Raw genomic sequence first — 135027 nt, 5'->3', positions numbered from 1 at the left:
AGAATGGACCGGTTGAACAGTCAGTCAACTAGTAAGACCAACACGCGCACACATATGCACGCACACACACACAGGCACGCACACACACACACACACACACACACACACACACACACACACACACACATAGCCAGCAGTAATAAATGTGATGTCACTGACCAAAGGATATCAAGGCTGATACACACACACACACACACACACACACACACACACACACAGGTCTTCCATAGTAATATAAAATATTTTGTTTTTGCCATCAAAGACACAGTAGGCTAAGTTACAATTTTAGTTTCTGCCAGTCTCAATGTTGTGAATCAATGTGTTACACATTGCCTCGTCTTCCGTGGACCATGATACCTTGTCTATCAAACACAGCAGGTCTCAAACAATACAACCGTTTCCCCATTTCCATCACTGCCCTCCATTCAATCTACACTGTGTGTGTGTGTGTGTGTGTGTGTGTGTGTGTGTGTGTGTGTGTGTGTGTGTGTGTGTGTGTGTGTGTGTGTGTGTGTGTGATTTGTATGGCCACAGCACACTCTGTCCTTTTGTTTCACCTAAAAGAAAAAAAAATGTCTCTCTGTCGGAGAAGGGATGCTGGTGTGAGTGCAATTTCTGATCCACATTGGAAGTGGCAGGTGAATTTCGCCCAGCTGCTCCCCTTCTCTGTTCCACTTAGCGCCGACGCTCCTGCTCCGAGTCGCTCGGCCGCTGCGTGGTTATAGTAAATGAATGAACATGCTCGGAGCAAAAAGCCCAGTGCATCTACTTTCACAAGCATCATCTTTACTTCGTTATTCCTCTTTTTCCTCTCCAAATGTCTGGAGAAAGTTTTGGCGTCTCCATAACTGCACAGTTACAAATGCTGTCCTTGTTTGTCATCTTCGTGTTTGCAAACAAATTAGAAGTAGTAAGTATCATTAAGGACAATGCATTACTGTCACAAGTAAGTGCGTTTGATAGTATGCACATATTTAACCATGTTCTTAAGCCTTAAAGCCTTTTCAACATCAATGCCTTCTGATGGATTAAGGGAAAAGCATGCGTAGGTGTAGGCGGAGGTGGCAAAGACGGATAAGTGAGGAGGACAACAATGTGAGCGTGATGAAAGAGGAAACAGCAGAACTAGCAAACGAGGAAAAGTAGAAACCTGATTGGCCGGACGGACGGACAGTGGAAAAGAAGTTGGTAAAGTCGAAACGACAAGGAAGAGAAGCAGGGGAGTTCGGAAGAGGAACTTGTCCTGGGTAAGGAAAGTAAAGCTGTAGATACTGTATCTAAAACCAACGCCTTGATTTATAACTCAGCGCCATATTCAACAAAGTATCATTGCAGCACTTCATTTCGAGAGTCCTGTATCTGGATATAATCCAGATGCTCTTTAAATACACTTTCGCTTACAAATCAAAGTCTGCCACATACTCCGGCCAGAGAGGTAATGTAGGTAATACTCCTGAAATACTTTTTTAGTGGCAGTCAAAATTGAAAGAAGAATAAAAACACTTACTTACATTGATGGTAACAACAAATGACAGTTCAGCTAGCTAGCTAATAGCTAAATATATATTCAATAAACATAGTTGTGTCGTCTGCAAACGGGCTCACTCACACTGTTCCCAAATCAATGCACATCAATGACCCTGAGTGATTGCACTGATCAAACAAATGCATTAACTTTCTGTATGATTGTATGTGCAGATTTTTCCTGTTGATGCAAAGGGCTAATATCAGTTAAATTTTTTTCTCTTTTTGAGTGACAACAAGTCACCTCAACAGGTGTGAAAGTCCCCTTAAATATAGTGGAACAGTAGGAGGAAGTGGAGGAGTGAAAGAGGAAGGGACAGGAAAAAGTAGTAAATAAATGTGAGGAGGGGTGGAGGAACAGAAGGCAGAAAAGGAAGAATATGACACAAAATCACACTGACAAGGTCGACCTGAAACACTGCTTATTAGAGTACATCAACCGAATGTTCTCGCCCACTAATATATGCACACACATGCCAAAAGACATGAGGAAAGTACGTACTCGTTAATATGTAAATGCACACACAAACACACACTCAGGAAGCAGATACACTGCGATAATTAAGCAAAATTAGATGCAATTACAGAGCTGGAAAACTCTCAAATTCACCATCCTGAATCAACAGTATAAAGTCCCCTAATCCGCACACTAAGGTAAAACAAATATTGTAGTGAGCAACTGCATGCATGCCTTTATCGACAAACGTAAAATATAATTATCGATATCCTTGATAGGTATTTTTAATGCTAAAAAGAGAAGGCTGTGCAGTCATTGCAAACATTACTGTGGACAGAGTGTGAGAGAGAAAAAACTGTCAGTATGAATGACAGATTCATACCATTTCATGAGGATCTCCGTCACATACACAACTGCATCCCTCCGTCGCACACACGCACACACACACACACACACACACACACACACACACACACACACACACGCACACGCACACACACACGCACACACACTCACACACACATACACACTTACAAACACACAAGCCCACACCTGCTAACACATACATCGAAGCGCCCGATCCCGGGGTATCTAACTCGGAGGTTAAAGAACACAATGACAAGAGGTCACCTGGCAGTAATGGAGCCTTTTGTGTGTGGAAATAGTCATTTCCCTGTGTAGTCTCGGGCTATCACAGCAGTGATATGAAACCCTGTCATTCTGTTTTCCTTTCTATCGATTTGAGAAAGCGAGAAGGAGAGAGGGTGAGAGAGGCACAGGAGGAACGTGCTGTTGCCTATTGCGAGTGTTAGGACTCTGCTGCCATTGTCATTCAAATGTTTTGTTGCAGGAAGGGAATGTGAGAGGAGAATGGGAGATGAGCGCTAATGGGGAGCAAAGGGAGAAGTGGTATAATTGGATTTGATTACGTCTGTCTGTCAGAACAGTACAGGACATAATATGCTGCTGGAATTATTTTGACAGTGTCACAGTGTGGTTGACTCTGTGTGAAGTTTATATGACGTGAAGTAGAATTGTCTCTAGTGAGATTAGTCTCACTAGCAGTGTGGCTGGCAATGTCTGTGTGATTGTCAATCAGAGTAAGCTTAAGAAAAAAAACAGTTTGTTGGATTGCCATGCAAATGTGTAGAGAGATTTAATGGTGATGTTGCTTATGATCCACCGATTTCCACTAGTGCCACCATTAAAGGGAAAATTCGCCGATTTTCAACCTTAACTCATCTACCATAATATCCTTTGGGTTGCATTATATCCCCGTGTATTTTTTCAACATCGTCCGTTTCGCGGGGGCCGAGCTTCAAAAATCCATTCACCGGTGACGTTTCTGTGACGTTTCCGTGTCAAGGAAGAGCTCGTGCAGACTACAGACTCTTGGAGCCGAGCTCACCAACCCCCCTCTCTGTGAATCCAGGGGGCGGGCTCTAAAAGCACGTGCGAACCAAAACAAACCGTCTGTCCATGCCCATGGTCCGTGACAGTTTACTTGTATCATTTCCTGCATTGAAAATTGCATCTTTTCACACGGGCACAGACGATATGGATGAGGATACTTTAAAAAGTGTGTTGGCTGACTGGAATGAACCAGCAGGGTATTTAGTTGGGCCAGAGAAGCCTACACTGCTGAAGAAATTCAGCGAGGAAATACAGTATGCAGAGAGGCCGAGGCTGCAGCTGTTTCAGCCTTGGTTAGGGTTAGCCTTGTAAGACAATACAACTGGACCACCATTAGAAACCGAGAGACATTTTCAATATCCCAAAAATAATTTGGAAAAGACAACAAATACCAGCAAGACCGGGAGGGCAGATGATCATTGAGTGAGTAACATTATTTTTTTCTAGCATGTTGTAACGTTATCTTTGTCACATTGTGTTGTCTGAGCCATTGCACTGATGTTGCACTTAGCATGTCTATAGCACTTTTCAGAAGAACCCTTTACAACAGGTCAAATAAAATGACCAGTCTTTTGTTCTTACATTGGCTGCTATTGTTACATTATAGCTTTGTGGAGAGTAACCACTTGTTTTGTGTTTTAATTTCTTTAGACATAATCGACTTGTCACACGTCGGTTCTTGATTGAGTGGGTGCTCCAAAGGGGAGATACTTGGCAAGGGGACCGCATCGTCTTACCTGATTGTGTCATACAGCGCATCAGAGCCAAATATCCATCTCCAAATGGTCACTACAGGCGACAGGCTGAAGAAGACGCTACGTAGAAGCTACGGATGAGCTATGATCAAATATTTTGACCTGTAAATACTGCTGCTAACTATGGACACTGATTGAGATTTAATCATGTGAAAATGTGTCAATTCTCCTTGACTGTATTTACAAATAAAAATAATTTTGTATAAACATGATTGTTTTTTGTCATTGCATAGGTAACCATTTTAATACATAGGTTTGACTTATCAACTAAAAGTGAAATAGTTTCAGAGAATCAAACACTTTATAAGGCATAGATAGAGTTTAATATAACAAGCAAGTAAAACGATGTGCATTATTCTACACACAACTGTAAAGTATGTACATATACAAATGTAAAAAAGAAAAATAACATTTTCAAAAGCTTTGAGTTTCCAGTGTGTTGGGAAAAACAATTGTAGCATAATGCTTCCTTCGTCAAGTTACTGTTGAAATATTGAGTGATGTTTAGCAGCAGCTTCTTCTGTAGTTGGTTTTGGACATGTTGTGAGGGAGGGCAGGCTGAGGGAGCTGTAGTGATGATGTCAGCACTTTGCAGGCAGCAGTCCCTTCTTCATGTGATGACGAGTTCTACGAGGGATGCTCTGAAGTGGTGCGTGTGTGCGGGATGTAAACAGTCTTCACAACAGAGTGCGTGGTCCTCGGACAATACACCATCTTCCTTTGGACCTCACCTGAAATGACAAATTATGATTGTATCACAAGGCCAGCACTGAAGAGATGACAAAAGAAAAATCAATGTGTTATACTGTAAAGATAATGTTGCTGTTGCAATAAATATATAAAACAGACAAACCACTATGTAACCATAGATAGGTCAGTCAGTTAGTGCACTAACACAATAGTAGTCTTTTGTCTAAGAAGACATCATGTTTATATTAGCAGCCAAGCATACTGTATGCCAGGGTGTGGCTATGCATTTGCATTAGGAAGAGCCAAGACGACACAAGACTAGGGACATCAGTGCTAATCACCCAGCCATCACCATCAGCATAGCAATTGTTTATGGTTTTGGAAAGCTGATCATTTTAACGACATCGCTAATAACCATGCACATGGAAAACAAACACACAGTCACACACAAACAGTCTTGCAAATGCAACTAAATCTTCCTCAAGGATACACAGAGGGGCCTACTGCCCCCCTCACGAGTTCACTTCTAACTTTAGCTTAGCGGCTAAGGTAACTTGGCTACAGCTACAACCGGTAGACTAATTCCTCCTTGCCCCATCTATCAGCCTTACACCGGGACACAATATTCAACAGCGGTGTGGGCAGCACAGTTATTAATGTAGGGGAAACACTGATACTAACTACAGTAGGCTACTATGCAATTTAGCTCACGTTAGCTTACCTTTATTCGGATTCTTTTTCCCGGGGCTGGGGCTATGCATCACGCCGGTGAATAGGCAACAGGTAGGGCCTAGTATCTTCAGCTTACGCTTACTCCTGCTTCTTTTCTGTTTCCTAAAGTTGGCGCATCTAGGCACATTATAGGACGGCATGTTTTCTTTGTGGTAGTAGTCCAACAGTGAAATAATACGAAGCGCGCTATTACTGTACTGCTTACACGGGTCAGGTCCGTGCTGTGTTTATGTCACCATGGTAACGCGAGCAGCTCGGAATCTGGGCAGGCTGCAGAGCGTACCCCCCCCGCGCAATGCATCCTGGGGCCTGTAGGAACTGTAAAAACGGCTACGTCAGCCCCGCGTCATCAGTTTAAATCCGAAATCATTGTGCTCTCTGCCAATTCGGATCAATTTTTGGGGGGCTTTTTTCAATAGACTACTAATATACTCGGCCCTGATATACCATTCACATGAAAATGGGCGAATTTTCCCTTTAAGCTAGAAGCCCCTATGGGCCTAAAGTATGTAGCCTACACAAGAACTGGTCGATTCAAACCTGGAGGCATGGTTAACGTTGAAAGACCCTTAACACTGTGTGACCTCAGGTTACATCACTGATGTGCTCAGCTGCACCAGATGATGTACAACAGACAACGTGCACTTTATCCATCCAGTCACATCCAGGTTGTAGACAAAACATCTGAAATAAATACATCTAAAAATCACCTTGATCAAACATAATCAGATTCCACTGTCTGACTCTGCCATGCACTCCAGATTCTACAGAGCCTGTATCTGATCCGAAGTGTTTTAGGTGCACGCTGTAATTTTGCCAAATATAAAGAGTTGACACAGTAACTGTCTGGTGCTCAAGGACCCTTATAGTGGAATCTATTTTTATTCCTACGCACTTCTGCAATTCTGGCACAAACCTCTCACGTGGGCGGGTTTTTTTTTCTCCAGGAACCCGTCCCCATTGGCTTATGAGATTTAGAGTGACAGCTCATGCAATCAGAAGAATAAAAGGGGAAAAGTAGCAAGTTATAATAGCCACACATGTACATGAATATGAATGTATGACTGTAAATGTGACATGAATGGTCAAATAGCCAAGCTAACCTATTGATTGGGACTCATGAATCAAGCCAAACAAGGGCGAGTTCAGTTCTCTGCCCGAAATAACAGTATGCTCCATACAATAAATAAACATGATCACAAACAAACGTGTTAAATTGTTCTTTGCTGTCTACGTTCTTTGTTCACATACAGTGTTGTACATTCTCAGTTAGTTGCTTGTTTATTGGCGCACCTTCTCACAAAGACTAATATCTATGTGTGAGAGCACCTCAACCCCCAGCGCTTTACCACATACAAATACAATCCCACGACTGCAACAATTCACCAAACCCAGAAAGCATAAACACACAAATAACTGGAGACGGAGTATACTGGAGCTGGTTGTATTGCTGTTGCTGGAGTAGAGTTATATCAGTAACCGGTGAAGATAAAAGCCCTTTTAAGCAACAATGGTTATAAATTACCAAAAATAATGTGGCAGCCAGGAAGCATACAGGGCCTGTCAGCACTCCGCAACTCCCCATCTGTCACACACACACACACACACACACACACACACAGCACACGCACAGCACACTCACAAAGGCACACATACTGTAACAGCAGCATGCATCTGCTCCCACATCCTCTAGTCCCCCTTTATCCTCACCTTATTAAGATTCATATCCCAGAAAGGTGACTTCTTAGTCGGGCACAGTGACAAACCCCCCACCCCTCACCACCCTGCTCCACAAGCTGCCTGGAGGTGTAGGCGCAGTGACAGGTTGCACTTCACTCCCCTGGGCCCTGGGCAGGAGTAGAGGAGGTGTGTGGTGTGTGGTGTGTGTGTGTGTGTGTGTGTGTGTGTGTGTGTGTGTGTGTGTGTGTGTGTGTGTGTGTGTGTGTGTGTGTGTGTGTTTGGTTGAGGGGGGGGAAGGTTGGGGTTCAGGGTGGTAAAGTGATGAGGAGGAGCAGGATTATCAAGTCGAAGATGCCCCCTGTAGATAAGAAGTCTCTTATAGGGAAAAGTACCTGTTTGGAAGCGCCGGGAAACGTAGCATCTCTTTCTCTTCGTCTTACTACCAATGTTGTGCTGCCTTTCTTTCTTTCTTTCTCTCTCTCTCTCCTCTCTCTACAGGCTTATCCACCACTCAACTCCTAAGGCTTGCCATTCTCTTTATCCTCCGACACTCATCCCCCACCTCCACCTCCTCTCTGTGTGGCACTCCCTAACTCTGAGCAATCCCTCTGCAGTCCAAAAAATTACTCTAGCCACTTGACTCCTGATCCGCCATGCTGTTAAAGCAAATACTCAGCTCCCCACAGCCATATGAGGGGGGGGCAAAGATTGCACTTCTTCCACTTAGATTGTATCATTTTGTAAGGGGTTTAAATATCTCTCTTTGTTCGTCTTCAACAGGAACTTGGCTGCCATTTTGTTTACTCTATTCTATCCCAGGATATTCACTGCTTGAAGCTTTTCATCATACAGAGTTAAACTTGTTGATGTGCCCACCTGTGCAGCTGTCCAGACCTGCCACAGAAGAGGCAGTGAAGGGAAAATACTAATACTAAGGCATGGACTTTGCATGCAGTGTGGCCGTGTGTCCTCAGCCTGCTAACAGCAACAACACACAGGGAGTATAAGGATAGGGTTGTCTGTCTGTAGCCCACCAAAGTTGTAATATTATTGACATTAATTTCTATTGTTAATGATAACTTTGTACTTTGATAGGGTTAGGGTTAGGATCAGACAACTTGTAGACAAACCAAAAGTTTAGATCTAAGCCAACAGTTTAGAACTAAAACCCTTTATTTGAATTATCCAAATCTCAAAAGTGAGCACAGTGTAGCAAAATATACATTCCATAAAAAAAGTGAACAAACAAAAAAGTCAAACTAACGGGTCATCTGTTTGAACTAATTCATCCACTACCCATATTAATCCATGGGCTAAGTCCCAAAATGTCACTTATCTGTACTATCTAAGATATTGCCAAATTTGAATATACATTCAAACATTTCTGAAAAAATTGTTATGTAAAACCTCTTCCGGGGATGTATAGGATATACAAAATCACAACTAGAATGTATCCATCCACATGGTACCGATATCTGATCTGGCCCATGGAATATATAGTGTAGTGAAACTAATTCAAACATGAACACAAGTGACAGAAGCACCTCTGCCATCAAAGAAGTAGGGGTGGGAAAAATAATCGATTTTCCGATTAATCGCGATTCTCTCTCGAACGATTCCGAATCGATTCATAAAAGTTAATAATCGATTTATAAAAAAAAATTAAAAAAAATGTTTACTAGTATTTAATATCAGTATTTCCTGCGCCACTGCGCATGCACGCCACACAAGTGCGAGTTGTTAAAAGTGGCATACTTTTTGCACAATGTGTTGAAATTACATAGAAAATAATAGAATAGAAATCCTATAGAAACATGATTCACAAGAGAAGAAAGAAAATTAAACTGGATCGGTTTAGTTTTTACACACTTCCATATTGTGTTAAAAGCTGCATTGATTATTGCACTGGTCATAGAAAGTCATATTTGTGACAAGAAAACCTTTTTCTCTAATACAATATTAGAGAAGGCAATTCATCTGTTGATTGTATTTAATGATCATCACAAAAGTAGGAAGTGATTAGCAAACTCTGAGTAGCAAACTCAGATGTGTATATAAATATTTTTGGAAATCACACATAGGTATGTACGTAAAAAAAAATTGCATCAATCGATTTTGAATCGAATCGTAGACCTCTGAATGGAATCGTGAGGTGCCAAGAGATTCCCACCCCTACAAAGAAGCATGGTTCATCTAATCTCTAGTTGTACATATTTGCTAAGCACTATGAACGACAAAAACCCATTATACTTCAGTGATGCATAATTGTAAACTTTCATTAAGTAGCTTGCATTCAAACCGGACACCTTTCCATTTACAAAAGACAGTGAAAAAGTGAGCTCTACAGGACTGTAGACTAATGGCACTTTGGACGAATGTATCTGTCCATTGTAGCCACCGATTCCCTGGGACTAGAGAGCTTGTGAATGGTGCCCAGGGATCCGATGTCATGGACATTCAGAGGGACAGAAGGCCAAGCTCAGGGACTTAAACTAAGGTGCTGGTTGGTGGCACCCATCATGTAAGGTGTTTAATGAGGCAGTCCAACCAGCCAGGCAGGGCTAATACCTTTACACCAGGCTGATTAGTGTGAACCTCCCCAAGGCTGCCAGCCAGAGGCAGGCCAAGGTGCCAACCGGGCTCTCATTATTACCAAGCCCCAACCTCAGCGATTTTTACCAGCATCCAATAAGGAAGTGACACACATTGTAGTACTTTCCGGTGGCCACTGTGGGTGGTACTAAGACAGCAATTTTTCTTTGACTCACTTGTTAAACAGGCCGTTTTCACAGTCTTATTAACACAGCCTGGTCCAAAAAAACATTCTAGTCTGTATATTTAGGTCATATCTCCATGACAACACTGAGGGGTGGTGAATTTTTTCTAGCAGGCTAGTGTGGTAAGAAAAGTCAAGCAAACGGTGATATAGTGTATAGCATCAGGTTTATTTTCAATCAAGAATAGCAAGAATTCTCCGCGGAGAGGTCACTAGTTCCAACACATGTAACGTGCAGCAAAGAGTGACAAAGTTCACTCAAAATCATGGACTATTTAAGGACAGGTAATCGAGAGACAGACAGGTAGGCTGGGTGAGGGGAAGGAGGGGAAGACAGGTTGGGAGACAGACAGGGCTTGAGATATACATTCATATTATAATCGTGGGTGGGGCAGGCTGCCCCAGAACAGCAGGAGGCTGTCTGCAGGATCATTGTCACCTTTCAAATGTATAGTCAGGCTGGCTCCACTCGGGAGATTGAGGGGGATGGTTGAAACTACATTTCAGTTAGTCAGTTTACACTAAAACACAGTCAATGTATGTTTTATACAGGCCTGTAGCAAATGTTTCCTATTTCATTAATAAGCATTCTAACATTTGAGTCCAGACATACATCATATGCAAAATCCGCCACCACACTAGTTTCTATTCTTTTTGGAGGTTAAAATGTATTGGCGCGATCTCTTGAGTGACAGCTCACCGCCCGTTGTCCCTCACTTTGCCTCGGAGGTATACGTCAGCTCGATAGGCGTATCTCCCTCCCCCCGACGTGAAGTCGATTCCCTTTTTCGTCAAGAGGAGTGAGGCGGAGTAAAAATCTCGCAAGATGGCGACGCGCATAAGCCAGGATTATTGGATGCCGTGTGAATAACTGAGGTCAGCCCGGATGCTACATCCATTTTAATATACTATCTATGATTATTACTTCAAGCAGGGCGGGGAGAGAATGTATTTTTTTTTTACCTTTCTTTCCACCATAGACCAAATGTATTTATTCACTGCTGGGCTTGGTTGTTTTAGTGTATTTTGTTGGGGTGGAACATTTGCAAACACAATTTCTGATGTTTCTCTACTGCAACTTCTTCCTACTGATCAGGTGACATACAGTATACAACATCAGTGAAACTGTATATCTGTATTAAACAGATATCAGCCTATATATCTGCCAAATGATCCGTCCAGCTCTACTGTAAGCTAACTTTATTTTTTTGATTTCTCAATTTCCCCCCCAAAATTTATATTTTTCTAATTTTTCTGTGGCATTTTTGGTTTATTTAAAAAAAACAAAAAAACAATGCCTTTACAAATGTCTTTGTAGGGTTAGAAATTCTGTCTTTGAAGTCATTATACTTGTTTTGCACCAAAGGTTTATCAAGACGTCTTAAGAGCTCACATTCCCTGAAGTTCTGAGCATGCAAGCAACAAAAGAGTAATCTTTTAGTTTTGTTTTACTTTCACACATAGGAAAGTCAAATTATAATGCTCTAATTTAAGCTATAGCCCATGCATACAAATAAAGGCTATGAGTTCATTTAATTTATAATTACAAGACAAAAGAAATGTGAAACCGACTAAAGTTAAGAGTTCAAGTAACACTAGTTGGCCACACCATCTTCTTGCAGCGCTAATCAACAGGTTCAGAACAGCAGCTTTGACCTCCGCATTAAGCTCGCTGGCTGACTTTGCCACGTGATAGCAACTTGTATTTAAAGGGCCCTTGGCTGCCTGATACATGATGGTTGAAGGGGAATAAACACTCACTGCACATTAACAACAGAAAATGCAGCTAACGATTGTTCATGTTTTTCTCTCCACACAATTGAAAACTTTGAGCCCTTAACATAACATGGCGACAAGCAATTAAATGTGTTTGCAAGCCACTTGTGGAGGGAAGCCTATGACTGGAAATATATTGTTTTATACTATGACAAACAGAGAGAGCAAAGGGAGAAGAAAAGGAAACAAAACTAAGTGAAGAAATAAGAAAAAAAAATACAATACAATCTTATTTTTATTTCTCTTCAGAAGCTGTTGGTCTCTAGACAATTCAGAATCCATACAGTAACCAGCAGAACGTCACATTGCCATCAACTTGACATGAAATAAAATGTCAGAGCGTTTGATGCTGAGAACCAACAGCACAGCCTTTCCAGAGCATGTACACAGTTCATTAGCATGCATAGTCCAAAGTGGGGATACAATGCTTCAGGTGCTGTCCCTCATTTTGAGTTGTGGATGGGAGAAGGGTCGGGCAGGAGATATGGCAGGTGAGCGGAGATGGACAGTGGCTCCTAATGAGCTCCTTGGTGCCTTTACCATCAGCACAGGGCTGGGTTCTCTTCTGCACGGCATCCTGGGAGCTTGTTAAGAGGCATTCCCTTTAAAACAATCATCTGCCAGCAATCATGCCTTCCCTGTTTCTGTATACAGTATATATGTTCCCAAAGTTATTATATGTCATGCCTGCCCCAGCCTTACTGGTTTCTTTCACTTGAGCCACTTTCCTCCACTCCTCTGGCGATCTCCACCCTACATCCATATCACCTGTTATCCAGCCATTTTGCTCAGTATTCAGATAGGTAACACTGGCTTCCCTGGGGAGCAGAGCCACAGTCTGACATGGATAAGAGGGATCAGAGTGACTGGGAGTGGAAGAGAGAGGGCAGGCGCGAATGCAGTACAAAGGTATACACACATACAGTATGAAAAATATACAGCTGCTAGGAGGTGGTAAGGGGTGGTGTGAATGTACTGTAATGTGTTTGCACATAAGACTACAGCAGATAATTAGGGAAAGGAAGGTCTTTATCCAGAAACCTTATCGCCCAAAAAATATTAAAATAACATTAATATAACACCATTGTGCAATACAGGAGCAAACGTCTGTGTAAATGTGTGATTCTTTTATTTTATGAGAGGGTACCAACAGTAATGGACAGCCGTATAAGAAAGTGTGCTCATCATTACTGGTCTGGGTTGACATCCTGTCCAGTTTACAGAATTGCATTACTGAGTAACTGTGGAATAGTGTTATAATTGTCATTGGAAAAAATTGAAATCCATTGAAAATAGAGTTCTGTGCATTTTAATATACACCTGTTGCCTCTGGGTTGAATTGAATTTGAGTTGTTGGTAGGCAACTGCTGATAAAACAGTAATGCAACAAGCTATAGATCAAGGTTGATTCTTTGGGAAGCAAAACTGTGGTGGTTTGAAAAGTGAGTACTCTGCTTCTTTCTTATTAGCCACAAAAATAAGTGTCTTTTCTCCGCAGAAACAGGTGTTAGGATGAAAGGTTTTAATGGAGCCCGGCTTTTCAGTTTGACATCGAAGGGCATCAAACACCATTAATGTGAAACTTTAGAGACTAAACCACATCTTCATAAAAGTGTCTGACTGTGAAATATGTTATCTGCAGCGTGGTCACACACAGTTATAACATCCTACAGTGCAACCGTGCAGCAAAGGCAACTCCAGAAACCACTCATTCCAGATACAAAATCTAAACTTCTCTTTTTTTTCAAAACAGTCCCATGTCTCCAACTTTGATCTTGCTGTTAACATTTGTGTAACATGTGTTCAGTGAAACGCATCATATCAACTGATGGTAAAGGGACACCTTCTGTTCTTAATGTGTCCACAGTTTAGAGATTTGTATTCAAGTATTGAAGAAGATACAAAGATTAGGTGTAAACACAAGCATAAGAAAATAGATCAGATAACCAACAGTGATTAAATAAGATACATTCAGACCAGTGAGGCACCTTAAACAAGCCATATGGACACAAACGTAACACGGTTATCTGTAATTTTGTCCTTTAAAATGTATTGATTCGCTTAAATGTCACATGGAATCTGAATTTATCATTAAGGCCTTTTTGGACACATATTTTATTGGATTTTCCACATAATATAATAATAATCGATTCACGATAATCCATTTTGAATTATAAATTCCTTGTGTGTTGAATATCCTCTTACTGTTTAAAATAAACACCCACAGCTTCTACTGCACTCCCACTCATCGGAGGAAAGGGGATTTCTTTTTGCCTTACCAATGATTTGTGATATTGGCCATAGAAATGAACATCATCGTGTTTAACCACCAAGCCATTTGGAAGCACTGCACTTCTGAGCATTGTTTAATGTTTTATTCAATTGAGAGTTTCTCACTTACAGTCGGCTACAAGAAACATGGAGATTTTTAGAGCTTTGTTTAGTTTTAACTTGTGTGTACAGTAACATGTGGCAACAAACACTTAATTAAATAAAAGGCTATTTTACTATTTAGCAGACATTTTTGTTTTTCATATTTGGTTGAATATTCCTTAGATAAAATAAGGATTGGGTCGATTGATGCAGACTTTGGTTGCGTTCCGAATCGCATACTCTTTCTTTTTTCTATTCTACATACTACATCCGACAATAAGAAGAATCTAGTTAGGATGCAGTAGGCATACTATTGGGACATACTTTTACTCTTTTATTTCATCATAACATTGCGCTTTGATCTTGCCTCTTGCTTTTATATCCGTCGCATCCCTGTTTGTTTTCATATGGAGGCTTCGTCGATGTGACGTCACTTCACGTGCGCAATGGATTATGGGTCAGAATCGCCCAAATAGGATGCTGTTTTCAACACTAACAATCTTGGCCGGAGGAAGTAGGACATCCGGGTACTTCTAACCATCCTAAATCTGGCCACAAGAATCGGGACAGCCTAAATCTTTTTTCGACATACTATATAGTAGAAAGTATGCGATTCGGAACGCAAACTATATCTCTATTCGTGGAAGAGAGGAAGGGAGTGAGTCTGAAAAGAAATGAGAGAGAAAGAAATGTGACAACAGTGGGGGCAAAGGGGTCTCCTCCATGCACAGAGCTGATCAGTGTGTATACATTGTGACATTTCCAAGTGGTCTCTGATGTAGGGACGGCACACCTGTTTAATGAGCCATTAATGGTGGCACTAATTGAGGTGGGCTAATTTCATGTCATCATGAACTCGTCATATCCAGCACCGAAAGGAATTGGATCCATGGCAAGGGAAATATTCTGTCATAGCTGCCGGCTAAATCCGTGGCCAGCCTGATCACCTATCGCCTCCCTTTGTGACAGACGCCTTTTGGAGCCCTTGGATTTAAAAATGCAGAGTCATTTCGATTACCATCAAATCATGTTAATTTATATTCGACATGAGAAGACACTGCTTGAGACGATCACAGCAATACTCAACTGAGCAGCCACTGACAGATGTAATCAATGGGCTTTTTATTATCTTTTTTTATATATATTTTTCAGCAACAGAGCTGTAAAGAGAGGCGTTTCAAAGCTAGGCTGAAGGTTTCAGTGAACTGATGGATTGTAAGGCAGCGGACAGTGGAGAGTTGTAGCTAGGGACAAGACACAATCCTCTCATCCCCCAGGGCTTTTCCATTATCCTACTCTTTCTGGATCATATAACACAGGGCAGTGTGTGTGTGTGTGTGTGTGTGTGTGTGTGTGTGTGTGTGTGTGTGTGTGTATGTGTAGTCAACTTGTGTTTGGCTGTAATTGCGTGCACATGTGCACTGTATATGGATGTGCGCACATTCACATTAATTCCCCATGTTTTTTTTCTTCTCTTCCCTCCTCTTTTCTCTTGTCCTGCTCTGTTATAAAGTTTTCTTTTTACTACCGTTATTATGTTGTTTGTTCTACCAACTGGAGTCAGTGACAGCCATGTGGTGTGTGATATTTTATCAGACTCTGTTGTAGGAGAGAAGAGGAGAACATTGTCACACCACGGTCGGGATAGGTCGATAAAGGGAAGAAGACTGTCCGCAAAAATAATGAAAGCATCAGTAAAAATGGCATGCGCTTGGGTTAATGGGAAATAGCCCTTTGGGGGTTTAAGAAGTTATGACTTGTCCATCAGGAGCAAAGGAGTATATAGTGGTTCATTATTATACAGCGACACATTTCATGGGGGGGACGAGGTCAAGATTGATGGGAGATTCAACAAAACAGGAGACTGAGGGTCCTTTCAACTTTGTAATTTTTTTTTAAAGTTGTAATTTTACCCCAAACAATGATCTTGACAAGAACCTACTCAAGGTGTTGTTGTTCTCTTCACAGTGGCTCAGATTTTAATTTCATTTGGAAGACTCATGTTGTCTTCTAAAATGACTGAATGCGTCACTGCCCATTCATCTGAACAGGTAGTGTTCACATTTTACAGACAGTGAATCATGAGGAGAAATTCACTGATTTTGAGACAGATTGATTTTGACAAGAAGCTTTCTCCAGAATCACTGACTCCATCTTTTACCGTAGAAAAATGTGAACCTATCCTTTAATGTTTTCTCCTAATATTATTAAGAAAAAGATCTGCATTTCCTTTCACCAATGCCGCACCCCCACGACGTGACATCATTTACACATCGCGCAACATGCATGGACACCAACAGGGCCCTGAACAGTTGGCTGACTGTCTGTGACACCACTCTACTCTACACTCTCTGAACCTCCCTCAGTGTGGTCAAACCCTGTGTGCTCTACCTGTGTGTTGATAGACACTCCATGTCAGAGCCTGTGCCCTGGGTCAGCGTACGCCTTCCCTCTCTTACCCACCGTACAGCCGCGCCACTGTCTGCAGCCTCACAAAGCAATGGAGTAATGAGTCCCATGACAGTCCAGTGAAATAAGCTCTGAATAGGTAATGATGGAGTCCGAAGGTGTTGGAAACAGCGGCTGTGTCTGATCGGGGTTATAATGTAGTCTTGGAGCATTCTTCCCTCCGCTTGTCAGGGAGAGTTGTGCCAGCACAATACCTGCTATCTAAAATTTATTGTATAGCGCTGCATGCCTGTGTTGGAATCGTGTTCCCAATGCACAGGCCCATCCAATCATATTCTATTCCCTGTCCCTGATTAATGGTCTATACGTACAGCCCTCCCCCCTATATGTATGCTATGCATGCTGCTGGGTTCATAATAGGGACTTGTACAGCAAGACAGACAGTCACTGCGATGCTTTATATTCAGAGGAGTTGGCGCCCAGACAACAACCAACTGACATGCTGGACTGAGGAACCAGGGACCTCCGCTTACAGTCCCTGTGTTACATTCAAATGTCTTGTGTTAATGTGCTTTTCTTTGCAGCTCCAGCGATGCATCTTTTTGTGTTTATGTGCACGTTTGTGGCACATGACTTTGTGTGCCTTGCTGTCCACCTGCATGTATGTTTTCCTGTCCACACTCACGTATTCATGCTTGGGAATAAAGCTACCTCGCTTGCAATGCCCGAGGCATAATTAAAGCCCGGGAGTGGAAGCAGAGGAAAAGTTCTGGGAGGTGAATCAGAAAGAGCAGCGCCTGGCACACACTGATAGGAGAACGATCATTGTTATAATCATTGTTGCTGTTGTCGTTTTGCCATTCAGTCTCCTGTTGTTTGTTTGCTATCGATGTAAACACTGTACATAGTTCTCTATGTGTGCTGGCTGCTTTTCTGTTTTTCTCTGAGTGTATCTGCATTGATGGAGTTGAATGTCATGTTTTGACTTCTGAGTTAGTAACACTGTTAAAAACTCTCAAAGCCTTGGCAATATTGTCGTCTTTTAACAGTCGTGCCAATAAAGCTGAGTTGAATTGACAGGAGTGGACAGTCATCTCTGTACGTTCCAGCTTGAGGGGTGGCGAGGGCATGGCTAGACCCATAATGCTCTATTCCCCCATCTAATCTGTGACACTAGACAGAAAGATAGTGCTCACATTCCAGTTTATGGCTTATCTCATCATCATCATTCCTCTGTCTCGTTTTACTGCCCTTGAGATTTCACCCCCTGTCATCCAACTAGTAATCAGAGTTTGGAGAGTTACATTTAATACAGTCACAATCACATGTCTGTGATTAGCTGCTATACTGTAGGTGTAATCGTCGTGAACTCCTGGCTTGTTCCTTCTCTCGCTCTTAAGCTTTGATTATTTTGCCTTCAACATCTACGAGCAATTTCCCGCCCCTATCGATTATGTGAAAGTAACAACGCACTTCATTATTACATGACATCCTAGACAAAATGTCAGCTGGGTGAGACATTCCGAGAGGCAGACTGACTGGAAATATGATTTGATACGCAATTGTGCTCAACTCATTAAAATCTCACTGTCAACATGCACTTTCTTTCTGAATCGATGCTACACTCCAGAAAAAACACAGTTTTAACACAGTCTTGCCGGATGATGTTGCAAAATATAGCACATTTTTAAAGCACACCAGCAAAAACGGCTGTTAAGCTATGAATTATCTGACATTTATGTATCTTTGTATTATGTATAGAATCGTAGCTACAGGCTTTCTTTTATATTATTATTGAATCGTTTACAGTAATGCTCTTACCTGTAAAGCTCATCAAGCATATGAACACTTGCCTGCAGCAGAGGTGCTGTGCAGATTAATACAACGGTTGTTCGTCATCAGCAAATATTTCCAAACCCATTCCTCCTTCTTAAAACCACTGCATCTCATTTTTATTTCCTCAAGTATTGAATACATTATTAAAACATTTCCCACATCGCACCTTGCCTCCTTCCTACATTTCTATCTGAGGATGCATGGTCACGAGTTTCTCACGAGTGGATTTTTAATCAGGACACCGACACGGACCAGCGTGAAACCTGAGCACAACAATGAGGTTTTTCAGCTCATGTCAGCATGATCAACAAAAAGGTATGGCGGGTGAAGGAAGGCAGAAGGGAAGAAAGATCGCGAAGGAATGCATAAAAAAAAACTATTTATAGCCTTTCGACTATCAATCTTATGACTCCTTACCAAACCAGGTGGTTACAGGGGGGGCTTTGCTCTGTCCTCCCCATCTGTTAGAAGCCTGTCTGTCTGGTAAGGTGGTGGGATAGGTGTGGTTTGTGGCCATGTGGCGCTGTTGGAGCATGAATGTGCGGTTGCAAGTCAATACACACACGCATGAGAAGTGTTTCTATCCATCTTAGACGGGGTGGCGAGGGCCAGCTGGTACGGGGCTGAAGATTGGCCCCCAAACACAGTGTGCAGGGACCAATCCAGTCACCTTGTGCTATTGATCAAGGATAACAGGGGCAGGGAGCTCAGCAACTGGACAAATTCACTGTGTAAGCAGCAGTACACAGTTACACTTGCTTATAGGCAAACGCATTCACTTTAATGCTCTTCATCCCTTTCCGTATAATCTCTCTCTAACTGTTGGCAGCTCTCTCTTTCTCATACATATACACATAAACACACACACACACACACACACTTTCACGCTCAGTCCCTTAGTCTGAGCTTGAGAATACGGACATTTTTCACTGTCAAGAACCTGCTTGAGGAAAAACACCAGCGGTAGGGTCTGCTGATTTCAGCAGGATAGAGATTTAAACATCATACCTGCATTGCATTGTTACCATGCGAGCATCATCTTTACTCTGCTCGATAAAGTCATCCATAAAAATGCAATTATTCTTTTTCAGGGGTTGTGGCAGCTGATGTAAGGCTCCAGTGGTGAAGACATGAGAGGGGCAGTGGAGCCCAAATCCCCACAGTGCCTTAACAGACTGGGGATAAAACACGTTAACCCTGTTACACTCCAAGGTAAGACTTAAGGGTCAAGTACAGGGAGCAATTCACCACGGCTGAATAGAGAAGTCAATTTGAACATGCTTTACCTATTCTGTAGGCACTTATTACCAGCTAAGAAAAACAAACAAACAGTTTTTAAAAGGTAAACCCTTGTAGGAAAGTTGCTTCACTGTTTCATTCAGCCCAGTCTTCTAAATCAATTAACAAAAAAATTAATTAAAAACCAAGTACGTTTTTAAATTTTTGGTAAGATAGTCGACTTGTTTTTTATAATAATGATAAACAAATTGCATTCAACATCAGTTCATTTGTTTACGTTAGATTTTTTTACGTGCATTTGCCGTGATATCGGAAACATGTGCACGTGAATAAGAATATAACAGACCTAATAATTAGACCTAAAAATTATATTAACACAATGCCTTGTGAAGTGTTCTTCTCAACAAACAAAAGTTAGGTTTATGTTCAGCATTTTCTCACCGAGTGTATTGTTAAAGTCTCACAATCGCTATTTGATCTGATCCCAAACTAGCAGTGACGTTACAAAGTCCTAGCCAAGCATCAATATCCAGTAGCATTTTAGAAGCAAACTCAATGACTTATTACTTTGCCATTCGCTTCACCTCCTCTGCTCCCTCAGCGATCACTCAACACAACTCTTGTTAGTTGAACCTATGTGCATGAGTGCTGACCTTCCTATGAAGGAAAAAGAATGGCCAGAGAAACGACCCAAGTGTCTCCTCTGGACTCTCACTGTTGCATTGTTTCTTAATCAACCCATGTACCTCAAGGTAGAAGTACTCGAGTGAGTTAAGCTTTCCTGGAAAAGTTTGAATACTTAATTTTAACCTCTTCTTTCTGTAGAAAAAAAAGACAATCTTGCACAATTACTTACATGTGCCCTTAGCTGGGCCCAGTGTCTGTTCCTTAACCTTTTTCCAGTGATGTACGAGCAGAGAGGAGTGGCTGCAGGCCTGTTCATCCATAATGTCAGTGCATGGTCCAGTATGGCACAGGGGGAGTGAAGAAGCCATAAACAGGACTGTTATCTTTGTAATTGGCTTTAAATAATTAAAAACGTGCGAAAATGTGCAGTGTCGCACTCACTCTAACTTGGATTTCAGGCGGTTGGTTGTACAAAATGTTACCTTGCATGAGTCCCATTGTATCCCATCCCATATATATGTCATCAAAATGTTCTGATTTTTTATAGGCTGACGTTGTCAACCGAAAATAAAGTATTGATTAAAAGATAACGAACATAAATGTTAGCTGCACTTCTTCAAAAAAACTAAAAAAAAATTAGTACATGTCTCTTTCTCATACTCAAATCTGCAAGTTACCAACCTTGGGATGAAGCACGATTATCCTTGAATATTTATCTATGCTGAATACACACTATTTATAATTGGCCAGTTTATTAGGTAGGCGTAGATACACTATAACTAATGCAATTTCCTGCAATAAATGCTCCATTCATGAAGATTTAAATGTTCAGGTTTTGTTCATCATTTGTAAGGCTTCACTTTGTCGTGCTGCTGAATTGTTTAGTGTTTTAGCAAAAACACATTCCAATCGTCATGAAAGTAGGATGTATTGCAATGTTTTGTATTAAACTGCATTCGTTTTAGCTGGATGTAGTTTTCATGGTATGGATGAAGCACACTCTTATTTTTATCCTCATACATTACAAGTCCTTCGGCAATAAGATACCAAGTACAGTTCTCACACTAACTAAATGATGTCTGTATTTACCCTATTTTTAGACTTGCAAGGCTTCTGTTTTTATCTTATCTTTTTTTGTCATAATCATAAAGATGCATGCCCGGATACTATCTCCAAAATTTGTGGGGCCTTTTTTTTCTTCTTCTTTTTTTTCTCCTGATATGTACCACCACTACTCACCTAACAGGCAAGTACACAGCCACGGCTATAATAGAGGCTTATCATTTGGAGGCAATTTCACACCATTCCGCCCCTAATTGAACAGTCTGTTTGTTACACTTCCATTTTCCCCTCTCCGCCCTGTCGGCGAGCCTGTGGGACAGGCCTGAGAAATGACACTCTCTGCGTCTCATTGAGCATCCTCAAGCTCAAACAAAGCTCACACAGCCGCACACACGGGCAACGCATGGCTGACTTGACTCATTGCTTCTACTTTGTCTGCCTGTGAAGGAACGGGGCAGACAAAAGGCAGGGTTTGGCTCAGGAGAATCTTTTTTACATTTGTTGTCAAGGCCGTTTTGTTACATGTACTTTTGTTCAAATGTGGAGATACATTTTTCCTTTCTTTTGACTAATGACTAAATTATTCCAACCAAAGGTCAATTTATCCAAAATGTTACTAAATGTACAAATGCAAAGAGTGAGTGTGATGATGAGTGTGCGGCGGGGGACCCCTTGTTGGTTAATCCTAATTAAAAATCGCTCTAATTGGGACATGACTGAATCAACTGAATCAATTTGAGCAGAGAGAGAGTCAGGAAGTCACACAAATACTTCATTGGGCTACTGATTGGACGGTGCTAATTGAAGGAGAACGCGGAGAGAGCGAGCGAAGGAGTGGGAAAAGAGCAGAGAGTCTCCCTGCTTGTTAATTACTGGTGGAAGTGAACATACTGCTTCAATAAAAGTGTTTGCTATTTTCTTTATGAATATATATATATATATATATATAGCAAATGTACTGGGGATATGGTTTTGGTGGCTGCGGAAAGGTGAAGAAGGGTGATAAAAATGTACATATGTTTGTTAAAACATTTCTTAGGTTCCAGTGCGAAACAGCCTAGCATGTAATTATATTCAAACACAGCTGGACATAAAACACTGCAACTAAATCAATGAAATGTATTTAAGTTTCATATTGTGAACAAGAATCAGTTTGCAATCGCAGACAACAAATTGACCACAAGATTTTATGCAACAGGCAAAGTTCACGTCCATGTCCACGTGATGTTCACCCGACAACTTAAGCAGCGAGACAAGTTGTCAACACAACATTGACATGATATCAACCGTTACATTTGGGGGTCAGAAAACAATGAGCTGAGAGTTACAATGCCTTAAAATAATGCTTCTCCAGCTTGTTGATTTGTTTCTCTTTTTTTACAGGACGGTGACACTTCTTAAAGGTTAAACGTTTATATTAGATCCCGTTTAACCTGCACAACGTTATGCATTCAATGCTCTGTCCGACGTGAATATGATGAATACAGTTGGTGCAAATGACCAGTGAAGCTCCTAGAAAGAAAAAACGATACAGCCATGGGTCTATTTTTAAACCTGTTAGGAGTACATCATCATTAGTCTTTACCACCATTGTTTGACAGTGCAAAGTGTACCAATTATAAAAGAGTCACAATGGCTTATCTCACCATAAGCTGATGATGTTAAAACTTATAGGCTTTAAGATTCTACTATTTATTAAAAAAAAACACAGGATGGAAGCATACTTAAGCATTGGTACTTGTGTCGGCTTTATCCCTACCACTTGTTTTTAATGATATTGCCTTTTTCCCTTCAATGTGTATATATATGGTCACTGTTCTGGGGGAAACAATGTGCTCACTGCTTGAATGGCCCTTTTCCAACTGCTCTGGATCTCTTGTGAAAAGCTTATCTTCAATCCCATGACGGCTAAACAGGACCTTTCCAGCAACCTACCATTTCTTGTAATAATCCTGTCAACCTCTTTACCCCCCTCTCTGTCCCGTTCCTCCCCTGTTACTTCAACCAACCCACACACATCTTGACCCCACCCCCTTATGGTTTCCCTCCAACTCTTAAGTCTCTCCATTTCCCTTCAACACCTCCCTCTCTCTCTCCACTTATTTCCTCTCAATCCTTCGCCTTCCCCCCGTTTGTTCCAGAGGCTGTCTGGTGTATGATTAAGTGCACATATTGAGAGACTCTGGTTCCCATCTTCACTTCCCTTTATCTCCCCCGTTTGGAGTGTCAGTGTTATTAATGCAGGCCCGGGGTCCACAAAAGGGAGAGAGACACACACAGACAGCGAGAGAGACAGAGAGTCGGTACATGGACTTCCAGCAGCAGTAAATAAGTAAGAGTAAGATAGAAGGAAGGGGTGTGTCACCGTGTGATTTATTACACGGGTTTCATTAGGCAGCAAACAAAAGGTCAAGGAACCCTGAGGTGGGCTTTGGCGAAATGATGGAAAATGCAAACAGTCGTAAGTATTCTTAGATGCAATTAACCTTTTTTTTCCTCTTCTCGGTGCTCCTCTCTCCCTCTCTCTCACTCTGCAGCTCTGGCTGATGCAGGTTTCACAGACTGGGGCCGACAGCAGCTGCCATTCCCTGACACTTATTAAGCTATAATCTTACACTTTTTCGCAGCCTCTCTCTCCCTCTTTTACGTCCCTTCCATCCTATCTCTTTCAACGACAGATCTTGGCACTGTGAAAATGGCCTGTGCTGTCATGGATTTTTTTATTTTTTGTTAATGCTAATTTTCAGACAAATCAGAGGCTGTCCAGTCGTTCAACACAACAAGACCAATTAGGGAACTCCTGTAATGTCTCTTGTGAAGTGTAACATGTAAATCTTCACCACTTTCGAACGGGTTCCATTTTGTAAAATGCTCCGATTGGTTTTTAAAAATGTGGTAAATGCAGCCCAGTTGCATTCTACCGGGCTTTTTGTTATTTGGTAACTAAACATGACAGCACTCTTCGGAAAACAATGGGAAACAATTATAAAGCATGACCCTCCTTTACAGTTAAAAGTCAAAAACCTCGCCAACACTAAATTATCGGTGAGTCATTAAAACGAAAAAAGAAATCCAGGAATTAGTCATGATTATACAATCTAAAAAAGTCAGTGGAACTTTGGTACAGGTACATGCACTTTTTATGAGACCCTCCTCTCTTGGGAATTCATTTGATTGTTTATGACTGAGGTCTGTACTCGAAAAGTGTAAAAGCCCACTGAGAGCGAATTATTGTTTAACTTCCAAAGTATTCTATCCGAGTGCCCGGGCAATCTACCAAGACCTTGAAGTTTGGAACGTAAGATGGAGTCTTCCTCGGTATCCCATTCTCCCCAGAGGCCGCAGCTAACAAGTTAGAGGCCTCATAATATATCAACCGGAGAAGTCACATGCCTGCACAAACAGTTTCAAGATGGAAAACCCACAGGGCGGTAAACAGGCTGGGGGTCAGGTTCTGCTGCTATTCAGAGCTAATAATTCAGCAAATCCTAACCTTTTTATATGAAATTCCTGGTGTTAAATACATGGTACTTTATTAAAGGAAACCAAGTGTTTATGATGTACACGGAGGGCAAACAGTCACGATGTTAAGGTTATCACAATTAACTTCAGGATGGTTTAGTGCACTTGCCGTTTTATACACACAACACAGTTGGTGAGGACATGGTTTTTATGGAGGGTTATGATGGAGAGATAAACAGTTGAGTGGTATTGGCAAAGCAGTGGAAGTGGCTGTGAAGGCACTAGTTCATCCAACAGGCAGGAGAGGGAATTTAAAATTGGCCAAATGTTGGATTTAATATTTAAAATCATAAATGACTGGGACTGTTTGAGAGATGCTATTGTCATTCCCCTGGATGAGGATGGATGGATCCTATGAACAGCTAAAAAGCAGATACATGTCACTTTGCCCTACATACATGTCTGTCACATTTAATAAGCAATCACAACATTGAAATTCTCATTATTCATTAAGATATTACTGATAATGTACTGGTTTCTCATCTTATAGGACCAACTACTACTAAAATTCCATCTGCTGGAGTCCATACTGCAGAAAGCCTGCGGGTTCACTGGGTTGTTGATGGTCTTAAATGTCCTGCTGAGAGGCTCTTCTCTGGAAGCAGCTGGTGTGGTAACCACTAACTGGCCGCTTAGATGAACATTTGTGCTAGGCAGCCTCTAAAGCACTGCACTGATATCATAACACCACCTGTTCTCTCTTGATCCCGAAGAAGCAAAGTGACTCTGCCTAACCCTCTCTCCCCTCTCACACTCACTCACACTCCTTCACAACTCTTTCTCCAACCTTTGCGAACCCCTCCTTCTCAACTTTCTTCTCTGTACTATATAGTTATAATATGTATTTGTGGTAAGAAAAGTCAAGCAAACGGTGATATTGTGTATAGCATCAGGTTTATTTTCAATCAAGATAGCAAGAATTCTCCGCGGAGAGGCCACTGGTTCAAACACACGTGAGGTGTAACAAGAAGTGGCAACATGTCCTTCAAGTCATGAACTATTTAAGGACATGTAATTGGGAGACAGACAGGTAGGGCTGGGTGGGGGGAAGGAGGGGAAGACAGGTTGGGAGACAGACAGGTCTTGAGATATACATTCATATTATAATCGTGGGTGGGGCAGGCTGCCCCAGAACAGCAGGAGGCTGTCTGCAGGAACAATGTCTTCTTTCAAATGTATAGTCAGGTTGGCTCCACACGGGAGATTGAGGGGGGGATGGTTGAACCTACATTTCAGTTAATCAGTTTACACTAAAACACAGTCAATGTATGCCTATACAGGCCTGTAGCAAATGTTTCCTATTTCATTAATAAGCATTCTAACATTTGAGTCCAGACATACATCATATGCAAAATCCGCCACCACATATTATTCAATGTCTCTGTCTTCATTTGTATGACACTCTTTTACACCAAACTTAGCAACAAGCATTATGTTGTTGCTAAGTTTGTGGAATCAAAAGTCTCTCCACTGAAATGTTGTCTACGGTGGGTAACTGATAGATCGATGGCAGCCTCTTCCATCACACTCAGAAAATGCGGAAAGAGGGAGGACAGCATCCTGATTTCAAAATCTTTTTTACACTTATCATGCATCTTTGGCAAAAATGATACATACAGTTTAAAAAGCTAAGCATAAATGCATCCAAGAAGACTTTGAGACGGATTGAAATCCAATTGAGAGTGAGAGTTTGCCAAGAAAAAACAATGTCTCGCACATACAGGATATTTTCATGTGTTGTAAGCATATTTTCATGATTTTGGGGTGATTTTGTGAATTGCAATCAATATTTTCATATGGTCCCATCCAGGCCTATTTGTGATCTCACTAATGGAGAACACATATGTGGCTAAGAGTGAGTGTAGGTGTATTTCATTGTATCTGGATACAAGACACTTGAAATGAAAAGTGTTAACGGAGACATACTGAGTGGCATTTTGCAGCTGCTAGTCGAGAATGGATACAGCGTACATTACACGCTTACAGACACAGTTAAAAAGGACCAACAAAAGCTAGCCCTTGTAAAATTGCACATATGGTCACAACACCTAGGCTTTTACAAATATGCCCATAATGTAACAGGAACAAACTGTTTCATTTATACCTCTTGGAATATACTCTCAGACTTCAAAGCCTAGAACTTTGTGACTGGTGTGGGACCGTGGGTCAGCATATTATAGGTAAGTGTGTTTACCGTTAACATCTGCTTGAATTTGCTGTGATATTGAAGTGTTAATCATCAACAACAAAAAATTGGCCATGAGTTGCACAATCCACAAAGTTACTGCAGAAGTGGTGCTGAAGTTATACGTTGTTGTAGCCATTCCAGTCAGGAATGAGCACATACATTTTGTATTGGAGGTGGCCACAAATCAAAGGTTTTAAGATATCACATTCCTAAACACTCAAACAGTTATAATGCTACCTTGTGACGTTGTTTTATTTTCTTCTTTTCTTGCTGGCCAGCTCTGTCACTATCATGTACAAAATAAAATAGGACAGTTGTCTGGTTCAAATTATTTGTTAGTACTTAAGTATACTGTATATATACAGTATATTATAATGTATATATATATTGAGCTTTTTTTTAATGTAATGCTTAAGCGCAGTGTAGCTTTTAGCTAGCTTTTTTACAAGCCTATGTATTTGCCTGAGTTTCATTGATTGAGAAAGTGTTAACTTGGAATGAGGATGCGGTAAACTTCATTTAGAATATTACTGTAGCTTAGCTTCTCTGGGGAACCTTTATTTAATGTAGTAACTTGCATCTTAGCTTACAGCACTTTCCAAGTATCTTGCCCAACAATGCAAATAACGTAGCTCATAAAATAGTGGTATTATAGGTGTAGAGGCCAAGCCCAAGCTTTAGGCCCCGAGCTGCTTTGCCGCGGATATACAGTATTTCTTGACACACCTTTGTCCTTGTTGATGAATGAAAGTCCGAGTCTTTCTTGCAGTTTAAACATTTGTTTCGTTTATTTTCACTTTATTTAGCTACAAACTCTAAAACCAACATAGACCCTGACGTAACGTGGCTTGTGTGTGGTCAAAAACTGTTTCTATGTCCGGGTAGCAACTGTGGAACCAGAGATTTGTTCCTATTTTATACAAGAGTGCTGATTGGCTCTAACAATAGGAAAGTACAAGGTATTACATGCAGGTAAACTATATGTGGACACAACAGATCTAGAGAAAGAGTGGTCCCATGGGACACAAAATATCAAATATAATTTTTTTTTAAGTGACTGGCAGAACATTATCTCCCTCTCACACATACAGTCGTTGTATACATATCTGTGCTTATTTCAGTCTGTGTGGCAGCTGGGGTGACATGTCGGTGATAGGGCGACAGATGGGAGTGTGTCTATTGGGCGTCTTTTTGTAAATGCACAAATGGAGTGTGTGTGTATTTTTTTGTTTGAAGCAGTGCAGTGAAGTGCTAGGTGACCTTTTAGGTGGTGTGGAGGTGACATCCCTGTGACAGTGTGACAGAGCGGGCCTCAGCCTTCCTGTAATGGATGAGCACTCTCAAGGTGAACAGCTCTCTTCCTCTCTTTTCTCTTCCCCTTCATCCCACGTGTCCTCTTTTCCCGCTGAGACTTGCCGTGTGTGTCCCATCTACTTGGGTTGCTTTTGACCCAGTGTGTTTGGGTGAGCGATGATTTTCTGTTTCTTTCTTGCTCTTTTGTTTTTATAATTTTACACTGTTTTTGTGGGGCTGCTGGGTGCACCATAAAGAAACAAGAGCAGGTCATATTCCACAAATATATAACAATATTATCAGGTAACTTTTAAATTGAAGGGATGAATTCATTAGATATTGGAAAAAAAGAAAACTCAATCTTAAACCTATCATGTGATTGCTTCATTATCAGCTACACTAAACTAATATGTATCCTGTTATATCCCATAGAGATTATCCTGTCAATTGAATTTCTGTAGTGCTCCAACAGTGTAGCTGACACTGCCCTTTCAAACAGGGGATATATGATAATGATGTTGAAAAGGCACAGACTAATCCCTCAGAGAGCGTAGGTGGGGATGGTGGTGTGAGGGGGTGTACAATCTGTTCCTGTTATTGATCTAAGCTGTGGGGACACGCATGACGGGTCACAGAAACATACTTGCATGATATTGATGTGCAAGCGAGCAAGCAGCCGGCCACCTACATCTCTGAGAAATTGACCCCGCTATGTTCGTCCTTTAAACCAAGCGGAATGTGATAGACTGGATTCTTCCAGCAGACAGGCAGTGGCCCATTTCGATAATGTTTTTTCTCTTGATGCACCTTAGACACATCATCAGTGATGTGACTTGGGGTCATTGGGTGTTTTCAGATCTTTCAACATCAGACACCCTCTCCAAGGCGACCCAGCCCGACTTGGTTCTACGTGGCTTGTTTAGACCAGGGATCACCTCGCTTGATCCACAGCCACCCTGATGCCTTCTCTGCTGTGTCAGTGATGTTCCTGATGGCTCTCCTGTTGTGCAGTCCCTTCACTCCGAGCATCTTTAGGGCCCTGAAGAGGGACATGGCCTGCAAAGCTTCTACACAAGATCTTGATAGGATTGCATCAGGTACTCGATCCCCTTCTGCGGTATTCTCCTACAAGCTCATCAAACTTGGCCCTCTTCCTCTCAAAAGCATCCTCAATTCTGTCTTCCCAGAGAACAGTAACTCCAGCAAGACCACTTGCCTTGTTGTTTTCGCCCCTCTGAATCCCTCCTGCCCTGCTAAGGCATCTCCCCAGCCTTGACAAAGTCGATGGAAGGCCTTGCTGGTTGTTGTTGCCTACTGCAGGAGATACCTCTGCTGATCGAGTATTTCTTTCCCCTGGACCTTGTTGTAGTAAGGTCTCGTGTAGACGCCTTGCCCATCCTGACGCCACTGCTCCCTTCAGCAAGTTATGCCGAGGCCGCCCGTAAGCCTGTATGACTGCCTCATGAGCACTACACTTCCTGCCAGTCCTTACTTCTATGCCAGCCGAGGAGCCTTGGGTGTCAGTGGAGTCTCTGTACAGCAGCACCTCTCTTGCCCTGGTAACCATTAACTCCTCGGTCAGACTGCTGAAGGGGAGCTTGTTCTTCATCCCTTACAAGGAGATTTCACTGAGGCTCAGTGGTAGGCCCAACCACCTGCACAGGAAGTGGCTAGCAGTAGCCAAAGGAGTCGTGGCAAGATGCCATGTTGGTTGATCCAGGCTTTGAACTTGCCTTGTAGCCCTGATTTGTCTGAAATTGCCCCTTGGAATTTTAATTGACAGGGCCAATAGATTATTATTTTGGGGGGAACCAAAAAACCACTCCTGCCCTTTGCTCCTACGCATGCCAACTTAATTGTCAGAGAGGCAGCTAATCGGCCATGGATCTACCTCTGCTGACTTCACCAGAGTGTTCATGGCCAAAGCAAACAACATCACAGCGATAGTGCCTCCTGTGATGATGCCCTTCTCCTGCCGATGAAAGGTGTGATGACCAAAGGTATTCCTTCACGTCACCTTACATATTGAAAATATTGCTGAGGTGAGGTAAAAATAATATAATAATCATTTATTTTCTATTTTTGTTTCCACTCAGCCATCAAGGGATTTCTGACTGAACTGCCCTGGTTACTGACTAAGCACAGTGAGCATACTCAGCAGAGCCGCGTGTTTCAGCACAAAATCACCATCATATAAGCTTAATGCCACTTCAGCTCCAGGGCAACAACACATCACTCAAAAGTAATTGAATGTGCCGTGACTTTGCCTTAATTGTCCAATATGTTACTGTAAACAAATCTAACGAGATTAACATTTATTTACACACGCTGATATGAGAAATTTGTTATACATATGTGCTCCGTAGTCATTGAGTTAATTGTCAGATCATTAAACGTTAATGACATGATTAGGGCAACACTCCGGCTGGTTCAGCACGGCAAACAAAGCCTCGCCCTGAACTGGGAAACAGCAGAGCGATTCAAAGAAGATTGCATTTGTGACAAACACCATTCTCAACTCATCCATCATGCTTGCCAAACTTAGACATTCATTACAAAGTTTGCCGATGGATGCAGCCTGATCTGCTCGGCCATTCATTTTTTAGAACCCCCTCTCTCTCTCTCTTGCTATTTCTCTCTTTTCATCCCCTCTTTCCGGCTCCATCTTTTTATCTCTCTCTCCATTTTGCGTTCTCTCTGTGTGTGTACAACATGGCGTGAATGGGTTTCTTCTTGTTCCTTCTCACCTACTGTGGACTGAAAGATGCTGAGCAGCAGTGTAACAAAGGAGGCAGTGCATTAATTAAATACAGCAATTTGCTTTCCTCTCCTTTTTGTTGTGGGAACAGCGTCGCTAAGATTGATGAGGCACTGTCTGATACACAAGAAGCCCACTACATCTATATCTGAGGCTGATTGTGATGGAACACCCATTGAATGGCCAGCAAGTATTAAGATGTCAACTTTTATATTATAAACTGTGTCGGTCTGTTTATTCATATTTAATTTAATTTATGATTCTTTTTTTCGCTTGCATGTAAGCATATTTGTTGCCAACTCATGCTTGAAGTTGTTATTGCAAACAGGGCATGGGCACAAATGTTTCTCTACAAAGTTAAAAAAAGGGAGGAGGTCAAAGAAGAGAGGGACTGTCCATCTTCAAAATCTAAACTTTCTCTTCTGTCTGTCGACTTTGTTCCTGAACCTTGTGGTACGGTGTAAATGGGACACTGCTGCCCCGTACAAACAGTGCATTGGCAAAACCTTTGATGTCAATGCATCTTTGCAAACTCACAAAATGATGAAATATAATATTAATCCATTCAGAGGACTTAAAGGCCTACTTCACCGGTTTGAATATGAAGGTGTATTGAATTCTGAGATCCTATGTAGTATAAATGTGCAAAAAAAATTAAAATCGGTTTATCCTAGCCTGAGAAAAGGCAGAAAGAGTGTTTTTTTTAACCCTATATTTCTCTTTCTTGTGACATCACAGAAAGAGAAATATAGGGTTAAAAAAAACTTACTTTGTAAATATTACTGTGATGTCACAGTAAAAGACATCACAGTAATATTTACAAAGTAAGTTTTTTTTTTTAACCCTATATTTCTCTTATAATATAGGGTTAAAAAAAACACTCTTTCTGCTTTTTCTCAGGCTAGGATGAACCGATTTCTATTTTTTTCGCACATTTATACTACATAGGATCTCAGAATTCAATACACCTTCATATTCAAACCGGTGAAGTAGGCCTTTAAGGACTGTAAAAGGAGGGGAACCAATGTTCAAGTGCTAGATACTGTCATGGGCGGGCAAAAGACACCTTGAAAGTCTTCTCATTATCATACAGCCCTGTATGGATTTCACATTGCAGGGCCGTAATGACCATTTAATGAAGGTTTCATCAGCCAAATTCACATCAATTACAGCATATTATCTAAAGTTTCTGGTTTGGTTTATGAATCCTAAAGGGTTTTGTCTAAAGTCGCAGAGGCAATGTTAAGGAGGTCCACTTTGGTGTACATCATAAGCCCATTTAAACTATGTTATCATCTTAGAGTTTCACCGAACACCCACCTCTCTTTCTCAGCAGTTGCCCACTCCTTTCTGTGTTGTATTTCACTTCTGTCTCTCCTCTTACCTCTCGCCCTCCCCTTGGTGCTGAACCCTCTTGCCTCTTCACTCTAATTGATAGGAGCAGACTTAGTTAAGATGTCACCTGAACACATCCACAACCCACCGACATGGCGACAGCCCACCATCGACAGTCAAGCCCTGTGCCACACATGGACAAACCGGCACTTAAATTGGTGGTGTAGGAGGGTCAGGAGTGCCTGCAGCCCTCAGGGAACATTTGACCCTTCTTGTCACACACTCGCACTTGCAAAGCCCAAGCCCCACAATCAATCTACTTCCACAGCAGCTCAATTAGAACATACAACCAGTAATGCAGGTATAGGATTTCAAGTATGCACATAATTACACACATGCACATGACTCCCATAGCAGAATGTATTGTGATTGGTAATTGCTTCCCCAGTTCTGAACGAGCTGTCATGATCAATGGGCGTGACCAAGTGATTAGACAAGACAAGCACCAAAAGCCATTGATTAGACACATCCATTCCATAGGATATAGATTTATGAGCCTCTCCACTGCACAATGAGTCAACCCGATGGGATTTCTTGTGTAAAGGTTATAAAAGGGTAGAGAATCGTCTCCTAAAGGATTTTCATTTGGAACTGGATGGGAGTGACCTTTTCATGAAACTTTGTCTGAATAGTGAGGGATGCTGTAATTGCAGAGCATGCATCTTTAAAATTCAGAGTATGGACTCCATTGTTTTGGCCGAAGGGTTAGGGGGTCAATTTAGACATACACCCAACAAAAATATAAACGCAACACTTTTGTTTTTGCTCCCATTTTTCATGAGATGGACTTAAAGATCTAAAATTCATTCCAGATACACAATATTACCATTTCTCTAAAACATTGTTCACAAATCTGTCTAAATGTGTGATAGTGAGCACTTCTGCTTTGCTGAGATAATCCATCCCACCTCACAGGTGTGCCACATCAAGATGCTGATCTGACATCATGATTAGTGCACAGGTGTGCCTTAGACTGTCCACAATAAAAGGACACCCTGAAATGTGCAGTTTTGTCTCACAGCAAAATGCCACAGATGCCACAAGCATTGAGGGAGCGTGCAATTGGCATGCTGACAGCAGGAATGTCAACCAGATCTGTTGCTCGTGCATTGAATGTTAATTTCTTCACCATAAGCCGTCTCCAAAGGCGTTTCAGAGAATATGGCAGTACATCCAACCGGCCTCACAACCGCAGACCATGTGTAACCAGTCCACACCAGCCCAGGACCTCCACATCCAGCAGGTTCACCTCCAAGATCGTCTGAGACCAGCCACTGAGACAGCTGCTGAAACAATTGGTTTGCATAACCAAACAATTTCTGCACAAACTGTCAGAAACCGTCTCAGGGAAGCTCAACTGCATGCTCGTCGTCCTCATCGGGGTCTTGACCTGACTCCAGCTCGTCGCCGTAACAGACTTGAGTGGGCAAATGCTCACATTCGATGGCGTCTGGCACGTTGGAGAGGTGTTCTCTTCACGGATGAATCTCGGTTTACATTGTTCAGGGCAGATGGCAGACAGCGTGTGTGGCGTCATGTGGGTGAGCGCTTTGCTGATGTCAATGTTGTGGATCGAGTGGCCCATGGTGGTGGTGAGGTTATGGTATGGGCAGGCATCTGTTATGGACGAAGAACACAGGTGCATTTTATTGATGGCATTTTGAATGCACAGAGATACCGTGATGAGATCCTGAGGCCCATCGTTGTGCCATACATCCATGAACATCACCTCACGTTTCAGCAAGATAATGCACGGCCCCATGTTGCAAGGATCTGTACACAATTCTTGGAAGCTGAAAATGTCCCAGTTCTTGCATGGCCAGCATACTCACCGGACATGTCACCCATTGAGCATGTTTGGGATGTGCTTGACCGGCGTATACGACAGTGTGCACAACTTCCCACTAATATCCAGCAACTTCGCACAGCCATTGAAGAGGAGTGTACCAACATTCCACAGGCCACAATTGACAATCTGATAAACTCTATGCGAAGAAGATGTGTTGCACTGCATGAGGCAAATGGTGGTCACACCAGATACTGACTGGTTCTGAGTCCCCAGACCCCCAATAAAGCAAAGAAATGCACATTTCAGAGTGGCCTTTTATTGTGGACAGTCTAAGGCACACCTGTGCACTAATCATGATGTCAGATCAGCATCTTGATGTGGCACACCTGCGAGGTGGGATGGATTATCTCAGCAAAGCAGAAGTGCTCACTATCACACATTTAGACAGATTTGTGAACAATGTTTTAGAGAAATGGTAATATTGTGTATCTGGAATGAATTTTAGATCTTTAAGTCCATCTCATGAAAAATGGGAGCAAAAACAAAAGTGTTGCGTTTACATTTTTGTTGAGTGTACATACAAACAAAAAAATAATGGTCTTAATTTTAATTGTAGAGGTCCCTTTACAGTTTATCAACATTATTCAGAGAAACAAATTAGAACTCACTGTTCTGAAAAATAATCCAACTACTGTGTCAATGTCCATGTTTTAAACATGAGGAGAGTAGAGCAATAACAAATTTAAAACATTATTCCTAGAGTTGAAAGTCATTGTAAGATTATAAAAAAAACTGTTACTCTGTCAATGCTATTCGGAAAATATACGTTTTAGGTATTTCGATGTAATGTATAGCTGAATTATCTAGGATCAATACTAAGATGCCATATGCTGCATAGAGCAAATCAATGGAGTGTAATGTAATGGTTTTTGTTGTGTTTTTAGAGGACATTTTAGCTGGAGAAGTGTGAGTGTGTGTCTGTGTGTGCACACAGTATGTACGGTAGGTGGAACCGGCTCAATAGGACCGAACAAATGCAATCTCTCAATTTGCTTTGCAATAGCCAGAGGACAAATTCATAAAAAATAATTGCAAGGTGGTGTTTTTTTTATTAAAGAAAACCCCATAGCTGCCAATTTGATGATATTCAGAAATTATTTAAAATATAAAACACGCAAGTATACTTATACAACCCTTATTTCAGTATTTGACTCAATATAGTATGTTACATTATTCACATAAACATTGTGCAAGGATTTCAGCTCCATCATAGTTTGACTATAAGATACATATTGAATGTTTCTTAACAATAAAGCCTATAAGCTGATACAGTATTTCAGTTTCATTCACTGCTTAATATTCTCCCTGAGTTAAAGGTAAGCCGAACACCTTTAATTTGCACCTTGTTTCACTTGTGCAACCCCCGGAGGATCTCACTTAGATGGGACAAGGATCATTAACCTTAGGATAGGAAAAAAATTTGGAAAATGGAGAGCAAAATTAAAAGATATTATAATCCATTTTATAGTTCTGGGGAAAGGGGAGGATGGGGTCTAATTTATCTTAACGGATGATACATATTCAAATAATATTTCTAAACTGGCCACGAGCCTGGTCTGTTGTAGCCAGTGTAAACGAGAATAAAAAAAATAAGTCTCAGCATCCTCCCCCCTGCTGTTCACATAGTGATCAGCAAAAGTGTATCTCTGGAAACTTGCTGTCAGGCAGAATGGATTGTGGTTAATTTCCAATAAGGTGCTTAAGAGCGATCCCTAATCATGCCTTTAATTAGAATCCCTTGGTCATTAAGGGGAGATAATTCAGTGAAAAATAACTCTGCTCTCTGTGGGAGCAGCAAGGCGGCAGACGGACGAACGGTCTGCTCTGTACACAGGCCAATTCCTCTCCTCGGAGCAGAAAATGTCACAGTAAAAGTGAACAACTACACAGGTTAAAAATCCTGTTTTAGTGCCTTTTGCAAGAGATTTGGAAGAATAGAATTCCATTGTCCGGAATTATTTTTGAGCAAGGAGGCTCTTACCGAGTTTACCTGACCTTTCTCCTTTTTTTTTTTTTTTAAGATATTTTTTTGGCATTTTTATGCTTTTTATTGATAGTGTAGAGACAGAGTTGAAATGGGGCAGAGAGGGGATTGACATGCAGAGAACGACCGCGGGCTGGAATCGAACCCGGGTCCGCTGCTGGCCGAGGCCCATGGGGGGGACGCCCTACCAACTGAGCTAAGGGCGCCCCCCACCTTTCTCCTATTTTAGTAGCCAGCAAAGACTGTAAACGCCTCACCCAACGAGAAAAAAAAACATGATAAACATATGCCGTGACCCTGTGTAGAAGGAGAGGTTTTAAGGCACGTTTAAAGGCCCCACTACCTTATTTTCTCAATCAGGTTCTCCAATTGAGCAATCAAATCTTATACTAACATACATTTACCTAAGTTGGAAGAGTTGGGGTTAATTCATATAAAAGATTTCTGTATTGTTTTGTTAGTTATCTTTGCACTGATGTAGTGAGCAGCATTCAGTATGAAACATTATGATTACAAGTATTGATGTGCACTAGGTAGTACAACACCCATATATTCCTAATGAAACAGATAAGCGGGGGTTGTGACTATTAAACTTGTATAGGCTGTTTTCTTACTTTAATCGTCTATTTGGTCATGAATATTTAATGTTATAGAGAAGTACTTAGAAAGATTTGAAACCAAGTTATCAGGGGCTTTAGAGAGCGTTTTGCTGACCAACAGTCGGTTAACGTCTCCTCTTGTGATGTACAGTTTATCCCAGGATATCATTGTTGTGTTTGATGCTTTGTGTGGTCAGAGGTGCAACACTTTGAACCGGTTAGTGCGGTCACACAATGGTTTTCGGCTTGGTATTTAAATTAAGCTTTATTTTAGAAAATGACCCAGTAAGTGAAATTATCTAAACATTTATTTGTGGAAAGACTGGTCCAGAATATGCTTGTTATAACAAATACTTCTTAACTTGCTATTTGGGAGTTGTTTGGTTCACTTTGTCTTTAAAAAAAAAGTGTCTATACCAAATGTATTTCTTCTGTCCAAACGCGGTGGACAGGTTTACTTCGTTTTCAGGTCCACACTAACCCAATTACAGTGCATGCTGTGTAAACCATGACTTGGGAACATAAGTCACATGAACCCTACAACACTTAATTGACTGATTTACGACAAACAAGTCCCAACTGCAGTAGAAAGGTGTGTAGATTTGCGGAACTTTAAACTTTTTCCTACATGCTATAAAAAAATATTTCTTAGCTTACTGCATGTATTACTTCCAGTCTATGGCCCTGGGAGAATATTTGTAACACCAGTATGCACTCAATTTAAAGCACAATTTTTATGTCATCTATTTACTCAATCACTTGTAGGCCTACATCTATTTTTTGCTCTATTACACTGTACATGTTTTTCTTGTTTGTATTTCTCTGAGATTCAATCTGTGTGTGTGTGTGTGTGTGTGTGTGTGTCTTGCTGATATATAGCGGCTTTTGATTAATTAACTCCTTTCATTACAGTAATCAGGTTCGGGATCGGCAACGGTGGCAGGATGACTTAGAAGTTGTGGTCTCGCCCCATTAACTCTCTGTGACCAGCGAGCGACACCCTCGCGACAAATTGGAATTGCTTTTAGCGCCCAGACTTAGACTCTTCAGGTTCTTCTGTGGTGAGTCCAGTGAACGTAAAGATTGCCTCCCTTTCTGCTCTAATCTTCTGTCTCACCATCATACCTGGGATCTTGTCCCATCAATAACCTGGCACCTGACTCCTATTGTTTTTATAGGCATCAAAAATATCCCGGGACAGGTAAATACAGTATGGTGATTGGTGGTCCTTTTTCTATTTCCATATCTTATAGTAATAAGTACGTGTTTGGTAGCATTGTGAACTGACCTGGTTTCTTTCATCACTTATCCTGTTCCACACTGTTAAAACAAAGAATCAATGTTTCACTATTGTTTTCAATTAATCTTTTCTTATGTTTGGTTCTAAATATATCCTTCTATTATCTGTGAATGGTGTCCTTCCTCGGCCTCCAATGACCCAGTGACAGAAAGTCAGAAAAGATGAAAACTTTCAATCAAAAACATCCCTGGTATTTATACTGTGCATCCCCAGAGAGGGTTTAAAACACTTTGGAAATCCTGCAGAGTGCTTTTTAAAGGCTCATTAGGCATCAATATACTTGTACATTTTAAATAAGACACTTTTATGAAGTTTGCTGCAAATTCAAAGAGCTGTGGAAGGGAAAGATGTAGTGATGAGTCAATGTTAACATATCTTCGTTTTCCTGTGTATGAACTATTTGTGGGCATGTGCTATACTGCACTGAAAAAAAGGAACATAGCAGGTCTTTCAATTTACAAAAATGAAGCACGTAAATGCAACATGATAAATTCATATTCTTCTTATGGACATGCTTTAATCATGTTAACTTTGAGTGTTTTTGGAGAATGTTGAATGTACTAATATCTCTCACATTGATTCAACTTGATTTAATTAAAACACTCATCTTGATGTAATCGAGTTTGGTGACTTTCTGGCGCCAAAACATAATTTGCATTGCGAGCAGAAGGTGGCAGTAGTGCGCCCATAGGTAGGATTCAAATTGCGCTGAAGAAAAAGGAAGAAGAAGAACTGCCTTTGACCGCGAAGCTTCTGGAAGCAGCAGTTACATTTCCCCCGGCCCCTTCAGCTTTAGTCACAACGGACGGACGGACGGACACCAGCTCAACTACTGATAAAGTAAGTTTGTCAAGTTGGAAATATTTGAACTAGACTGCTGTGGTTCACTCTGTAACTATTAAAATAGTTAGCCCATTCGTTTGTGTGTGTGTGTAGGCTATGTATTGGCTATATTTTGTTTCTAGCTTGCTAACTAGCCTGTGTCTGCATTGTGAGAGCCTTACGGCTAACGCTAGTAACTCAGGCTATATATGTTGGAGTTTGTGCATTTATAAACATACGTGTGTGCACGAAATGTGACCGTGTCGGACTCGGGAGGGCCGTTACTTGCGGGGAATGGGTTGCTTATGCATTCACACGTGGATGTGTTTGAGCAATCAAGCCTGCCGTGTGTATGTCATAATGGTGGCACTTGTGTACATTATAGGCCCCGACCATATCATCCACTCTCCTCAAATTTAAATAAGGAAAAAAAAAGTATTCACATGAATGAAGCAGCGAGGTCAAGCTAAACCTCTTATGATAGGTCCATGGGCTAAACTTGATTTAAAATGATTTGCCGTTGTTGGCATTTTTTTCTCACTGGCTGTTATTGCCAGTCATGACCTGTCATGCAAAGTATGGTCCATTGTACTGCGTTGTATCTTGCCTGTTATGTCTTTATATAAACATTGAAAAAACAATTATAATACATCAGTAGCATATTTTTTTGCTTTTGGTCTTTTAATCAATTGATATGATTGACTGAGTTCATGTCCCTAATTTTAAATATTTTCTTTTAAAAGGTCTATCATCATATTTGCCAAACATACACAAAGGCTTGATACTGGTAAGTGCTGTCATATTTAATCTAAAAGTAAAATTCACTCCACAGGGGTCACTAGTGATTTAACATTTCGACTTTTGCCCTCAGAACACAAGGTTGTCCATGTGGCATGGTGGAGGAATTCATGGCAAGGTGGCCTGCTTTATTCGCTGTCAATGAGGTAAGGCTTCTCTCCATGTTTGGATATTCATCTTGTATTGGTTGTTGTTCTAAGGAAAGTTATGGTACCCTGGCAAACTGCTGATCAACCTAATCGTTTATTCTTGCTTCATGCTTCATCTCTCCTAGAATGTCCTGGTCTGCTGTATGTGCTATGTACATTTTCTTTGATAATAAGTTTGAAACCTGAATCCTTTGTGCTTTTTTTTGTGTTTACTACTATTTAGATCAACGCTGAGTTCAAGAGAATCACCACCATCCCACTTCAATCCAGGTTCCTGTCTCAGCTGGACGTTCACTCTGATAACCTGACAAAGCTGTTCCAAAAGAGAGGAGGACGCCTAGGGCAAAGGCTCAAAACAACCATTGCACAAATGGCAGATGTAAGTTTTACAGGAGTCAAACTTTCATAGAAAAATAATAGACAATGTTATGCAACACTATAGAATGTGTTAGTTGCCATAATTGATTGGCAAGGAGGGTAGATTAATTTTACACGATGCCAGGGAGACAATAAGTGCATTTATTTTTCATCTCCTCCTTCCAATTTTTGTACATCCTTTTTGTCTCACAACATGGCTCTTAATCATATAAGAGGCCAGGTTCTATATATTCTTACATTTTTACATTATCTCATTCTTATTTCAAAAGACAGTCTACACGGTGATATAATTGCAACGTATTTCTTAATTGCATTGTCCTGCACTTAGGCCTCATTGTCATATTAAAATAATTTATTAACAATATAAATATTAATTAATTAAATGGAGGAAATCATGCCGTCTAGTGACTTTTTTGTAACTCTTCACTGGCTTTCTTTGGAAAGTCACTGCCATTTACACCGGTAGTTGACTTTACTTAAGCAAACAGGCTGAATTCTGACACTAATACAGAATCTCCTTTCAGTGTGATGATGTCGATGTTGGACGAAACCTCATATCAAGGGAGTCTGCATCAAATGGGTGAAAATCCAGAAAACTTTGTGCACGAATACGGTATGTACATTGATCAGGGCTTAGTTTCTAGTTCTGTTACATATATTTTAAAACCATTATGTTTCTGAGTTGCTGGTTAACTAAATGTAACACATTTTCTTTTTCATCTTAAAACTATTTCATTCTAGTGAATACTTGTATCATACTTCTTGTCCACACTTACTATTTTTATACTATAGGACTTTGCAACAGTGTCTTCATGTCTTAGATTATCTTGTGTATTCTTAATACTTACAGTTTGTGTTGCTCAAGGAAGCCAGAGATTTTAAAATTGTATTGCCAACTGCTACTTCTGTATTTGCTGACAAATTTGAGGTCTTATTTACCAACCTCTGTATGTTTTGTACAGGGCATGGATGGAGACGCCTTCAATGCTGCTATTGGAAAAAATACTGGATTTATTTTCTAGAAGAGCATGAGGCAAGCGAAGAATCTGAGGACATTGGAGTTGTCCTCGAAGGTATCAGGGTGTTAAGAGATTTAGACAATATAGCATTAGCTGTTGCTATGCTTTTTGGACTGATGTATGCACTGAACATCAGCTATCCCCCTGACCTCCGGTACACAGTTGAGGTGGTACAGAAGATAATAATGGACATGGATGTCGGTAAACTTTCAAACAAGAACAATACTCACGCTGAAAAACCTTCTCTTTGAATGAACGGGTCAAACAATGCGCTGCCTCTCAGATGACCACTAGCTTTAGTGTTATTCATGTATGTGCCTTATTTGGTGTATAAACAGGTGTTGCTCGAGGTTTCTATTGATACAGTGATAAAAGTGTATTTTGTGTTTGTGTGTCCAGCAACTGCTGTTGATAGTTATCCAGTGTAGTGAAAGAGGCAATGAACTTGTTAGTATGTATGTGTAGTATGTGAATTTATCTGCACTCGCCATATGTTGTACAGAAGCAAGTGTAAGTTTGTGCATTACCATCATTTATAATGTACAGTTGGACAAGACAAAAAACTCTAGCATTGATTTGTATTTATCTATTTATTTATTTTCTTAAGGGGCACCAGCTTTCCTTTTCCTTTTTTACTACTATGCATTGTTTGGATTACTTCAGTTTACTTTTTAGTTTTTACACTTTTGTCTGTATAAAGTTATACTCCGAAAGATTTTTTATCTAGTTAAATGTCGGATAAGTTCCTATCTATCAAATAGTGAGTTGAAACTATTTTGATTGAGCATATGACCCACTTATGAAAGTGACAGTGCCTGTATTTGCTACTTTACCCAGTAATACAATCTGAAGCTGTCATGTCTGAAGTTGCCAATTTTTCCACATGCAATCAAACGCATCATTTAAGAGTTGTAAAGAGTTTACAATAATAATTTGAGCATTTGAATGCTACTGTGAGTTTGCAAACTTGACTGTTCTAGACAAGTACATTTTTATATTGATTACAGTGCAAACAGTAAATGTGGTATTTGACAGTGCTGTTGATGCAGGTATCAAGTTTGTATTTTGAATGTAACATGTTACAACTGCATGGATTTGTCTGTTTTGAAGCTCAATACAGAACATCTGAGTATAGTTGACTGACTGCCATTTTTTTCCTGTATTTTGTATTTTGCACACTCAATCATGGAACTGATCTGTACAATACATTTGGATAGTTTATTTGAACAAATCAAGTTAGATTTATATACCTTACATGGATTCCAGAGACATAATCAAATTGCCTTAAAAAGTCACATAAATATTGGATAATATAAACATGAAGAAATCAAGTTGGATTTATACTTGAAAATCAGGTACCCCTGATGTGATAAAATCATGTTAGCATTACACAATATTTTAGTGTTAAGGTTACTTAAACATAATGTGTCCAATCAACATGATTTTTTCAAACAGTTTTAAGTGAAAACAACATGTTGGATTAACAAGCAATATCACATTGGTTGGCTACAATCTGATCACGTGGGACCGATGTCTGTAATAAAATCAAGTAAATCCAATGAATTTTTTTTTTCAGTGTGTGTATTAATTATGTTTGTATGTTGCATTGCATGTTAGTGACCATGTGGTCTTACATTCACACATGATTTAACACTGGCCCATAGTAAAGTCTTTGTCCTCTGGATACTCCTCTAAACCAGCTTACTGCATGAAGGTATTCATTAATTAGCTGGCCACCATTGTTATTATAAAGAACATTTAAAAACATCCCTTCCAAACTGTGTTCACACTAGAATGTTCATTTTATGTTGCTCTGGTGAAACTTAGTTTATTTCAATGAATGTTCATATTGTAGGAGGGGAAAATTACATATATGTAGTTCACTCAGTGGCATGTGTGATGAGAACAAAGAAAAGAGAGCCGGATGTCATGTAAACTGGCCTCTGGAGCTGTCAATGCCACAATAGCAATTGACTGCGAGACAGAAAGAAAGATTTAAATTTCATAGTCAAGTCATTAAAAGCTTCATTCCTGGAAGCACCCAGTGTTGAAAAAGCAGGGGGCCTCTTTACCAAGACAGTTCAATGTGAAGATCCCTGCTCTGCGTCCCTGTGCTGGAGCTAAATGACCCCCATATTTCCCTGTGTGGCTGACACTAATGGGAACCACGCTGTGTCGCACAACTCACCGCCCCGCCTGTGTGCACTCAGCAAGGCTCAACCTACTGATTGGGTTGGTGAGTGAGGTCATCTTTCTCTGCGCTGACCACAAGTTGTGAAGCAAAAACTTCAATAACCCGCTGGGCTAATGCAATTAGTGGCCAACAACCATATAACTTACTCAAGCAATGAGCGCTGCCCAGAAGGGATGAATGCTGTCTGGGTCCGCTCGTGATAAACAATGAGATCTTTGCTAAAAGGGAATAAGGGAAGGAGGAGGAAGGGGGGCGGGGGGGGGAGTAATGTTATGATGCAGCCTCTGTGTTATCAAGTCATCCGAGTGAGGTAAGGGTGAGAGAGAAAAAGAGAGATGAACAGTGTGCTATCAACGCAGGATAGGATGATATTTCACAGGAATTTCGTCAGTTTTGCCGCCTTACTATCTCCGCTCTACTGTATATCTGATGAACACTCCACAGTTATGATGTGTTCACATTGCCAGAGATAGGGCACCAGTAAAAGTGTATTTCTCTGCCACGCAAGCATAACAGGTAGATAAAGAGCCTATAGAATTCATACAATGTTACTTTTTCCAACAAGAAGAATTATGTCGATTATGTTGTTGCATATATCATTTATACATTTTTTTTCATATTTAAGGCAATAATTGGTGAAAATGGGGTTTTAACTAGGAAGTATTTTCCTAATACCTTTTTAGTATAAGAGAAAAAGGTAATATTACTATAATAAACCAAAAAGCTTTCGGTACAATTTGAATAAAACAATGTAATCCAAATAGTTATACAAGCTGGGAAAGTTTACTTTGTTGCCTTTTTGTATTAGGACAACTAAATGTAATTGCTCACTTCAAGCCATGGAAGGAAAAGGCCATTATATAAATCCACACGTACCTTCATTATCAGATCAGAAGTTAAACCCTTCTGAACAAAAACAAATCCCAACTGCAGTCTTTTAGCGAAGAATTTTGGACTTATTCATGCACCTATAGTGCTGTAATAATGCAACAGATATTTTACATTTCACATGATAACCATGGAAGTTTTAAAAAAAACTAGAAGTTAGGTAATTTTTGCTACAATGGGTAATACTGTCTATGTTATTGAAAAACCTTTGCTTCCATTGGCTGATACATGAATCAATCAATCAAAATCAAAGTGAAAGGAGGAGTTTGAGAGATAAAGAAAGTGACCATGAAGACAAACACAGGTAGTAAAAAGACAGAAGGAAACAGAGAGCGAGAGCGAGAGAGAGAAAGAGAGAGATCGAGGTGAGGTAGTGACGGCTTGCAGCCTAGGAAGGTGACCCTGGGATACAGGCAGGTCTGTTCATTTAGGCAGGCAGGGAGCAGAGCAGTGACAGCCTGAACCAGACTAGTGGTGGACCCCTGGAGAGAGCCACTGTAGCAGATGGAATCAGAGAATTTAGATTAAACAATCCCACACTGCACAATGTCACCATGTCGAAGCTGTTCTCTTGTTAGAGGTGATATTGGACCCTAGTACCTGAAAGAGTTGGAATGAAAGAATTCAATTCCTTTGACAAAAGGCCATTGTAAAATAATGTTTAATTTAACTGTGAGGTTGGGTATGCAACTAAAGTGTTTCAATTATTGTTAATCTCTATCGTATGTTATTGATTCATAGAATCGTTATTTGATAATCTTTTTTTTTTATATGTATATAACCTTTTGCTGTGCATTCTATTTAAGACCTTCCTAACATTCCTGTGGTTATAGGACACACGTATCCATCCACCAATGGGAAGTACACAATGAGCAGCTAAAATGTCAAAAAAGTAACAGAAGAATTGCATAGTGTTGAAGGAATTAAGTAAATTGCATACCATTTGCCCACCCTCCACAAAATGCTGGTAATAAATAGTATGGAAACTGTAATTCTGGGGCCGTATTCACAAAACATTTTATCTTAGCCCTAAGAGTACTCCTAAGGAGCACTAAAAGTTCTTAGTAAGGAGTAATTTCTTAAAACCTATTCACAAAGCTGATAAGACCAACTTTTACTAAGGAATGGGAGGGACTCATAAGCTAAGACTAGAGGGCGGTGTTGACCCTGTTGCTATGGATGATGTCATGTTCATACCTTCTATGCCCACAGTGATTGGCTGAGAGGGAATGAGAGCTAAGAGTGAATTTATGATAGAAACACTGTGGGAGATATCCATATTGTGTCGCTGTATTAAAGTAAATAGTTTTTATATACAATTAATGACAAGTGACACTGATTTAACATGAAACCCAGATACTGCAGGGTTTCCCACACATACATTCACTATTAACCTACAAAAGCGCCACATAGGTCTATTCATTTTAAATTTTACAATGATTTGTATCGGAAAAAAATATCCTCATTGAACAGCTGCACGCCACGCACTCTCACTGTATTTCTCTCAACGGCGTACTATGCAGCAATAGTCAGACAAACCAGGAAATTCACAATTTAGAAACAACAGCCGGCGAAATCGTAAAGTGCATGCGGAAGGAAAAAGGCGAGACGCACAACTATACAGTAGCAGACCTGTGGAACGGAGGAGATGCTGCATGCGCCACATGCCTCTACGTAGTAGGAAATTAAACCCAAACGTGACACCAACAGTAACTTTAAGTGCATCGTAAGCCCAAAGCAACTGCAGGAAAAGGAACTTAATAAATATTTTTTTATATTAATATAATAAATATAAATGTGTCTATACTTTCTAAATTTAACTTTACTAAGATCATTAAACCCTCACGGTTATTAAAGGTACCTTTTGTAAAGCTCACTAGCATTAAATCTCTCCAAAATGCCATCAAATGGTTGTCTGTGAATTACTCTTAGTGACTTAGGAGTCCTCTCGAGGACTCCTAGCTTTTCATAGATTTAGGAGCTAGTTTTAGCGCTAAAATGCTTTGTGAATTAAACTTATCTTGTAAAGTTAGGAGTCCTAAAATTAGGAGTGAAACGCCCCTTATTTTTGAGAGTTACTCCTAAATCGGCACGTTAGGACCTACTCTTAGCCTTAAAATGTTTTGTGAATACGGCCCCTGATATGATATAAACATTAAGCATTGTTACCTTCAGGTTCAATATGCATATTAACTATGTCAGATACTTTACTGAGAATAAAAAATGACCCCATGTCAAATCCAATCTGACTATTTAGAAGAAGTTGATCAAATTCATCACTATTGGCTTATGGGTACTGGGGCCGTATTCACAAAACATTTTAAGGCTAAGAGTAGGTCCTAACGTGCTGATTTAGGAGTAACTCTCAAAAATAAGGGGCGTTTCACTCCTAATTTTAGGACTCCTAACTTTTTAAGATAAGTGTAATTCACAAAGCATTTTAGCGCTAAAACTAGCTCCTAAATCTATGAAAAGCTAGGAGTCCTCGAGAGGACTCCTAAGTCACTAAGAGTAAATCACAGACAACCATTTGATGGTGTTTTGGAGAGATTTAATGCTAGTGAGCTTTATAAAAGGTACCTTTAATAGCTGTAAGGGTTTAATGATCTTAGTAAAGCTATATTTAGAAAGTATAGACACATTTATATTTATTATATTGTTATAAAAAATATTTATTAAGTTAATTTTCCTCCAGTTGCTTTGGGTTTATGATGCACTGAAAGTTACTGTTGGTGTCACGTTTGGGTTTAATTTCCTACTAGAGTAGGCCTATATGTGGCGCTTCGCAGCATCTCCTCCGTTCCACAGATCCGCTACTGTATAGTTGCGCGTCTCGCCTTTTTCCTTCCGCATGTTCTGTACGATTTCGCCGGCTGTTGTTTCTAAATTGTGAATTTCCTGGTTTGTTGCTGTCTGACTATTGCTGCATAGTCCGCCATTGAGAGAAATACAGTGAGAGTGCATGGCGTGCAGCTGTTCAATGAGGATATTTTTCCGATTCAAATCATTGTAAAATTTAAAATGAATAGACCTATGTGGCGCTATTGTAGGTTAATTGTGAACAAATGTGTGGGAAACCCTGCAGTATCTTGGTTTCATGTTAAATCAGTGTCACTTGTCATTAATTGTATATAAAAACTCTTTACTTTAATACAGCGACACGATATGGATATCTCCCACAGTGTTTCCATCATAAATTCACTCTTAGCTCTCATTCCCTCTCAGCCAATCACTGTGGGCATAGAAGGTATGAACATGACATCATCCATAGCAACAGGGTCAACACCGCCCTCTAGTCTTAGCTAAGGAGTCCCTCCCATTCCTTAGTAAAAGTTGGTCTTATCAGCTTTGTGAATAGGTTTTAAGAAATTACTCCTTACTAAGAACTTTTAGTGCTCCTTAGGAGTACTCTTAGCGCTAAGATAAAATGTTTTGTGAATACGGCCCCTGGACTTCTACTGTCTCATTTTGCTATTTCTAAGGACACGTTGTCTGTGGAGAGTGCGATTGCACTGTGTGGCTGTACCAGTGATGCTCCAGCCAGCTGCCTGATGTATTATATGGTCTGATTACCACCCACCACACACACTGATAAGATCCCAGCTGGAACAGGGCCGGGGCCACCGTGCCAACACTCTGCCTGTATGTGTGTGTTTTGTGAGCCAGTATGAGCTTGCCTGTGCGTATGAGGATGTGTGTCTGGCTACTCACACCATCAGTACACCTGACGTCAGCAGCACTTCACATTTGGAAGAGAAAAAATGTGTTGACAAAAGAAAATTGGAAATACAAAGACACTATAAAATACACTGCTTTTAACGCTCCTTGTTGACACTGTCAGGCTAATGGTATTGAGCTTGACCAATTAACAACATTACAGAAATACAAAACTAGATCAACTACCGTCATGTAAAAACAATGTGAGAGCAGGTTGATTTATCGTCGAGCAATAATTTATATAATTGTGGTCGTGCAAAACGCTTAGAAGGGAAGAAGGTTCGACTCAAATTGCTTTATCTAAATTAATTTGTTGTTTGGAGTCAGTGTGCTTTTTTTTTGTAGTAGCTTACACTTCACTAAATAAATGACGAAAATGTGGTGTGTAAGTGCATTTAACTTTTAGATATAAATAATTTAAAACATGTTGTCTCAAATATATCTGCCTAGTGTCACTGTTTTACAGGATGCCCCTTTTAATGTTTTAATTTGATAACATAATAAAAAAATATATATATTGCCGCAAGCAGGGAATTGTGGATTAAAGTCTTGCAATTAGTTTGGAGATATACGTTAAACTGCAAGAGTAACCCCGGAATTCCACTGGGTGCGCGTGCGTTGTCCAACGGTTTTGCTCCGTGCGCCCACGTCCATCAACACCCACCGGTGTTGATGGACGTGGGCTTCCCGCGGTAATAAAAGTGACGGGCGATTGCTCTTGATAATATGATTCTCCTATAGGCCTATGGTATTTACACAACAACGAACGAACGGAAGGTTATTGTTCCCATCAAGCCCCAACCTCAGCGATTTTTACCAGCATCCAATAAGGAAGTGACCACAACTGTAGTAACCAGGAAGTGCCACTGGGGGCTGGGAGCAGAACAGTGTTAATTTCGTAGACTAAGACTACGACGAAAAATATTCGTCTACGAACCTTTTTCACGGACGTAAACTAAATAAAAACTAAATAAAAAGGCAGATGTGATGACGAAGACTGAGACTAATTTAACTGACACTATAGTCTACGAATAGGATCTAGACGAAACTGTTAGGGCGGGACGAATGGAGAAGAGATCCAATCAGAACTACTCTTTTTGTGGGACAAGTTGGGAAGAAATCCAATCAGTGCAAAGCAGCGAATGCAACCCTCCCTGTGTCGGTGAAAATCGACGGGAGACCGCGCAGGTGTGAGCGGGTGGAGTGAGCCGCTGTGCAGAAAAACTCTGCGGTTTGATGGACAAAATGATAGTCAGGGATATCCTGCCCGTTAACGATGTCTAGGGGAACGGCTAAGTTCCGCGATCTGTTTGTAGTAGGCTCTGTCTCGAGTTTGAATACACAGAGCCATGTGAAACTGCCGCCTCCGTCCGTTAGTTTCTGTTTTTAAGTTACAATCAACTCCGACGCATGGACAGCGTTCAAATAAAACCTCTAATTGTATTATCTAAAAGGCTTTGATGCAAAAGAAGTCCGAAAACACACAGCGGCAGCAGTGTTGCTTAAAGGAAGGCGCAGTTGCTCAAATGTATCAGCACCTCAACTGCGTTCTGCTGCTGCTGCCCAGGGGCGGCCTTAACGATCTCGGGGCCCGTTTCAAGACCTAGTGTGGGGCCCCCCACTTTTTTAAAATGTTTTCTTTATTTTATTTATTTTTATAAATAATGCTTGTGCATGCTCCCCGCAAAAAGGAAAAAGATTGTGGAATCCAGTTGGTTCATAGACAGATCATGAGATAATGGACCCCTGGGCACAGGCTCTTAAAGCCCCCCCTCCCCCCTATCCAGTGAGGTACACTGATTTTATGTGAGATTATTACTAATGAAATAGAATACATGTTTTGTATTACAACCATTAAATCTGTGTCTGTATTGCATATTCAAACCTTAATACCATTCAATGAAGAAAAACACTTAGTCGACGAAGTCCGCTGTAGATTTAGTCAAACTAAAATCTGCTTATATTTAGTAGACTAGACTAGACTAAGACTAAACTATTTTAGATGACTAGAATAGGACTAAGACTAAATGGTGTGATATTCAAAAGACTAAGACTAAGACTAAATCAGAATTTGCTGCCAAAATTAACACTGGAGCAGAAGACAGCCATCTCTCATTGACTCCAATGTTAAACATGCCGTTTTCACAGCATTATTAAACCTATTTACAGCCTGGGCCACGAAACCATTTTAGTCTGTATGTTTAGGTCATATCTCCATGACAACACTGCGGGGGTGAATTTTTTTGGCCCACGCTAGTTTTTATTCTTTTGGAGGTTAAAATATATTGCCGCAATCTCTTGAGTGACAGCTCTCCGCCCGTTGTCCCTCACTTTGCCTCGGAGGTATAAATCAGCTATCTCCCTCCCCCTCACAAAATGGCGATGCGCACAAACCAGGATTATTGGATGCCGTGTGAATAACTGAGGTCAGCCCGGATGCTACATCCATAATATTTACTATCTATGGTTCCCATCCGAACGAGTAAAAGAACAGTGGACATGCTTGTATGTGTCTCTGTTTTGAGAATGTCACCTGCAGTGAACACCGAGTGTCTTATTTTGAAAATTAACCGGAGGTTTTATTGTTTTGTCGGCGCCTGTGTTCCTGTCTATCTCGATGTGTTCTGTGCTAAATTGATGCGGTGAGCTCCGGCATGGGAGGGAGCGGAGAAGGACCGGAGAGGCAGCCGGTGGAATTCGGCCTTAAATTTGGTCAGTTTGAAGTCACGTAATCCAGCACAAAGTGGGTGCAGAGGCTTTTGTTTGTATGACAACTTTCTCAGCATCATTTGAACAGTGACATATAACATGTTCTACAGTCTCCCCTTGGTCACTATACTGACATCTTCCTCCATTAGTGATATTTGACATCATTATATGATTTTTTTAAATGTTGGAACAGTGAAATTTAGATTTTTTTTTATTATAAACCACAAGGCAATATCAAATTTGAGGAGATTATTTAAGACTGCCCCAAGATCGACCACATCAAATTTCGTGTAAATCCATGGTGCAGTTTACGAGATACACTTCTCTCATTTGGGGCGCCTCCTACAGGTCCTATTCCTAAACACATCCTGAAGATATAGAGCACAAATAAATGTAACCCCTTCCTGGCGCTGGAAGTGTAATACGATTAAATAAGGTTACTATATAAATGTTTTAATCAACAGGATCCTGAGTGCTTAGCAGCTGAATGGTGAATTGGCTAAATCTCCCGTTACCAGTAGACGATATTATTCACAGGCGTATGTAACTAATGTATGTAAATGAATGATTTAGAAATAATAGCGTAGTGCCTCCACTGTGGAATTACTTAACTCACACTAAGTTATAATGGTATGACAAATCGTAATTTATTTACTAATGCCGTTTTCTTTTTCTTTGTTATGTTCAAATATTTCCTCTAATTAGTTATTTTTTCAATATTCACAATTTATAATTCTCACACACACACACACACACACACACACACACATTAAAGATCTCCTATTATACTACTTTTCTGGTCTTAATTTCTCATTAATGACTCTTATAGAGCAACCGACACGAATCACAGCACAAAAAACCATGTAGATTTTCGGAAAGCTCTTCCTCTCATCTGGGTGCATTCAGCATTCCCTGTCAACAATAGGCTTCGTCTTTCTCCGCCCCCTCCTGCAAACCCCACTCCGTTGTGAGCGTAGTTACCTTCCTTCCAGAACACTTCCAGCGGCGCACGGGCAGATTTGAGCAGGCAGGTGGGGGCATAGCCGGAGCGTGTCTGAGCACGTTGCAGCATTACCATACATGGAAAAATCCGGATTCTCTACGTAAAGAATCCCGGAAATGTGAACAAGTGAATCGCGACCGGCTGCCGTAGTGTTTAGTGCTCTGCACAGCCACCCCAGACGGTCAGCAGGGAATACGTCTAAATGCATGTAAGTCATTACTTGACACTTTAGTATGGTTAAACATGACTATAAATCATTATAACAACGTTTGTAGGTCATAAAAGTTGAAAAAGCATAATAGGTCCTCTTTAACTGTTCGTTCAGTCTCAAAAAAACTCAATTAGCACCAATGTACTAATAATCTCACAGGAAAAATACCAGGGTTAACAATACTTCAGTTATTTTAGCTAAACCAATGTTATTTTACAGGTCACCCTTAACACATTAAATATATTTTAACACACTTGAATTCAAACACACTTCACGGTCAAATAAATGAAATGTTGTGGTTAACCAGTTCAACCTTTTTAAATGTTTTCTAAGTATACCAAGCGCTTGGGTTTCTAATAGTTGGGGCCCATAAGTTGGTGCACACTGCACATATGATGAATAACGCCTTTATTTTGTGGCGACACTCTCTGTTTCGGAAAGCAAACACTTTACTCACGTATCCACCAGCTCGTCCGAAATCAACAAGCTGGGATGACGTCGAAACAATGGCGGTCAAGATGAAAAGCTGGCAGCGTCAGCGCCGCTCCGGCGGTTAAACGATGGCAGGCGAGTTGAAACAGAAAATCCCTCTCGGCAACTGGTCCGGCAGTGAAACGATGGCAGGCAAGATGAAAAAGCTCAGCTCACGGTGAAAGGATAGCAGGCAAAGTGAACACGGATAGTCCTCCGGTGGGCAATGCAGGTCCGACTCCGGCGGTGGAATTCCTCCTCACGAGGCGGCAAACAGCGTCCATCCAACACGGCACTAAAGTGATGTCTTTATCTCCAGGTGGAGCACTTTACTTTTAAAAGTCAACGCTACACATATACACAAAGTTTATCCGCTAATAATTAGGGATGGGGCCGATCCGATCCAGTATCGGTATCGGTTCCGATATGGCCGAAATCTGCGTATTGGATATCGGACTGACAGCTCCGATATATAATTTTTTATTTATTTTATTTTTTTACTATGAAAGAGCGAACGAGCCCTGCGAGCATGCGCCGACGTTCAGTGGAGGGAGAGAGGACACCACTTTCTAATTTGACATACAGTACATCAGTGTGTTACCCAGTGAGCTAACCAAAGCTAATCCAAGTCAAGGAAGTGGAGAGGCTTCTGCACTGTGACAAATTATACTATGTAAAATACAGCCAGAGAGAGGAAGACTGTTCAGACAAACAGACCACCATATATTCTAGTGGGGCAGAAGTGATCATTGAGAAGGATTTTTTTTGTATGACTCTATAATTCTGCCTTTAAGATAAACCTATATGCATTTGTGTATATTTCTTTCTCTTTTAAAGTAGAATTGCTTAAGCCTCCTAGCCTTATACAACATCACCACCACCATTTTCTTTATAATAATTATGATATCTAATCGGACAGTATCGGTATCGGCCGATATCCAAAACCCAGATATCGTATCGGAACTAAAAATAGTGGATCGGTGCATACCTACTAATAATATTCGTGCCCAATACTTAGTATTGCATCTACAAATAAACAGTCTCCTCAGTTAACTTAGTTTTTCTCCTGCTCCGTCCACTTGCTGAAAGTCTCTCTTCCGAATGTGCACGTTACCGTTCTCACTTCCTCATTAAACTTGTAATCCCTAATAAGATGAGCTGTGATTCGCTAAGAGTTTTTCATACATGAATCTTATTGGCTTATGGGTACTCAGCTTAAAACACATTGAAAATAATTTACAAGTTACCAAAAAACAAAGGATTATGGAAAATGCAGTTTCCATTCAGTTTACCCACAAAAAAAACACATTATTTATTAAGCGGTATTTACCCACATATGAAATAAATCACCTTGCATTTATTTAACTGTATTTTAGTAGGTCCCTACATAAATAATCTAAACTCTATATCACCTGGGTTGCGAAAGTTTGTCTTAATATTTTTCTTGTCTCAAGTTTCAATAAACAGCAACATGGTAAAAACATTAACGTACTAATAGCCTATACACAAAGGGAAGACAGAGGCAGATTCAGTAGCGAGTAAGCCGTACATTCTGGTCTCATTGTATCCACACTGTTTGCTGTTGTGGCGTCTGTTGTTGCGAACTAGCCGGGCTGCTGAGATCATTTTGCTTTATTATCGCCATCGTTGTGCCTTCTCTTCATGACAGAGCCATTTCTCACCAGGACACTCTCTTCTGACTAATTCATTTTCCCCAAGCAGAATTTATCTCCCGTTACCACGCACATACAGAAATGCAATTATATATTTTTCTTCAACGACAAAAAAAAGGAAGAAAGGGAATTTTGTTGCCAGAGAAAGTTACATCATTTTACCCAACCGACTGTATGTTAAATGTCTGAATGTATAATGTGGCACTGAAAGATGCATTAATATTCTTGGCCACTTGTCTGATTCAATGTTATGTGTTTATATGAGAGAGCTGCTATAATCTCCTCAATAGTGTAACAAAACTACTCTGAGAAAACAATTACTGTCCGAAATTCACCTCTGAAAAAGTCAAGTGTTGTTCATATAGTAGATGTTTATCATTCTCTACAGTTTGAAGTTGATATGACACGTGTGTCACTGCGTTTTTTTCCCAAGGGAACATTTGTGTGTAATAGCTGCTCTGCCACTGATGATGCACACAAATCTTCCTGGAAGAGTAGGAACGTACACACACACACACACACACACACACACACACACACACACACAAACACAATGCCATGCAGGTGTAGATGGAATTTCTCTTTTTCCAACATCAACAGCCTGTCGCCATTCTTTCCCCATCTTTCCCCTCCTCTCACTCCATCTTTTCCTCGTTCTTCTTTCTGTCTTTTCCCCACATCTCCTGATCTCCAGAGGGTTCCTCATGATACATTATTTCCTGTCAACGTGTGTCTCCTGAGGCCTTACCATGCACCAGAGCTCCTTCTCTAAACTTCACTTGAGCTGTTAAATGGGTAAAAAAATCCTGTCTTCTAAAAGGCTGAACCCCGTGTTTTCATAGTTTGTATTAAACAATGTGGGATGGTTTGTGCTTTTAAATCAAGCTTATGATGAAGTGGTACATTAACACTTAAGGTGCACTGACGACAATATCATTACCTAGAACTTTGCCTTCATTTTAGGAGCCATAGCCACGCCATTCAAACTGGAATAAATAATCAATTACCTGAGGCCTGTTGCATAAAACTAAGATAAGGGATTAACCTAGGATATTTCGGTTATCCTGGCTTGCGTTAGCCATTATCCGGTTGCATAAAAGCGTAGGGACATTAGTTACCATGGAGATTTATCCTTTACGTTTAGCCCAGGCTAAACGTAAAGGATAAACTTATTCTGTTGCCTGATTGGCTCAGTCAGCTGTCACTCCGGTCTGATATCAAGGTGTTTAACAGTTATTCCATGATCTTCTGTGTACTGCTTTATTTTCATTAACCTGTTTTAAATTACCACATAAAAGACTGCATTATTATTTAGTTGAATAGTTCTTCTTTTTTATTTATTTAACCTGAACCATTTAAAATTAATTTAGGTCTAATTATAATTAGATTAAGATGAAATAATATAAATTATAATAATTTATGTGATAGTCTGTTCATATTGCAGGCTATATTTATACAATTGATTATCGATGGCAGATGACATTGCAAATGTGGGACAAATAAATTCACTTTGTACCTATAACCATAACACAAGTGCATCTTAAACAAAATTGAATATCAATGAAAAGTAAATTTTTTCTGTAATTTAATTCAAAGGGTGAAATTTAAATGTATTCTACATTCTTTACACATGAAGGGAAATTAATCTAGAATAAACATACTTTTCAGAACGCCGACATTTCTGTATTATAAATCCTTTTTTTGTTGGTTTTATGTAATATTCTAATATTTTGAGATACTGGATTTTTTATTCCATGATCAATCAATCATCCAAAAAAAGGCCTTATCTCACTTTGTGTATTGAATATGGGAAAGTTTCACTTTTTGAATTTACTTTCCATGATATTCTTTTTATAGATGCACCTGTAGACTGCTCACTGTCAACTATTTTATCATTAATCAATACAGGGGTATCAAGAGTGTTTGGCAGAGAATACAGGTGTTTTATGAAATGAACAGCCCCCTCACTTACGATTTAAACTAGCAAGGCATTGTGGAAAAATGGGCTGTCTTTTCCATTTTTACATCAGTAAATCTGTGTTCGATCTCTGGGTCTACTTCTGAAAGTTGTGGGCTGGCACTTAACAGAATTACTTACACCTGGCTTGACAAAGCAGCCCCTTTTCATCCTGGATTGGCGTTAATGCAACTGACTAATTAAAATTGCCCAGGCTAGACTTTGTCAAGGCTGGCTTTATCAATCATCCTGGATATCTGAATTACACTTTCATGCAACAGGCCCCTGACCTTTTAGCCTACCTGATAAAATGTGACACATATTTTGCCCTTCTGAAAGCCCTCATAACAGCAGCTACTTGGAAGTATATTAACCTTCAGTGCATCCTTAAAAAAAATCACACTCTGCCTCCTTCGGCGCTTAAGATGTCACTTTGGATTGATATGTAAATAAAAATAACATGAATGTATTTTTCCACCAATTTTTTTTTATAACTTTCTTTTTCAACTCGAGTCCTCACCATACAAACCATATTCATCTTTATTTTAAGGATTTTAACCCTTTAAATTCCAGTTGTTTTAGAAAAAGTCACTAGTTTTTTTTAATGGAAAAACACAAAATATCAATTAAAAGCTAAATAATTAGTCTGAATTGGATTTTTTTGAGGGGGATTATAAGAGTGTGATAGATGTAAAAAATGTGCAATGAAATTGATTTGAATGCATTTTTATATTTTTTTATATCTAAGATTTAAAAAAAGACTCACACTCAGCCTCCTTCGGCGCTTAAGATGTCACTTTGGATTGATATGTAGATAAAAATAACATGAATGTATTTTTCCACCAATTTTTTTTTATAACTTTCTTTTTCAACTCGAGTCCTCACCATACAAACCATATTCATCTTTATTTTAAGGATTTTAACCCTTTAAATTCCAGTTGTTTTAGAAAAAGTCACTTGTTTTTTTTAATGGAAAAACACAAAATATCAATTAAAAGCTAAATAATTAGTCTGAATTGGATTTTTTTGAGGGGGATTATAAGAGTGTGATAGATGTAAAAAATGTGCAATGAAATTGATTTGAATGCATTTTTATATTTTTTTATATCTAAGATTTAAAAAAAGACTCACACTCAGCCTCCTTCGGCGCTTAAGATGTCACTTTGGATTGATATGTAGATAAAAATAACATGAATGTATTTTTCCACCAATTTTTTTTTATAACTTTCTTTTTCAACTCGAGACCTCACCATACAAACCATATTCATCTTTATTTTAAGGATTTTAACCCTTTAAATTCCAGTTGTTTTAGAAAAAGTCACTCGTTTTTTTTAATGGAAAAACACAAAATATCAATAAAAAGCTAAATAATTAGTCTGAATTGGATTTTTTTGAGTGGGATTAGAAGAGTGTGATAGATGTCAAGAATTAACAATAATATTGAATTGAATGCATTTCTATTCTTTTTGCTATTTAAGATTTAAAATGTGCCCTCCATTAAGGGCCATTGTACGGCACACAGAATTCTATTAAAACCACACTTTTTGACCCTGCTGCCAAAAGATGAGAGAAACTGATTTTTTTATAATTCTTTTGGTTCCTTGTACTAATGTCTTGACATTTTCCATTCTTTGTGTTTTTTACTAGTTGTTGCTAATTTCACACATATGCCAGTGTTTCAACTACAGGCTAAAATGTAAATTTGCACTCCCTTGCTACTTAGGCCACTGCAGGCCACATGAATACATTATTTGAGATAACATGCCCTGTCTGGGTTCTTCATAATAGCATAGAGTAGTGTATATGTGTATTTCAACAAATATGTATTTGTGAATATGTGTGCCTGTGTGTGTATCAAATAACAGATAGAAATACAGCTCAATGTAAATCCATGAAAACAGCATGTTTCGATCCCATGGTTAATTGAGGATAAGTTTGTGAATATGGTAATATTACACATTCATCCTGCTCTTATAACTTGAAATTTTATATTTTTATGATTTTTTCAGATGTTTTATGAATTAAGTCCTGCCTATAGCCTTTACAACTGATAACAATACAAAATGAATCACAGTTCCCTCGTTTCCACTAGGGGTATCTTTGCTCTTCAGGCCTATAAGGATGAAATTCACGCATCAGCTGTAAAATAGTAAAAATGTAAAATTTCAAGGTATAAGAACAGGATGAATGTCTAATATTACCAAATTCATGTATTTAACCTCAATTGACCATGGGATCAACACATGCAGTTTTTATGGATTTACACTGAACTGTTTTTCTCTATGTGAATTTGAGTATCCGTGTTTGGATACACACACAGACACGCACACACACTTATTTGTCGAAAAACACATCTATACTATACTATGCCATCACTAAGAATACAGAGAGAGCATTTTAGCTGAAACAATTTATTAATGTGGCCTGCAGTGGCTAGTAGCAGAGGAGAGCAATATTAAATCTCAGCCTGTAATTAAAACCAATGGTATATGAGAGAAAACCGATGCAATTTAAAAAAAAACACAAAAAATTTAAATTTTCAAGACATTAGTGCAAGGAAATAAAACAAAACAAAAAAAATCTGGTTTCTATCAGCTATTGGCAGAAGGGTCAAAAAATGTCGTTTGAATGGGAGTCAATGAGGCGCTTATTTGGCCAAGGAGGCTGAGTGTGAGGAAAATTAATATACAGTGCATTATAGTGTTAATTAATGAATTGAGGATAAAATTCATAAATTGGTCAGAAAACATTAGCCTTGACCAAATATGAAGCCATTTGCATGAACACAGCCTCAGCAGTTGTGAAATGAAAAACCAAAATGTACCAAAAAGGGCCTAAGATGCACTGAAGGTTAAACCGGGGTGCTGTTTAAATGGTGGCTTGTGGAATGACACACAAAAACACACACATATACCAGAACAAATGCCTTACACTGCATATTGTTTTTGCCCCTCTTGCCAACAGGTTCCATTGATTGTGTTCATTGCGTATGTTCCTTTTTGTTGGTATTTGGGGACGTGAGGTAAAGAGAGGGAGAACAGATCAAATGTGATTTATCGGGTGTTTGGACAGCCAGCCAGTAACGATACATACTAAAGAGGATCAGGAGGTCATGGTCATGAGGGGAAGGTTACAACTGTATAAATACTGATGTGATAGTCCTACACATGATTGATTTGTGAAGACGGATGAGATGTGGCTGTGAGTGTGAAAGATGGTACTAATTGATTTTTTTAAAAACGTGTTAAAAGCTGACTATTACTCACCTCCTTTGTCGGCTTTTAATATATACAATATATACAGTACATTCCCATACCTCTCCATTTTCCTATTTTAAGAATGCAAACTACTGGTAATCTGAGGGAACATCATATGATGATCAAGGGGGCTTTCTATATCTTGTCACAGATGTTTTTAATGTGGTTTATGTGAGTTATGGACAGTTGCAAAGCAATCTGGAACCAGGTTGTTGGGGTCAGAGACCTCATTGGTCCGACCCGAGACCTTGAACTGTCATGATGGCCATGGGAGAAAAAATCTGTAGCAGTGCCAGTATGAACTAGCCAGTGCAGTTTGACAGGTCATCATCACAGTATGCAACACAGACATATACGGTATGGTATGCGTTTTGGAAGTAATACGGTGCGATGACAGCATAGAGGATTAATGCATTTATTTTGGATGTGACATTCCTGAAATATAATTATACGTGTCATGATATTATCAGATTTAATCTGAGGGTATTCATGATTCATTTATTGAATAAATCCATGTTCATTATATGGAACAAATATGATATTTTTTCTCAGGGTTAACTGAAATGCAAAAAAGCGGTTATTAAACGGTTATTATTTTACTTACATTTAACATCAGCGTCAAATATACTGTGTTGGTCGGGACCTAGTGTTTTTTATCTGTCTGGCCCCTGGTAGAGGTGGATAGGGATTAGGATGTGCCGATTGTTAATTTGCTCAGCCCATCCATTCACTACCTTGTAAGAGATTTATTACACTCATGCATCAGCACCGACAAGTACTCGCAGTCGGCATGCAGTTCCGCATGTGCCTGCAGTTCTTCTGAGTTCTTGCCCCAAAGGCAGACCAATCGGTCAGGGTCATATGTGGGGAGAGGCAGGCCGACCATTACATCCACATCACTGCTATAGGACACAGTGGGAGGCAGAGAGGGAGGAAAGGGGGAGAGAATTAGTTGTAGTTGCCTGACAATGGAACAACCAATCACAGCAGCTTTTAGAACATCCCCCCCCCCCACCTGATCCAATCAAGAAACAAACTTTTGAAATTACTTGGGTTCTTCCCAATACAAAACATTAGTGTCGTCAAATCACAAACAAAAAGTGTTGTCCAACCCTTTCAGTAATCTGCGATTTTTTTTCCTTTTTTAATTTGCCTGTGTTTGTGAGATGTTAAGTTTTTTTAAATGTTGTATTTTCTTATTGTCTTTACGGTTTGACCCAGATATCTACCATCTTTAGCCTTTTACCAGATGGAAATACCCTACACCCTTGTTAATATGTGCTCCCTCAGTCCAAATATTCACGTGTAGATTCTGAACTAAAATAAACTACAAAACTGCTTCTATCTGGTTTGTCTGTAGAGACCCTGATGTATCCTCTCGAGGGTATTTGTTGATCACTGGCACCATTCTGTCACTCAACAATACAAGTGATTTACCTGAAGACTGAGACTTGATAGAATACAGTCACTGCCAATCAATCTTTTTCCTTGTCCCTCAAAGAACTGTATCTACTGTCACAGCTTTAAATATTACATTTTTCAAAAAGTCCTATAGATACAGTAGAGTTCAAGAATGCAATGATTCAAAATGTAATACAGGCTTCAAAAAACATGCACATGTAGGCCTGGTATATGTCTAGAAATGCCTGCGGTAAGAGAAAAGGAATTCATCTTCTAACAGTCAACACAAAACTGGTTAAACAAACTGGTAGAAAATGGACTTTTGGTCAATGTGTCTCAAAACCACTACAAATCGGATTTGTAAAAAATAAATACAGCTCTGGACTCGAGACCAGTCTGGATTTTTCTGAAATCTTCATCTCTACATTACTTATTGAAAATGCTCTTAATGACAAAAAACTAATTGGGATTTGGTAGAAATGTTGTCAGTAGTTTATATTATAAAACCAAAATGTTCATTCTACTGAAACATATGCCTATAAATAGTAAAACGAGAGACACTGAATATTTTGAGTGGTCTCTTAATTTATTCCAGAGCTGTATATGGTGCTTTTTGCAAATGGTACCAGAAACGTTACATATTTTCAGATGCCCCAACTGTTTACTGGTTTGATTGGCTGTGTTTTTTTGAAGAAATTAACCACAGTAGTTTTCCTGAAATTTTCTCAACGGGGAAAAAAACTGCTTACGTTCTATTGATTCCTCTTTTTCTTATTCTCCTTCCCCATTCTGCAGACTCCTCACTTTTTTCTGCACATCTGCAAGTCACTGCATGCTGCCAGTAGATAACAGTTATCTGCACAATTATTTGTAGTGAAGTGATGGTCAATAGCGCTAACATAAAATGTTTAAAGAACAAGTAGCCTGATACCCCAAAAACACATTAGCATAAGTGGGTATGAATGCAGAAGCCACCAGGATGACTATTAAATGAGATAGGGTGTGTTGGACATGGAAATGTATTCTGAGTGTGTGACTAGTGGCATTACCCCCTCCACTGCCACCTGTCAACACACACAGACACAGACACACACAGACACACACACACACACACAAAAGAGAGAGAAATTAAGACGATTGCATGTAGCCAGTGCATACACATAGACACACCAGTCAAAGCACACTGCCTCCGTACCAGTTACTTTACACACAAAGTTACCAGTGTATGTCTGGCCCATCTGCTGAGCGAGGACAGCAACATGCAATAGGGGAGGTAAGGGGGGGGGGAGAAAGAATGACAGTAATGCATTTCACTGGTTACTGTCACTGTTGCAAGAACATAAAGCCTTCTAATTCAATTTAACAGAAAACGGATAAACATGCAGAACGACATGAACATGAGCAGGCCTTTGTGTTTATGTCTCACATGCTTATGGTGGCAAAACCTTAGGACATTAGCATATGAAATACATAAGCATACCTTAGCATATGAAATACATAAGCACGACACATTCTACCTGTAATCAAAATTGGACAGAGACATTTAAAAGGAGGCAACAAAAACTATCCAGAAAAAAAGAACAGAAAAACATAACAGATGTGTGCATGAAAACAACAAATATCTCCAGGCAACATAAATGAAACATAAATATATATATATATTTGAGTGAGAAGAGAATTTTTGAACATCATACTATTACAAGGTGGAGGACATATCGAATTCAAGCTTCTTCAGAGTTAGTATTTGCTGCTTTTTTGTAACTTCACACAATGTGTTTATTCCATTAAATAAAGTGAAATATTTAAGATAAAATATTTCACCAGCATTATGAGAAACTGGAGGGAACAGGTATTTTGTTGCATGGGGGGCTATTTTTGCAGAGCATACCCAATTGTTTTTCTTTCCAATGTTTGTACCTGTTTCCACTTTGGAATATGTGAAGTCCCTCCAAAAAAGAAAAAAACAAATGTCAAAATGGAGTGCCGGGTACATAGGAAATGTTCGAACCGAGAGTGGGAGAGGGAGATACATTGCGCTAACAGGGTGAAGGCGACAAAAAAAAAACAGAAATACAGTTTTTGTGAGTTTATTTTGAGCTCCATTACCCCTATTACCGATGAGTATCTGCTCTCCACACTCTTCTAGATGCTGAGGATGCAGGTGGCCCACTCAGGAATAGCACCAACTAAAGGTATAGTCAGCGATTCTGGATAACCCTTGTTGTCAAAATCACTTTTTGTCAAAATCATTGAATATCTCCTCATGATCTTCTACCTGTTCATACTGTGTGGACACTCAAAAAAAGTCCAGTGTTAATACAAATCCTAGGCTCTGTAAACGGGCATGTTGCTAGCTACGGTGGGCCCCCTTTGTTTACAAACTCTTTATCTGCATACCAGTTTACAGAGCCTAGGCTTTGTATAAACACTGGCTTTTTTTCAGCGCACACACAGTAAAGACAGCTAGAGGACGGTGAGGAGACATTCACTGATTTTGACAATTTTGACAACTAGCATTCCCCAAAATCGCTGACTCCACCTTTAATCTGTCCCTGGCCATCTACTGTACATATCTGTCTATCAGCTCATCTGATGGAAATGCACCCTGTGCACTCCACTATTTGTCTTCCTCTCCTCCATCTATCAGATAATCAGTCCATCAACACATCCATCTGTGCGCCCATCCAGCAATTCATCTACCCATCAATTTATCTCCCCATCATTCATCTATTTGTCTATCATCTAGCCATCCATCCATCCAAACACACACGCTTGCTTCCATCAGTTTCCAGCAGCTCCATCAAGACTGCACCTCAGTTGTTTAAAGTGCCTCAACAGGCCGTATGTTACACTTCCAAACAGAGAGAAAAAAAGATAGCTGTTTGATCAATAGACGGGGCAAGCTGTAATCACTCCTGTGACTCGATAGTTCTGGGAAAATGCAAAATACAGAACATGTGGGAGAACAATTAAAAACATTGACAGAGAACAATGAGCAGACACTGTTTTAAAGGCATGTGGGTGATTGCGTTGGTTACCAAAAGATGCTCGTCCGTCCAATCAATTACCTGTTCACAGATACTGACGTAATTGAAATGGATTAGTGTTCAAGGATTATTCTCCTGTGTCTTGTACAGTAAAATAATGTGATTGCGTAAAATGTCTAGATGCAGAATCTTTGCGGACCTGAGGGATAGGTTGACATTTTTTCTCAAAATAATTGGGATTATCCCAATAATCAAAGTAGTTTTACGTTAAACAGCTCTAAAACATTCTGGAACAAATTACATTTTGTTAAGAAATAAATATATTATTTGCATCACAGTTAGAACTCTGTGAACATCCTTTTTTAGTGAAAAACAAACAATCTTAAAACATTTAAACTTTTTTTAATGTGGGATGCAGTTGGCAAGCCAAGCTTTCAGACAAAAATAATCAGAAATAGCTTAGGTTCGATTAATAAATATTTTATTAAGATCAGAAATACAGGGTCTCTATTATCTGTATTTTCCCCCTGCATCTTATAAAGGATAGACAAAAGAGAAGAGTTTGCCATTTTAATGAATACAAGTTAACTGTAGGAGCTGAGATTTCTTTTTAAAAAGATGAGGTTCCCCGAGGTGATGTTCAGTGTAAACCATCTGTGTGGGTCTAGCACACGGACAGCTAATGTTCACAACCACTGGATTGTGATAATTAGTCTGTTTCTTTTTCATTTGTACTTCTTTTAACTTCAGTAGTGTATCAAACTGGGCAACATAAAGTAGATCTCGACATAACATGACCCCAGTATTTTCTTGGAGATATTCTTCTGTTAAAGGAATAAAACGTGAGAAGAGGGGGGCGCCCTTAGCTCAGTTGGTAGGGCGTCCCCCCCATGGGCCTCGGCCAGCAGCGGACCCGGGTTCGATTCCAGCCCGCGGTCGTTCTCTGCATGTCACTCCCCTCTCTTTCCCATTTCAACTCTGTCTCTAGTCTACACTATCAATAAAGCATAAAAATGCCAAAAAAAAAAAAAAAAAAAAACGTGAGAAGAGATTGAAATAATTTTAAAAAAGTAAAGAATTTTAAAAACATCCAAAATAATAACAATAATTGCAGTGCAAGATTTTGGTAAGTTGTAATTTTTTCATATGAAGGATTTTGAAGAAGGAATTCAGACTTGGTGTGCAAACTCATTTACTCAGATCTTGCCATCAGCCATAGGATTCTTTCATTTTTGGATCTGAAATACCTGGATCTTTTCTACTGTTTTTATGAATGGTGCTACTGAACATACCAGTGATGGTTGGTGTATAGTTGCTGATTCTGTCTCTTGTAATAATGTCTCCTGTATAATGAGGCCCCCTTCCCTTTCTGTTACATACAGACATAATATTACTTTACTGCTCTTATTTTCCTGTTTGCTTTTATGTATGTATGTTTCATAATGTTCAAAGTAGATTGCAAAAGAAAAGGCAGCGTTGGTTTTACTGTAAACAAATTGTATTTAGATACGGGTCTTCAGATTGATTGATAATGACAATTGATACTTCCCCTCGGGGGGAATAAAAACATAATATTTCTCATGGTCTGCTATTTCAGACAATTAAAAGAGTATTCAATTATATTGATTCATCCTCTGTTCTTTCAACGGAACAATGGAGCAATTGTCTGACTAGGAAGAGGAGAAACAAATGCAGAGGGAAGAGCTTAGCCGAACACGCCATGTCTCTCACACCCCTCCAGGCCAACTATTAGCTAGCAAGAGGCAATCACCATTTCATCAACGTTCACCGCACGCCCTCTCCCCCTCTCTTTTATTCATGCCTTTTTTCTTTGTTTTTCCTTCTTCATTTCTCATTTTCCTTCTATTTCCATCACTCTTCTTTGTCTCTGAGCTCTTCTCTACTTTCCTTGGTTGACAGTCGTGCTGGATACATTCCTTTGTCCGCCTCCATATGTGCTGATGAATGTTTATTTGGGTGAATAACGCATGCGTGCGTGCGTGTGTGTGCGTGTGTGTGTGTGTGTGTGAGTGCTTGCCTGCGTGATTACGTTTGTTTGTGTGTGTGTGTGTGTGTGTGTTTGTTAGTGCGTGCCTGCGTGTGTGTGTGTGTGTGTGTGCAGCCACCTCAGGTCGACCTGATGCATCCTGATGGCAGCCCATGAGAGCGTGGTGTCCAGCAGTGCTGCTATTACGGGATAATGGAGGATTCGTCACTCATTTCTCCCATTATAGGTCTCTTTTGCTGTCTTTCCCTCTCACATAAACACACGCACACACACACACACACACCTGTTTCCTTTTCCCTTCCCTCCCTCTGCGAGAGGCTTCACTCACCCCCTTATCGGCCTAAACCAGCTCTGACAGTGCTGGCCCTGCTCACACACACCTTGTCCGGGGGGCACACCACATTATGAGACAATTACTGCCTTAATTGACAGTTAATTAATCTAAAGTCAATTTGACCTTGCCAGTATCACCTTGAGATTGAGAGCCGAGGTAGCAGCGACACTGAGGCGAAGGCATGGGGTTGATGGTGGGATGGAGGGAGCAGAAGGAGAAGAAGGAGAGAGGGATGGAGGGAATTGATAGACTAATGCAGACTTATCTCTACACCAGTGGAGTAATCACTTGCAGTATCTCCTTGTCTGAGTAAAGATAGGCTGCACCAGCATATAGGATATGTATGTGTGTGTGTATGCGTGTAGGTGTGTTTTTGTCCGGTTTGTGTGTGTGTGTGCCTGTCTTTGTGCAACATTACACCTTATCAGACAATTGCCAGCTCATTCTGCTGAGTTGATCGTTTAGGTGTTAATTACGCTTCTCATCTGTGTGTGTGTGTGTGTGTGTGTGTGTGTGTGTGTGTGTGTGTGTGTGTGTGTGTGTGTGTGTGTGTGTGTGTGTAATTACCAGTAAGCAGTTTAATTTTTTTTCTCCCTTTGTCTTTATTTCCTCTTGGGTTTATGGTGGTACATTAACAAGACAGTTTCCTTTGCAATGTTTCGTACCTACCTCAAACACCCAGGGAGGTGACGATGTTCCATGATAAATGCACTCTTCTGATTAACACAACTGTAAGACGCATTAAGTCAATATCCGTTTTGTCACATATACTGTTAACCGTTTTATCAGGTACACCACTAATGAAACAAATCCCATGTCTGTGAATCTCTCAGTATTCTGATAATTGTTCAAGCTGTGAAACAGAGGTGTTATTCAACTGGTGAACTCTATTGAATGCCCTTCAGAGCAACTTCAATATGACCATTCTCCCCACTTTTTCTTCTTTTAAATCTATGATTTCTGATTTTCACCATCACCACTGCATTTGTTTTAACTGAATTATTTTTTTAAGCTCTTTTATTGTAATTCTTTATTTCTTTTGATCTTTTTTATCTTGCTAGGATTTTGTGTTTCTCTGTTTTATTCTGTCACTCTGTTGTTATTGTTGTTGTTGTGTTTGTTGTGCGCTCGTCGGCGTTGTAAATGAGGGGAACCTCAATGCCTTTCGAGTTTGTTTAAATAAAGGTTTTCATTCATTCATTCATTCATTGCTGTTATTGGTGGTGGAGGACTATAATGTTAAAAGGTTTTTCTAAAGTCATTTCTACCCCTATTTAGGTGTATGAGGGGGATGAAGTTTAGACGTTGTACTTATATAATGTAATCCAAACCCAGCACTAACTACAACAAATATTACCATAGAGGTGAATCAGGGCCAGCAATTACTGAACAGCTTCACATAGATTGGATATTTTTGCAGATCTACTGAACTCCATCAGATTTCCCCTCCCGACTGTGTCACATGGATTTTATTTGTGGGAATATTGGGACCAAATGTCGGTAAATCAAATGCAATCACATGTGATGTTTCATTACTCAGTGTGTGTGCTCACCAATCATATACGTTAGATACCATATTTGCATTAAAAATGCATTCAGCATTTAATGTCAAGCAAATCTAGAATCACAATGACAAGGGCAATTGTTTATCCAGCTTCATCCAACTCCACATCTTCATAGCTGTCTACAAGTTCACCTTCTTGACAAAAAGCATCTTGCAAACAGCGGCCGACACTCACTCAAACAATTATCAGAGCCGACCTTTGCACAAAGAGCCCCAACTTTACGTTTGGCACATTTTTTTTTTCTTCAACAAATGCCTACACATTTTTCTGTATCAAAATCTATGGCGTGCTGGATAAATTTGTCTCCACTTTGTGTTGCTTTGACAAGACAGAGCTCTGGCTTCATGGCCGACTGAATTTGTGTGATTAAAGACGACAAGCAAAACCATCTGCTTGTCACATCCATCTGTCATCGCCCAGCGTTTGCCATCAGCCGCACATCACTCAAAAACAACAGAAAGTCGTGGAGAGTGAAAGAGAGAAAAAGAGAGAGAAAGGGGGGGGGGCTCCGTACGCCTCGGAGGGAGAGAGAGAGAGAGAGGAGGCGCAAGAACGAGAATCGGATGAGTGGAAGTAAATGAGGGAGCGACAGTGAAGAGATGATGGAGAGAAGGGGGAAAACACAGCGAGAAAGGGAAAGAGACAGATGGAGATTTTATGCCGTTTCTCTTTTTTGCCCATCTCTGAGCCAACCTGTTGATGTTGCCCTGTTGTGACCACAGATTGCCTTATAAGTTTCACAAAGTGTCCTGCCAGCTCCCACCAGTCTACGATTGAATCTCAACAGAGGTCCATTTCCTTTCTGCTTCCCCTAAATGTCCTCTCTTCTCTACTACTGTTTTTACAGAAAAATACCAGAATCCCAAAATGAAGGGGGAAAAAGTTTGCAAATATTTCGCATGAATAAATAAAGGTAAGTGTGGCGGTGCACCTTAACCGCTAGTTGCCACCACCAAACAGAAGAAGTACAGCCAATCATGTATAGCAGGAATGGGTTGGCTGCCGGGCTTTTAGTTGGAGAAGAATAAAAATACTGGTGAAATATGAACCCAATATTGCCGGGTTCTTTGGTCAATTGGAGAAATAGAATGCAATTGATTGGGAAAGAACTTCAGGATCATGCCATTTCTCTCTCTCTCTTCTAAATTGTCCCCCAAAAAAACACAGGACTAACTGCAAAGTGACTCTGCATTTCTTAGCAAGCTGACACAAGGCTGTTTCAAACAATGTTACAGTTAGTCTCCAAAACATGTCTTTCTGTGTATGCAGACGACATCTTATTGTTTCAATGTATCTCAACTTGCTCTCCATGTCTTCTCCTATGATTTCTCAGTTGCAGTGATTCACACCTTGCTCTCTTTCTCACTCCTTTCTCCTCAACAATGTCCTCTCATCCTTAGTGAAAAACACAGTCAGCTTTGGGGCCTGTGGGAGTCTGTGAGAAAACGAGACCTCATCTTTCATCTTACTATCCGGGCCCTGTTCTTCCCTTCTTCTCTCCCCCATCCCTCTCCCCCACCTCCTCTGGAGTTTCTGCCTGCTTTTCTTCTCCTCCTTCAGCATCTCTCTCTCTCTCTCTCTCTCTCTATCTCTGAGGCAATTTCTCTCTATCTTTCTTTCTCTCTCTCTCCCTCCCACCAACTATCTCCAGGATTATCGATTTAGCGTAGGCTGTGATTGAGTCTCACTGGGTGTAATGCAGGCCCCAAGGTGTCTTCTGAATGGAGAGCATCATGAGTTATGGACTAACTATAGTCACTCTTCCACAACACCTGAATCACAGGCGGACACGGTATCCACACAAACGCACACATACGCACACACACAAACAGCTTTTTCAAATGCAAACCAACCATTGTGTGCAAAAACAAGGACCCACATATCAATTTTACTTATATGACACACACCCACAAACACACACACACACACACACACACACACACACACACAGAGAAACACACACACAGACACACACAAATGATCTGATGCTCATTGTCAACATGACTTAATTTCGGCGGAGGTATGACCCTAAAGGTGTCATTTTGTGTTCAGCTCATTTGCATTCAGATAGGCTAGATGCCATCAGACAGTGACCTCTGACTTTTAATCATAGCAGAAAAGGCATATCACACATTCTTGTTTAATAATATGTCCATGATTCAAACCCATTAAAAGCAACAGTGTGCAAATTTATCTAGAAGATAAAGACCCAATAATGTCGCTGGTAGAAAGAACATGGAGCTTTACTCACCATTACAATAGGAGAAGACAGGAAATGTCAGTGCTGAAATATTTCAAGATAATTAGTGTCCATTAGTCATTATTAAAGTCACTTTGTTGCCGGTAAGGTTTTTCAGTGACCAGCCTTTTAAGTTGGAGGCACTGGCTAGCACAATTTCTTCTCCCAGCTGGACTACTGTTCTTAAGAATGTTGGCTATATTTACACAACATTTTAAACAATGGCCTACATATAAAATCATGAGCCCTCCTTTGCTTAAACAGACCCCATGAAATTAACAGGTTTTGGGAGGGAGTAGCTTACATCCCACTAAAGTATAGAGCGGTTTATATAACCATTTTAAAATTGTGTAGTACTACTATAAAATCCCCTCCCAAAAGCACAGATGTTCCTTGCAAATTGGTGACACCGACAGATTTTTTCTTTTTATAAATGCTCTCGCACATATTGCATTATAACGACAGGGAAATTAAAGTGGATTTTCTCTGGAATGGTTATAGTGCTTTGTCAAACATTTAAGTAGACTTTTAAAACGTGTCATAAGGCCTAAAGTAGGTGAAAGAACTACTCTAGTAGTCAAATGAAGTTTATTCTATAAGCCTGTTGTCCCATGCCATTTTTCAATGTATGGGTCAAACTCTCCGTAGACTACTCCACCCGAAAAAAAACGGAGGACTCTTTGGGATAAAAAGCTGAAAGACAGATTACTTTAATCAGAGGGCAAGGAGTACAGTATGAACTGTAGGGCAATGGCAAGAGGGGTGAAAACATAGTTTAGCGTTAATAGAAATACAACAGTGATGGTTATAGACAATGAACAATTTGAACAAATTCAGAAAATGCATGTGGCACATTTTCAATACAATGCTTAAATACCATATGACTGAAATGCTATGGGTGTTAATGATGTGAGCATGAACTACCTATGAATCCAATTAGATGCACCGAATTAGCTGAATGTATTTCAGTGGTTCAGTTTTATTGGACTTCTTCATACAGTAGGTCTACCAATCCACCAGAGACCCCACATGTATTTTGTATTCATAGTTTGGGATCGTTTAAATCAATTATGCAAACCTATTATAGGCGTTCATTTTCGCATAAACCAGTCGTGTTTGCTGCTGATGTTTCCAATTGTACGCTTGTTTGTATCTGTGCATTGCCTCCCCCCCTCCCCTGCCTCGAGCCCTCTCCGTAAAGCCAAAAGTAAGACTCATTGTAATTCTTGATTCCTGTTAGGATTGGCCCCAGAGTCGGCCTCTGCTTAGCAAATAAATAATGGTAATGATGATGATCCCTCATCTTGTCACTGGGGCGTCTCCCCCGGGGGCCTCGCAGTGCAGGTGGAGGGAACCTCTCCTGGCCTTAATTGGTTCCAACCCTGCAGTCTTCTCTCCAGCCTTTTCTCCTTTCCTCCCTCCCTTTCTCTCTCTCTGTGGGCCTCAGGAGTCATTCGGTAATCTTGTCGCTCTCTTTATATGTGTGTGTGTGTGTGTGTGTGTGTGTGTGTGTGTGTGTGTGTGTGTGTGTGTGTGTGTGTGTGTGTGTGTGTGTGTGTGTGTGTGTGTCTGTGTGTATGTGTGTTTGTGCTATCACCATCTTGAATTTATTCTTGCACAAACATGAAATACGCCAGCACTTTCTCTAACTCTGTCCTGGTCTGGATGGGCAGATGAGCTGAAAACACACACACACACACACACACACACACACACATTTTTCGGCAGCCAGTGCATAAAAACCTTGAATTGTTTTAACGGTGTCAGACTGGAAACTGTTTCCATCTCTTTACCTGCAGCATGTCTAGCCTATGATTCTTCCCCCGCACTGAGCCTATCTCCAAACATCACAGTAGCTCATTACATTCCCACTTAAAAAAGCAACACAGGATTGCATAAGTAATTTTGAAATGTATGAGCCATGGACATTAATAATCGTACAAATCAGATTAGATAATTGAATTGTGGCGCCTGAATGAAAAATGGAAGGGAAATAAAAGCGCTGTTATTCTGCAACGGTTATTAAAAGAATCATGTCAGGGCTTTAATCTAACGCTTCAGAGGTTCTGTCAGGAAATATGGGATTTGATCACACTATTCCACGACCACTCTCACACACACACACACACGTCACAAAAAAAAACAGCGACAGGCAAAGAGAGTAAAAAAACAAAAGTTCTAAATATAAATCTTGTCCCAAAGGTCTACAATTTGGTTTTGTAGCTCTGAGGGCTGCGAGAAGAGGCAGCTTTAGCATTGGCCTGTGGAACAGACTTTTCTAAAACATTTTTCCCCCCCAAAAAATCAATATCGTCTCTGCTAGGCAAAGAGGATCTGTAATATGGTTTTCTGTTATTATTTTTCCACACACATTGCTACATTTCTCAGACGGCGGGTGGAGGGGAAGATGGATTTTTACTCTTCGGCCGGATGCTAAATGTGATTCTGAATGCGTTGGGTCAATGAGATGATGCAGAGCCTCCTGCACTCTTCAGAAAGGGATGCATCACTTTCTTGCACATCCGTACGTTTGACACCTCACAATGTTGCATTGCTTTTCAATGCTGTACAATGTGACGCAGACAAATTTGCATTTCACATGTCAATTTTTTCAATTTTTGGCGTGGAAGGTTTGGCGTGGAAGGTTTGCAGGCTTAAACCAAACTCATGTAGGTGTGAAACAGAATCACCGGGTTATGGAACTTTTTACTGTAATTTCTTCACTGAATTCCATACAAATAATTGATACTGACGAGAGCTTATTAAATGTCTAAATTTGATTGTATAAACAGAGAGTTCACTGAATACTATGAGAATTTGGGATATATAGGGTTTTTTAGAGACCAAATGGTCATTAACATTAAAAACAACACTCTTTTCCCCCTTTGCGAGCATGTGATACTTTGGCCTGGACTGACAGCACATCAGCTCCATAACTGTTATTCACAATAAACACACACTGGTTCCCTGTGGCGTGGGAAGTTGGCAACGTGTGAATTCCAGTGTGCTTTGCTCTGTATCCGGTACAACAGGGACCTCTGCTGGGAACAATCGTCATTACATATTAAATGTGTTGAGATCAATGCTGAGATCCTGTTGCACTTGGTAATGTATTTTTGTTAAACTGGGCAGAAAATATATCCTGATATGTCACTGATTGTTGTTACAAATCTGTTTTCTTTTAGCACTTTGTCTTCAAGCCTGTATGTGCCCAAACAGCTCTGTTGATATGTCTTCCCAGCGTTGATATGTTCCTAACTGATGGCCCTCTTAGTCTCGGTTGCCAAAAAAAATAACATCTTCCTTGCAAGGCTTGCTACATAACTGTGCTACATACTTTACATGTATCTTATTCTTTGGAAAAACGGAGAGCTCGGCAGCATATCTTAAGCTCCAGTTGTTATAGTTGCCATGGAAATGTGCCTGTTATACACTTTTCCAAACTGTTTCTATGGCGGAGGAGAAGGAAATGCCCAAGCTCAATTTATAAACCGACGTGGATGAGGAGATGAAGAGGTTTGGTATGAGGTAATGTTTCAACAGCTGCTTTATGTTTCCATGACAATTGGACAAGTCTCTATTTAAGCTTGAACACATAAATAAAACAGAAACAAAACCCAAACTTAAACTGCAGTTGGACTGTTTGAAAGTTTGGCTGTCTGATGGTGGTGGTGTGTCCCCACTAAAAATTATCACACCACCCAACCCTCCATGCACTTGCCCTCTTGCATATTTATATAAAGTGTATATACAATACACGCAGTACCCACGCACACACACAAAACAAACACACACACAAACAAAACAAACACGACACCATCCACCCTCAGAAATCCACAAACATTTTGGCACCCATCCTCCATCCCGCCTGTCTGGAGTGGCAGGGTCAAAGGGGTGGCGGATGACAACATGGCAGGTGTGAAATGCTCGGTGCGGTCCCTGGGCCCACAGCAGCATGAAGCAGAGAGGCTGTTTCCCAGGAGGAAGTGACCCGTGTCTGAAGGCTTTGCTCTGTCCACCAATCAGAGGGCTGCTGGAGCCTGGCAGAGCCTACCTGCACTACCAGGGCCACACCACGTCTTTCCTCTGGCAGACAACACAGGAGGAAATAGGCGTGACCGGGAAACTCATCATCTGCATCTGTGTGTGTGTGTGTGTGTGTGTGTGTGTGTGTGTGTGTGTGTGTGTGTGTGTGTGTGTGTGTGTGTGTGTGTGTGTGTGTGTGTGTGTGTGTGTGTGTGTGTGCGTGTGCGTGTGTGCTTGTGTGTGTGTGTGTGTGTGTGTGTGTGTGTGTGTGTGTGAGAGAGAGAGAGAGAGAAAGGGTAACCAGGCAGGGGAAGACACACACAGAAACAAAGAGGTAATGAGTGGGAAAATCAATCTCATCGAGCAAAACAAGGATTTTAAAGGAAGGGTTAATTGTATTAACAACAATCAAAAGGCAAGGTGAAAAAGTTAAAAATAAATAAAATTGTTTTATCACTATATATCAACCAAGTCCCAGTATCTCTAAACTGAAGCTCTACATACAGTGGGCTACTAAAATGCAGAATCCATAACTTGAAATACTGTACAGTCTGTCTTTGCGTATCTTTATATGGCTAGGTCGGAGGACAGGTGATCCTCTAAGGTACACGCACGCGCACGCACACACACACACACACACACACACACACACACGTTTCTTTTTCCAGTTAAGGAAAAGAAACCAAAGTGATTCCTGGTGTCGTGTTATTCAGGCCTGTAGTCACCGTTGGTATGTCTCCTCATGCCATTCTCTGCATTCCTGATCTCTGAGCCGTCCCTTTACATAGAGAAACATCCCGGCAGTGTTTCCTGTCTGGTTAATTAGACTGAGGTTATACATACAGAAGATAACTCTGCATCCTTTAGAAGTTCTGGAGAATACCTCTGTCTCATTTCAATCTCACATTTGTTCCCCGGCATGCGAGGAAATGAAAGCATTCTTCCCTTTTGACATGAATGACAACATTGACTAACCACACACACACGCACACACACACACACACGCTCGCACACACACACAAATGACATGTCTGTATAATGACACGCTCAAATATTGTTCTGTTAACAAAGCAAGGATACTTTAAAAGCCTTTAATAGTTAGGGCATATCAGGTAAAAAATAAACCAAAAGCTGACCGGTTTCGACCTACACTGGGTCTTCTTCAGGGCTACATTGGAATCTTTTAATAAAATACAACAATCAAACGTGTATTTGTGGACTATTATGTGCCCATTTAACACATATCATATGGGACGTTTTCTCGCAAACAAAAGAAAATTATAACATGTTCAATGAATTCAATTCAATTATTTACACAATTCAAGTATTTAAAGGAATACTTCACCCATACGGAACATTTTCCCATGTGTGATGTCACACATGGGAAAATGCAGGGTTAGACAGTGAGACCATAAAACACTCTTTCTGCCTTTTCTCAGGCTAGGAGGAACCGATTTCTACATTTATACTACATGGGATCTCAGAGTTAGATACACCTTCATATTTCCACCGGTGACGTAGGTCTTTAAGTATTATTGCTAATTTGGACCAAGAACAAGTGTGTCAGCTATACAGGGAGGGGATGAAACTGAGATGGGAGCTGCCCGGAGGTTTAGAATGCACTGGCTGCTGGTCCTCAGATCTCCTGCAGCAGGTTGGCGGGGAAGAATCCAAGCTTGCGTCCCGTGCTGACCTTCAAGTAGCCATTCACCTCCTCAGCCTTCTTCACCACAATCTGAAGACACACACACACAAAAAAAACACACTCAGCCAAGGGGAATGGCTTGATAGTCTCTTGCAAGTGTTTTTATGCCTGTTCTACATGCTGGTTTAAAGGTGGAGTCAGGGATTCCAGAGAAAGCTAGTTGTTATTGCCATATACCTTAGCAACAGCAGCAGTCACAAACTACCTGTCCAATAGCATTGTTGTTACTAATGTCACAAACGCTGCCTGTAGCTGATTAGTTGGAGAGTTGACAGTCTCATTCCTAAATCCCTTTGGATATACCTGTTCACAGGGCCTGGGCTGTGTATAAACACCAGCATTGTTTGCGGCGCACACACGGTATAGAGATGTAGTTGATAGTGAGGAAATATTCATTGAAAAGAGTTTACACAAGAAAATGTAAAGAAGAAATTAACTTGCAATTCAACATTTGACAGTTTGCAGCAGCAGATATATAAAAGAACAAGTTTGTAAATCAAATGCAAAAAACTGCCATTTAAGTGCAACAGCTATATGCCTAGGTGTGTCAAGTTTTAGCTAAAAACTTCTTTTCACATTCTCAGTCACCTTGAATATGCCAACAAAAAAAAAATTGAGAAAAAGTAAGAACATATTTTGAAGACTGATTACCATATCCAGATTTAGCACCTGAGAATGGTGCATCTGTCAATCACTTGATTAGTTGAATCCACTATGTGCAGAACTGGAACATTTCCAACTTTAGCACCTTGTGCTGGTAAAATGATAGAGAGTAGCAGACAGCAATGCGCACCGCTGAATATTTTACTGTGTCTTCACGAGAGTAACAAGAATGTAAAGTCAGCTACAGCAGTGAGGTTTAACGACACGGTTGGATGTTAGTGGGTTAACGTAAATCAGTGATGCTGCATTGATCTCTTTATGTCAACATGGCGCATGATGGTGTGTGTATCGGTGTGTTAATGTATAGTAGTTGTGTCTATTCATGTTAGCAGGCATGATGACTTATTTTACATGAATAACTACACCTTGTTTAACTGTAAGGCACCACGTTTTAATTCACATTTTGAAATGGTGCTTAGAATTGTTTTATTGTTGTGTTATTCAAACACACACATGATATAGTACATACATATATATATATATATAAAACGTATATTGTGTGTGTGTGTGTGTGTGTGTGTGTGTGTGTGTGTGTGTGTGTGTGTGTGTGTGTGTGTGTGTGTGTGTGTGTGTGTGTGTGTGTGTGTGTGTGTGTGTGTTAACCTGGTCTTTCTTCAGAGTGATTTGGCCCATCTCTCTGTTGCCAACGAAGGAACGTGTCACCTTGTAGACGCCCTCTCCCGCTCGCACTCGGATGATGTAGTTGGCGGGTAAGAAGCCCGTTCTCTCTCTGATCTTCCCCTGGTGTAGTAAACAAAAACAAACAAGGTTACATTGTTGCAGCCACAGTTTCTAATTTAGTTTTAGATTGATTGTTAAATCAACTAAAAAGATATTGAACACAATGCTCTTAAGTAGAGGCAGACATCTAATTGATTCATGAACACAGGTGAATGTTCTGTTTATTTTTTAAAGAATGGAAAAATTAATCCCAGACCTTGATTATGACTGAAATCTACTTAATTAATTATGAATTCTCCTTACTTTTAGGAAACAGGGTTGAAAACATCGCATCAATGAGTAAAATCCAGGACTCACCTTCCACCACTCCTCGTTGGAGTCGTCAATCACAGTGATGCGGTCCCCAGCACTGGGGAGCAAACCAGCCAGGTAGAACAGGATTGTTTTGAGGGGAGAATTAAATCATTAACCATGACACGTGGCTCTGTTTGGTGCGATTGAGACATTGATAACATAAAGTGTGTCTTACTGGACATCCAGATCATCTTTCTCTATGGCTTTGAAGCGGTACAGAGCCAGGTAGTAGTGAGACTGACTGAACACACCGATCTTCCCCGGCAGGAGCTTTTTACTCTGATAAAAACAAACAGACAAAGCACAGTGATTATTATTACACATAATCAGCAATTGAGAGGGCATCTTCATCTGAGTTGAAATCATTTAAATCTTTATAAACTTGCTATCATTTTGTGTGTCATTATCTTTGCTGTTCGCACGGCTGTCATTAATGCTTCCGTGGTTATTGTATCTGCAATCGCAATGTAATAATCATCATCATCATCATCATCATGTCAGACCTTGTCATCAGCGGGAGCCTTGTCTCCTCTTTTGTCTCCTTCTGCGATGGCTGGGACGCAACACAATGAAAAGAGATGACACAAACAAAGAGAAGATTCATCACTTATACATATATCTTTAATTGTAAAAAGTAATATTAATAACACTATTTTGTATATTTCTGCTGATATATTTCTTCCAGGTTCTGCATCAAAGATACATCATTTCTGCATCATTTATCAACGCATAATTGCAATCTCCTTCAGGCGTTTGTCAAACTTTAAAGGAAGAGAGCGAACATTGAGACGGAGGGAGGTGACGTTTGGCAAAGGTGTCGAATCAGGAACATACAGTTACTGTAAAGCCCTGGTCAAACAATATGCACAAATATTGTATCTCTTTACTCTTTCTAAAGCTAACAAATGTTCTGATCTTATTCACCTCCTTCAGATCCTTCCTCCTCCTGTTTGGGCTGCGACTCATCTTCCTCCATCATCATCATCGTCTGAACAATCGGGGAGAAACAATACAATTGTGATTTGGGAAAAAAGTATTTACAAAAGCTGCATATAAAATATACATTAAATATCAATCTGTGTATAGCGATTAGAGACATTACAAGACAATACATGACAGTAATTGACTAACATGAAATAATTCCACCACATTTACACAAAGCGCTGTGTGCTGTATGACGTGTTATAAGTGGGTTCACACTCACATTCTTCTTGTCCTCCGAGCCTTTCTTACGCTCCTTGTTGGCCATGATCACGCCGACACGCAGCGTCTCAAACACAGGGTCAGTGCGGTTTGACTGTGCTGCCAATCCAATGCCATCAATCAATATAGAGAGAGAAAACACAAGGAGTGATATACGAGATGTGTGTAAATGGCATCCACTTGGCTCTAAGTGCAGCAAAGGACGGTTGAATGTTATTCCATTGATATTGAATGGTAACATTGGATTTTGTCAACCACTTTGTCTTAACTAAACAGCTGAACTCTGAAACCTGATCTATTTACTTCCTCAGTTGGTCTTCTGTCAGCACATTTCTTTCCTACACACATAACTCTACAAAGAATTGTACCTGTAGAAGCATTTTTTACTGTCCAAGATTGAGACAAGGAATGTTAATTTGGTCAGACTTACAAAAGGGCAGCAGCTGTGAGACTGTGGCATTCTGCTGACTGCTGTAGAGAGGAGAACTGTAGGCTCTCCTGAATCCTGGAGGCTAAAGCAGAAGAGAAGAGAAGAGCGGACATTACATTTTTTTTATTAATTTCGGAATTAAAATCGGTTGCATTCTGTAATGGGGAAGCTCACAATTTTTCCAAAACACTTCTGGAACTCGACGTAGGACTGACACTGGTGGTGGATGCTGGTTTTGCAGTTCTTGCATCGCAGAGCAAACTTATTGTTTACTGAAGAGAGGAAAAACAAAATAGTGTGAAAATAAAATCAGGAAAAAAGTTCTTCAAAGACTGTGATGCAATGCGGTCAACGTATTTGGTCATGCAAGGAGGCTAACATAGACAAAAGATGGACGCACAAACTATCATGCGTGCGCAGACGTCACAAAACTTTGGTTTCTTGCAGTAGTGGTCCTTGAACTTGTGAGGTCTGTCGTTGACCGGTTTGATGGGTTCTGGAGGAGGCACGTCCTTTCTCTCTTCCACTTCCACCTCCTCGTCATAGATGAAATACACCTGGAGATGGATGAGTTGGAAGGGGTTCAAAATGGCAACAGAGCAGAATCAAAAATGGGTAATTTTATATGGTCAAGAATCAGCTGTTGCATAGGAGACAAAACACAAGAAGGGCATGCAACATGAAACACAATAGACTTAGATAAGGTGTGGAGAAAGGCCAATAATGGTGTGTAAAGTAATATATAATTTTATCTGCAAAGTAAGTCTTTGATCAAGCAAAGTCTAATCAACTGAATCAATCTTCTTTTATGCTTCAGCTTTTGGATTCCATTGGATTGTTTTTGACATAACCCCAAACACACAGAAGTAGCCTGCACCATCCACAGCCTGACAGATTTATTTGAGAACGATTATATTATTACTAAGCCTAGTCATACGACTTGTGTTCGCACAAACTGTATCACATGTCGGAAAAACCCTTTCTAAAAAATTTATTTTGCTAACATTAATAAATGGAGTTGAGAAAGTAATTCTAAAAGATACTTTGCACTCTTTTGCACACACACACACACCACAGGTGTGATAGACAATGCGATAGAAAGGGGCTTTGATCCCAAAATAGGAGACAGACATAATTCCCCACTGAATATAACAAAGCTTGACTTCACTACTAAATATACTACAGTCTAGTTAAACAGATGTCACACACACACAGGGACGCCTGACAGGATTAGAGGTGCCCTGTGGCTGTCACAGTCTGTGGATTTGCACTACAATAACAGATAATACCCTGGACAGTTCACACATTACAGCAGCATCATTCTGCGACTTTATTTGGCTATCAGAAATCCTAAATAACCGGCCTCAATGCCTCTGTACATTCATGGGCTTAGAGTTGACTATTGAAACCCACTATGTCTGAAAACAAGGGCCATGTGATATTTGTCCATACATACACACTGTGCCAAGTATGAAAAAGTATGTGCTTGAGAAATTAGGCAGAACATACAAACAGACATACAAAGCACTAAACAGTGCCAACCAACATTGATCACAATCTGACATGATAATTCCTTAATACCACGTAACAGCGACTTGGCATTGATAAACCAATTATCAAGATGCCGTGCTTGTAAACACTCCTGTGTGTGTGTGTGTGTGTGTGTGTGTGTGTGTGTGTGTGTGTGTGTGTGTGTGTGTGTGTGTGTGTGTGTGTGTGTGTGTGTGTCAGATGATCAGCTATGGATATTGGATGGCTCACCGTGTTGTCCTCCTCTTTCACCACGTTATCGGGGAGAGGTGGGTTGTCATGAATATCCACAGAGTGCTTGTCGTCCAACCTGTCATCATGGGGTAGCAAATGTCACATCGAGAGGCAAATATTGAAAAAGGAATACTGCGACTTAGATTCGTCAAGCACATGGAGGTATTATGGGCGCCTGCCTCGGGCCTTCACAATGAAGGTATTAAAGTATGACCTTTATTTTGTATTGTTTGGTTTACAAAGCAATTTGATTTTTTTTTTTTAACTGTGCCTTTTCATTCCTTACTTTTATAAATACTTTTACAAATATTTTCTGATATAAAGAACATTTTCAAAGTCACATATAGGCCCTAACTGTACAAAAAGAGCTCTACTAAACATGGAATAGTCATTTCTGCATCAGGCAGAAAGTATTGCATGTTGCTAAGGCAACATCAAATTCAATATGTTCAAATATGTATATTCCTTTACTTACGAGTCATAATTAGCCATGGTGCTTGTTTGGTCACTCCAGTTTTAGTTCCTTCAGATATTCTGAGTCTGGACCAGGAGATGGCACTGTGGGCAGAAAACACATGAGCATCACTTCTGTGGCTGCAAAGAGATTCCAAATAAAATGTCTTCTGAAATCCCTGTAGGTGCCTACTAACCCCTATCTGCTTGTCTTACAATTCAGGGTTCAACCAATGTCACTAGATTTGTCTGAATTTCCCACAAATTCCACATGCTGAATCACATTGATTTCACAGGTCACGTTTGGCATTACTGAATGAAGCACAGTCAATTTTTGTTCAAGATTTCATGAACACTGAGGTCTGTTCTTGGGAGGCAACTTGATTGTAGGCAAAGTTGAATCAAAACTCACTCGTAACCTGGTAAAAGATACATTGCAATCGCTTCAACAGAGGGTTTCCCCCAAAGTCTCAGGTTGCTCCACATGTTAGAATACATGTTAAGGACGTAGACGAGAAAACCATTAGAAGAACTAACACCACTAACCTGTTCCTAGAAAGCTGAAGTCAAGGGTTCAAAATGACTTAGGGAGAGTAGATCAATGTTCCTGATGTACAATTAATGCAAAAAAAAACTGACCGTGAATCTTGAAGTCCAATTCCAAATCTTCTCAAATAATAAAAGCCATCAGTGGGGGTCCATTCAACTTCTTGGGTCTCTTTTCTGGGTTTTTGTACCAGCTCTTTAGTTCATTCCTTCAAATGCCCAACTTTCCAAATGAGGATCCAACAGGTGGGAGATTGGGATGAGTAATGCTAGCAGGCCAACCCGACCCAGCCCTGAGTCTCTAAGTGAGTGTGAGTGTGTGTGTGTGTGTGTATCCATATGACTGTTTGGGACAGCTGAGCACTTTAAAAACAGAAGGCCCCAGTGCCCTGCTGTTTCTGGTCCTTCACTCAGGAGAGTAAAGCGTAATGTTAGTATATTATCACACTCGCAAACAATTTGTGGACTTTGCCAGTTGTCTTGTTTTGGGATTTTACCAAATCAACTACCAAGGAAAATAAAGATTTATGTGGACGCAGTGAGGGGACTGAAATCTCAAGAGAAGATGAAAATAATTTACAACCAAACAATATGAGTAACATGTTAAGTTACGTCAACTGATGTGAATAAGTAAAGGTTATTTTTCATTTTCAGTCGAACAGACTCAGAGGAGACAAAAGGTGGAAAGAGGTCAATTAAATTGAGCAGACAGATGATTATTTATCAGGGAATAAAAAATGTATCCAAGTCTGCAGCCTGTGTTTTTAATTTGTATGTAAGTGTTTATATTTGCATGTGAAGCAGGGTTTTGAATAATTTATGGACCTATATATTTTCTCTCAATAAAAGATCTAAGGAAAGGCACATCCTCATGGCCTAGATGTATACAGTGTCCCCAATACAGCATTTCATACATCTTACATTTTCGTTCTTCCATAATAATGACCAATTCAGCACATTGAGTATTTGTTATACTTTACTACGTTCTGTTGGAATACTTCTGTACCTTGGTGAATATTAAACTAGTATTTTTACTTCATATGACAATGAGGAGTGCTAAAGTCAGCTGCTGAAAACGACATGGAAATACAGTATCGTCAGCGGCACATCACACCAACCAAAAAGTGAAGCTACGGTTAAAACAATTATTTATTTTCTTAATCTGTATATGCTGTACATGTGTCAGTGACAACTTACCCAAAAATCAGCGACCTACCAATTGTGTACACAATTATGTCCTCCATTGCACAAGCCGTCCCCAATCAACTGGTCCACTGTGGGTCCCTGAAAGTCACTTTGGTCAGAAACACACACATGTCACTTTTAGGGGCCTTTACATTGACTTGGTCTTGTAATCAAGTGTGTGACCCCGAAAGTCACGTAAGTCAGATTCACACACACAGAAACAGTGAGATTCAGTAATGTCAAATAAAGATCCACATGACACAGATGTTTTGATAGATTTTTTCTCGACTTTTATATTTTTAAAAACAAACAAAAAATAACAGATTAAATAAAATTTACAGTAGACATATGCAATCATTGTGCACTTTAACTACTTCTTCTGATACGTTCTGCACAGCTGTCAACGAAAAACGCAAACACAATGGGGCGTCGGGGCGGAGCGAGGGGAGGGGATGGCTGTGGGAGAGGACCATAGAAGTGAGGTAGAGGGCAGTAAGGAGGAAACAAATGTGGGGAAGAGGAGAGGGGTATGAAGAAGGAAGGAGTAACGGATAAAGGAGGGCCTAAACTTTTTCACTCGGGGGGGAAAGAAAAAGAAAAATCACTGAATATATAGATTTCTTTTATTCCTTACATCACTTATATAAATATATTGAATCCCAAAAAACGAAGAAAAAAAAAACTTCTGAGAAAAGGAAAAAATAAACAGCGCAATACGGAAACCCACAACAGCAGTAAGGCAAACAGAAAGCAAGAGAGCAGTGAGAGAGATAGTACATGAGAGGGACAGAGGCGGTGGGGCCGATAGGAGGCAGTATGAGACATGGCAGCGCCGAGGGAAAGCAGAAAGAGTGCGCAACTGTGCGTATGAAAATGTATAAATATGTGAGTTTAAGAGACGTCTGGGTGATGAAGAGTTGAGGGAGAACAGAAAGCATTGGCTGGAAAAAGGAGGAAGGGTTGGAGAGCTGGGGGGGGAGAAGGAGGAGGTTTGACTGAGGTCGACTGTCCAGTGTGTTGTTGTTGTTATGTGCTACGTGACCCTGTTGCCTGCGTTTGTGTAACTGTTTGTGTCTCCTGGTGGGGGTGTGTGTGTGTGTGTTTTCTTGTATAATGGCAGCACACATTCCACAGCAACAGTGAAACACATGCTCGTGTGTCTTGTGTGCTCTTCTGCTATATAAATACAAAACAAAAACAATGAATAAAAACAAACAACAAAATCATATTTGCAACCAAAACACCAGCCACCTCATGATTCACACCTTCTTCCCTTTTGTACATTTGACACATCATTTAACTCATTTTTTTTTCCTTTTTTTTTTTTTTTTTTTTAGTTGAACACTTAGAGCAGTCCCCCTCAGTCCTCCTTCCTTTCTCACCACTCCACCTAGAGTCTTTCTTTCTGTCTTTGACATTCTTTTCTTTCCTCCCCCTCTCTCACTGAGAGCTGGCTCTCTCCAGCACACGCAGGTCATAGTTCTTTTTGGCGGCCCTCAGTTTGAAGAGGCTGACCCCGCTGTTGTTGAGTTTGAAGGAAGCACTCTGGGCAGCCATGGTGCTGGGGAACACTGCCACCACTGTGTAGAGATGAGCGGGGTCGTCCTTGGCTCCCAGGCCGGCCCCGGGGCCACAGCCTCCCCGGCCGCCCTGGGGCTCCTTCAGCCACTGGATCTTGGCACCGCACATGGACAGCTGGTTGAAGAGCTTGTCAGCCTCTGGACGTGAGATCCCCTCTGGCAGGTCCGTTACCTCCAGTACTCGAGTCAGCACTGGGCAAAGGACAGACAAACCAGAGTGTGAGAAAAGCATACAAGACAAGGTGTATCTTTAGATGACTTGAAGTCTCGTGAACGTCTCATTATATTTAGTGTCATTAATCAACTGTCAACAGAACTCAGTTGGGGGCATGAATCGGGAAATCGATCCCAACTTGAATGCAGCGCTACAAGTGCATGGCAGTATACTGTCAGCATGTCAAGGTTTATTTAATGGCTTCCACACCAGGTGGTGAAGTTTGTGAGGAAAACAGTAAAGGAAGACCAGCATTATAGGCCGACTGAGACTGACAAAATGATATAAATCTATGCACATGCTCTGCTGCCCTGTAGTATCCAAAATATATTCCTGACCAACACACTCTGCCAGCCTCGTGATCTCAATGAGAACTTAAGAGTAACTCTAATCTTACAAAGTGAAATTCTTTCTGAGTATTGAAACCAGATATATTATTAGGAAGAATTCCACATGCAAGTGTGGTGTAACAACACCAGCAGAAAAATATAACATAATATTATAATATAATTATAATATAATGAAGACTGGTATATGTTCTGATGGTCTGTGATGATGATGATGATGATGAAGCATCTTTTCACTTACCAACATCAGTGGTGCCGAGATCTGTTGATTGCGATTTGAGTGTTTGTTTTTTCCCTCGTGCCCCATGTTTCATTACTCCTTGGCCCTGAGCATGGAACAAAGATATCTGTATATTTACTATATGATGCAGTTACACAAAAAATACAGTAGATGGCGGTAACAACAATCAGTGGGAGCCTTTAACTTAGTGTTTGGTACAGTATACACTAGTGGGCACAAGAGAGATGAGAAGGCAACTTCACTATAATATCTTCCTTCACACACAGAGTGGTGTCAGTACTGACCTGATGGGAGGTGTAGGAGGACTGGCCATGCATGAGGTGAGGGGGACACAGGCTGTACTGGAGAGGCTGCCCCAACAGAGAGTAGCGCCCGTCACCTAAACAACAGAAATCACAAGATGACATTTTAAACTTAATCAGTCCTGAAAACCCCCTACAGAGACTGTGCAAACCTTATCACTATAACACTTTTCTTCATATAACTGTGTCTCACTGATTTTACATCGACATCCTTGACAAAGGATAACAAACAGTGTTATACCAATAAATAAACTAATGTACAGCTGTCAAAAAGGAGATACATGATGGATTTTGAATTCAAGATTTTCTTTCAAAAATATTAAGAACGTGTAAATCATCGAAAGCCAATAAAAATGGGTTAAAGATTTTAATATATTTTATTAATTTTGGTGTCTCAGTGAAAAATCCCACAAAGACCTGGGTGACCGCGCTATGCATGGATCCTAGGCTGATGCAAGACAGTATTTGAGAGTGTAATCATGCATTCAACAATATCGGTGAAAGGGCAGGGACGAGGTATACGTGTGGGTGCAGGTGGTTTGACCCGGTGGCATGGTGCCTGTCATGTGAACCTGCTGCTGAGGTGAAGTGATATGAAGGCCCTTTGAATCAGGGCCAGAATGCTGCCCAACAGGGTTTAGAGGGTCACCGTGGAAATGGGTGAAAGTGCACACATCTACAGAGCAAGGGTTAAAGCACGCAGCAGCTGATGTTTATTTGTCTGGGACCTGAAGGAGAAATCATTAAGTCACAACCTGGCTCCTATTTTTGTAGTTTGGGCCATCATTTCCAAAAATATATGGTAACATTGTTCTTAAGTTAAGGAGAGACACTGCAGGTAAATATGGTACTATTTTTAAAAGGTTGACCATGCAACATTTTCATTAAAAATTAATTATAGAGTTATACAAAAAAAATGTATGCAGAACTGTGGAATAAAAAGCCAAAAATCACCAGAAAACATTTCTGCGTATTTGCCTGTATTTGGGAATGTGGTGATTTTGCTACAACAGGGCAAGGAAGAACACAATAGTCGGAAAAAAAACACGTCATACTAACCCCCCGCATTGCATGTGTTTGTGAGGGGTTGGAGAGGTGCAATATCTGACTGTGTATTGCATTCTTCTTATTCATTAGTACCTTGAGCTGGTCCTCCGGGCCGGGGAAACTGGGAAAGGAGGGGCAGTGGTCCCAGGACTGGACAGACGCTGTTGACGCTGCCAGAGGGAGACGGGGTGGGAGACTGAGTGGGGGACGCCAGGGGACTCGTCAGCTGGGTGCTGGCCTGGACACGAGGGACAGAAAGAGAGGGAAAATATCAAATACTGTGTCATATGAGTACAATGCTCCTGATAATATGATAACATTGTCACGTCCACACCACTTTATTGTCAGCTGAAGACATTACCATTCCTCCTGTTGACCACTAGGGGGCATTTAAACACTTTTGAATATCTTGGAAAAGTCCATTCAAAAGTGAAACTTTCTTATATTCCAGATTCAATACACAAAGGGAAATATGTGAGTGAGATACAGTCTGCATTCATTAGATACTTTAAAACGTACACGGAACTTCCCCCACTGCTGGATAAGACCTGCATGTATATGTGTGTGTGTACCTGTGGAGTGTTGTCAGGTTTGTAGAGCTCCCCTGGCTTGCCGGGCCTTTGCTCTATGCTGTAGTACTTGCATGGGTTCCACTGGACCAGAGGAGGATTCTGGGAGGGCTGTGGTCCATTTGGGACGCTGAGCTGCATGACCATCACCCCAGGCCCGGGAGGCGGTACTCCTGAGAGAGTAAACACAGTTTGATTGATGATATTTATTAGTGACTACAGACCTAAAACACTGACAGGCCTTTGGAACAAAGCTTCTGGTTGACAAAATGTATCTTGACATACCTTTACGCAGGACAGTGTTAAGGTACTGTAAGTATGTTTATATTCATCACCAAGTTTAAATATGAGAAAAACTGCTAATTTAAAATGATCCCACTAACAGATAGTGTTAGTGGGACATGGGTGTAAACCTGGTTTGGTTTTATCTAGAACAAAAGGTACGAGTAGCAGACAAGTATCAGTTAGTATAGTACCGTAATTTTCGGACTATAAGCCGCAACTTTTTCCCCATTTTTCGACCCTGTTATTACACAGCACAGTATATGTTCTGTAGCTACTAGGGATGGGCGTTAGTAATCGAGTACTCCTCGTTTCAAATGAACTCGATTGGTGGATGATTTAGTGTCTGTAGCCTTTAGGCCGGCGGGCCGCCCCTATTTTAAAATGTTATATATGTGTACAAAACGGATAAAATAAAGTTTAACAAAATTTAATATTTTGATGCAAGTGCAATAAACTGAGCTTTGTGTCAAACAGCAACTGCTGTGCAGCCTGTGTTCTCCACGGCACCGTGGAGCTGAACACGGTCTCTCCTTTCTCCAGAACATTTTCAGGAATATAACTGTCTAATTATTTCAAAGCAGATGATAAAGTTACTCTCAGTTAGTAATGAGTAGACTCCAGGTGAGCATGCAAGGTGCTCTCCGCTTGGAAAGAAAAGTAAAGAAGAAGCAAGGCTTACTTCAGGCACATTTGCTCCGAGCCAACAAGAGTTAAGAAGCCTTCAATAGGGAATATGGGGATAGGGATGCTTTTTTTCTTTTTTTCTCCCCACCGCTGACCTACTCGATCGGTTTAAATTGTGGCCCGCCTATTTAATTACTTTCAGTGAGGACAATGTGTTTTAAACTTGTGGGAAAAAATCCTTAATATCATATGGCAACTGTGACTGTTTGACAATAAGCATTGAGCGCTTTATTGCGGTGAACCGGTATTCTGCAGACAGATGCGTTGCGTTCTAAAAATAGAAAAAAGTTTAACGAGGAATCGATTGATCCTCGAGGAATGCAAGCGATCACACGAGTAGCGAAAACACTACTCGTGCCCATCCCTAGTAGCTACAATTGCACTAAATGGTAACACTTGAATACGTTATGCATTTGTATTATCTTTAAGGCAGATATTTGAGAATTCTGGTGATAAACTGATGTAACACACACCTGAGTAAATGACACAATCAGATCACAAGCTAAATTGCATCATGGGGATAAACATTTGCTTAATGACAATTCGGGGCACAAGGCCTTTGCTAAATTCTCCGTAATTATTCCAATCCAAACATTCCCGTTTTAAGGACATCGATTGACAGGTTCAACTTGTTCACCCTGTGTCAGTATGAACTTTTGCCTGAAAACCTTTCCCCTAATTCTATAAAAAGGAGACAACTTACAACTCCACTATTAGTCAATACAGGGTTTGTAGGTTTGAAGGACACCATGACTTTGCAGGTGATGTTGGCATCTACCTCTGAATGACGCATAGTTGGATCACCATAAACTCAAAACAGATCAAAACAAAAATAAAGGTGATGTAATTTGTTTTGGAAGAATAGCTTGTTATAAATTGATGAAGACGGGTTTGGGAACAACACCAACATTTTTTACTCTGTTCTTGAGAATCTACACTTTTTAAAGAGGTTTATAAGACATACTTTGGACATCTCCAAAATTAAAAATACACTAAACGTTCAATTTGGAAGAATGAAGCTAAAAAATTATACAATTAATTAAACTACAGAAAGCTAAAATAATGTCTGTGTAGTTGTCACAAAATGTTTTACCAATGGCCACTTCACAACCTCTTGACACACCGTCTCACCTGAATATTGCTGCTGCAACTGTTGAGGGTTGCAAGGGGACGGCGACTGTGTGATCTGATACTGCTCTGAGCTGGGGGGCTGCAGGTAACCTACTGATGGGCTGCGGGAGAGACACATACAGAGGGTGAGAAAATAAATATGCAGTGAAACATTATTCACACATAAGATACTTAAACAACTTTGGTAGAGGATTAAGAAAATATAAATATTTTACATTTATAACACACACACACACACACACACACACACACACTTTCAGAAATATTTAAAAGTTCCTGGTAGCTACTTTAAATTAAAAAATAAAAATAAAGTTTTTCTAACAGATGTTGGTGAGAAGTATGTAAAAAAACAGGCATTTGTATACACATGATTTTTTTCCTACATACCTTGTGCTATTCTGCTGTGTGGGTGTGATAACACTGTAGTAGACAGGCATGGGCCCCTGGACAGACTGGCTGACTGGCACCATCACCTGCTGCTGGTACTGCTGCTGCACCACCTGCTGATTCTCATTTCCCACCGGCACCTGGAGCAGTGGAACAGCAGGGTCAAGAGAACAGAGAGAACGTTTAGGGACAAAGACTCATTAAACTAAAAAGAAGATGAGAAAAGACAGCCGGACTAACTGATAATGATGATGTCATTTTTTTTAATTTGATTTGATCAAACATTTGTTAAAAAAAATAAATAAATATATATATATATATATATATATATATATAAATATATATATATATATATATATATATATATATATATATATATATATATATATATATATATATATATATATATATATATATATATATATATATATATATATATATATATATAGACTGCATTTGTCTGTCCATTTACTTATACAGTATTGTGTCATGTTCAGGATAATTCGGAATAGCTTTAGGTAGATGTAGTCAGTGGTGTAGTGGGGGGTATACGCAGGTATACGGCGTATACCCACTTATTTTTCAGGCGACATTGCGTATACCCACTTCTAACGGCCGCGACTGCGGGACTTGTTGCCACCCGTCCCGTTTCCCCCGAAATTGTTCTCTTTTTTTCACCAGCTGTCCCGGGAAAAGAAAAATCTCTCCCGGGACACAATTTGTCCCGTTTTTTGGGGAAAATGCCAGAACCTCATTTGATTTCCTTCGTTCAGTAGTTCAGGCCTTTTCACACGGGCCGAGGCGTTTGTTTCGCCCACTAATGCATTCTCAATAGAGAGGCGAGCGGGCAGAGAGAAGGCGGCAAGCGTGCAGGGGCGGTCTTAACGATCTCGGGGCCCGTTTCAAGACCCTGTGGGGGGCCCCCCACATTTTTTTTGTATGAAAAATGCGTGTGCATGCTCCCCACAAAAATAAAAAAGATTGTGGAAACCAGTTGGTTCATAGACGGATTATGAGATTTAAAGTAAAATGCATCAATCTGATGCACTTTCAGAGGAAAATTTAGATTTAAATCAAATCTTGAGCTGCAGAAGGAACATTATTGTTCTTAAACAGGCAGCACTCTTTACTCTGCAACTGTAAAAACATTTCAGTAGATTGGTCTGCAGATCCATGTTATATGATGGAGGGGCCCATTGCAACAGATACAGGGTGGAAAGCTACTTTTTATGAACTGTATAGAATTTACACGTATAAAGCTTATTCCTGTATGTGTGTGGGGGCCTTAGAGGCCCCTCATGAAGCCCATAAGACATAGCTAATAATGCTTTTGTTTTGCACTTGCTTTTCTATTTTTCACCTGCTGGGGCCATGATGATTTATTTCCTATTCCTTTTTGGACCCTAGGCTGTTATTGACATGAGTGACTGAGCTCTTTGACAATGCGACATGTAAAGTTACTATCAGTATCTCTGGCTTAGTTTTCTTCTCAAAGTGCACCAGATTGATGAATTTTACTTTAAAAGGTTGAATTTTTTTCTTCCGGGGGAGCATTCCCCCGGACCCCCCTAGAAGGTCCAGGGTCCCCACCTCAGTCTCCCTATTTAGCCTACTGTGCAAACAGTGATGGTCCGGCAGACCGTAGCGGCAGTCAGCTGTCAGGACAGTGAACTCCCCCCCCCCCCCCCCCACTCGCACTAATGGCTGTAAATGGAGCGGACACGGAGGCTAAACATATAGCCGTTCTGCCAGCTACGCTCTCTATATCTTATATTCATGCATTAGGCCTGTGTTGGACCACTACTCACGAGTGGCTGTGTGAGGCAGCGCAATTATGGGAAATGTAGGACCGGCAAAAGCGGATGCGCGCGCAGTACAACTTAGAGTATACCCACTTCTCCAGGCACCACTACACCACTGGATGTAGTAAAACCGTAAACTCCCTCCTTCCGGTTCTGCTTAACACATAGCCACGGAGCAGTTAATTCACTGGGTCGTTCTTGTGCTATGGGAATATCTGGGCTATAATTACAGAGAGGGAGCCATTTTAATGGGCCATAAAATTCACATTATCCTTTTGGCAATGTCTATGTTTGCTTATTGTTTGCCTCCTTAACCCCCTGGAAAATGTAGTCATTTTTAAACTGCCAACACACAGCAGGGTTCAGACTAAAGCGCTGTGTGTTGCCCAAAGACACACCACACATAAAACGAGGCCGATTCCGTTGACTCAAAACACACTCACAAGTAACAGGAGTCTGACCTCTGGAATAATTTGACAGTCAAGCCAAAACTATTTACTACATAAAGGATAACTTTGAGTTTTTATTTTTTTGTTTGTTGCCACTTTTATGACTTTATGATATTATGAGGATGTACACATGATTATTGAAAGTGTATTCATCATTCAATCATGTTTATCACGATTCAACTAATACAAGTTTTCCTGACTCTTCAACATAAAATGTTCTCAGTGTGCAGCAGATGGAGCTGTTTAACCTGGTAAGAATGCATGGACACTGGTGGAGCTTCACTTTTCAGTTCACCATGCAGGCCTCATACACTGTGTGCACAATTATTAGGCAAGTTGTATTTTTGAGGATTCATTTTATTATTGAACAACTACAGTGCTCTCGGTCAATCCAAAATGTTAATGAACCTAAACCTGAATGTTTACGAAAGTAAAAGTGAGGTTTTGTCTTTCTTACGAGAATATATATAAGTGCACAATTGTTAGGCAACTATTAGTATGCAGAATTATTATGCAACTAAATAAAAAAACGAAAATCTTCCCATTTCACTTGTTTATTTTCATCTTTTAAAGTGAGAATAATAAAACTCAAAAAAAAAAATCAGTGACCAATAAAGCCACCCTTCTTTTCAATAACTGTCACAAGCCTTCCATTCATGGAGTCTGTCAGTTTCTTGATCTGTTGACGATCAGCTTTTTGTGCAGCAGCAACCACAGCCTCCCAGACACTGTTCCGAGAGGTGTACTGATTTCCTTCACTGTAAATATCCCGTTTAAGCAGGGCCCACAGGTTCTCAATAGAGTTTAAGTCAGGTGAGGAAGGGGGCCATGTCATTATTTTTTCATCCTTAAGGCCTTTACTGGCTAGCTATGCAATTGAGTACTTCGATGCATGTGATGGAGCATTGTCCTGCATAAAAATCATGGTCTTCTTGAAAGATGCAGACTTTTTCCTGTACCACTGCTTGAAGAAAGTATCTTCTAGAAACTGGCAGTAGGTTTAGGAGTTGATTTTGAGGCCATCTTCAACCCGAAAAGGTCCAACTAGCTCATCTTTAATAATACCAGCCCATACCAGTATCCCACCTCCACCTTGCTGGCGTCTGAGTCGAAGTGGAGCTCTGTGTCCGTTACTGATCCAGCCACGGGCCCATCCATCTGGTCCATCAAGAGTCACTCTCATCTCATCAGTCCATAAAACCTTTGAAACATCTGTCTTCAGATATTTCTTGGCCCAGTCTTGACGTTTCAACTTGTGTGTTTTGTTCAGTGGTGGTCGGGTTTCAGCCTTCCTTACCAAGGTAATGCCTCCAAGCACTGAACACCTTGTACTTCTGAGCACTCCAGGTAGGTTGCAGTTCTGGAATATGGCAGAACTGGAGGATAATGGGTTCCTGGTAGCTTCACGTTTGATTCTTCTCAAATCTTTGGCAGTTAATTTGCATCTTTTTTTGTCAATACGTTTCTTGCAACCTTGTTGGCTATTTGCAACAAAACGTTTGATGGTTCTGTGGCCACGCTCCAATATCTTAGCAATTTCAAGAGTGCTGCATCCCTCTGAAAGACTTTTTACAATTTTTTACTTTTCAGAGTCCGTTAAATCTCTTTTTTGGCCCATTTTGCCCGAGAAAGAGAAACTGCCTAATAATTATGCACACCTTGATATAGAGAGTTGATCTCCTCAGGCCACACCTTAACTCATTACACAAATACACATCACCTGGTATGCTTAAATCCAATAAGCACTTAGGTTTATACAGCTTGAAGTTGGGATATATGCATAAAAATTATGATATGGCCAAAATCCTCACTTGCCTAATAATTGTGCACACAGTGTATATACAGCACTTAGTTATTTTGTATCCCTCATCAACAAGCGTCCTACAGCCGTGCTAATGTCCGTACCTGATATGATGGCATCTGTGGGTACTGAACCATTATGCTTTGCATCTGTCCTCCCATGCCGGCCCTCTGGGAGTTGATCAGACCGGGGTTCTGGGGCTGCTGCACGCCCATCATGCCTTGGTAGCTCGGCTGCTGGCTGGGCATCATGGTCTGGAGACCTGGTGAGATAGGGATTTTAGAGGGAAGAAGAATAGAAGAATGTGCTTTTTACCTTGAAACTTATTTTCTTTTCTTTTGTTTGATTTAGCTGCTATTGTTAAAGTTTCTTTGAGCATCATAAAAAGCGCTACAGAAATCTAATGTAATATTGGTATTTTTAACTTTAAGGGTAAAATAACTGCACAACAGGCTCTGTGTTGGTATAGAGGAAAACAAGTACTCCTCAGTAATTTATTCTCAAAGGCTAAAACTGCGGCAACGTATATAATTGCACACAATACCACAACAAATCTCTCTGGGCAACATTTTTTTTAAAGAATACCTTATAAAAAGGAGGATGTTAAAAGCACTTTAATTGCACAAATATCAATGGTTTCACAATACGAACGTATCTGTAGAAGACCTCGGAAGCCAAATGGGATTTATATCAATAACACTTCAGCAGCTTTAACTGGAATTCATTCAGAACAGTTCTCAGTTCACATTTTTGATCTTTTCTCAAGTATAAATCCTCATCATAACAAAACTCATATTTTAAACCAGACAGGAGCCATGGGATTGATGCAAGGCCTGCTGACTGTTGCGTTGGTCCATGTGGATTTGGCAGGCCTCCACTAAGAGCCAGAGTCTATTCAGGTTATCAACAATGTCTATCTGTCATGTGCTGTATACACACACACGCCACCAACCTTCACAGAACACTGATGAAAGTGGTCTATGGAAAAAAAAAGGAGAGAGCTCTATTTTTGTCTGAGCATATTTGACTTGGCTGAACAACCCATTGGCAACGTTTATAATCGACCTTTCACCTGGTAGACTTCAAGCAGAGTAGGATTTATTTTTGCTGAAGGACGACCTAATACAAATATAAAACCAAATGAACTGTACATGTGTATTGATTTGATCTGGATGGCGCCTCAAATTGAGAAAATATACTCAATATAAATATATTCATAAAAAGAAGTGTATGTTAGGAAACCCTGATATTACATGTAGTTACTTGTATGCAACCATTCAGTGTTAATGAATGCAGCATAACATAAGGTACTGACCTGACTGCTGTGTGGGCTGAGGCATGGGTTGTGTGCGCTGGGCAGGATAAGACACCTGGTGGGACATGGGCTGGGTCACACGGTACTGCTGGCCCGAGCTGGGATACTGACCAGGAGGGTAGTATGACACCTGGATCTGATGAGAAACAACAACAAGAATGACTTTGAGAATAATAAACACACAAAGATGAGACAAGAATATCTGTTGATGAAACACAGTTTCTTCAACCTTGTGCTTGTGCTATTTTTCACGTCACTGACAACAGATTACTCTTTGGTGTTTTATTATTCGTTTTAATATTATGATGTGCATTATTTAGCCACCAATATTCCAAAACCCAAGTAAATCATGAGCGTACTACATTTATTAAAAAAAAAAAAATTGCATTGTCCATGTGATTTTCATAGGACATCGTTGACATGTGAACCACAACAGTAAAGAATTGGGTCGGAAAATCAAATAAATGAGTTGATATAACTTATAACTATATTATAACTCAATATATAAACTTAACATACAATTATTGATTATTGAAGATACAAGGTAATGCCTAAATAACTCCATTGTGCTGCTTCCTTGTTAGTGTGCAACAGTGATGTGCACAAGCATGAATAATCAACAGAAAGTATCTAACTATGTACAACAGTTACAGAGGTTGAGGAACTGCAGAAAGTTGACGCTTCAACAACTCTCGGCTTATACAACTGGGCTAAATGCAGCACACAGAATTCATAAACTAGACATCAAATGGACAAACAGAGAAGAAGTTGAATGTTGAGAGAAAAGCTAGTTCCTGCCTCCACCTTTATCTGCATACATGACGTCATTCAGCCCATCTAGAGGCTGCAGCGCTATCAATATTTGCACTCTTGTAACACTGTGAAACCGCCCACACATTGAATATAACCCAGCGCATCTTCCTTTCCCAGCCAATGCCGTTTATACAAGTATGGAGATCTAAGAGGGGGGATAATATTGGATGGTGTGTAGGGTGATGAAAGGCGATATATACACATGAGGTCAGAGCTTGGAACTACAAAATAAAAGCGCAGAGAAAAAAAATACATAAAAAAAGAAAAAAATATATAGAAATAGAAAAAAAATATGTGCAAACCATTTGTGAAATTGCAAATAGTAGCAAAGACAAGATTTGTATACAATTCAAAGTCCCATAATCTAGTACCACAAGTATTAAGTGCTTGTATGATGTTATTGATACGGTGCGTTACAGGGATACTGACCTCGGAATCCCTTTATTACATACACAACATTATTGCCAATTTTAAACTTCTGCTAAATAGACTATCCTCCCCTACAACTTAGCCTCACAGCAACATTACAGGGCCTAATGTCTCCTAAGGGGTGTTTAATGGCCAGGTCAATTTATTTCCCTCTCCTCAAATGAATTATAATAACTACTTTATGGATCCAAGTAAAAGCCAGAGGGGTGGGGAGAAAAAGAGTGAGACATAAGAGTGAAAAGAACTCATTATCTTCACTCTGTGTATCGCTGGCGGACTGACCGAGACAGAGCTGGTGAAGGTGACGCACGGTGAATCCTGCTACTTCACAAGAATCACAAGCAATCAATTTCACACCTAACTCAAAAAGTTTACAAACTAATTTATTTCCTGTAAAGGAATTTCCAATTTAATAAGTAATAAAAGGTTTAAAAAAATCGTATTGCACATATTGCAATTAAACATGAATGAAAAATAAAGTTTCCAGGCATAAATTAATAATGAAGGAATATTTAATGGGGATTAAAAGTGAGCAGTTAATGTAAAGGTGTACTCTGCCTGTGACAAGTACTAAATGATATAGTTTTTTCCAGGAAAACATGGAATTACTTAATACATTCCAGACTTTTAGAACATGACAATACCACAGTGCCGGGAAGGTGAGGTCTTATAATAATAAAATATTTCACAGGTATACTAACCATCACTTTCTATCATTATTATACAATACCTACACATGCCTTCATTTAAAAACCTGTGTAGACTGGCATACCTGTTGAGGTGGGGGGGCCTGCATGTAGCCCTGTGGGGGTGGGGGTGCCTGCATGACAGGCTGGGATGGCGGTGGTGGTGGAGGTGGAGGATGGGGATGTCCCGTGGCGGGCTGGTACCCAGAGGGAGGAGCCATGGGCTGGCCCGTGGTGGCCATGATGTAGCTGGTCTGAGGAGGGGGGTGCTGGGTCAGGACTGTGGGAGCGGCCTGGTACATGGGGGGAGGCTCCGGGTTCTCACTGGAGCCCTGCCGACTCAGCGTCATCTGGCTGTACTGGGGCGCCAGCTCATCTCCCTGGAAAGATTATGAAATGATTTCATTGGTTAGTTTTGATTAATACATATAAAAAGTACAAGGATTACATTATTATAGTGACATTTTACTACAATTAACACTCGCAAAATCCTGCATTCGCACCATTCATGTTTTTGCATGTAAGCATCATTATCAGTACTTGTTCTATTAGTCTGTTCTGTACAGGTGACATATTTTTCATGTCTGTCCATCCTGGGAAATGGATCCCTTCCTCGTTCCCTCTCCCTGAGGTTTCCCAATCATTTTTCACCGCTAAAAGATTTTCCGAGCTTAGGGAAGAGGGTGTCATATTGTGTACGGACTGTGAGGCCCACTAAGGCAAATGGATGTTAGCGATATTGGGCTATAACATTGTTAGCTGGAAAGGCTAACCTATATATGTCAACAAAGTTATTGATCATGACATCAAATGAGTTAAAGACCTGTTTGCTGCCATATCTCTTTGTCAGCAAGAAACTGTGTGAGGCAATTGGAAACATGAGTATTAAAGCAGCTACGAGTAACATTTAAATATCTTTTAAACAGCCTCATGTCAGGGTTCAACATAACTTTTTTTTCCTACTGGCCCGCCGGGCCAGTGGATCCGAATTTTACTGGCCCCTTGTATATTTTCACTGGCCCTGCACACACTTTTTTTTCTTCATAATTTAGTGTCAATTATTATAATACCTGTATTAGAAAAATAACCAGATCTAAAGGGAATATCTATACTGTAACAGTATAGATATTCCCTTTAGATTTGGTTATTTTTCTTTTAGTTAATTATATGAAATGTTGATATTGCTCAGACACATAATATAAAACCAGGCAAACATATTGAATTTGAAGCCTACAACTGAAAGTATGTTGAAAGAGTGGGCCAGTATTTTAAAGTCCAGTAGTTTGATGGTTGTTTTTATTCTTGAATTTGAGCAGTTTAATGAATAGTTCACCTGCAGAAGTCATGTTCAAACATTAAAAAAAAAATAAGAGTTGAAGGTCTGATCATTCTTTGTGGTGTGGTAGGCTGTTTTTATTACTTTCTCATTTCGCATTAGGGATGTGAATGTGTCGACCGAATGACCGGTTTTCCACTTGCGCTCAAGTTGACTTTAAAAATAGAATAGAAATCCGAAAATCAGTGGGTTATGCCGTTTTTTTAATGGGAGATTTCACCGTATATGGGAGTTCACGTCTGGTCGTGAGCGCGCTGCAGGAGTGTCACTTCTCCATGAAGTGTCAGCTTCACATAAGAGTCCGGTGTGGGACCATTTTTTCAAACTATTGATAAAAAAACAATGCAGTGCAAAATATGCAGCATAAGTTAAACGCTCGTCTAAGACTGTGACGTTAAATCACCTTAGAAACACACAATGCCTTCGTCCGATCACAGCAGCGTTTCACCGTGCGATCTCGCCAGCTAGTGAGCCGTCGCGCAGATGAACTGTGGTTTGTGGCTAAAATAATAACCGGGGATATTCTCCCCGTTAGTGATTTCAATGGGAAAGACTTCCGCGATCTGATTGAATGTCTCGAGCCTGAAAACACAGTGCCAAACAAACTGCGCGACTATAGGAACTGTACAGTGAGCGGAGTCCCTCCGTTCGTTTCTGTCTACAACCGACACAATCACCGGAGACGCATTCACAGCGTTTAAATAACGCCTCTCATTTGTATTACCATTGGGGCTTGGATGCAAATACTGTAACATTACAGCGGCAGATAAAGGAAAAGCGCAGTTATCATTTTCTGCACCTCAACCTCTGCTGTGGGAAGAAAGAAAGGGGGCAAAGCAAGTCGATTGATTTGTCGACTCGCAGGCGGAAGGTAGGCAGCTCTGCCAACGGAGCGAGAGTGTACCCGCTTGTTGCTCCGCCTGTCAAAACGCCCACGCATCGTTTGTCCACGGGCCTTTCGTTAAAAAATATAATTTATATTAGGTTTATTATATTGAGTCTTAAATAAACACTGCTTTCATTCCGACTCTCAACGCGCATTTCAATGAACCATGATATAGTCTACAAAAAGATACTGAACTGTGATTGGCCAGTCACTGGCCCGGGCGGGCCAGTGACTGGCCAATCAACTTGCCCTGCATATGATTTTACTGGCCCCGGGCCATCGGGCTATACATTATGTCGAACCCTGATCATGTTTCCTCTCATAATCATAAATTACCTTTAACAGCAAACGAGACCATCAGTGCAAAGAAAGACGTTTTTATATAGTTTTTATTACTGCATTTGGTCTGGTCGCACACCCAGTCCGATTTTCGGTTCACGAGTGCATGCTCTATGGTCACATATCTTATTGGTCGCAGATTTCAGTGTGGCACTGCAACGCGATTTGAGAAGCCTATCCCTCCAGGTGAGGGAAGGGGAGCGGGAGCCTTGTTTGAGACAGTTGTTTGTCGTCATAATGACTGATAACGGGGCTGAACCATCAAAGAAAAAAAAAGAAAATGCAATGAAGAAAAGCTAAAAGAGAGAGATAGGCGGGCGGGAGGGCGTTGCCAAGCAACGTATACACAATTTCACGGGAGCGATCTAGACTGCAGTGTTTACTCATAAATGAATGAGCGATAGCCTACTAAAACAAAGTTTACTTTGCCTCACCAGCATCATCAGATGACCATTATTCATCTGAAATAGTCATTATTTACAACAACATAAACACATTACCTCATCGTGATCCATACTAACTGCCGTCTCTCGTTCATTCGCTTTCTGTGAGGACACGTAATCTTTCAGCTCCGTGAGAGGTGACACTGCATCAACTCATTGCAATCAGGTGTGTGTAACACTGACTGGCATTAGTTGATGCTCTGTCACTAACCACTCTCACAGAGCCGAAAAGAGTCCGGTGCCCTCACACTTTCAACACACGGACATGCACTATATTGCTTCCTGATCATTTGAATCTTGCACGCCCGGCACGAGCTAGAAAACAGCTTCACGACAGCTGGCGTCGTAAAAATACTACCGCTTTTGTCCAAAGGGGCCGCCAACGTGCCATGTTACTCGTAGTGGCTTTAAAGAAGCACTGTGACATTTTGGAAAACACCCGTTTACAATCTTACAAAGAGTCAGAGGAGATAATCAAAACCAATTTCATCTTTTTGCAATTGAGTACAATACAAATTGCATTTGGCAATCCTGTACAAAACAGAGGCGACTCATCGTGGCTAGATTGCAAGCTACAGTTAAGAACAGCTAGGTTGTTGTTATTCACATCTGACTGTGGGTTTGAAAGAAAACAAATATTACAACTTGCGAACAGGAAATAGTGAACAGAATATCTTGCCCCAAGTTAATCCTCTCAAACAGGGTGAGATTAATACAAAGCCTGATAGAAAGTATTGACTGAAAGTCAGCTTAATACCAAACTTATGTAAATGAGAAGTGCGTATGAGAGCGCAAGAGTTAGAAAGAATTAAAAAAAGCTCAATGCGGCATGTGAATGAGTCAGTAATGCGGTCTTTAAATTAAATTATTATGTAGATATGACGCTACAAGAGGTGTCAGTACCATTGTGTACTGCTGGGGAGGAGAAACTGGCAGGAGAACCTGGGGGCAGGAAGGGCTGGAGTAGGAGACAGGTTGAGAGGGCTGCAGAGCGGCCACCGGCTATACACACAGCGCCAGAACCAAGGAGGAAATATACAGGCAGAGCAGAAAGAAAGAGTGGAGCAAGCCAGAGAGAGGGAGGGTGTCAGAAGTAAAGGGACAGAAGGGAATAAAAAGAAATGAAGATATAGGAAAGATGTGGGTTAGAACACAGAGGAAAAGTTGTTAATAAACAGATGGATAAACATTTAGTTTTTTAAATATGATGCTTAAGCAATAGAACTGAAAGGGAATTGTTATCAGTATTACTCAAGAGAGAAACAAGAGAGGAAATGTGTGTAAGTAAATAACTTACTGTTGCTTTAAGTACATTTTAATCTGGTTTATTTTGGACAAATACAAAATAAAAATAAAAGTTCTATTGACCACCGGATTATATTCAATCCTCTGTAACTTGAGCGTGTGTCCTAATTTTTACTGATATGGTTGACATAAATGCAGGAGGTGAAGGTACATACCTGGGCAATCATGTGGTTGCCCATTGGGTGTTGCTGTGGTGTGGGCAGCAGGGCAGTCTGAGGCAGAGCCTGTGGCTGAGGCTGTGATGGGCAGGGCAGTAGGCTGCGGCTAGACTGAGAGGCTGCAAGAGGGACACACATATAAGGATATACTAATGGTAGGCCTACTGATACAGAGGAACACATGATAGATACAGGCATTTTGCGAGCGCATGCGGGCGGCATGTGCATTTGTTTAGGAAGCGAGAGAAAGAGAGACTGTAGGATGCACCGCAATTAGGTAATGTATTTAAATGTGACTGAATAATGGTAATATGTCGATGATGAAGCAAAGTTAACTTTGATTTAGTAGTGTTTGGGAAACAAAGGTTGTTCCTGTCTGCTGTAAAGCAAAGGCCTTAATAAAAATTATATAAAAATAATAATTTTTGCTAATTGTCTCATTTGCAGTTACATGTACATGTACTGTATGATCATCAGTCTCTCTTAGGATGTTTAAGTAGCAATCATTTTAATGAATAGTACAATCTAACGTTGACATATACTGTACTTAAGGCTTCCCTCCACGGTTCTTACCAGAGCGAGAGCCTTTGCAGCCGCCCTGTGAGCCTTTGTTGCTGCCCAGGCTATCCCCTCTGGTGAGGATGGAGATGCCTGAGAAGCTGCTGGCCTTAGTGACGGGAGGCCGGAGGGTTCGGTTGGAGCTGTCGGAGTCAGTGCTGCTCCAGGGCCGGGGCTCCAGGCACTTCATGTCACTGTCTGTGCTGCTCTGACGACTGCTGGACGCCCGGCTGGAGCTCTCACGGTTCCCTCTGAGAGAAGACAGAGAGACACAGAGGTGAAATGAAGGGGATAAAATGGAGGATAGATGTATTAAAAAGGGGGAACAGAAGAGGTGACGGGAGAGTTAAGTTGTAGCAAGTGAGAGATGTGCACAGAGAGCAAGAGTAGAAGAATTCAGAGGACGAGCGAGACATGAATGTGTGTGTTTTTCAAACAGGGAAGAATGTAGGTAGAAAGAGAAAAAGAGGGAAAGTCAAAGACAAAGTGGGACAGATGGGGAGAGCAGAAGCAGAAGAGCACAGTAAGGTCATCGACAAGTAGAGAGGATACACTTTGGCAGGCTTTTGGATGGGGCATTCAACACAAATGCATATTGGCTCGTTTAGTGAAACCACAATACAAAAACTCAGGCAACAAACATTATTATTTTCAACATACAACCCCACACACACATACATTCTCACACACACACACACAAACCCATCCACATAGGAAAACATACATGCAGGGGAGGAAAAGATGCTCCGGACAATCAACACTGGGGTGTGAGAGGATATTACAGTGACACCAGAGGAGACAAACTTAAATTAATTCAACACACAAAACAAAACTTAGACAAAAGAAAACAAAAGAAACGAGGTGAAACAAGACACGCATACGTCTGTAAATTAATACTAGATGTTCATCGACACTCAGACAGTAAGCGCAGATGTACATCAACACTCAGATTCACGCACCCTATCTACAAAATATCCACTCGCTACCACTTGTTCACCACAATGGTTCTTTAAAACTATATTGCTGTATACACACACTGATTGCGTTGTTGTGATGCTGTCACCCTGGATAAGGGGAGCTGCCAAGAAAACCAATGATCACACTGTAAGCGCACTGTGAGGGAAACCCATCCATCAGTAGTGAATGATTGGGTCTGGCATTCACATGTCAGCATTAATAATATTGGTGTTCCATTTGACATGTTTGACTGTGCTTGTGCTTGCAAATGACACACTTTAAAAAGAAAAATGAACAAAACATAAATAAAATGAAAAATGCTCTATGTGGCGTTAAGTTCAATGTAAATAAAAAGCTTTGCAGGTGAACAGAGAGCTACAAGTCTGCATTGAAGACAGTAGTGTAAAAATAAATAAAAAAGAAAGCCAAGTCAGCTGCTTTTTTCCATCCTCTTAGAAATGGAAGAGGGATATGAGCATGTATGTGTAGAAATTAAATTCAGAACATGCAAGGCCGAGAGTGGGAATCTCCATGACGAGTACAGGGCTGCGTGTATGGCTTTGTAAAACCCGAGCGATAGTGAGCGGCGTTTGAAGGTGGATGCGGCTGATAAATATTTCAGAGAGACTGTAATTAATGGAGGATCTATTTGAGTCTTCTCTCCGCACAGTCTATTTTAAGGAAGGGTGGGTGCTCAGCCACTCTCTGTGAAGGGAGGGCGGCGCACGCATGTTCGCTTCGCTCTGCAGACAAAGATGACAGCAGGATGAGCGGGAGGAGGAGGGATTCTGCTGTTGATCACATGATTTTTCCTCTCCACACTCTCCTCGATGACAGCATTCCCCCCTCACATACACAAAGAGGGGTAGAAGGGAAGCTGAGCTGTATTTAAGTGCGGCCATTATTCTCAGTCTTTAACTCAATTAATCCGCGTCTCACAAAAGGAGCTTCTTGTTTTGGTTCATTAAAGTTAAGGCGGTGGTTTAATGGCGTTCTTAGTTCTCAGTTTAACAGCAAAGAGGGATACCTTATATGGTTTATATGAATGCTGGGATTCGGATGCTAAGCTAATTTAGCGGTGAAAGGTGAAAAGAGGATATGTTTGGAAACTTAGCGGAAAAAAGGTTGATGACGTAAAATTACAGTCTTATATTTTCTTATTTTCTTTGTAGTAACTCAACTTCAACAGAACTATTGCAGAGATGTACTGCTTACTGATGTTAATACGCAACAGGTGATATGTTAACAAATATTACAAGACTAAGTCAACCACAAAACAAACAGGTAACTGTTGAAGTGATGCAGTTACTTGGTATCATATAATGTATTTGACGGTGATTGGGTGGAAGGGAAAGTATCAGTCCCCATGGAAACCACAAAGCAGCCATGCATGGGCAATGGGAAGCCCCACGGTGCAATTCTGGAATAGCCATCAATCAGCCAAAGATATTTTTTACAATTATGGAAAAAAACACAAGTCACCACTATTATCACCAAACCACTTTCAAAAAATGGGCATGGCAACACACAAGTCAAAGTCAGCAGCACCCCAATACCTAAAGATCTGCCTCCTCTTTTGAGAGCTAGAGCAGTAGCCCTCAGTGGAAAATCTGTTGGGGTTAACATTAGGAGAAAATGCTAAGGTTACAGGACTGGATGGAGAACAGGAGAGGGGTTTAGGGGAGGGTGGGGTAATGAGGGGGTTGGCACAATGGAAAAACTTTTACCCCTGAAAAGAAATAAAAAAAATGCAAACATGGCAAAAACCTTGACTGTTGAAAAGCAAATGCTTCATATTTCTCCTCCATCAGCATAGTATGTCCTAATCTTTCAACCTCTATGGCCAGGGTGCCTAGGGATGGATGCTGACTGTTACGGCTGTGTGAGCTAACTTATTTCAAAAAACAATTTGTTCCAGTACACCTGTACCAGTACCTACAAGTATTTCTCAAAGACAGATTGTCCCAGAAAACAACCCTTGGCACAGGAGACTTATTTAAGGAAATGTATGTGTATCATTTGCCTGGAAATGAAAACAACTTAAGTGTCAAATAAAGATATCTCTTTTACAGCTAACTGTCATTTGAAGACTATATGAGGGCTAGATAGTTGCAAGTGGCTAGATTTTCCAAATAGAAAATCACTATATAGTCTGTGATATGTCTTAATGTTGAGGGTTCTACCTTTCATAACTGAAACATAACAAGCAAAACAGTAACTTAGGGAGAAATATGTCAAAGGATGAAGTCTTATAAATTGCACACATTATAGTTGCCAGTAGAATGCATCATCTTACCTGTTGTCATTGATGTATCCATTTTGAGAGGACTGTAAAAAAAAGGACACCTGCACATTATGAAATGCTTCATTCATCCAGGAACACTTAAAACCAACATTTCCTGCATGTCAACCTTAGTTTTTACTTTTCTGTGACTTTTGCGGATTTTCTTGCCAAATGCTGTGGTTTTACCTCCTCAAAAAAATCCTTCTTTGAATGAACTGTTAACAACTCTACACAAGTAGAGATTGCTTTGTATAAGTGGCTCACAGGTAGAAGATATGGGAACAAACTATTAAAGTAGCCACCAGGAGTTTTCAGTTTTTGTTGATTGTAGCGGCACCTTTGGACAGAAGCGGTAGTATTTGTATGTGGCACTCTAAATTAACAGGAAATTGGACCTGTGCAAAGGCATTTATTAGATATAAAAATAGTGTTTTCGCAGATGGTCTCGTTTGTCGATACAGGTGATTTATGATCAGAGGAAAAATTAAGACTGTTTGATAGGCATTTAAAAGTTCCGCATAAGAGGTTTAAAGTATAACTATTACTACGTTTCATTATTCCAGTTATTAAACAAAGAGTTCCCTTTGTTCTCTATAAATACTGACTTCTCACAAGTCAAAAGGAGCTGGTTGTAACAGCTGATGATTAAGAAATATAAGTCAGTTATAATGTGTCTCCCCCAGTGTTATTAACCTTGTCCAGGCCCAATACTTACTTCTCGGGCAAAGATCCGGTCTCGTACCCGCTGATACTCTTCCTCTCTCTCTTCAATGGACTTGCTTCGTCGCCCGTCCTGCAGAGGCACACGGATCTAATATTTTGGGAAAACAATAATATTGGGAAAATTACAGCTACAATCTAAGATGCAATATTTACAAATATATACTGACATTTTATGCAAACACATGTATAGTCACGCCAAGTGTGAAGTGCTGTTCAGATAAAAAGCAACAAGTCATGTGATGACATTAGTAGCATACAAGGGGAAGCAGCTGCCTGCTGTCATAACAAAACAACAGAATAAAAACTCGGCAAAATGAGTGTTTTGAGGCACGGAATCAGCGTCAAAAGGTTTAACACCACAAACGTGTTAGAACACTTGCAGAATCATCACACAAAAGGAATATGACATTATGCACAAGCATTAGGCGCCAAAGAAAAGTGTCAATGAAAAAAAAAAAAGACGATTGTTGGAGGAATGAATAAGCGTCTTGCTTCCCACACCAACAAAGCAAGCATAGTTGGTCAAAAAAAACATCTAGTCTCGATGCTTCTTTTAGAACCTCAGGAACTAATGAAAATAATGGATACTAAATATTATTTGGTTGACAAATGTCATGTTTTACAATGCAGCCTACCTGATTATCATCCTTGTCCATGCTGGCATCATCTCTCTTAAGGATGAATTTCTTCTGGAAGTCCATGTTACGTTCGTCCTTGATGTGTTCAGAGAACCTTTGTTCTGGGCTGTAGAACAAGCAGAAAAAAGCAGACACGATTAAATGTGGTTCCGCAGTCAATTCTAGATTGGGTTTCGTGTAGCTTTAGGACTGCAGCTGCTGAAGTCTGGACCAAAGTCAGGAACTAGACTCACATGCGTGTGTTGCCCGTCTTGTTGATGATGACGGCCTTGCCTGTCTGGTCTACATTGTGGTCCATGCCGAAATAGGCAGCCACGCGGTGCAGCAGCATACGGTGATAAGAAGTCATCTGGGGAAACTTCTTATACTGGTTACTGCAGAAGAAAAAAACAAAAATTTGTAAGTAAGATGTATTGTTTCAGAACTTACACTACATTAGTATGTTTTTGTCTTTGTTGAATGTCGTTTCAATTTTCTAAATGTGCACAAGCATTTTTAATAATTGGACAATATTTGCACTACAATGGATTCTGCAAAAAGAAAATCCAATACATTTTTCATGCAGCTGCTCTCACACAATAATTATCCACTAAAATGAACTCTGAGGTGTTTGACAAGCAGTACAATTCATTTGACTCAGTGTGCAATACATGATTTACTGCTTTTAGACAGATTTCAAAACATAATACCCAAGTCTGATAACACTATTTTGGTTACAGTGGAACACAAGAGTCCTAAACAGAAATAATCAGCCTAAATTTGCCCCATGATATTAACGTCAACAGCCATATTTATGTCGTTCGTTACCCCAGCTATCTATAAATAAGAAGCAATGGGTGTAGAAGGGCTAAATTTAAATACAAGAGAGTGGTTCCGCAGAGCGTGGCTTACTTGTCGTCATTAATGAACTCCAGGATATCTTGTTCTAGTTTGAGCAGCATCATTCGATCCCTGTTGGGCAAAAGAGGAGACAGTTCAGAAGGGGGGAGCGGGGAGTGGGTCATTGACTAGACAGCAGCAACCGTAAAAACCAAAGATTAAAATTATAATCAATGGCAATAATTACACTGGTCAGTTTGAACATTATTTATTTAATTGTGCCACATGCAAACAAATGCATATAAACGACCAGCTGTATCCTATCATTCTCATGTTTTTATTCATTTTTCTGTCGTTATAGCAGTAGATATACAAGTTAACCGTTTGTGGCAATCGCATACCTGGGATTGTTTTTCAGTGTGTTGACCAGAAACTCATGAACATCGATGCCCGTGGAGTCAGTGTATTCCTGACTGGAGTCTAACGGAGAGGAGAAAGGAGGAAAAAGTCAGACAAGAGCAATGAAAAAGTTGAGAGACAGGGCAGCAACGTAGAGTGACACTTCCTTAAAGTGCAGGGGAGATGGAGGGAGATGAGTCAAAATGCCGCTAAGCATAGCTCCTAAAATGGCACCCCAACACACACGCAAGCGACATTCCAGATTGTTCAGGGAGGATAAACATAAGATAGCGTGAGACACTAGCTCACTGTTCAGTACACTCTTCTTCAGGGGATCGTTTAACACTGTTTTTTTAACTACACTAGACAGTCGGGCTAGTCATTTGATCTCAGATCCTAATAAAGGCTGAGGGCAGAGAGAGAGAGTTTGGTAGGTAATTAAAAAAAGAATAGGGAGACTGTATACTTGAGGGAAAATTTGCTTGAGAACATAATAATTAACAATACACTGGACATCATATTTACATGTCACAGTCATGACAAAAACTTTTAAAAATGACTAATGTGAGACATTTGTTGTTGCCATTTACACATCATTTGTTTTAGGGTAAAGACTAAAAAGATGTGTAATGTGTATGAAATAGCATTGTAACAGGTATAAATAGGACTAGAACAGCGGGCTACAACATGCATTTAAGTTTGAAAGTTGCATCTTACCACGTGACAACATCTTCCGCGGAGTCTTGTCCTTCTTGTCCTTCTCTTCATTTTCACATTCGTCCTTCGAGGATTTCTCCTCTTCCTTGTCTGATGGACAGCTGATGTGAAGCTGGATGATATCCTGGAAAACCACATTCCATTGCTATGAAAAAAGACGGTCACATTTTGAATTCTAATATTGTTTAGTCTATTAAGCCTCATTAAGCCTACATCAGCTGGTCTACATGTAAATAATTGCGAGCTACGCCTAACGGATGGGTATGGACTAGGGTTAGAGTGAGGGGTTAGAGGTTAGAGGCTAGAGGCAAGAACAGTACCGATTCTGGAAGTCCATCATTGGGGAACGGACCAGAGGACTCCTCACACACTGCCAGACTCCGTACCAGCTTCAGTTTGGCATTAGACTGAAACAGAATCACACAAATATATATATAAATAAGGCTCATAGTTTTTATTTTTCAGGGATTTTAACTAAAAACTATTAAATGTTTGAAATGTAGCAAATCAGTTTTCATCCCAGTTTTATGCAACACATGCACCTGATGTTTGCTGTTTTTCTAACAATAATATAAAGTGAGGAAAAAAGGGGGAGCAATGCAAATGATCTGCTGATAAAGCAGAGTACTACATGGATTGGATCGTATGACAATATTGACGATTATTTTTTGTAGTATAGAACAAGTGTAAAACTAATTTCACTTTTAGTCCATGAGTTTCAATTTCAGGCAGTTTTTTTGAATAGTAAACAAAGTACTAACCCTATCATTCGTTTCATAACACACGATATGAAATACAAAAAATATATGATATAAAGCTGTCTATTCTGTACAGCGCCACAGGTTGAATGCTGCTGTTCAGCTGCATGATGATGTGAAGGGAGATTTATGTGTTTACGAATTTATACAACGTCAGAGGCAAGACTTTGACCTACATCCAAACTGTGTGGCAGGAACAGGGTGAAGAGCTATGTCACTCTGAATGTACACAAGAGCATTTCAGAGATGGTCTGGAAGAAAAGAAATTAAATAATCCACTTCTCAGAGTAAATAGAGTCAAAGCCTTTTGCCAAAGCCGATTGTCCACACAGTCGGTTGAGGTGATCTTGACCGTTGGCCGTAAAACACCGACTAGACACTAGTCAAGAGGCTTAAGCAGGACACAAATCAACTCCACGCTGTATCACACACAGCAGTCTCCTCGGGATTGTAAGGCATCTTAAAATCAGAGATAAGACCGACAGTCTGACTTCTTAATAAACTGTTCCACAACTCAGTTGATGATATTTATTTATTCAGTGAATATGCTCTTGTTTTTGACTGGTTATACTCTTTATAAACTCTATTAAGTCTATTTTTCCTCACCATTGCCTTACTTAGGTGACTCTTAACACATCTACTTTTAACCCTCTCATGGGATTTTAGATTTTAAGCCAACGATAAGGAGCTGGTCCAGTGCAGTTAAGAGGATTAGAACGTTAATAATGGAATATGATCTTATACAACAAACCAGCAGGGAGTTCATGCAGGGAGAAGGATTAGCAAGTTAATCAAGTGACTTTGAGAAAGGTTATTATTATTTGGTTTTGTAGTTAAAGACAAAAAGAAAAAAGAGAAATGACAGCAGCATGTCTTACCTTGGCCCTTTTCCTGCCATGGCTGTGATTGGGAGGAGCCCGTTTCTGCAAGAGAAGTTGACAATTCATTGAGCATAATACAGATAAAATTTGCAGTCTGCCATCTTTGCAGTCCACCATGCATTTAGCAAATCCACAACTATCATATACTAGACTGTAAACGCACCCTTATTTGACTTTTTCATCAAATGAATCAAGAAATCCATCCTTTTAACATACAATGAAATGGTCTTAACAAATGGTCCCAGTAGCACTCTTATTGTGTCTCTTGCTCCCACCTGTGCGTCCTGTGAGGAGCTGTCCTCAGGCTCCAGGCCCTCTCCGGTCCCTTCCTTGGTACCCTGTGGCTGAGGGGAGGTCTTGCCTCGACTGCAGGGCTCAATTAGTGGCCCACTCTCTCCCTCCTGCTGGATGTCTGATGTCAGGCTGACGGACATCTTCTTAGGGAAGGGGGAGAGGGTGGGAGTTGGGGACGGGGTTGGGTGGAGAACCCAGGAGTGGCTAAGGGAGAACAGAGGGAAAGTCAAGGTTTAGACAGTTTTATAATTCAAAAGGGCTGTTTAATGTTGACAATGATTGACCAAAGAGACAGACAGTATGTGTGAGAGAGTGTACTACTATACTGTCTACCTGTAGGTGGTACCAGATATGTGCTGGACTCTGTATAGTGAGTCTGGATGGAAACCACACACAGGAAGATGAGGGGAACCCACTAAGGTAGTGTACTTGGCTGGACTGCAGCAGGGGGCGAAGCGCAGTCCATAGCAAGCTTTAGCCTTTGGGACGGGGCTGTGGGGAAACAACAACAAGATGTGGGAAAAAAGTAAAAGTTTAGGAAAATTACAGAATTAATCAGACAAATAAAGAATTAAAACATGACATTTATACTGCTAACATTGCCCCTAGGAACAAGTCAATACTCTGAGTTTGACAGTGTTTTTGCTGTTGTTATTTGTTTGTTTTTTTGTCTAGTTTGATACATTAAAACAGGTAGGTGCCAGTAACTGAATAAGAAACTCAAATGAAAAATGCAGATCCCACAAGGTTTCCTTATCACTTTTACCTTTTTATTTTATGTGCCAACTGCCAAGCCATTTAAGTGCAAGCCGGAGCTTAGAAAATAAACTGCTGTTCAATGCTGTACTTTCAAAATAAAATAAAGTATTTAGAGTTTTAATATCCCAGTCTGCTCAGAAACCACTCTCTTAAAGACACATCCTTAGTCGAACAAGGTTACAAGAATATCGACATGCATAACAAAAAGAGGCAGCAATATTTACAGCGTTCAGTGGACTGAAGAGGTAGCAGCTAGACAGCCAGCCAGACAAGGGGGAGGGGCACAATACCTCAGTCACTGGGACCTCTCTCTTTTCTCTCCCTCCGGCTCAGTGCAGCAGCATAGTCTGTCCTCCAAGCAGGAGCCCTGGACACCAAGAACAGAAGGGGAAGACACGGATGACGTCATCGTTCACACACTGAATGACTCATCGCTGCTGCTGAATGTAGCAGGGAGGAGGGGACAAGGCAGCAGAGAGCTCCGAGCATACCGGTACCAGTGGCTTATGAATGGAGCACCTCGAGTCAGGTTTTCACTTTCTTAAACTGCTAAATTGTTCATTATTTGACTTGTATTACAGCTTAAAATGCAGATTTCTACAGTGTGGGCTCCACTTTTTATGAATACAAAATGTGTGTTTTTATTCCAAAATGTAAACTAGAGATTAATTTGGATAGGCTGTAGACAAAGTGCAGGGAATGTTTTTGCCTTTTATGCTTGAGTATTTCTTTAGAAATGTAAAAGCAGTAGTTAAGAACTACTGTGATGCATTCTTCCCAGATGGTTGATATGTACCAGCTTGCCAGAGTCACTGAAATAAACCATTTAATTAAAATGTCATATTGGCAGTTCACCATAGAATTAAGACTGAAACGCAAGACAAACACAGGATGGTAATCATCATTTGTCTGAATTAACTTCAGTTGAGCCAACAACATCTTTCAGCTGCAAGGTCATCTTAATTAAACTTCTACCAATTAAAACACATTAAGATGTGGGCTCACTTCCTCTCATTTACATCATTAAACTACATTTTCCAAGCCCCGAAAAAAAGCATGAAACAGAACCACCACAAACAACTCTGGGTGTTAATTCTGACTCCAAAACCGGATTGTCTGACTCCTTAGGCATATGCATATATACACAGGGCAGACTACAAAGAAGAATGAATCCTATTGTTTTACTTCAAGCCTATATCCTCTGGTATAACAGAGCATATGAAGGAAAAGACATATGAAAAGTATGCATTAAATCCCAGGTGCACATTTGCATGCAACAGAGAGCTAAATAAAAAAAAAAAAGGTTTCAGAAGTTTTGATTACCAGATTGTAGGTATGCAGCCTGGATGACTTCAATTCATGCATTTCTCCGCTTGTACCACTGGTTGTACTAAGCTATGCTGTACTGTACTGTACTGTCCTGTCCTGAGCTGTGCTGCAGGATAGATGAGATGAGTGAACAAACGAGGCAGGGATTCCCAGTGAGGGGAAGACCCGGGCCATGCAACAGTAAAGGCGTCATCAGCAACATTACACCACATCACTGACCAGGACACCCACATGCCCCAACCTCTCTGCTGCTTATATAAGCCGGCCATACAGCAGCAGAAATTTACAGCTAAACTATCTACTGTAGGACGATGCCCGACACTTTCTCTTCCAAATAAGCTCCTCCTTTTGCTCGCCCACACACATACGCTGTATCATTGCACAAAAATAATTAATGGTTTTTGGATTAGGAAGCAAAGATTATCATTCATCTCAAGTGCCTGGTGTAATAGCAGGACAAATTGTGAATCAGAACCAGAAAAGAGGGTGCGTGCTTATGAATAAACCAGGTTTACCTAGTTTTCTGGTTCGAGCTATTCCTGTTATGTACCCTGAGCTCTCTCTTCAACACCCGCCCTCCCCCCCCCTCCCCCTCTCTCAACACACACACACACACACACACACACACACACACACACACACACACACACACACACAGGCTTCGAGCGTTGCCAAGGAGACGATAACGTCATTCTCAACTGCCGCCATTTGTGTTGAGCGAGTACCAGTGAGAAGGGCAGAGAGAAGAATGATAAAAATAAATACATGGATGGCAGTGTGCACAGACTGAGAGGGACGAAACATAAAACTGGGCAGGTTTGGCATTTGTTTGTGTTAAATTGGGCATCATCTCATTTCGATTGATAATGTGTAATTAATTTTAATGTAAAACATATTTTTAGTAAAAATAATGTTTTTTTCTTCAGTAGCTTCCGCATTATGTGACCTATTGTCGAATTATTCCAGAAAAAAGTAACACAGGACACTCCTGTTTAGAATTGGATTTTGGTGCATATAGATGAGGCTATTCATCACATATTTCAATAAAACCTGAATGGTTAAGTGAGGGCCTAATTGTGAAACAGTGACAGGAAGGTTTATGTTTGCATCAGCAAAAACCTTATCGCAGCTCTGAGCTTAGCAGATGAGGCAACTGAGTTGGCCAATGTTGCCCCTATTGTTAATGGAAAAAAGTGATAATAAGACACACAGGACAATGTTACATGGTATTTTGGTAAAATTACTAGCTCTACTTGTATTGCAGGTACTGTAGCTATCCTTATTAATATATAGTGGTAACACAATTATGTGTTAACCTGGCATAAGAACTAAACTACAATGTGTCATAACGCAGGCTGCACACTGCACACTCCACAACTACAATACAAGCAGGCAGCAGCAGCAGCATTAATCTCTGTCTGTTGTGTCCCAGTTCAGTCATTGGGTCGGTCTGCCTCATTTTGGCATCTTTCTGCCAACTGTGGCAGCAGCACAGCTGATTCACACAGTTACATCATAGCAGAAAGGTCTACAATGTTGGCGTCATAAAACCACAGTAAAATGTTGACGTAATAATGCAAGATAGGGATGCTTTGATCAGACAATTAAGAGTTAATATTGATAATCTTTAAAGGTCACATATTATGCTAAATGCACTTTTTAAATGTGTTCTAACATATCTATGGGTCCACGGTGTGCCTAGAGACTGCCAAAATATAAAAAAAAAATAACGATCTCTCCTTTTCTCACTCTCCCCCTTTCTGAAACCCCCACCCCTCCCCCCAATATACTCCAGTCAGAATTCTCGTCGACTGTAACGTCACAGTCGGCACAGCCACATCCCCATATTTTCTTTATATGTCCATGCTTCCCCCCCACATTAGTAACCAGAAACTTCCACCGTGCAGTAGTCTATGATAACTCCCTCCCCCCCCCCCCCATTTCTTATTGGTACAAGGCCCCGAGATCCTCTGGAAAATTTTCCGAGCGACAGCCATGTTGTTTTCCCCGCTAAGCGACAAGATGCCCGTAGTGCAGCAAACCATGCAGAGTGTTGCAAACACCAACACAGAGGCATTCTGCTCATAAGCCACTAATTTATCTTAATCACATCAGTCTTAATAATGCCGCATTTATAACGAGACAAAGCTTAGGGAACTACTAGTGTAGTAATTCCATCGCTGAAACTAAAAGGAATCTCCTCAATGGTTGTTTGCCTGTTATTTACCTAGTGTAGCATGTAGCTTCGGGAGTAGCACCCAACGTTTGCTTCTATTACACTAACTTAGCTTTCCCATTGCAGTTTAATAATGCCTCGTTTTTAACACCACAAAGGGTGGGAAGTTATTCCTGTAGAAATCAAACTCTGAGGCTACTGTTTTCACTGGTTTTAAATCGTCTGAGTGTTATTTTTAGCCGTTAGCGCACATGTAGCATCGATGTTTGGACGTTGCATCGATGCAGTTGGATCGTTCGCAATGGATCGATCGTTACACCCCTACTACTTAGACCATATAAAATTGACAGCAAAGTGCATAATATGTGAGCTTTAACATTTAAGGGAGTAGAATTAGCCATTTTTAAGTTGGTGTTTATTTTATAGGGCTAGTTGAGTAAGTATAGGACTAAATGAATAATGTGCTGCAGTACACCCACCCAGAGCTGATCCCTCTTCACAACCTCCAGCAAGACAATCCAAATGAACACAATAAATTGAAGGATAACATGCCTTCCAATAAATATGCCTTCCGTGTTTTATGTCTATACATTATTCTTATTGTTTGTATTATTAGTACTGTTGAAAAAACACAAATACTAGTTGCAAGTGGTCTCCGCCATTTCACAAAAACCCCATGGCACCCACATAGGTGTGCACACAGGCAGACATACAACAACAACAAAACAGAACAACCATCATTTTCTTTGTCCTGATCTGCCATAATGCAGTGCCGGGCACGGTGACCCACTTCACACACATCACCAGGCCCTTCGGATGACAGGCAACCAGCTGAGACACGCAGGTCAAAAAAGGGCCCTACCCACTGTGTCGGGTTACCACACCAAACACTGCCAATAGACGGGAGCTCCGAGTGAGACAGTGTGTATGCGTCTGTGTATTTGTGAGAGCCAGTGAGTGAAAGAGGCAGAGAGCTAACCATCTGGTAAAACAGTGTGTGTGATTGTTTTAAGGTTTTAACACACATCGAGAGTATGAGCTCACCGTCAAATTTAGCCATTCCAGGTCAGACTGGGTCAGGGTCTCGGCAGCTGGGCAAGCTAAAGAATTGAGAGGAATTCTGCTGTATGCTAGCTGGTTGTTGAGAGTAGAGAGCTTGTCTACATTAAGACTTCTAACAGATTCGAAAGAAAAAAAAAATTACTTTGTCATTAATTTTAGATCCAATGCCAGGAAAAAGTAATTATAAAAAAATTTAAACAAACAAATTAGAAGACGATATTACTTTTGCCAGTTCGACAAAATTTACAGTAAAAAAACAGTCAAGAGGGACTGATCTACAGTGGCTACCTGTTCCGTCTTACTCTTGTTATTCCTCATTATGACAGCCAGAGTGCAAGTGAACAGAGAATGACATGTGTAATGAGCTAGAGCTGCTACTATTGTCCGTTATTTATTTCATTCAATGCGTGTTTTCACATTTCATAATGGCAACAGCCTCTCCATTTTCTCTACAGAGGCTGAATGAAAGATAAAAAAGGTGAATGGGAGCGCATACCTCTGCAAACAGGAGCGAGCGAGCACGTACAAACCCACAGGCAGTAGTGAGAGAGAGAGAGACAGAGACACACACAAACGGTTCGACCCAATTCAGCTCCTCTACAGCAGCACACCTAGCCCATTTTACGTCACAGAGAGAACCTACAAAACAAGGCTTCAAGGTTATGAATGTCTTCTCAGAGTGGAGGCTGCTGTGCGAGAGCTTTCTGCAGGCATGGTGCCTGCCTACACATATCATGTATCAGCAGCGTTTGCAGGGTCTGCGTACCAGTGTTTGTCTGTGTCCAAGAGGATTCCCCTCTGCATTGATTGCACAATCTCACACAAGGGAGGGGACGAGGGGACAAGGGGACTGTAGAGGAACTGTCCAGGAAGAGTGGCAATAAAACTGAGTCCGTGTTTCACACAGTATTGAATATGGACACACACACATAAGTTCCATTCCAAGTTGTTGGAATGGAAATAATTCATATAATGTTTTTTTTTCAGTGTCTGGATAGGCAACTTACTGTCTTAGGTCTATGTTGGCCATGAAGTCAGTGCACAAAGACATTAAAACTGTATAGTTAAGTATTTGTCTAGTTATGTGAAGACGACAAGGTGTTGGCATGATTCTGAAAACCAGACCGGGAAGTTTAGATCTAACCAAGATGTGGAGAGAAAAACCATCCTAACAAACGATATACAAATGAGGTGGACGACATGATGCGTGGTCAAATGCAGCGGAAGACAGGGTTTCTCTTTTTCCATGTACGTCTTTGTGTGTCCTTCTGCATGCCGCCCCCTCTCTGGTTTGTCTCTCTCTCCCTCTTTCTCTCTTCTCTCCCTCTCTGTGGAATGAGGATAACCCTCTCCTGCCTTCCGCCCCCTCCACGTCGACCCCTCCCATCAAAGTATCTCTCTTTGCACTCTTCTCCACCCACGCAGGCTTTGCTCCCTTTCTTCCTCTCTTTCTATTCTATTCATCTTTATGTGTGTCTTCTTAAATTGTCAGGCCTTGTGCTGACGCCATCCTCCTCCACTCAGCCAGCCCACTCAGTCCTGTGGGACGCGCTATGACTCATTCCCTCCATCCTTTCCTTTCCACTCCCTGCCTAGTTACCTTTATACCTACCTTTTCCAAGTCTCCCTCTCTCTGCGGTTCTCACCGGTTATAATAACCTATGAATAGTTCTGAGCGGCAGCGTGTGAATATACAGAAGGTGTAACGAAGAGAAACAAATGAGACTGAAGAAAGAAATAAAGTGGGTGATGGAGCGAAAGAGATGTTGGCCAAGTGAGCGACAATCTTCCTTCTGCATAATGAACGAGTGGCAGTGGGAGAGAGGGGAGATCCTGATCTAGCATGCAGTATTGATTGACTCAAGAGTGCCAGAATGTGGGTGAGCTGAGATTGAAATTAAAATAGGAATTATAACTTCACATTAATTAACCCTCCCCAAAAACTAACTATAAAACTTTCATTTTTTAAGTTTCATGAGAATTAGATACATAGGGCCGGTTTCACAGACAAGGCTTAAGCCTAGTCCGAGACTAAAATGCCTGTTTGAGCTGGATTAATTCAAAGCTACTTGCACAGACTCAGTTTAAAATAGTCCTAGATTGAAGCTATTCTGGGTTAAACAAAGCCAATTGCAAGACGGACGACTAGAGCTACTCTAGGTCTAAATTTGAGTTTAAATTAATCCTCCAAAGAGGCAGGTTTAACTTCAGTTTAGTGGTGTTTGTGAGAGAGCATGGATTATTTGGAATATCTAAATGAAGACCAACTCCCACTGCAGAGGCCAGCCAGAAGAGTACTTGTGGATAGGTCTTATCCAAAACATTTATTTGATGAACTTACATTTCGAGACCGCTTTCAATATGGAAAATGCACTGAAAATAACAACTTTGCTTGAGTTTATTAGATGGATGCATTTAAATTGAAGAAGTATTCAGCATAATAAAATGAGTGTCTAAAGCAATTCTGTATTCAAATGTGCTTGATGTGATTTAAAATACTGACACACATGAATAACAAAATGATTACTTATATCTTCGCTGTGATTAGTAATCACAATTGTCTCAGTACTGTATCTTGTTTGAATCATAGCTCTCTCTTCCAACTTCATGTCCAATTCCACCAGTAGAATTTTCATGTTCATGTCATACTTCCTTCAGATATAGCATTTTCCATTTCCATGGAATTCTCAGGCTAACTTTCATGCTTTTTTGTCCTTTGTTGAAAGGTTGTGGCAAGCTCTTCTTTAAAGCGAGATTCGGGTTTTTCAGAGCAGATATCCTTAAATATAATGTCAAAATTATAAATGAGAAAGATGTGAAATACCGATAATAATGAAGATAACCTGAAGTTGGTGTATGTTCTCTTAGTAACATTTTCATTAGTATTGAATTTGTTGCAAATTACGGCCCAACTATTATTTGCTCAGTCCCAGCAGTATGGCTTTTAGATTCAATAACCGGATGGTTTCAAACAATTTTTTTTTAAAGAGATTTTTTTCAAATCATTAAAGTTTATTGACGGGATTTATTTAGCCTCTGCCATTGTTTTTTCTCACAAGCAATGGTGTTTCTGCTCCACTCCGGGTTTTTATGATCACCGTTGGACCAGCAGCATGTGCTCATGGGCAGGTGTTATCAGGCTTACTTACCCACTCCAGGGGCCTATTGCATAAAACTAGGATAAGGGATTAACCTAGGATTTTTCGGTTATCCTGGCTTGCGTTAGCCATGATCCGGTTGCATAAAAGCGGAGGGACATAAGTTACCATGGAGATTTATCCTTTACGTTTAGCCTGGTCGGGACCAGGCTAAACGTAAAGGATAAACTTATTCTGTTGCCTGATTGGCTCAGTCAGCTGTCACTCCGATCTGAAATCAAGGTGTTTAACAGTTATTCCATGATCTTCTGTGCAATGCTTAAGTTTCAATAACCTGTTTTAAAGTACCATATAAAAGACTGCATTGTCATTTAGTTAAATAGTTCTTCCTTTTTATTATTTAACCTGAACCATTTATAATTAACTTAATTATAATTACATTAAGATGAAATGATATAAAGTATAATAATGTATGTGATAGTCTGTTAATATTGCAGGCTATCACATACATTATTATACTTTATATCATTTCATTCTAAATGTGGGTCAAATAAATTAACGTTGTAGGCTACTTATAACTATATCGAGGTGCATCTGAAACAAAATTAAATACCAATAAAAATTTCCTTTTTTCTGTAATTTAATTCAAAAAGTGAAACTTAAATATGTTCTAGATTCATTACACATTAAGTGAAATTAATCTAGAATAAACATACTTTTCAGAAGGTCGACATATCTGATTGGTTTTATGCAATATTCTAATATTTTGAGATACTGGATTTTGTATTCCATGATCAATCAATCATCCAAAAAGAAGGCCTGACATATTTCACTTTGTGTAATGACTCTATGTAAGTTTAACTATTTGAATGGACTTTCCATGATATTCTATTTTTTAAATGCACCTGCAGACTGCTCACTGTCAACTATTTAATCATAAAACAATGCAGGGACATCAAGATAAATTGGCAGAGATGACATCTGTTGTATAAAATGAACTGCCCCCTGACTTACGGTTTAAACTAGCAAGGCACTGTGGGAAAATGGGCCGTCTTTTACATTTTTCCATCAGTAAATCTGTGTTCGATCTCTGGGTCTACCTCTGAAAGCTGTGGGCTGGCATTTAACAGAATGACTTACACCTGGCTTGACAAAGCAGCCCCTTTACATCCTGGATTGGCGTTTATGCAATTGACTAATCCAAAGTGCCCAGGCTAGACTTTGTCAAGGCTGGCTTTATCAATCATACTGGATATCTTAATTCCACTTTTATGCAATAGGCCCCAGGACTTCATAGTCTCAGACTAAGACAAATTTAAGCCATATCCATGAAAGTGACTTAAACGTCCCAGTTTAACTAGTCCACATTAAGGCCTACTCCTGGCTTAATCCAGGCCCTGTCTGTGAAACCGGCCCATTATGTTTATTTTTTGCCATTTACATGAAGACATGCCAGGCATCTTTAAATTTGGCACATTTCCTGTTACAACAGTTAGCGTACATCATAATAGTGCATTCTCAACTGTAAATCAATCATCTTATGCACAAAATCAGTTTAACAAACTGCATAACACATTGTAAAGACACAAAGTTTCAGATTATTTTAAGTCAACAGGGGAATATCCTGCAAGAAACACTTTGAAAACAGCCTGCGAGCAAATGCACTTGTGATGCTTGTATAGGCTACTATCAGGTGTTATGAATCAGGCAGTGGAATTCATTATCTAAATCGTATATGTGATCGCTGGAAACACAGACACAAAATACATAAGATGAAGGTATCAAGGCCATGAAAATCAACATCTTTCAGCTCTGCTAAACTAAGAATCTAAACAAGCAGGAAATCCCTGCTCCTTGAAGTGGTTCTATTTTGGTCCCGTCAATAGCCAATGTAATATCGGATATCAGAGTGTCCATCAAGAAAAAGCCCTTAAGGAGCGTGCTAATAACCTCGCCAGAGCACAATCCAGTTTCACCTTGCAAAATGGATATTGTCATTGTACTTTAATAGCATATGACCCTTCACATACATTATTTTCTGCTGAAATTAAGTAAATTGAAATCACCACATAAATAAGAATTCTCTTTATATATATAATCCTTTAATTCATATCAAATATGCTACAGTTTTCCACTTTGCTTGGGTTGTGGGAGGCAATAGTACACAAATAATAGAACATTCATGTGGAACTTGGATAAGAGAAATGTTCTAATAAAATGATGCTTTGTTACAAGAACATTTCATGTTTCCAGAGTACAACAGCATATCTGCTTCAGAGCTGCGGTTGCCAAGCTTTGTCCTGAATGATCTTACTGCACAATAGGGTGTAGAAATAGCCGATACTGAACCATCAGCTAAAAATAATATTAAAAAGTCTGCCAGGCAAAAATGTGTGCATTTTTAAACCATCCGGCCAGTCATAAACATACATTCAAAAAATGCATTAAATGACTGAATTTGGGATAATGGTGTTATCATGTTATCTCAATTCCAGCAAGGATATTTGAAAACGATTTTGCCTGCTAGACTTGAGCTGCTAATGATACATGGATATCTGTGTCAAACTGAAATTGGGTGGCAACTCCTGCACTCATTATACACCTTGTGTAATCTTGTCTTCCTGGGAGAGCAGGGGGGGGGTGATGGAGGAGCGAGGGGTGGGGGGGGGGGGGGGATGGAGGAGCGAGGGCTGGCTAGTGAGACAAGAAGAGAGGAAAAACTTCTCAATGATGAAACAATCTGTGCTGTTAAGCGATTGGACCAGGCTTCCGCCAATGGGAGGACCAGCTCCATGGCAACAGGCTCTGTCACCAAGAGAAAAGCAGCCATATCCCTCAACACCCCCATATTTTTCTCTCCTTTTCTCTCTCACGACCCCCCTCCTTTCCCCAATTACAAGTCAGGGTGTATTTATCACTGGATGAACACAAATAAAACGGCACGCAGGCGCGCACACACACACACACACACACACAGTACACAGACGGGTTACTTTTAGTATGATCAACATATCTCAATTGCACACAATACACTTACACAAGTAACCAAAAGGCTTACATATGTACACACAGTCACTCAGACTGAATGAGGCCTCCGTAGTGATCACTATGCGAGTCATTCTCTCACACACACACACACACACAGTGTTATTGAAATTAGCAGATTTCCGATGACTCCCCTCACACACAACTTCTGATTGCAGCGAGTTTTGTTCCACTGTGTCCTGCAGTGACTAACTCCATCAGGTCTGGTGGAGCTGGACCTTGAACTAAACATATTGAGCTCACAGACACAAGAACAGATCTCCAGAATGAGGAAATAGGCCTCAGCAGATATAAAGAAGCTACCCATTCATCACAGATATTTAGAGGAATCCAGTGAAGCCAGAATGCTTCAACAGGTTTCATCACCCTCAACTAGATTTACAGGCTCGAGCTAGCCAATATTTCAGGTTAAACCTACAGCTTTACTGGAAGCACATATAATACACAATATACAATAAAAGAAAGAAAATAATAATAATAACAATAATCATCATCGCTTGCTTGGCCTCTGAAGATGCTTATCCAGAGAAAGATGCAACGATTATAGATTTTAATTACGGTTTCAAGGTTTGACGATTATAAGGCATTCATTTATTTCACTACACTATGGATGTGTAAAAGCACATGGATTATTAGTTAAATGTTTTATTGTATTTTGTCCCAACAAAATTATTGTTAATATAAAATTAACTTTCTTTAAACCCAGGGGGAAATATTACTCACGTGGTTAATAAACTGAACCGTTTTTTTAGTAAAAAACGGTAAGGGGTTAGCATAAAAACGGTAAGCATACCTCTCGCAGATACTCCCACCTGTCGCATTTGTTTGAGTAATTTTAAGATTTCTTTGCAGTAGCTCAACAATGCATGTGTTTGTCTCTTTGACTACACATCCAAATAGTGTATTATTTATGTTTACCACAGCTCTGCTTATTATTTTAAAAAAAGATAATGAACGGCAGCAATGACTGCAAGCAATGACTGCTGCCGGATCAATCAAACTGGAGCCACCACATATCTTTATGGGAACTATTGCGTCGTTGCACTCCGGATGTCTCAAGCCTTCTCTCTCTCTCTCTCTCTCCCAGACTCAGCTTCTAACTGTTACTGTGTTTAGCTGGTGGTTTTTATGTGACTGGCTCTGCCTCTAGCTTAACATGCATATTTTATCTCTCCGTTATGGAAGCTTCCTCCAGGTCAAACATTTGTAAGGCCAAGGACTCGCCCCGGGTATAGTGCAGACAATCCAACTCTAACTGTTTATAACCAACTATTATATGATGTCTTTCTGGCTCTCTCACCCTATCAATCAACCAATCTATTATTTTAAGAGGAGAGCGGAGCAGCAGCCGTTAATGCTCCCCCTCAAAGCGTTTTGTAATCACTCCACTCCCAGTCTCCTGTTTGCTCTCTGCTCACACCAAGACAAAACCCACTTCTTTATGCTCCATCGCAAATAGGATGAGTGTTGTTTCTTTTCTGTTGCTCCATATACAACACAACAGAAAAACTGTTTCAAACTGAATAGAAACTTTGTATGATTTCAAGACTAAAGTCAAAGTAGCCAAAATAGTCTGGAGGAAGATAAGAGAACAACTGGTGTTCCTGGCAAGTTTTGGAACAGCTTGCCTGTTTTTGATACACACACTATACGGAAGTTTACAGCAAACTTCAATACGATAGAGAGGGAAACACCTCACTCTGACTGGAAAGCGGTAGTGGATTTCCCACAAATAACAAACAAACACAATTGCACATTGCACTATATCTGAGAGTATATTCTTGTAGGACGGATTAACCCTCCGCGATCCAGGCGAAATGTCGCTCCACTCCCACATCCTCTTCCTATGTATATTTGTTTTTGCATTAATCCCTCTTACGCAGTTGAGTTGCCCTGCTTGTTAGGACTGAAAAGTTTTGAATTTTGTCTGTGTGGTTAGAGAAAATAATTTAAAAAAATGTCCTCGAGTAGTTTTGGAAGCATCCAACTTATTAGCTTTGTTAAGTTGGGTATGTTTATCATTAGGCTAAATTTCATTATGGTGTATTATGATTTTTTTTTGGCCACCTTAAAACGATGCTTCATATGCATGTACACCATTTTCTGGTATGTTGAGTTATTTTTCATGTGTTTCATGAGTAAGAAATGTTAATTTAAACAACGTTGCAGTCACATTTTCCTAATAGGAGGTCGGAAAAAATACGACTTCCCAGTTGTCTGGAACACATTGAGGTCGGATCTTGGAAATTACAACTGGGAAACCCTCGACTTCCGCGATGTATGGATCGCAACATTACCAAATCAACATTCTCCCAACTCGCAGACCATCAGGTGTACTGTATTTGTCGTTATTTCATCAAAAAATATCAATTCACAAAAGCATGCTTTTGTAGCGGAAATTTACTTTTCAAATCTGTGTTAAAAAATATCTAGCCACACCAGGACACTGCTGTGAAGTGCCCACTCTTCAATAGACAGTAGATCAATACAGGCTCAACCAATTTCCATGATTGACACACATGCTGTGACATAGCCGAGTGTGATGGATGACCTAAAAGGAGGAAACTACAAATAAATACAAGTAAGAAATTACTCAACGACAGCACTTGATCAGACTGAACGAACAAAATAACTCAGCTAAGGGTTTCCCTGCACACAACAGTGAACTTTGCACCACTTAAATGAAAATCTCAACCACTAAAATCTTTTGAAGTGCACCGAGCATGTGGAAACGAAATAACCAATGATAACAAGAGGTGCACTAAGTATTTAATTAAAAATTATTTCTAAATACCTGGCTATTTTTGAGCTGAACATTCCTAGGACTGAGTGGAAATTCTATCTACATGGAGGAAAAAGTCGACCAGTGTCAATGTTAAATAATGCACTGGCGACGGTTGAATACGTCCAGATGGTGACCAATGTCCTCTATGATCTGCATGAACACCTGCATTTGCCACAGCCACACACATGACAGCTGGCTGAGTGGGATGCTATACACCAAACAGTGATGGTGAATCTGGTGCTGCCAGCCTTTAACTCGGAAGTCAGGCACCCCGCCAGACTGTCTCTGTTGGGCCAGCAGAAAGTGTGGTCTCTTAAAATGTGGCTTGTGCACTCCAGAATAGCCAGCAGGAAGGCAACATGCCAGTCATTCAGATATCCATTCAGCCATCATACAGCCAGACAACACTGCACCCAGCATCCCCCTTCAACTGCTCTTCACTGTGTCTCCTTCCTCCTTTCCCCCAGGCACCTAGCCAGCTAAATATAGTCCCTCTAAATCCCATATGTCCACAAGGGTCAGGGTCTGCACCAAAACACACATCCTAAACAGGATCTCGCTATCACATAACAGAAGACATCTGTAGGACCCATCAATGTAGATGGCATTAAAAGCATTGATGATTTAAATAAAATGCTTCCCACAACATGATAAACTAAGAAACTCTTTGTAATTGAAATTTGTTTCCAATTCTAAATCAATATAATGACTTGCTTCCTATACTCACCCATATCATGAGTGAAACAGTGTGTGTATGTCACTGGCAACACTGCAGCTCGGGCACAGATTAGGAGGTAGTGTTAATTAGAGAATCGGCACACGGCAGCGAGTGGCTCGATCACGCAGCTGACCTGACAGCGGTGCACAGGTCAGTCTCTCGCTGTGCTGTGCCATCTGTTTACCTGCAAGAGCCAACCACTCCCAAAACCTCCGCCTGCCATGGTATTCAGATTCAGAAAGCAATTATCTTTATCCACCTTCTTGCCTCTGTGTTCCTCAATCGCTTCATTATTCAACACAAGCTATATCCCATTCCAGAGACCGCGTCCTTCTACGCGGTCTATGAAGGCCGATTCGAAGGCCGAGCGTTGTTAAACGAGACGGTCTCCGCAGGTCTCCGTTTACGAGCATTTCCGCTCCTGTGCTGCCTAGCAACCCTGATTGCTGCCAACGGAAACAGCCTCGTCAACGGAGGAAAAAAGAAAAAGAAGGGGGCGCCCTTAGCTCAGTTGGTAGGGCGTCCCCCCCATGGGCCTCGGCCAGCAGCGGACCCGGGTTCAATTCCAGCCCGTGGTCGTTCTCTGCATGTCACTCCCCTCTCTGCCCCATTTCAACTCTGTCTCTACACTATCAATAAAGCATAAAAATGCCAAAAAAATAAGTTGCCTACCAGACAAAAAGAAAAAAAGAAAGGAAGATAAAAGTTAAGAAGATGGAGCAACACGTTGCCGTTTTGTTATTTTTTATTTTATGCCATCTCTGAAAAAAACGCAATGAATCTTGGGATATGTTGGGTCGCGAAGGATCCATTGTTGCAGCCTTCAAAACCGTGAAACGAAGGCTGCATTTCTCGGCCGCATATGAAGGAACCTTGCAAATAGAACAAGCCTTTGCGCGCCGCTATGACGCAATCGGTCTTCAAATGCAGTCTTCGTAGGCTGCAACCCCTGAATTGAGATTCACCCAAAATCTTACAATTATGTCAGAAAAAAGCACTTCTTAACTTGTTTTGGTTAGGTATAGCATGGTATCTCGACTCTTCAATCGTTTCCTTGCAATCTATTGGCTTTAGAAGCCTTGAACTACCCCCTCAGTCTGTTTCATTACACTTCAGCAGGTGGGTATGTCTCTTTGCAAGACTCATCTGAGCATTAGGCTGATTCAAGGTTAGACTGGCCTGAGGTGTGCCACCTACGGCCCTATCACAGAGAAGCTAAGGCTGGAGTGTAAAACAACAACACAACAACTTGGTAGATAACAGGTTTATATCCTAGCAAGTTACAATTACTTTGGTACTGGCGATGTCCATTTTGAATATTTTTTCGGACCAATAACCGATACACAGTAACGGATCATTAACCATTAACCGACAAGATTAAATGTAGCCTATCTATAGTAAATGCGTAGATATGGCGCTCCTTAAATTCTACCAGATGCACATTTGTCCCAGCTCCGCTCCACCACGGCTCCACTTGCGCACCACACAGACACACACAGAGAACTTGATCGTGGTAGGTGACAGAGGAAGCAAAAAGTTCAAATACAGAGATATAAAGCGAAGAGACTATTAGAAAGAACTAGGGGACTGCTTTTCAAGAAAATGTTCTTGATCATCTCTAAACAACAAAAGTTTCAGGACTTAAAAAAAAGAGAGAAAAAGCTCTGGATGAGAAAGTGTGAACCTCCTGACTTAAAGGCAATTACAGCAGCAGTTACTCCAGGGGTTGCAATTGATTTTTTTCCTCCCCTCATCTACCTCTCCAGCTCTTTTTCCCACGCACTGGCAATTAGTATGCAGGAGCGGCAACTATCTGGGGAGCAGAACTCCAAAGTCACAAACAAACAGACTAACAAAAGTAATGTTCATGTTCAAAGGACACACACAATACAATGTCATTAATGCGAGAGGATCAAATATGTCTGGGCTAAGCAGTTAGCTCTACACACATTGGCTGTTCATGTATTTTCTTGCTAAGGAAGAGGCTAACATGCTAGACAACAGGAAGAACGTTACAGCATTACTCTGGCAACCTGACACCAAACGGGCAGCTTCTATCTAATTTAGGGCTTGCTGTGGTTGTTGTCTGTCTTTTGCATTTCTAATTGACAAGGGGGTAGAGAATTATGGGAACCATTGTCATCTTATGAGGCAACATCAAGCTAGTTGAATTAGGGTGCATCACTTAGGACATTGATACATCTTGATTTAAAATCATGCTGAAAGACTTGCACGCACACACACACACGCACTCGCATACACACACACATGCAGTCCTTACATAAAGAGCCCATATGCAGCACAGATCTAGGCCGAAAGAACAAAACCAACAAAAAAAAGAGGTAATGAACATGATTGTGAGTGTGATTTTGCTAGGTTGTAACCATCAGAACATAAGAAGAGAGGCAAACGCAAGATCTTCTAAACCCTGAAACAGTGCTGAGGCCATGAGGATGGCTTGCTATTTATAGCGTCAGATTTTTTTATTCAAGAGGGCTGTGCTTTTGTGCTTTCTCTCACGCTTATGCTGCCTCTCTCTCTCTCTCTTTCATTGTCTCTCTCTCACCTATCTATTCCGGCACATTGTGTTTCACAAGTCAAAAAAATGTAAACTGTCTTTAAAAAACTAAAAAAATAGACGACTAATTTCTGATGCATTCATAAACAGTGGTAATCCTAAACCATTACCGCACCATCGAGCCAAGAGGATCATTGCGGATAAACTTCAGGGTCTCTTAACAGAGGAACCCCCCCACATGCAACCTTATGTAAGCCAATATGTTGGTCTTTTTTCCCCCGAACTGCTCCCTCCCTCCCTCCTTCTTCAGAATGACAGTGTTAGGGAGTGACGCTAACTTCTCAGCGACTCTCCACCCCCATGCTTCTCCCTCACAGGGACACAGTGGAAGGGAATTCCTCTCAATACCTCAGCATTTGCCTCGCTAAACATGTGTTTGTTAATCTGTGCAACCATATACAACACACACTGACCACTACTGTAGAAGTTCACCATTAAACATTACCACACATTAGATAAGCATCGTTCAGAATGCATGTGTAAAATACATCTCTCTGTCCTTCCGGCTTGAATATTTGGTGATAAAATTAGTCAACTCTTCCATAACAAGAAACTGTATGCTATGCCAAGTATGGTACCTGCAGCAAGTTCCATTATAGAATGTTTGCAGTTTCACCAAGGCATGAATAAATAAAACTGTTGCAGGAACTTAGCAAAGAGCAACAACTATAAGTGCCAAGATAAGAGGTAAGTAGAGCAATGGCATTGGTTGCACATTTAACCAAATCTCAAGAGTTGTGAAAGGCACATGAACAATCTTACCAAGCAACACTGACAAAGACAAATATTCACATATACACGCATGCACACACACACACACACACACACACACACACACACACACACACACACACACACACACACACACACACACACACACACACACACACACACACACACACACACACACACACACACACACACACACACACACACACACACACACGCTTACTGTATTTAGTTCAGCTCTTAGGATCTCCAGCCAAGTCGGATCAGGTGTCTCACAGATAAAAGCACACTATCGCAGGAGAAGCAGCAACAGAAAGCAGGCAGCAGGAGCAACTCTCAAATGGCTGACATTAGTTTTATCTTGCTAAACAGTACGGATGAATGAAATCCATTTCCTGCAGCGTGTAAACAGCTGAGTTTCAGATATGTTTACCTCTGTCATTCTACTCGGCTCATTCTACTTTCCCTCATCTTCACGCTCGCTCTGCTGCTTTCCAATCAGTAGGTACCAACTGCTCAGTTTTGTTAATGGATTTCATGAAAAATGGACCGAAAACTCTATTTTTACTGCCCCCTCTCTTTTTCTGAATGAAGCACAAGCAGCACTACAGGGAGGCAGAGAGCATTGCTTGCTGGCTGGCTTTCTCTCCCTATACTGTTCTCAGGCTATCATGCGCACAGTTTGCACCGCTCCCTTTCCTTCAACCCACCCTTTCGTGTGGATTCTCTACCTCTCTCTCTCCCTCTCTTAGATATCGTGTTTGCTCTCTGCCTCTGTGTAACAATATAATTGCAATGACAGACAACCTAGGGTTTGCAAGAAGCCCAGCTGTTGAAAGGGCTGTTTGGACCAGCCAGTATGTCATTTGATATAGGATGCTTGAAAAGGTAACAGTATATAGATTAATTCTATCACAATAACAATTCCAGGTTTGTTTCCTTTTTTTTTCATAAAGCCTTTATCTGCATGCAGGCATAAGACACTGTACAGGCATACTAGTGTCATCATCCATCATTCTCCCTTTCATAGGAATATATGGAGTTGTTATCTGTAGCCAGTGTATGGACAAATGGGACAAGCTTAAAGTACTGACAGCTGCTGGTGAAACACAGCACTGCTGTACTGGCAATACATAGTAATAATACAAATAAAACCAGGGGTATTTAGGAAATAAGGTGTATATATATATATATATAATATATATATATATATATATATATATATAATATATATATACACCTTATTTCCTACAAATAAGATTGAAGATAAGATTGGAAAGCAGCAGAGCGAGCATGAGCATATATATATATATATATATATATATATATATATATATATATATATAATAATGAAACTACTTCATTAGCTAGGAAAAAACCTTAATCCCACAAGGTGAAAAATGTGCAGCCCCCTCAATGCAAACAGTAGCTGAAAGACGCAGTGGAAAGGCAGTCAAAAGTTCAGCATCAAAGGAAACTTCTACAGAGAATTCTGGGTAAGGAAAGTACAGGGATGGCTGTCCGAGACTGTCGAGTTGACAAAATGTAGCCGCGTAGGCTTGATTGGGATTTGGGATTTGGGAAATATGTCTTCGATAGTTCAATTTGTTGTGAATATTTTGAGTCTTACTATAACCAGGACAATTAAAAACCATTATCAATACTCCACAGTATGATAAACAAATGATCCTTATTGTGCAGTAAGGAGATACATGTGTTAAATCCAAGACACACTGAAGAGTGCAACCTGTATCCAAAGTCTAAGTTGGGCCTGTTATTTTCTAGACATTCTTCTGTGTAGGTAAAGACGCCAGCAAGGGAACCCGACACTGTCCCACGACACAGCACCCATTGCTTCATGTATTATTCCACACTCTCAAGGCAACTTTTTCTCTTGTCAGGTGATGGCACATCTTCTGGTATTGTAGCAGTCACAGTGGTCAAGGAGAAACCTAATGCTGATGTAAAAGTATCCAGACATGCATGTCTTTCCACCAGCCAGAAAACGGAAGGCTTTTACTGTGAAGCAGCTACAGCTTCCGGTAGACTTGGTTGTTAGCAGAACAGTTTTAAATTGAACAGGAACGAGCAGGAAAATAATAAAGAGCCACAATGAGCTTTTTGGATTAAGGGGAAACCTCAACAGGTGCCATAGGCAAACGTCAAAATGCACAAGACTTAAGTTAAGCTGCACCTTAAACTAGGCGTGCACAGATTGAAATTTTCTCTGCTGATCCCAATTGCCGATTTTGTCAGAGTCTTGGATGTGTCTGGTTCTCCTAAAGCTATGGGATTGAGTTGTTCATGTTGGCATATCTGTGTACTGAATAATATACAGTATAACTCACTAGTATACATTTAGCATAGAGGCAGCATTGTGGCTCAGTGGTTAGAACCGATCATGTAGGGTCCACTGTCAAGATGTGTGGATCACGTGCAACATAAGGCTGCGACAGTAAATTGGCTGGATGGATGGATGGATGGAAACAACCAATGCCTATGCAATCGTGGCATGGCCTTGGAAAAGGGTTTGTCTCAAGTTGACCACATGACTGGGATAAAAGGGATGGCTAATGCCACTTAATGCCTCAAACCAAGTCCAACAGGTCCTTCGACACTGGGCAGCCAGGTAGCCTCTTTCACAGGACAGTCAGGGAAGACAGTGAAGGGCTTAGAGAGCAGGAAGGAGGAAGGGGAGGAGCTGTGGAAGGATCAGTAGCCAAAGATACCACAGATAAACCGTTTGTGAACACAATCAACTTGCACAGTGGTGCAGTCTTTCTTTGCAGCATAACTGAGGTTTATCCACAAATAATCAACAAATTGTAAAGTGTGAAATTACGTCCCAAATATATCCGTAGGTACACTCAAAACATTCGGAGCTGAAGCCCGGGAAAATGATGTTGCGACGCCGACTCACCTCAAATTGCACGACAACAGTAAATGACAAACACTAAGCATTTATTTTGTTAAAGAAATTGGAAGATCCAACGATCTAACGTTTAAGATCAAAGTAAGCGCCCTACAGAGCCGACAGGTGTCTTCTCCTGAAATTTGCGGTCAAGCCTAATTTTTTTCTTCTTTTTCTTATGAGCCTGCTGTCTGGTCGGTGTTACCAGTAACACCGGTATTGTCACACGTGTATTACTCGGTAGGTAAATGTCATAACATTTATATCAAAAAACAACTAAAATATGATTTAACAGTTTAATTTCCGAGTTCTTTTATATATATTTAAATTAAATATAATTTAAAACATTTTTGTGGAAACACAGAATTGCAGAGAGATTATCAAAATAAAAGCATATATTAAAGAAGGAGATTTGCATCGATGTGGTTTGATCTTTCCTCAATGAATCAATATATCGATCTACAAGATCTACAGTACATCGATGTATCATTACACCCTTATAAAACTGTACATTTCCACATGTGCCCGCTCCTCCGGCTTTGCAGCAACTACAGTGAAGTCAATCAGGCAGCTTTAACCAATTTGAGGACAGACTTGCGATTGTGCAACTAGTCGCCTCCCTTGTGCTCTGATCAATTATTCACATGATAGCCAGCAATGAATGAAAGATATTTAAAAACAGAACATTGAGTAACGGTGAGAAAGAAAAAAACAGTGTGAGGAATGCAGCTCAGAAAACAAAGAAGAGGGATAGAATAAAGAAGGAGAGACAGAGAAACAAGCAGGAATGGTTAAGAGGAGAGAGAGAGATGGGAGCAGCAATAACAGCAGCAGCACGCTTGCTGCTCTGGCAGAGATCTATATATAGCTCTTCAAATCTCTCTAGAAAAAGACACTCTTCTGCTTATGCTGTTGCAAACAGAGATTCAGATACACAGGAAGATATGGATACCTGACTGACAAATAAATACAGAGATCATATCTTAGTGGATAATAGCTGCCTATTTCAATTACATCAGCCTCTAAAATACAGTGTTAAAAAAAGCTTTTACATCGACCATCGTCGCTTGTATAAATATTTGATCGTAGGAAGTGGATCCAGTCAAAGCAAGTAGGTTACCTCCAACACATTAAATCACATGTTCTCTACTGGTGTATGCATAAAGAACTGTTTATAGTCATTCATCAGTTCTTACGTGTGTCCACAAAAAGATGACAGTATGTCACTGTATTGCCTGCAGTAATATTAGCCATGCAATGTATTGGGGCTTCAGAATTTGATAATGCAACATACAAGATTTGCAAGTCGCAGGGTATAAGTGGGGAAACATGTTGACAGGGAGGCAGAATACTCTCTCTCATTGCTGACCTTAGCAACAGCAGGCTGTTGAATCAATGACTCACCTCCATCAGATCTCACAAAGCCTTTTCTCAATGGTACAAGCCTTATAGCAGCAACTGGACTCGGTATCATTTAGGAAATAGAGATGCCCAGTGTATAAAATGCAGAGGAGTTGTACATAAAGAATCCAGTGCAAAATGAATCACAAGTAAAGCAATGCTTTAAACCAGAAATACTGAAATGGCAAAGAAAGGGCTACCTCCTTCACCTCAGAACAGTCTACGAACGAACGGACATAGTGTGATATTTTCAATTAATGACATCAGGTCCTTTTCTGCCACTTGCCATTTCTCTGCATCAACATAACAGGCCGATGAGAACTGATATGATTATTTATGTTTTCAGACACAGACTGTTTCTCCTAGAGCAGATGTTTGAATAAAAACTCTGACAGTCTGTTCTATTATCCCACCTAGTTTGACACAACAGTCTTGCTATCCATTTTCAGCTCGAGTGTCAAAATCTATAGCTAAAGCCAAGACACAAAGACAGCTGACCATTAGTAAAGTATTCCTTGAGAAAACTGGTATATTTTGATCCTTCTCAAATGGGCGTTTTTGTCATATTAGTTTAGAATGTAAAAAGTATAGATTATATTAGGTAAATAATGGGACAGTGGACACAAACACATATACACGTCAAGGTGTAATGGCTCAAACAACACCTTGTTCTAAGCAGCTAAGGTGGGCTTTCATCATGTGTGCATTGAACATCAACAAACAATTCCCAATCGATTCATTCTAATTCAAACCAATAATGAATGACTTCCTACCCAGTCGCGCATTAATTCACCGAGTTTCAGCGACGTCTCTCAACTAAGAACAGGATACAATTTTAACATGGCCATATCGTGTAAGGCACAGACAACGCGGACTTTAAAGATGGTGCTTTACGCTGTTTATCTGGCCAAAGATCAAGGATCCCCGATGTTTAGTTATCTCAAGTCATCTTAAGGTTCAACTAACCGTTTTTCCTGGCCGTAAGCCTCGGGTCCGTGTGCAGAATCCTTCAAGTTGTGTCTGTGGAGAGATGGCAGTGTGGTCAGATCCTAGGCTCAGCAGTTGACTGAAAATATTAGCTTTGCCCGCACGCTAACAATAGCTAGCTCTAGGCATTAGCCTGATTCTTCTGGCGAGTATAATTAGCCACCTACAGCACCTAGCCACCTAGCCAATGTTAGCTCGCTATAGCTAGCCCTCTCTTTTCAATGTACACAACGTTAACAAAGCCCCGGGTGTATATTACAACTGGTTAACAAACAGAGTAGCATGTGTCTACAGTAAGGCGAGCTATGTTTTAAACCCGTACCCGCACTGTCAGGTCCCAAATTAGGAGGTGCTAGCTGGTAGTGTAAGCTAGCTTTTCGAATGACTTACCGATGCTAATATAATGGTGCTGTTAGCTTGAGTTGGTTCACTTCGACCCCGACTGTCAAAATAGCGCCGCGTGAGGGGGAGAGCGGCGTGGACGTGAACAGTAGGCAGCAAGAGCTGAGGAGCAAGGCAGGCTTCTCCGCTACAGGATTACGGCTAAATAACAACAAAACGCCAAAGAATAAAAGGACACAAACTAAAGAAAAAATAAACAAAACGCTATTCCCCTTTCTCAGCTCCGGCTTGTGTGTGTGTCAGCCGGCGTCACTTCTTTCCTCTCACCGACAGTTTACGTCAGCGGCGTAGGACCTCGGGAGACGCTCAGGGTACATTACACTTGATCAATCAAACACTAGGCCTATCACTCAAAAACTCACAAATATTGTTGTTGTTTTTCAATGAGCGAAAGCTGCCATTTACTTACAATTAGTTGGAAAGCAATAAAGCCTCATCGGCAT

At 40.5% G+C, this 135027-nt stretch overlaps 2 protein-coding genes across 8 annotated transcripts; both read right to left on the bottom strand.

Annotated features, from left to right (window-relative positions):
• Positions 1–75679: 75679 nt before the first annotated feature.
• Positions 75680–81335, bottom strand: LOC307249269 (SH3 and cysteine-rich domain-containing protein 3-like; the record flags this gene model as incomplete). The annotated part of the gene is made up of 12 exons (XM_080025913.1): positions 75680–75778; positions 77015–77152; positions 77450–77501; positions 77622–77725; positions 77950–77999; positions 78371–78434; positions 78651–78748; positions 79080–79161; positions 79254–79351; positions 79480–79636; positions 80841–80919; positions 81319–81335. The coding sequence occupies 12 exons, from the start codon at positions 81333–81335 to the stop codon at positions 75680–75682; spliced, it is 1038 nt and encodes a 345-aa protein (XP_079882039.1).
• Positions 81336–83316: 1981 nt separating this feature from the next.
• Positions 83317–134821, bottom strand: r3hdm2 (R3H domain containing 2). Of its 7 annotated transcripts, none has more exons than XM_080025951.1 (26): positions 134573–134821; positions 134162–134215; positions 111588–111730; positions 110938–111096; positions 110586–110808; positions 110308–110352; positions 108992–109078; positions 108672–108816; positions 107957–108035; positions 107628–107687; positions 106970–107110; positions 106734–106842; positions 106091–106186; positions 105388–105437; positions 102150–102385; positions 101574–101695; positions 97196–97489; positions 95182–95317; positions 93971–94128; positions 89815–89954; positions 89428–89528; positions 87331–87500; positions 86852–86996; positions 85694–85788; positions 85410–85494; positions 83317–84799 (listed from the first exon to the last, which is right to left on the bottom strand). In XM_080025951.1, the coding sequence occupies exons 5-26, from the start codon at positions 110742–110744 to the stop codon at positions 84468–84470; spliced, it is 2985 nt and encodes a 994-aa protein (XP_079882077.1). In that variant the 5' UTR covers positions 110745–110808; positions 110938–111096; positions 111588–111730; positions 134162–134215; positions 134573–134821; the 3' UTR covers positions 83317–84467. The 7 variants fall into 7 exon arrangements, with proteins under 7 accessions (XP_079882077.1, XP_079882076.1, XP_079882079.1 ...); XM_080025950.1 differs by having other exon boundaries at positions 111654–111730; XM_080025953.1 differs by having other exon boundaries at positions 105388–105419; positions 111654–111730.
• Between the last annotated feature and the right edge of the window lie 206 nt (positions 134822–135027).

The sequence above is a fragment of the Ammodytes marinus genome (assembly GCF_949987685.1).
Source record: "Ammodytes marinus genome assembly, chromosome: 4".
NCBI lineage: Eukaryota > Metazoa > Chordata > Actinopteri > Uranoscopiformes > Ammodytidae > Ammodytes > Ammodytes marinus.
Note: the sequence above shows the minus strand (reverse complement) of the source record. Positions and strands in the feature narration are given on the sequence as shown.

Excerpts from the sequence above, each read along its gene's own strand:
- r3hdm2 (XM_080025951.1), bottom strand. The coding sequence starts at position 110,744 with ATGTCCGTCAGCCTGACATCAGACATCCAGCAGGAGGGAGAGAGTGGG. Across the intron at positions 110,353-110,585 it reads GCTCCTCACAGGACGCACAG|AAACGGGCTCCTCCCAATCA; the intron begins GTGGGAGCAAGA and ends CTTCTCTTGCAG. Across the intron at positions 106,187-106,733 it reads TGGACAAGGATGATAATCAG|ATCCGTGTGCCTCTGCAGGA; the intron begins GTAGGCTGCATT and ends CCAAAATATTAG.